This window comes from Stigmatopora nigra, chromosome 3 (genome assembly GCF_051989575.1).
Source record: "Stigmatopora nigra isolate UIUO_SnigA chromosome 3, RoL_Snig_1.1, whole genome shotgun sequence".
In the NCBI taxonomy this organism is placed as follows: Eukaryota; Metazoa; Chordata; class Actinopteri; order Syngnathiformes; family Syngnathidae; genus Stigmatopora; species Stigmatopora nigra.
Window position 1 is genome coordinate 4,872,940 of NC_135510.1, and position 144,179 is coordinate 5,017,118.

The 144,179-nt window shown below is 38.8% G+C and overlaps 4 protein-coding genes and 1 long non-coding RNA gene across 8 annotated transcripts in view; all 5 read left to right on the plus strand.

The window, feature by feature from the left end:
• The first annotated feature begins 5,753 nt into the window (after positions 1–5,753).
• On the plus strand, positions 5,754–72,745 carry LOC144194489 (uncharacterized). The gene is made up of 4 exons (XR_013325901.1): positions 5,754–5,868; positions 69,343–69,414; positions 72,237–72,346; positions 72,457–72,745. It is a non-coding gene; the product is annotated as an uncharacterized LOC144194489 (long non-coding RNA).
• Positions 72,746–91,402: 18,657 nt separating this feature from the next.
• Positions 91,403–98,840, plus strand: onecut1 (one cut homeobox 1). Its single transcript, XM_077713340.1, has 2 exons — positions 91,403–92,853; positions 96,104–98,840. Exons 1-2 carry the CDS (start codon positions 91,752–91,754, stop codon positions 96,394–96,396), a joined length of 1,395 nt encoding a protein of 464 aa, XP_077569466.1. The 5' UTR covers positions 91,403–91,751; the 3' UTR covers positions 96,397–98,840.
• Positions 98,841–104,810: 5,970 nt separating this feature from the next.
• atosa (atos homolog A) lies at positions 104,811–132,271 on the plus strand. The gene is made up of 12 exons (XM_077712836.1): positions 104,811–105,614; positions 121,031–121,215; positions 121,371–121,567; positions 123,110–123,235; positions 123,320–125,066; positions 126,008–126,133; positions 127,050–127,138; positions 128,371–128,467; positions 129,478–129,636; positions 129,721–129,789; positions 130,343–130,542; positions 130,961–132,271. The coding sequence occupies exons 1-12, from the start codon at positions 105,584–105,586 to the stop codon at positions 131,112–131,114; spliced, it is 3,180 nt and encodes a 1,059-aa protein (XP_077568962.1). The 5' UTR covers positions 104,811–105,583; the 3' UTR covers positions 131,115–132,271.
• Positions 132,272–132,898: 627 nt separating this feature from the next.
• Positions 132,899–136,972, plus strand: arpp19a (cAMP-regulated phosphoprotein 19a). Its single transcript, XM_077712837.1, has 3 exons — positions 132,899–133,095; positions 134,198–134,320; positions 135,157–136,972. The coding sequence occupies exons 1-3, from the start codon at positions 133,039–133,041 to the stop codon at positions 135,328–135,330; spliced, it is 354 nt and encodes a 117-aa protein (XP_077568963.1). The 5' UTR covers positions 132,899–133,038; the 3' UTR covers positions 135,331–136,972.
• Positions 136,973–137,698: 726 nt separating this feature from the next.
• myo5aa (myosin VAa) overlaps positions 137,699–144,179 on the plus strand; it is a 38,353-nt gene continuing 31,872 nt past the window's right edge. For all 4 annotated transcript variants that reach the window (XM_077712415.1, XM_077712418.1, XM_077712417.1 and 1 more), the window contains exon 1: positions 137,699–137,930. In XM_077712415.1, coding sequence (XP_077568541.1) covers positions 137,904–137,930 — 27 coding nt within the window. In that variant the 5' untranslated portion in view covers positions 137,699–137,903. The remainder of the gene's footprint in view (positions 137,931–144,179) is intronic.

The window sequence follows — 144,179 nt, forward strand, 5'->3', positions numbered from 1 at the left end:
TAGCAAAATGCTTAAAAGTTTTCTGCATGCTAGTATAAATAAATGCTTCTACATTCGAAGCTAGCCGGGTGGAAATAAAATAGTTTACCTTCAGACATTTTCACTCCACCATAAGCCCGAGTGTAGAAATCTAATTTCAGATTGCAATTGTCAGCAAGGGGTGCAAAATAGATCTTTTTCTGCCTTAATCTGATGGCACGTTCTGCTACATGCATGCCACAGTAATAAGAGGCAGCCATCCGGTCAGTAAGGCGGCAGCTGGTGTGGAAACTGACAAGAGCTGGAACCTACAGAGAGATCAAACGTACATGTGATGTGACTACAGTGACAAATCCACTGCATCTTATTCAGGCAACTCCAATGTGACCACAGACTGAAATGTGAAATTCACAGTGATGGCTGGATACACAGAGGAAGAGAAAGAGCTTTAGTGGTGTGTGTGTGTGATTCATGGCCATGTTTACTGCTTCCGAGTGGTGTCACCTTTCATCACAACACAGAATTTGTTAGATGCACTTGCAGGTGATACAACGTCCTTCTTTTTAATCAAAGCTGCTCCGCATTTACCTCTTTACACTTTTCCCCATTCAGTTTAAAAGAGGATGAATAAAGCCAACACGATGAAGTAAAAAGCCCAGTTTGGACACCTCTGGGTTAAACAGTTATCAGTCAAAACATGTTTACCGCATAAATGTTTCTTTGAATCCCAGTTCGGTAAATAATTTTATCACTTTAGTAGTCGGCATTTTGTCAATGGAGAATTTTCTTTTTGCAATATAAAATACATTGACTCTTAGAAAAGTGAAAATGTATTACATAATATTGAGTTACAGACATCAAAATATATAATCGTCTGAATAACAACATTCATATGGTTTACCAATTTTACATTTTTTTTTGTGACGACTGTTTTCTGCCAACTCTAATCCTTTTCAAAGGCTGGCATTGAGTGATCATGTACACTGTCATTGACGGCAATGGACGTCCAATCCAGGTTAGCGAGAGTCAAAATGGATTGGACGCATATCCCATTAATTTCAGACAGTGAGCCTACGGGGCGAAAAACGACAGTGTCCCCTAAAAAGTCAGGGTAAATGGGCTGTAAGTGCCAAATAAAAAAGCCTACTTTGAAAAACCTCTGTGACAAAATACTTGATGGACCTCATGCTTCTTTCTCACCACCCACAAACACTAGCCAGTATTTTGGGTCACTACACTGAAAGTAGAACATTTTAAAGCCGGGTTTTGCTTTGTGCTTCCTGCATGCATCCATCTGAAACCTAAAAGATCTCATAATTGTTGGTCAAGGTTCACTCTGCACTAACAGTGGAATAACTCATTGACCTTTACTCTATACAGTATGTATACAGACTTTACACTTTGTCTTGGTTGGTGAGTGTATTTCTTCAATGGCTTTACATCAGGGGTGTTCATTCATTTTAATTTTATTTTTTTGGAGACATGCATAACTGACTCCTAAATGAGCACTCTGCTGACAACAATTTGTGTGGAGCCAACAGACTCCAACGGAAAAAAACAAGCTGTGAAAGTTGCTCGTTAAGTGAGACATTGATCTTGGACACTTCAAGCTTGTGCCAGAATTCTATGGCCCAAATCGGTGCCCTTTGATGGTAACATGAGAGAAGCTCTCTCAGTTTATGTTAAAAATCAAACAGTACATGGTTTATTGATGTTTACAGTACTTGTTAATGGAAAAGACAAAACAAACTTAAAGTCCTTTCAAAAGATATGCCAAGTTAGGTCAACTTTTGAAGTTATCTCAAACCAGGTGACCTTGTACAACATTTTACATGAAGCTGAAGAAAGTGCCATCAAGTCAACTCTAGCAGCCTCTTCAAATATAAGGAAATAAAGACAAGAAAGTAGAACATATTCCAAAACTCCCAGCCCTGTAGGAAAGATTCACAGTCATGGCCTTCATGATGCATTATAAAATCCCTCCCCACCTGCTGTGGTTTGCCGGTCGATATTGTACCGGAGTGGGAATCCAATAAAAACCATGGAATACCAGAGTGATTTGCCATCTATCTTGTATATGGCAAAAGTCAGACTAGCTTGCCAGGCTTCTCAACATGAGTCGTCAACCCGACACCTGTTGTCATATAGGAACTTAAAGTAGGTATTAACTACTCACTGGGGCCTGTGGTTAATCTCAAAAGTTAAATTCATGACTTCGACTCAACACTTGGTCTTAATGCACAAATAATGCAAATCTTTCCTGGTAAAAGCATTTTATCTAGTGCCTGGATTACAATTTTGTATGGGTTAAAAATTAGGACCTTTTAGTTGAGTTTTGTCGTTCAGTACAGTGTATTTCTCGTATTTCCCTCCGTTAATTGGATTTTCCATAGTCAGCGAATCCTGTCATAGTCTACCTTTTGCAAGACGTTAACTGGGTTAGCATGGCCTTCAGTGGATGTTATAAAAAAATACAAATACTACTACCATTTTAGTAGTATTTTTGCCAGCTATAATAGCTAATCCAAACACCTTCACCTTGCATTTGCAACCAAGTGCACTTTTTCTATATTCCGTGACCTTCAAGGTGTTTTGTAAGAGAACTGACCTTTGCTTTAATGTATCTTGAGTTTGCATACCATACTTATGTATGAACACTGAATTAATAATGCATACATTCTTATTTTACATGCGGTCATCTTCACTGTCGCAGACTGTATTCGGCTTTGTTCGCCTTTGCGACACTTAAACAGAGCAAAAAGCCGTTCTGAATAGTTTACGTTTTGTCATTTTGTTTTCTTCTTGGTCGTATCTGATGGTTTGGTTTTCATTTCGATTCTCATCACTCATGATGCTTGGTCCAGCCACCTTTTTTCTTGTACACGTGTACTTGGTTCTCTCATTAGAGCACTTGTTGTTTAGCGTTTCAAATGTTTCCTTCGTTGTTGTGGTATATTTAATTCGGTGGTGACTGGTGTGGTTATTTCCTGATGTTTCTTGATCACTTTGACAGGGGAATTTATTATTCAATTGTTTTACTCCAAGAATCCGGCCAGTAAGGTCCCTACTTCTGTACCACATCCACAATTCATGGCAAATTTGCAACCCAAGATTAAAACCATAATTCTGTAATTTAACCCTTGTCTGAATTTGCAACACTATTCTAGATCATAACTTTTCTTTGAAAGCTACACATACACAGCCTTGAAACCAATTTCAGAGGATCATAAAGTTCCCAAACCCAAACACCAGGCTTGACGCTAACTCTAAAACCTCATAATGGTTCCATATACTATATTTTGTTGTTGGGTTGGAGATTTAAAGGCAAAAAAAGCCAGCCCTTCATTCCATTCCCACCATACAAGACCGCAACACAAATGGGAATGAATAATAAAACAAATTTGTGCAGCAACCTCAGAACAACTATATATTTAAAGAAATTATCTTTGAAAAAGGCCATCTGTCAATTCAAATCCTGTCAGTTCTCCCTTCATTTTTGCTCTTACCAAATGTCGTTCTTTTGCATGTTGTTGTTTTAAATGGTACCACAATTTATTTCTATTTTGGCCTCACTCTCAAAACCCAAAGGATGCTTTTTTTTTCGGGTAAACATTTAAGTTGTCTCAATTATAATCGACGCTGTGACTGTTTTCCCCGTTCGGGGAGAGGTAATCACAAAAAGTAATGCAAATTATGTTTACACGTCTTGGCTGAACTCTATTAATGCTTCATCAAAACACATTTTTATTTTTCGTTCTATGGGAAATTAATGACATTGCAAGTGTGGATGTGTCTTATTATGCAGTTATTTGATTAGACAAGATTAGGAAAATCCTTAATTAGTGCCGTGACCTTGCTACCCTTTGGGATGTACAGTAGCTCTGCAATAAAAGTAAAGTCTTGTCAGTTTGCATATGCCTAATTCATATTCTAAATTGAAATTCTGAACATGCAACCATTTTCTTTCTCTATATTCTGACTGAATCTGACCCAGGGGTGCCCTCACTGGCAGATGAGCCTTGTTACATTGTGGCATTGCTGGAAAATAGCAACACAATATCACCTAGATTAAGACTATCTGGAAGCAATTTATTTCCTGTAATGTATTTGCAGCATGGCAGAAAGAAACTTGGATCTGGTGATATTTCTGCTACAACATCTAATGAATTCAAATATAATAATAATCAATGAGGATTCAGGCTATTATCATCAAAACACAATTTTCTATCTACTACTGGAAAAAAATCAATTATTGCTAGATATGACTTTGCACTACAGCTGCATGATATTGTGATATGTATGCAACACGGGTATTCAATATCATAATGTTATTGCAAATTTTAATATGCTTCCAAATGAATTATGTATTTTTCGGGGAATATTTTAAATGGCGAAATGTACTACTGATATCCTGATTTTACTAAGCTTGTTGCATCCCATCACAAAGTGCACACTTTTTGTTACTAGTAAGTCAAACATTCCAACAAAAAAAGTCACTTAATTTGAAAAAAAATCTATAATAAAGCAATATTTTGATTTGCTCCTAGATTTGCCAGTTTTATGCAAAACGTAGAGACATACTGTTAAAAAATGATTGCCTGCCTCTGTTAAAAACATTTTGGACCCGACGTTAACCTCCATCCAAAGCATCTTTTGTGTGTAATATACGGTCAATCTTATGATTTGTTCAACTTCACCTTTGTAGCGGCAGGGCTTGTCTGACATTGTGATCAGTGGTAAAGGGCAGCCTGTGGTCACTAGTGTGTGTGTACTGTAATATTTTACTGTACTTATAAAATCCAAACTCGCGCCCACACAGAAGTAATAAACAGCCTGAGGCTCTTCGTCCATTTCAATTCCAACAGTTCATGACAAAGCTTTAGTTGGCCTTTCCCTGTTGCTTGAAGGCAAAAAAAATAAGTGCCCATTTTGCAGCGCAGTCACCTTTTGCATTCTGAAAAAAAATCATAGCAGAATGTGTATTAATTTCATTTATTCACTTGCGTATTTCACTGTCAGGTGCGTAGACCACGGAGTACAGTAAACAAGTCTATGAAGGGCCCTTAATGAGTTCTTTATGCTAACGTGATGTAAATCCATGTTTCTGTGGTGTCCAATTAAATCACATGCTGCATGTTTTAATTAATAATGTGAATGTGTTTAAAAGCGAGCCACCTTAATATATAATATAATATATGCAGTACAATGACCCCAAAGATAGATGTCAAATATACTAAGTACTGGTGCCATAGTGGGAACTAAAAGCCCCAAATCTATTTGGATCCATGTAACTTTTAGCTTGTCCATAGCGTTTAACTTAAGGGTGCTGTTTACCAATATTGTCATCCCTTTTGGTTCCGAGTCTCCCTTCAATCCATTTCACTTTTCGTCAATACGCCCACCCCAAATTAGCTCCCCCAATTCAATTTGCTCTAGTGCACCCCCGTCTGTTTGACAACACCAAACAGCTGACGGACACTCTTTCCAACTCTCTTCGGCACAAAGTGAGAAGAAATGTTGACTCAGCAGTAGCTATCTTCTCCGATAGATTTTATTTATTTTTCCAGCTACCTCCATATGGCAATCTGAAAACTGACTCCCCTTGAGTGAGAAGATTCAGTAGCATTTATTTTTGGAAGGCGTGGGGAGACGCCCCAATTGATGTTGGACAGATGAGACAACAGCACTCTCTATTGGCTGTAAACAAGATGTGCAACCGTTTAGAGATTAGGAATTCAGTTCTCAAGGTTTTTTTTTTTTTTTTTAGAAAAAGATCAGATCCTTGAATATGCCATACAATGGACCCATGACCACAAGAAGACGTGGACTAAAACTACCACGGACATGTTTTATGGGATTTATATCAAGCGGAGAGGAACTATTTTCACTGTGAGTAGTCTTTACATTTTTATACACATTATATTTCGATATTAATACATCTTTTATATGCTTAGAGATATCGTATTTAATGAATTCACACTTTGATATTTGTACTTGTATTTCTGTATAGGCACGAACATATGTCTTGTAGTAATGATGGGGGCTATCCTACTTCACGGTTTTTTGTCTATCGCGGCCTTGTCTGGTCTACATTAACCGCGGTATTTGAGGGATTACTGTTCAACTCGTTTACAACACAGGTCTGGTAGTGGTTTTAATCTAACTAGGTTTTTTTTTTATCACCCATAACACGTATATGTAGCAGCGATGCAGTTTTTACTCTACGTTTCAACATTTCAGACTATCAACGGGTGGAAATATCTAAAAAAAAAAACATGCCGAAAGTATGACATTTCTGGTTGAACCAGCCATAATTACATTTTAGGCAATTTCCAGAGCTCATCCAAAATTAAATTCATCCTTAAGATTTCAACCAACATCAAATTAAATGTATTTGACAGATGATTAATACTGAATTAAATATTTTTGTCTTTTCTGGCCAAATCAAAAATCAGAATTTTGAGCAAATCTGACTTATCTCACATCACGTTCCCATTTAGATTTTCAAAGCATTAGGTTTTGACAGCCTGTCCCCCCTCCTCCTGCCCACATGTTTAATTATTGCACTTGTACTTAAGTCCTGGGCTTTTAACTGTAAAAGGCCAGAGCGGAAACACTCCAACCTTTACACGCTATTGATTGTTTGCCATCCAATTCACTTCCAAGTGAATGGAAGGTGTTGTAAAGGAAAGGACGTAATGGAACAGGTTTTCCGCAGGTCAAGTGCGGTTGAACAGAAACAATCTTCTTTAGCGACATAATATACTTTGCTCGTTACAGGAATGGGATCAGTTTAGTGGGTCTTACACTATATTGAGGTCAACAAAAGAGGTGCAGTGGCCATGGAGTGATCACCGCTTTGACTGTGCGCTTCGCCATTGTGACTTTTAATAAGATTGCGGCCATATTTGACCACAAATATGCATCACAAATGATGTCCAAGTCCAGATACTTTATATATTTCATTGCTCTTTGGATTGAACAGGTGACTTGAAATGAAGGCTGAAAATATCAATTCTTTTAACACCGTAATGCTGGTTTTCAAGCAAAATGTAGTGAGATTTGACTAAATTTTGGCGATCTTAAAATGAAAAATAAGGTTAATAGGGTTAATTGGTTATAGCTTTTGAGATACTGCATCTGGCCAAAATGTTAGGGCGACACAAGGTAACCTGGTGTTTTCAGTGATTTTAGCGACGCCTGTGGTCCAAAACGGTAATGCTTTTCCTAGCGGAAGACTGCATTTCCCATGAGAACTTGTGCAAGTGTATTTAGATCCTTTTCTATCCTATTTAGAAGCTACGTTGCGATTTTTCAATTATCGCGGCGCTGTCTGGTCTACATTAACCGCAATATTCGAGGGATTACTGCACATTTAGTCTTATATTGGAAAGGTCATAATATAAATGAAATACTATGAATATGGGTTTCAGCACTTGGAAACTGAAAATAGCTGCAAAGTCATTTTCCATCCTTAGATGGCACTGCAGTACTGCTGAGTCAATTTCCTACTTTGGATGATGAATACGACCTACTATATTTTTACAACTTGGTTTCTGCATGCTGTGCATTTTAGAGTGAAAATTAATGTAATCTTTTTACTGCTCAATGCGGCACGTTATATATCTGCATTCATTCATCATTCACTGACATTTGCACAGCCTGTTAATGTATGCATGCATGCAGACAGATATGCATATTCACAAAACCAAACACTCATTTGCTGATCTCCCTTGGTGTCATCATAGGCTTTTTCTAATTGAATTGCGTGTCTGACATACTTAATGTCATGTAAACCTTTCACTAATGTGTGGGTACACTCATCTATTATTCCATAGGGGGGAATGGCAGTCTTTGCGATTGCAGTTTTTGTTTTTTGGCGGTTTGAGAATGTTATGACTATAAAAATGTCGAAAATTAAGATAATTACATTTCTATACTGGTGTTTGAGATGCTACATCTGCAAATATTCTGTAGTTATCTTTCAAAAATATCAGTGAGGGTCTTTTGGTTGCAGTTTCACAGTTCAACCACTTAGAGAAGCTGTACCGCCGCAGAAAGACTCAACCTGAAACAAACCTTTGTGTTGGGGTTCATTCAGTATTTTTGAAATTAATCCATTAATATAAAGGGGGAAATTGATTACAGATTCAAATTACTGTTCAAAAATGGTATCAAATGTAAATAAATCAAAAATAAATAACTAAAACTAACATAACTGAAAATATATATATACATACGCCGATGAGACTTATATTGCAAGTCTATTTCAGTTTTAGGTCATTATTTCTATAAGTTAAATCAAATATAATGAATTAAAACAGGAATAGACCAGAAAGACAAGTTTTGTCTATTGTGTTTAATGAATCGCACATTATTGATGGCGATAAATGTCAAGTTAATTCAAACTGGATTAAGGTTAGGGTTACCTAATATCCCCCCACTCACACACATACAAACACAAAGTAATTGTGTATTCCGTGACATCAGGCAGCCATATACCGTAGTTATTTGGAGGCCTCTTTAATTGCAGATGAATGGCGCAAGTATGCTCGCAATCTGCGTTGGCAAGCAAATACTTTAATGGCGCTTATATCAAACAGAAGCCTGTAAAAACATGACATTTACAACATAGCACTATAAAGCTGCGTAAGCCAATCAATAAGCCGACCCTCGTGCACATGCAAACAAGCGCAATTCACAATTCCATGTCAGGTTCACTGCATGAAGCCGAGCAGTGACTTACACGCTCAGGTGCTTGCTCAATTATTTTCCCCGTCAAAAGAAAAATCTAATAACAAAATGTTTACTCGGTGTGGCAAAATCTAAAAATATTCTGTTAAATTTCTGCTCTATTATAGTGACAAGATGTTGTTTGCCTCAGTACTGCATTACACAACTACTATACTGTACTGTAGTAGTAATATACAAAGGCATTGAGGCACTCTGGGCTATCAATCAATGCTGTGATTGGCAAACAGCAGCTCCTCTCATGCCATTAACTTTCTCTGCTGGTGATTGGATGAGCAAACACACTGCAGTGTGTGCCTAATGTGCTCAAGCACCATCATCAAATCACACACTTTAGCCGTCCCGGCTTTGGCTATCAGGTAGAACAACATTGTAAACTGACGCAGGCAGGCATCATTTTGTGCTCTAGGGTGATAAAACATGGGCCTCATTGCTCTGCACTCTGCTTGTCTGCATGTTTGTTGATGTTGTACGGGGCTGCTCACCAGAGCGCCACCTTTCTTTCTTCACCATCTAGCTCCCAGCTTCAAATCAACGTCTTGCAAAAGGTGATTTATTCTTGAAAATGGTAGACTATTTGTTTTGAAAATTGGAAGAGGACTGTTTTTTTTAAGGATTTCCGCCCCTATATCAGGGGTAGGGAACCTTTTTGATAGAAAGAGCCATAAACAATTCATATTTTTTAAATGTTAATCCTTGAGAGCTATGCTCCGAATTTAAAAGTCAACATACATGAAAATGTATGCCTTTTTTAGTCACTTCACCACTTTTAAAGTACAAAAAGTCTCTGAATTATTTTGAAAACGTTGTTACATTGTTGCTAATCAATGAGTATCAATAAGAAAATCCATGCAAAAGAGTGTAATGAAAAAAAATTGATTATAAGGCAATGGGGGTACCGTCAATGCCACAATACCAACGTAATGCTCCTATTCCTGCGCTTTCTCACTAGCCGTTTCCATAGTTTACCTCACAGGTTAGTGGAGAGCCATATGCACCTATCAAAAGAACCATATGTGTTTCCCGGGCCATAGGTTCCCTACCCCTGCCCTAGATATGAAACTACAAGGAAGTTCATGAAATTATGACTATTTGCTGCTACAAGGGGTTTCTATTATATCAACAAGTACGTTTGTGGTACAGCGCACGACAGGCTGCAGTCTGTAAAACGTGTATTATGCATATTAGTGAAGGTAATATCGTTTAAATTGCATGTTTTTGCTGTTGGCATGAAACGAAAAATTTCCACTTACTGTCCATATGCAAAAAAATAAAATAAAAAAATTAGACCACCTAAAACTGTTAAAGATAATGATAGATATCCAATCGGGTTTAAAGGAAAATCCATTGAATGACTTCAACACTATTATACCTCCAATCAGATTGAAGTGGGAGGCAAGTGCCTGCCCAATGACACCCAATGGGAGTAATACAAAATCAGATTCATAACAAATGTCTGGCAATCAATATAGATCAAATATTGTATCCACGATACAACATCTTAGTATTGATACTTCAATATAATTCAATACTCTTGGCAACCATAGTTTCCTCAAAGACAATAATCCCCTTGACATTTTCTCAATCTGCTATTTTGCCCACTACCCTTTTTATTTCATTGTCTCGATACTGCCTAAGACACAATAAAAATAATGTATATACTAAGACTTGAAACCCCTATAAAGCCTGTCTTCTCTGCAACCAGGTTTCAGATCACTAATAACTAACTAGCAAACTATTACATGATTTTGCAACATGCAATTGTTTTACAGTAATATTGAACGCATTTTACTTTAAATCGATTGGCATACGCTATCTGGAAGTTGAAATATGCCATTAAACATTGATGAGATGTGTCTCATGTATGCATTATTGAAGTAGGATGCATGGAGTGCACATAGAAGCTGTACAAAAAAAAAAATGAAGGACGCCAAGAAAACTTTCTTTTCAAAGCTTCCATTAAAGCCTACGAATAAAGCGGTCAAAATTCCTCAGAAAAACAGTAGAGATACAACTGCCATTGTAAAAAAAAAAAAAAAAAAACGAGGGGGCGGGGTATAAAAAAAATAAATAAATGGATTTTAAAAAGAAGAAAATGCCTCCTGGTGTAAACGCAGCAATTTGCCTCTCAGCTGGTCGAGGTAGCGTCGACAATGGCTAAACAGCTCTGAGGCACAAAAACAATCAATACAGATTCTCTGCTCCATCCCGAGCCCACCTGCTCTCTGCTCACAGCTCCGCACGGGGGGACCACCCCCCATAACTACCAACCTCCTCCCCCCCATCACGTATCTCGCTTCCATCACTAGAAAACTGGCGTACTGTACATCCAGTTTGCCGTCATGTGACTCTCACACAGATTAATCTCTTGACTTGATGAAAACAGACATTAAACATAACTCCTATAGGCTCATTTTTATGTAATATATATACAGTTAAGTACTGTTTATTCGGTTGTGGTCTTCATTAGAGTTTATGGAGTATAATAGTTCATATAATTTTGTCATTGTGATTTTTGTATGCTGTGGTTTACGGCACAAATAGGAGGAGAGAACAAGAAGTTTAAAACTTTTGTCCAACATTTTTTGATCCCATCTGTTTTCTTATTGTCTCCTAAAATATGCTATGTGAGTTACTTAGTTTACTATTTTCCAGCAGCTTTTATTTTTTTGTATTTTTTAAAGGTAAATCTGTCACCACTGTGTTGATCTACATTGTTCATTGGCAAGATATTCCTTTATTTTTTTATGTCGTTGTCATTTTGTGAGTGCAAACATCGGAGAAGAACTCCACAAATTTGCCAAAGCAACATTTTATTTTCGACGCAAGGAAGTCCAAATTGGATCAATCAAATGGATAATTTAGATGACATCTACTGTAAATTTCAGACTATTGAATGGATTTTTTTACCTACTTTAAACTGTGTGGTTTGTATATATGGATTGTTACAGTCTAATGAGCTGCATGTCTTTTGGTGTATAGATCCCATAGTATACTGTGGGACTATTTCAAAAAAATATTTCCTGTTTCTTATTCTTATTAAGAATGTTACATTCTCTTGCACATTTGTCAAAGTGTGGCCCGGGGGCCAAATCTGGCCTGCCGCATCATTTTGTGTGGCCCGGCAAAGTAAATCATGAGTGCTGACTTTCTGTTTTAGGATCAAATTAAAATGAAGAGTATAGATATAAATTAAATTTCCTGATTTTCCCAATTTTAAATCGATAATTACTATTTTTTAGTCCATATTTTCTTTGTTTTTAGTTCAAATATAATTTTGTAAAATCTAAAAATCCATTAAAAAAAGCTAAAATTAACATTGTTTTAGATCTATGAAAAACTGAATATTCAGGGATTTTAATCCAGTTCTTTTAATCCATTCATTAAAAAAAATCTAAATATTATATATAAAATGGTGTGGCCCACATGAATTCGAGTTGACGTTAAAGCGGCCCACGAACCAACCCGAGTCTGACACCCTTGCTTTAATATAGTCATCAAATTAGACGAGATGATATCCTGAAATATTTTCTTATTTTTCTGGACACTTTTTCTGTGTTGTCGATGTGATATTAGTTGGTCCTGTTATAGAATTGCACTAAATCATGAATACTGGTTTTGTTAAGGCAGAATTTCTCATCCCCTCTCCCTAATCAGATTGCCTCAAGCAATTCTTATATTTTTATTTTTTAAATCTGTTTTAAAGATGAACCTCGGACTCTTTGGACATGTACTACGCTTTAGCCCATTCCCTCTGATGCTCCTCTTTGACTCGGGTCTCTTTCATATTTGGCCGCTGTTGATGCATATGTCAGGAGTATGGGTGCAGGTTGAACTGATTACATCAAACTCCAGAGTGGTGAAAGAGCACAAAGGTGTCAGTCCGGGCTCTGTGATGGGAGATCAGTAGAACAGTAATGCAATGGTAGTGAGTTATTAAATGAATAAAGAGGGGGGAGCTGCCGAAGAGTATTGATTTTCCGCGGCTCCCCGAGGCTCCGGGGGCTTTCAAGGCAGGGGGAAGGACACACACATTCAAACACACTCTCATACAGGCATTGGTACACATGTGTGGAGGCATATACAAGCAAGAGAAAGGTTCAGAAGTGAAAGGATAATGGCCTCACCAGTTGCAGTCTCACTTAAAACACATTTTGGGCTCTCAAGGTTTCCCGCCGGGGATGCACCACGCCGGACAAAAAGACTCATTCGGAACTGGTGAGGTTTTGTTCCCTCGATTCACTCGACATTTCGCGAGAGAGACGATGGCCGACCCGGTCGGTGCCAGCTGTCTTCACCACCTGGGTCTCCACGTATAAAATGGAATATATGGACGGAAATCATAAAAAGATGAAGTGTTTTCAATGTGTTTAACAAAAAAAAAAGCCCCCTGGTGACGATGAATGGGATTGGTGTGGTTGAGACCAAATGCTTCCCTTCTTCAGACAAATTCTCAGTGCTGTTTTGTAAACGGGCCTGAGAAATCTGCATTATTGCATTGTTATCTACATTATACAAATCAATTGACGGCTTTCTGTGCTCAAAATTGCTCGGAATTCTGGAAATCCTGTTTATTGCTGAAGAATTGGCAGAGGAAAAACATCTTACATTGGACTATATGATCTTTTCTAGAGTTCTGATTTAACCCTTTGGCTGGCAGTGAGCACTCAGTGCCAATCCTCCCTGGCAAAGTGGATTAGACATCTAGCGCAGTCAATAATACTGAAGCATTAGCATCCAAAGTTTGTCCAATTACAAAACTATCATAGTCGATGGCAATTGGTGAATCTGTCAAAACTCCCAGACAAAATGTATTGTACGTCTGGTGTTGTCAATGGTAATCGAACATTAACATTTACAGCTAACTTTTCCTGGTTTATATCAATGGGAGGTCCACCATTGTCAATGGCTGCCAGTGAGAAAAAAATGAAGGCCAATAGCATGTGTTTTTGTATTTATTCATTTTGATTTAATTAATGCAACATCATGCTTTTTCAACATGAGGTCTCCTCGCTGTTTTTATTGATGTATTGTCAGGACAACAATGTGTTTGTAGATGATGTTGAAATATCTAGACATTGTGAAAAGTATTGACTCGAATCTGTATTCCACCATATTGTTTGACCATTCTTCTTTTTACTTTATATTTCCCCCGTACGGCTTTTTTGATGAATGTGTAGGGCCTTTTTTCGCAGTTGCAAATTTGAGCATACCCACCTCCATCTTGACTTAGGGAGTCAATCAGGGACCATAAGGGGAGTGTCCATGTCCATCTGTTAGCCGGATGTGACATGAGCCTACACTAAAGGAAAAAAAAGACCCCTGAGTCTTATGTTCTGACCATTCTGTGATGAGGGTGGAGTGAATGGCATTTATGATTTCTGTCCCTTGAAAATTCCAGTTGAGAATTAATCATAACTTCGGAATAATTTTACTTTAGTTGGCCATTTCATTTGACATCCAGATGCTCCTTGAGTAGTGGCGCAAGTTAAAATTATTCTACTTTTCGGTTTGTTCCCTAAAAAATGTTCAACTCTACTTCACTTTCCAAAGCGTCCCTTTTTTCATTCGGGGGTTTTTGGGTCTGACAAATGCAAATCAAGACAGAGTGGTGGAAGCTTGCTCAAATAGCGATGACAGAGAGACAAATAGAAGGGACACACGAAAACATCCCAACTGGCCTCGTATGCTCGCACTGTTCAGACAGCAGGGGTTGGGGTGGGGGGACAAAAATCAATAGTGTACTTGCACATACAGATGATTTTTTTTTCCCTGGAGGTGTGTGATTGGCTGAAGGATTCCACATTTAAGCATTCAGAAGGATAAGCTATCAAACCTTGAATGATGGACAACTTTGTGACTTTCTTTATGCATCTTTATGATGTTTGGGCTAGAAAAGATGTCCATTCTTTATATTTTAATCAGAGAATATATCTTTTTATCAAAGAATATATCTTTATTTTGGAAAATCCCTTTTTTTTTCCATGAGTTGTTAGAAATATTTGCCTTAGTTCGCTACCTATGTGTTTATGATAGAAAACCTACATATGGTTGGGGTAAGAAGTGTCGGTACATTTTAATTGTGTGGATGGTTTAGAAAAAATAGGCTTTTCCACTTTAAAAAGACTATTGGGGATACTTTTGACAAAAAAGAAACACCACAGATCAACTTCTATTGGTTTTCTATAGATTAAAGAGAAAATATTGACTGATTTTCTGTATTTTCTTGGCGTATTGAGCTGTTTATGTTCAGAGACTGTTTTAAAAGTAGTAAGTAACCACTATGGGGGGAAAAAACCCAAAAGATAGGCAACCCAAGTTAAAAAAAAATGTAGATTGTTTGTGCAACCAACAAGGTCAAATACTAGTGCTTTATTCCTTTAACATTAGAGTTGTCTACGTCAAAGTTAGCAAGAGTAGTAGAAACTTTTAATGAAGTATCAGTTCAGTTTGCGTTCCGAGTCTTCTGGCCAAAACACCGAGCTATTGTTTTTCCACAAGTACTTTATCCTCAGATAAGCAAAGTTCTACTGGACTTCCTCTCCTCCTTCCATCAGAAGCATGCAAGGGGATCTTCCCCACTGACCACATCGCAAGTGTCTGTTTGCTTTGCTGTTCAGACAGTAATAACCAACAACGGCACAAGTGTGTATCCACAGGTGCCGTATATCGAACAACACGGTGGGGAATTAATGCAGTTAGTGTGGGCTGTCTCCCACCGTGTGTTGCGTGTAGTATAACACAACAGGCCGGCTAATGCGGTGCAGGGCAATCCTGGCCTCTCGCCTGTATTATCACTGGATCCTTTAATGTAGACTTAACAACATTTGTTGAGTATTTTTAAACGGAATGAAATTGCAGAGGCGCCAACTCAGTCTGCCTCAGTGTGGCACGGGATACAGTTCCCGCCACCCGGGCCGTCCCCCTCAGGCTCGGAGAGGCTGCCGGAATTTAAACTCCTCCTAATGACGATGGGGAGCGAGCTGCTCTTTCACTATAGGGTTACATGGCAGTGTTTTGACATCCTGATGGGATAAATCTGACTGCAGATTCCTCTATGGCACACTGATACTTGGAAGTTGGATCTGATCTTTGGTGACCATTTGGTTGCATTTCAAAAGAAAATTGCCCGTTGAGATTCAATGGCAATAATGTGGTTAGCATATCTGCTTCACAGTCTTGACGAATCTCAGTTTTTGCCATCGTGTTGGTGAGGGTGGAGATCGGGATTCATCCAAGATTCCTAAAATCTGCATCTTCTGTTTGGAACAGAAATCAGCAGAATTGTAATATGTTTGCCGGCGTTTCCATTTTTCCTGAGCTGACATCTAATAATAATAATAATCGGACATTGGTTGTCATCACCAACGACAAAAGCCTAATTGTCATCATACCCAGAAACTGTGTATGACGAAATTGCTAGTGTTTCTCCATAAAGTGCGTTTTCTCGGCAAAAGACCCAAATAGGTGATAATTTCGGACTCGTAATTTGGAATTCTGCCGTTATGGATACATCGCATAACCCCCGAGCGGATCACTTACCTCTCTAAGACTCATTGCCTTTCCCTTACTTTCAGTCTGCTAGTAGGAGGCATATCACCGCCTAACGTCTTTTCATATTACCTCACCCTGAAATTATTACACAGAAGGGATTGTGTGTTGTGCTACCGCAAGTTTAGAGTCCTGATGGATGTGGGAAATAATCTGTTCTTAAGCCTTTTTGTCCGTACTTTGTGGGACGTATAGTGTCTGCCAGAGGGCAGCAGCTGGAACAGATTGTGACCAGGGTGGTATGGGTCCCCCATGATGTTGGGCAGAGAGCATTCGACGATCTTCTGGGCAGATATTGTTCACACATCTGTGTGAGCATATCTCATTTCTCAAGATGACCCATTCGACCTAACAAGTGTGATCTATCATGATTCTAATGAAATGGCATAATTAATGTTGGCCACAATCAAAGACCGCTATAAAAAGTGCAGTTTTGCTCTCAGTGGAGTCAAGCGGGTCAGAAAACCAGTCCCTATCTGGTATCACTAATTGTCATACAGTGCTACGTCTTTTGTTTGCTCTCTGGCACGTGGTTTGGCCTTCGTAAATGTCCTGAAGGTGAGCTTGCATGAATGTCATGTGGTGTCGCGCGGACTGTATACCTTTCGATGTTGCGTGACGAGTGGCTGGCTCTTGAGCGTCGAGGTCAAAGGGTGTGCTTTGACATACTGACGAGAGAGAATCCCCCGGAACGAGTGGAACTCCTTGATGTTTGTCCTGTCGATTGCTTTGCTCAGGGGAAGGATCAGTCTCGAATGGCGCTACTTCGTTTCCGATGGGCTCCTCTTTGTCTGCCTGCCACTAAGTGAGCCTGTGTGCTTGCTTGTTTTTGTAAGGTTGCTGCTGTCTAGAATGCGGTAGTAGCTGATAGTTAAATGGCGGGAAAGGTATTCCTCCAAATTAAGAGAAAAAAAACAGAGAAGCTTGGATTGAGTAGATGAGGTTGGCCCGAGTTTAGTATATTTGTTTTCCATGAATATCCATCTTATGGTAGGTGTCCCAGTGAAGTCTTGGTCTGTTTCTTTGTGACATTATAACGTTCTAAGTGGGATAAAGAAAGGATAAATACATGTTTTAGACAGGTGCTGGTTAAACTATTTGTGTTGGATCGGTTGAAACAGAAAACAGGACTTACAAGACCGGTTTGGGGATCTCTCCTCTATAGGGTTTAAATCAGGAGATTGATTTGTTCATGATTGTTCTGGTGTAGTGATAGGTTCATTAATAATTACCCTTTGTAATTATCAATAACTGCAGGCAGACATCTTATTCAATTATTGACATTTAATTAAATAGATTGGATCACAGATAAGTAACCTTAAGGGAGGCGATCTTCCGAAGTATCCCTCCCGAACAGTATTTTGCGTACAGCTTTAAGGCATTAAAACAAAAACAATCACGCCTTCATTTGACCTAACAATCATATAACAATTACATAAAGAAGCCCAAAGTGCGTCACGAGTGTTATGGACGTGGCAGAAACAACATTCTTGTTATTGGCCAAATGACGCTGGCCTCGTTACAAAAGGGACCACCGAATCTCGAAGACTCAGATTGGGTGAATCGTTTGTATAAACATCCTGGAACAGGCAGTCCAGGTTAAAGATGACTTGGCGGTTATTGGTGAATAGAGAATTGGAGAATAATAAGAGAATGATTTCACAAAGAAATGACTTAATACAACTATATTTATAATAGTAATACAGAATAAACCCAACATGTAGTTAAGTTAATATTGCTTCGGATGAGAGAATAGTTTCCCTGAGCTCACGTTTTTCAATGGTCTCCAACTCACACAAATCATTTGCACAAGGATGATTCAATGTCAGTCCTATTCTAAACCAAGAAACCTCTATAGTCAGAATCCTCCCCTGTGGAGCTCCGACTTTGAGTCCATGTTGAAAAAGGAGTTGGAGATCACGGTTGAGGATTATGAAATGTCCACAAAATGAAATGTGCAATGCAAATCTTCAAAAGTCGTCTTGTGTGTTGTTGTGCCGTGGGAGGCATCTCATGCCTGAGTGTGGCCACGCAGATGTAATCCATTAAACAAGCCCTCCATCCCGGGATTTGGTTAGCCCATCAGAAGATGGCTCTTCACTCTAAGAGTGAGCTAAGGTGTAGGTCAAGCACTTAGTAATAAGCTTGAATGTGCTGCAGTGACTTGATACCAGAGTTACCTGGAGAGTGACACAGCTGTGCAACTGCAGGCGGGTGGCAATTGTGTACATATGCAAATTGCAAAATATAAGGCATCAATTTTAGAGCTCTTCCAGGCTTTTTAGTGAGTTTTAGGTCTGCCTTGTCCCCAGAGAAGTAAAATAAACATGTTTAAGACTGCCTCACTTTTGGCCGCAATACCAATGGACTATTTTCATAGGCCACATGAAATGGGCACTAATTGAGGAACAGTGTGGGTGGGTTTGTGTGAAGATGCCTAATTTTCATTGGATACCTTTGCTTTCTAATTAAAAGAGCTGTCAAATGTCAAAAAAATATATTTCATAGTGGGTAAACCGAATTTTCTGTTTTTTACCCTTTTTCCTTTTGGCATTTACAAGTGACGTGATCAAAAATACAGGTCAATATTATCTCATCTTCTAATACTTATTAGGTTGTTTCCTTTGTTCAATAGTTGATCCTTGCAAAAACATGAACATCATGTTGCCTTTCAAAATTGAGCTTCACGGTGTGTTAAAATGGCGAAATAAAGATACGGTTTAATTCAAATTGCTGGGAGTAGTTTTGATACAAAATGTGTATTTAGTGGTTTGGTTAAAAACTGACATGGTAAAATATGGAAGATTTGTTGTTTTTAACAGCTCTGAACCCGTAGAAAACCCACGCAAGCCTGGAGAGAACACAAAAACAGTAGAACTGTAATCACTCCCCCACTGGGCTACCCACATTCATTTTTCGATGTAGATTTAAAAAATGTAAATACAAATAAAATCATATTTGTTGATACATACAGCCATTATCATTGAGGCATCTTGCATAGGACATTTGTACATTACATGCAAACTTTGGAAAGGAGATGAAAACAGTTTCGATCATTACAAGAATAAAGGATAATGAGTGGCATATTTTCTTGTTTTCTTCCATGGACTGCTTTTTACAGACTGAATGATCTCACATGAACATAGCCAATGATATGGTCCTTGATCGATTTTTCTTTTTTTTCACTTACAGCCTGCTTTCCTTTTGATAAGGCACTAAGTAATTCTTGTTTTGACGAGCGGTTATTAAGACTTTCATGTCTGACTAGAACCTCCGAGTATTGTGTTTTTCAAAGATCTTCGTAAGTAACAATCAAAGCAAACATCAAATGGAGTTTCCAGCCAGGGAAATAATTGTGATGAATATCTGTGTTTGCTCACTTAATTTGTAAGTTGGCTCACAAGTAATTGAACAGGCTCCGCTCGTTTTTCTAATTAAATCAAGGAGAAAAATTGGTTAAGTGAAACAAAACGCATAAATGGTACAGTAATAAATACTTTGGGTACTGCATATTGACTTTACAGACATGCGTCTAAATGATACAGTAATAAATACTTTGGGTACTGCATATTGACTTTACAGACATGCGTCTGTAAAACCCATGAAATATTTTTGTTGAGTGTCCAATTTATTCGTCAAATGATTTTACCTATTTTTATTGTTGTCAGAATCCTATTTATTACCTTCTTGGTATAAAATTCACTCATACAATTAAATAAATAAATAAACTTACACTTTTAATAAAAGTAAAGGTCAAACATTACTATTTTATTAGTGTTTTAAAAGGAGAATACAAAAAAATATTCTTAACATGCATCTCATTTGTCATTCTCCCCCAAGCAATAATCTGCCTTGCAAATTATTGAATATTTATTCCACCTCATTTTAAATGTGTGAATGATTTTTACGTAATTATGGTTAATATGTTCATTCCCATGATTAATATATGAGACTAGTTGCTCTGACAGTGATAAAGCTTAAAGCAAGAGTTGTAAAATAATTTGTAGGTGTTTTTTTTACATATATGTTCAAGTTCAAGGAAAGTAATTTCTTTTTCTGGTTCCTTGAAGGTTTGAATGTGCTCTGGTGCAATATTAGAATTGTCAATGTGCCACAATAAACTCTTGAAATGAAAAGTTACATTGGAATTTTGCTAAAGAAACATTTCTTGGAAGTTTTCTTTTATAGTTACTTCATAAAAACACTGTTGGCTCATCTACTGAAAAAAAAAAGAAAGGCTTAGCTGTCCTTTAGAAATAGGGAGTTTCATTGAAATTTAATAGAAAACTTCTTCAAAAGGGATACAATGTCAAAATCAGTAAATATAATTTTCCAGATGAAACTGCGGTTGACTTTTTCACATTCACTTTCTCTAATTGACAAATGTAATTCAGTAGTAATGAAGTGCTGCTTGCACATGTGAAAATGTGTGACCTGGTTTGGGGGTGAATTGAATTATCTATATGTGCTGTGTGATTGATGATCAATCCAGGGTAGATGCTGGGATAGGAACCAATGCTTCTTCAACATTAAGTAACATTATTGTGTCAAAAATGGGGCTATTCAAATAAAACCTGCTCCTTGCATTCAATATATTCGAGTCAAAATGACCAGACGAAATGAGAAAACGGCACGCTAATGACACTGACTGTAATTTCCCCCCTTAGCGTAGCAAAGCTTAGCGTAGGGCCGGGGGCCTGGTTGTCATGGCAATGCAGTATGTCTCCAGAATTGCCTGTATTGATCCGCAAAGGCGTCAGCGCCTGAGCAGGAGTGAGAAGAAAAATGTGTGTATATTTTGGAGGTGGGCGGGGGGGGTGCAGGGAGGTTAAAGGTAGATCACGGACAGGTGAAGACAAACAAATGCATTTCTGCCCAATTTCGGTCATTTTTGCAAAGTGATACTTATTATTATGAAAATAATTGCATGCTGTTTTGTGCCCAATTAGCCTTGAGATTCAAATTGTCACGATAATTCTCTTTAAATCATATAATAACATTTTTCTATGCACAAAGACTAAATTATATACCATGGAAATAAAAAATAAAAAAAACATACATAAGTTGTTTCTTTGACTCTTCGACAATGGACTATTTATTAAGGTTTTCATAACTTCGCACATTTATGAAAATTAATTTAAATTATTGCACATTGTTCTGCCTATTCAATACTTACGGTAGTTTTGATTGGTGTCAGTAAAAATACACACTTTTCTTATATACTGTATAGGGCCAATAACAATTTTCAAAATATACAAGAAAAGAAATAGTTGACGTTGATGTTAGATGGTATTTCATTTATTTATTTATTAATTTTAAAAGCTAATGCCATTCAAGTTGTCGGCTGGAGGGATAAAGAGAGTTTGGAGTAGATGCGCGAGATGAATTCCTCGCACGCCGTTTGAAAACTGTAATCCTGGCCGAAAGGTCAAAAGTCTCAGCAGGTTTTTTCTTTTTTTTTATCGTTCCCTTCTTTGTGCTGCCATTTTAAGCTCCCCGACATGCTTTGTACCATGTTCAAAGAGCAACATGAGGGGTCTGTGAGGGGATTAATCGGAATGGAGACGGCAGAGGAAGGTTGACGGTTGCACGTGCATGAACTGGCGTGCATGTGCATGTCATACTTTTAAAGTAACAGTATGCAGACGATTATTATCTTGGTAGAGGCAACACGTTTTTGTCATAGAATTGTCGGTTGACAGTTTTCCTTGCTATTGTTGTTTTGCTACGATTTTAGTTGTTTTCGATACTGTTTCCGATACTCGACTCTTTTTTAGCGGCTGATACTAATCATCCCTGTGCTGTTCAGTAAGTTTATTGCTAGTAGTCCAATCCACATAAAATGGGCTAGATCAGGGGTGGGCAAACTTTTTGGCCTGGGGGCCACATTGACTTTAAAAATTTGACAGATGGGCCTGGTCAGCACAAGATACGATACATGTAAAAAAGTGCATCCGTTAACAGTACATATGAAACATAAACAGAAAAAACGGACTAAAGTATTAACTCATCACTCATCATTAAAATAAAAAGTATATAGTACAAAGTAAAGTAAAAAGGAATGTACTAAGAAATATTATCATTTTAAAAAAGATAGAGGGACTGTAAAATACAAAAAAACAAATAGGAGTGGACAGAGCTACTGTCACTGGCTTGCGTGTAATGGCGCCATCTTGGGAAAAAAAAACAGTATGTGGCCCGCGGGCCGTAGTTTGCTGGGCTAGACCTCACTTGAAGTGGATTTGCCGTCAACAAGGTTGAAATAGTGTTCTTTCTCTGGCCAACTGCAAGAAAAATGTTAAGCCATTTTGACAATGTTGATCAAAACTAAGAAGAATTGCATTCACATTATTTTATAGTAAATGTCATCAGATAAAGCCACTCGGTCATGACTACCCGCATGTTTTAGCTGTCTGGTTGCTCGCGGCCTGGTTAATGTGTGGTCAATAGGACAGAGGTCCCTGCTGCTGTCATCATAAAGACTATTTAGATGAATCAAGCGCACATTAGGCACAGCTATGGATAAATGTCTTATTGGCGAGATCCCAGTCGGTCGGCGTGGCCATGAAAAACGGTGTAGTTCCACACAAAGCACACACGGTAGGTTGCACAACACCGCTTTTAGCCTTGAGGTCCACTGAACGGGGGGGTTTAAGAGCCTCAATCACTCTTGGAAGTGAAAAAAAAGAAGCAAAAAAACAACACAACTAATCTTCAGTACCTCTACAACACAACAACACCTCTCCCACACTCTCCTGCCCTCATTCCTTCTCCACATTCACTGCAGGAGTCAATTGGTGGGAGTGAGAGCCCACACAGTCCACACAGTATGGCACGTTTGTTTGTCTCTGCGGCGCGCCCGTGATTTGCGCCAAGAGACGCCGTCAGGGCCCGGGCCGAAGCTCTGCGGCCGTGTGTTAGAGCTCAAGGTCTGCACGCCGCGCTCCCGAAAGCTCAACTGTGCCTGAATGAGCTGCTAACCTTGGCATTGAAATCAATAGCAGCCAAACTCTTTGAAGAATCACATGTGGACCTGGCCTCTGCTCTGTGCTCTGTGATCGCTCCGTATGCGTACTTGTGTGTTTGTGTATGTGTTTGTGTCAGGACATCAACAATTGCTGCTAGTTTAGACTCCAGGGAGCTCCATATTGCAATTTTAACAGTTTTCTGATCTATGTTGAGGTTAGGATGAGGACATTTCAACTTGTAGCCAAATATTTTGCTTCCAGATACTTTTTAAGGTAATTGTTAGTTACCATCCATGCACTTTATAGAAGACTAATATTAAAGAGTGGACAAATTGTACCTAGCAACTTAATGGTTGTCAGTCAAATATAGGACACATACAAAGTACACTGTCTAGTATGTGCCTGTAATGTACAGTGCAAGAATAAGGACAATATTGATTTATCATAGCATAATCAGTTCCATTTGGTATAGATCAGATTCAAACCATTTAGTACAGTAGATGGTACCATGGTAAACCAGATAAATCAAACTTTTCCCTCAAGTACCAGACTCCACTCCTAGAGAGTATTTGTTGATAAAGTATAAAATAGATACACATTGAGGGAAAAAAAACTAACATGTATAAATATCAATCATAAAACAATCAAGTTTAAAGAAAGATTTTGAAAAAAACAATTAAAATGCTTGACATTTGAAAATATTTGTCTAAAAATGTGGTTGTATTTTTGTACAAACAAATAGAATACCAGACTCAAACCCAGTAGAACATGCCATTACCTAATACAGAATAAATTATATACAAAAGAACAGGCATACTTGTCAGGAATGTTACGAAACGTGTCCAAATTGTCACAGTAAATAAAACGGCAAAACTTCCACCGTCCAATGTATTGTTCCGATTGTAGCCACCCGTCATTTTTCTTTGTCTCTTTCTTTTTGCTCTCGTCTCTCATTCTTTTCCGCTCCCTGCTGTCCTCATTATTTATCTTTAGTCTATTCCATTACCAAGCCTCCCTGTGTTCCCATGCCTTCCTGCCTTCTCCTATTGATTTTCATTTATAGGTTTTCATCCCTTTCATTCCCATTTCTCCTCGCCTCATCTCCGAGAGAGAAATAGTCACGTGCGTTTTTCGCGCTGTTCTTTTGTCCGAGCGTCGCGAGGCCGCATTGTGACAAAGAGGGCAGTTCGGCAGGTGAAGAGGTCTGTTGGCTAACGTCGTGCTATTCACGAGGCAGAAAGGTCACCTTAGCGCCCCTGTAGGTACAGGTGAAAGAGAGCTGGAGAGCATCCAGAAAGCTTTCAAGGGAACATTCGGTACTAGCAGATGGAGAGATTTATTGGGGCTCCATATTTACTTGGAGATCAAACTAAAGTGTGGTCTTTAAACTTTTGGTTTGGACTTCTGGTCTCTTGAGAGCCAATGGAAGAGATATGTGTATTTGTCTGTGATTCTGAAGCTTTTTAAGTGGTAAAGAAATGCACCAGATAATAGGAAGAATCATTTGCATGGTCTTAATTGCTAAAAAATTCATGTATCGTTAGCTAGTTTGGGTGGTATGACCCAAAAATATGTATATTTTTTGTTGTTGTCTGATCCTGATTGCTTTCTCTAGTTCTTTTTAAACTTGGATCTAATGTTTGGTTTTTGACAGTTTTATGTAATGTTGCCTATTTGTTCTTTATTAATGTTAAGCGTGTCGGTGATCTAACATTAGGTATTGTATGTATTTTGTATTTTAATTAACAATATTTGCATTTTTATGATGAAAGATGCCCAAATGTGTCTTTTTTATCCTCCTGGTGTGAATTTAAGGGCATATTTACAGCAGGGAATGTCTATATAGTTTGTTTTCTTTGGTCTGGACTAAAATACAGTAGACTTTTTTGGGGGGGGTTTAGTGCAATTCCTTGTCACATTGCAATCCTCGATCCACGCATGTGAAAACATTGTTCAATAATTGGACAGAACGGTCTATGTAGGATAAAATAAATCACAGATTTGTGATGCTAACCAAAGAATATCTTTCATAAGGCTTATGGCTATGGAAACCTCTTACATGCTAAATAGTGTTTATTTCAGAAAAAGTTTGTACTACTATGCGGTCAAACCACACCACAGTTTGCTTGGATGTGAAACTAAGACCACTTTGGGGTCTCGGACCAGCTATTTATTCCTCGCTGCAGTTAACAACTTTTTTGGGTTTAGTCTAGACCAAATACTGCAGTTGTGAATTCACCATAGATGAGTTCAACTCTAGTAGACATCTGATCCATCTGAAGTGCTGACTTCAACTTGATCGGACATTTATTGCCGTCAACGGGAGCCAAAGTGCGGTTGAAATGTTTGTCAGTAAACAAAAAGCATCAACTAGGTGGATAAGGCGAGTGAGTGTTTTTAAACCTGTTAAACCCCCTCAACTGCACTATATGTAAGTTCTTTGATAAAAGCTGGTAAACTACCTAAATTGCAAGGTTTTAGCCGCTCAGCTGCCTCGCGCGTCCACTGAGCCGAGCAGCGAAGCGTGAGGCTGTCAACCATGTCAAAGCGCCTTTCTCTCAGCTTTTTCTCCTTCTCGCCGCTATCATCATCATCACAGCAGCCCTTTCAGATGCCAAACTTTGTCCCTTTATCTCCCCCCCGATTGTCTCGCCCTCCTCGCATCGCTGAAATTACCCTTTCATTTTGTTGTGCCATAAAATTACAGACTGGCCAAGATTGGACGCCTGCTTCTGACACGGGAGGGAGTTGCGGGAGGACAATCAATTGTTTTTTTTTTCCAGTTGTGCTTGTGTATGTGGTCAATGTAGCATTTTTCACGTGTGTTGTTACGTTTTAGAGCGATCACTGAGGATAATAATGGGGCTATTGGTAATGCCAGGCTGTGGGGGCAAAGAACACGTTTTTTTTTATTTATTTTTTTACTGAACACGGCAAATTTGTCCAATCAGTAAAGAGGAAAATGGTAAAGTGCTGCTGGAGGTGAGTGTCCCAATAGGGGAAGTTGATCCCATCAAACCAGAATCTCGAAAATCCAAGCTGTACAGTATAGGTAAACAATTACCCCAGTAAAGTCACAAAATACTAAAATTACAGGCCAAAATTGAAAGCAAATATTTGGTGTTGAGCCAGAAGGAATAATATTTTTTCACAGAATTCAACAACATACATATTAAAGTTTGACTGCAAGCAAGGGTTCGGACGTTTGGTCACCGGACGTTTGACCGCCGGATGTTTTGGTCGCCGGTCAAATGGTGACAGTTTATTGTTCAAACCAGATCTCAAAAGGATATTCATGAGAGAGAGTTTAATATCTAAATATCTATGTTTTCAACAGTACTTAGATATTAAACTCTCTCTCTTAGATATTAAACTCTCTCTCATGAATATAATTTTGAGAGTTGGTTTCAACAGTAAACTATCTATCACCATTTGACCGGCAACCAAAAGACCGGCGACCAAACGTCCGGTCACGGCGGCAAGTATCTATATCGTTGAGACACTAAAATGCCAATGCTGTGCAATGATTACTTTTCGCAATCTAGTATCCAAACGCTGTTTGCTGGTAGTTTTATTGCAAAACCAAAAAAAATAATTATTGGTGCTATGTACTATGAACCGACACAAAGTATGCAACGTATATCTAAAATTGTACGTTGAGCTATTTCTTTATTGTATTTGGATGCCACCGAGGTTTTCCCTGGCGTCTTGGTGGCGGTGCTTTAAGCGGAGACGGCGTCTATCATTATCTGAGGTATGACAGACAGCCTTTTCCTCTGATAAGCCTGTTCTGTCAATTAATAACCAGCATCAATATTAGTATGTTTGATGAAGGTGCGGAAGAGTACGAGGAAAATGTCGCCGTTTCGTTATCTGCTTTCATAGTTGACTTTGGGAGATACTGATATATGCATACTTCCTTGTTGGAAAGTCAAAACAAACAGTGGGAATGCCAACCATCTTGTTGGGTTAGCGACATGAAGTCATTCTGGGCGAGTTTGAGCTGTATTTTATTTTTCAATTTGAAAAAGCGCATATTTTCATGCTATAAAACTTTAATACATTAGCATTTTATCATTTGTAATGGGTAAGGATAAGTGAACTACTGTGAATCTTTAAATAAAATGCATTTGAGTAAAACAACAATTAGATTCCTACTCAGAATTTAAATACAATTTGTAAAATTATTTTGAAGAAATAAAGGAAATCATTATGCATAGTGATTTACTTATAACTACAATACATAATCATACATATTTACCTAAATCATGTATGTACACCACCAAAATGTGAGTAAAATTGTGTTTTTGGTCCAAAATATTTGTATTTCCAGAAACAGGATGAAAAAACTGAATGTTCCAGTGATGTAAGCAAAAAAAATTAACAAGTATTTAGTGAAAATGGGATAAGACGACAAAGCAATAGTACAAGAAGAGGGATTGTGGGTAAGACTAGGGTGAGTCCAATCATGTCTCTCATTTCATCCTTCCACTGTGAATTTAAATGAGTTCATCACTCGCAGACGTCCAATCCATTTGAAGTGGGGTGGTAGCAGCGAGTGAACGAACATTCACTGTTAATGTCAAATGATTTATTGGCATGAAGTTGTGTTACTCATATTGGACTGATATTGTATACATCCATGAGAAATGGATAGATGGATGTATGGATGGACAAAAGGATGGATAGGATGGTGGAATTTTGGGAGGAGGGGGTTGGAGGTCATAACCTTGAGTATTGATCAGGTTTTGTCATTTCCATGGCGACTGGAGGCTCTCTCGCTCGATCTCTGACACACACACTTTCTCCATGTCTCCCTCTCTCTCTCTCTCTCTCACTATCTTGGCCCGCTGCAGTCCATTAGACCGGAGATCCATAATGCCTGTTTGAGCATTCTTTTGTCTTTTATTCCCTTTTCCCTCCCATTCCCTTCTTCCTTCTTTCCTTCTTATTTTCTTCCTGGTCTCGCAAGCCAAAAAATGCTCGACTCACACACACGTGCGCATACACAGCTGCTCATCCAAGCACAGGAAGAAACTGAATTAAACCTTAAAAACAATCTGGGCCAGCCAAGAGCACAATTCATCATGATCTATGTATGTCAGACTTGGCTATATGTGTGAGATGACTCCAGCCATTGACCACTTGGCCACACACCAAGGCGGCACCTTTTAAACAGTCTGCATTTCAGCCAAGGTCAGCTCCATTGTAATGAAGTTGGGTTTTGGTGTGTCAAATGCTAAAGAGGCGGGCCTCAACAATGCGCTAATTCAACTTACTTTCCTCACAAATGCGCCTGGCAGCATTAACTTTTGAGTACATTAATCTGTACTGATTTGTTCCCTCTTCAAGGATCATACTTTGTCCATTTTTTATCGCTGTTCTGCATTCTCATTCTTCTGCAATGTATCTGCAGTCAAAGGCAGGCTCTTTAGTTTGTTCAGGGGTCCGTGGAGTCGAAGGGCGGCCCCCTTTTGTGAGGAAATGATTTTCTCTGTGCAGAGGAGGACACTCCAAATCATCTCTAGCAATCTCAGTAATGGCTCTGAGACGCTGCCGCCTTTGTCCCGTAATGGTGACAGATGACTGGCTGGTCAGACGAGGGGATGTCCTGACGCCTTGCCAATGGCCGAAAAGCCCAACCTTACACACAAACGCTTGCATAAAACGCCACTTCACCAGCAGTCAGCATGATTGCAGGTAATTATCATGCGCTACAGTGCTGTTAGCGCTTATCGTGAACGAGCCGAGCCCCTTTAAAGTCTCACTTTAGGAGATTCTTACACGCCAATCAAATGATAGAATCAGAAATCAATGTAGAAAACTCACACAGATCCATAACTATGTAACATTGCCATTGACTTTCTTAAAAAAATACAATATCACAAAAGTACAGGAGCAAGCAGAGGGCGCCAATTGAAAAAGTATATGTAGAGAAGTTGTTGGTCATAAATCTTGAAAACATGATTATATCGTAAGACGGATGAATCTTGTGCTCCATTCACACAGTATCTACCCAATGCTGAATATCTTACTGAAACCTCATTGGTTAAACTCTTTGGGATTAAACAGATTTTTTTAACAGGGAAAAGAATAGTATCGTAGGTCACTGAAGACCAATCTATTGAATCCAATTTCTGTTCAATTTCAAACTGTTTTATTGATTTGTTTGGTATTGCCGAAAATGTAATACGCATGTTAGAGTTAGACAATCCTGTGCATCTGAATGTGTTACCTCAGATTGCCTTCTAACAAAGGGGCTGAAATGGCACGCTTGTTTCAAGAACACATTCTAAAGTTGGTTAGCGTGTTAAAGCTGGACTTTTTACCCAAACAAAGCTAAAAACACATGTCTGTGACTCGATCAATGGGTGTAAATGGAGGAAGCTTATCGCCTTGTCATAGGCATGCGAGACGACAACCCGCCGCTCAAGGGTGTTAACGCCACTCTTGAGTGGATCGGAGGCTGAATGGATGGGTGATCCTTTGTTGTCCCTGCATTTTCTATAAACACACCTTAAGTTGTTCCTCACATTATTACAGCAATATACTGTAATCGCTTTGGATCAGAGACTGAGGTCATTTTAAATCAGGCTAAACATAAGTGATGGTGATTTGTATCACTATGTATTGCAATAAAAGGATTATTATTCTTTATCCAACTGAAAAGAGTTTTTCCTCAAATGACATATTGGTCAGATAAGTAAGTACAATGGTTGGATTATTTGGATAGTTGCAGTATTTCGGATTCTTGGGATGTTTTACGGACATCTTGGAGATGAAGGGTTAAAACTGGATTCAGGACAAAGGCCAGAATTGGCCAGTTTGTTTATATTCAAGTTTAGTTCATGTCTACGAAGGCATTAAAATGAAAGACCACTAGGACGTGGTGCCTTTTTCTTTTGCCTCCTGGGGGACACGCGGGAGGTCCCAGGATCAATCGATACTGCGTTAATTGTAATCACTGAAATCTCGAGAGAAACTTTGTTCTTGAGACCAAGTGAGTGGAGGTCCTTCTTAGAAGGGAAAAGCAAATCAACACATTCTTGTTTGGATGCAGATAAGACAGTTGGTAGATGACATTTGATGATTACAGAGGCCAGGAAAAACAGAATTGAACTATAATTAGAATGTATTTTAAAGTTTACCAGTCATTTTCTATTTCGTCTGTTTAAATCGGTACTCTTTTTGTGTAACGGTAGAATTTGCAGGTTTCATGCTCAATTGTCAAACTATAGCACTTTTTACATGTATTTATTAAATTGGACTCAAGACGGTCATCATTTAAGGGATTTTTCGACATTTTGGGATTATTTCTGTACTGCAAAAGCCACAATGATGCTGCTGTGTTTACAAAAATTAAGTATCTTCTCCTATCGGACTAGTTATTCGCCACTCCTCTAATCAAAGTAATTATAATATTAGCACTTTGGCCGTTTTTTAATTGAAGTCCCATATTTTAGCACTCATTTAAGCAGTGGTGGAGTACACATTCAACTGTTGCAGTCTTTGTCCATTTGTATCTAATTGCCCCTGTCTTATTAGCACATGTCACCAATAAGAATCAAAGGCAAGTGGATGTGGTCAATGGTGGGACTCTCATTAGGAGATGGCCAGAAGCAGGCCTGAGGGCAGATTAAAAGGCCCACTGTAAATATTGGCATGAGGAGGAGAGTGGGAGGCTGGGGGATTTATTTCCAGACCGCCTTGGTCGATGGGTTGAATTTTTAGAAGCCTCTAGATGGCGTTCTATTTGGGTAATGTGGGGTTTAGTTTTCAAAGGCTTTGGACTGTCTAAGCAGAACAATCAAAGAAATAATACGAGAGCTGCAACAATGCATTGATTATAAGGTGTGAGTTGATTTGAATGAAGCTTCGAATGAAATGAAATGCTTCGATTTAATGTGGATGTTGTGGTGGTTTGTTTTGAAAGTGCTGTATTTAGTTGAAATGGTTTGGGAGGGATACACCGTCTTCTGGTGGCATTAGTAAACAGTGTTATGTAGTAGCTGATATTATTAGTTGTGATGGCCAAAACATATTCGGTGACTAGGAGTTCTCAAACAATAGAATTTTTGGAGGAACAGGAATTGAACCATTTTAAATGAGATTTTATTGCAGCATTACCATTATAATAAGCACATTTTTTTTCCTTGCCAGGTCAACAAAGACTCAATGTTCAAAATCGATTAATGAGTATTTTCTTCTTATTTTACTAAAATCTGGAAATTTTGTGACAATGTACAGCTGTCCACTGAGGAATATTATAGAAATATTTGAGATTTTCTCTGTTTTTTTTGTGTTTTATTTCTCAACTGGAGTGCACCAAAAACTACCAAATAATACCATTAAGATCCCAGAAAAGAAAAAAAAATCATGTTCAAATTAAGTTCAGCCAAGAAAGAATATGTCAGTATCAAGGACAAGTTGCTATTGTTCACTCCCCAAAGTAAAAAACTGATTTTTTTAGGAGTGCGCAAAAGTAGATTCAAGCTCTTGAATCTCTCCAAACAATCACACTAACCGGTATATTCACAGTTGACCTTCATTTTGCTTTTTTCCCTTTTTTCTTCTTCTTCATAACTACCAGCTTTTCCATTTCTTATGCACTGTCCACTCTGGCCTAAATATTTGGATGATGGTCCAAATAAAAGCTGTGTTTGTGCTTGAATGTGCGCGTGTACGCAAGGTGGGTCACTTGATAAATGACGGTAAGGTGGAATAGACTAGCGCTGCAATGGCTTCAGCCTTGTAAAGATGTGACAAATGACGGAGCACAAAGTATTGATTTCAATCTCTTTCTGGTGCACTGTTCTACTGTGGGAGCCCTGCACATGTGTGCACACTCACACAAAGATTGGAGCACATATGTGAGATGAATGAATGTGTCCACCCCAAAAAAAAAAAAAAAAATCATGCTTACAGTATGCATGTTTGTGTTGGGGGTCGGTAAAATCTATTGTGCATGAATAGGTCATGCATCATTTTGCTAGGCAGGTAAATACAAACGTGAGAGGTTGAAAATTGTATAAGAATGAGTATAGTACACTGTAATCCAGTTTTAAAATAGCCATGCTAGTTTAGCAGTGTTATTTGGTGTCATGTTGTTCTTGAAAAGGATTAAGTTCAGGTCAGTCCATTTTTGGTTTTGAATGTGAGACTTATGTGCTGACAAATAGGCCTTTATTAATTATTCAGTTAGCAGTGTCCTGTGGTTGATGTAAGCAAGCTCTTATTCTCGAGTCTGGCCACACAAAAAAAGTCCCAGGAGTACCCCTAAATTCAGAGGACAACCACTCGGTGAGTAAAGATCTTATTTTAGTTTTAAAAAAAAAAAAAAGTAAAATGTGTTTGCTGTCTTTTGGTGGATACTTTCTAGTAAGTTTTTCCGAGTGTATGTTTGCTAAACTGCCTTTGTAGATTTCCTATTGCTATTTAAAACTAGTTGTTGGGTTTATTCTGTATTACTATTATAAATATAGTTGTATTAAGTCATTTCTTTGTTAAATCATTCTCTTATTATTCTCAAAGTGTTGCTCTCACATTTTTAACTCTCACATGGACTTCTCCAAGGATTGTTGATCGGGCAAGGACTGGATATCTGCCATTTCCAGCAACGGAGCCCATAACAAAGATATTGTTTCTGCCACGTCCATAACACTCGTGACGCACTTCGGGTTTTTCTTTATGTAATTATTATATGATTCTTAGGTCAAGGAAGGCATAATTGTTCTAATCTAAATGTTGTTTAGGTCTAGTCTCCTGTTTTTGTTATTGGTAAAATACTTTGATTGTTATTGTAGTCCCAGATGTTGTTTTTACTCATATGTGATGGAATGATCAACAACTCTGTAAATTGTTTTGATTCATGGCAATAAGAGTCGTACGAAAACGTCTATTCGGTGAGACGTTCGGAAGTTGTAAGAGGAACTTGCTGAAACTCCCCTCGGAGGTTTTACCTGTTGTTATCCATTTCTATTTAATTAAATGTCAATAATTGAATAAGATGTCTGCCTGCAGTTATTGATAATTACGGACGAAGGTAATTATTAATGAACCTAACACTAGTTTTAATGGGAAAGAATGTTTTAAAATCCACCCAATGGGAGGTAATTCTCGTTTTCTTTTGTAGTAGTAGTAGTTTTTATAGTTTATTTGGAGTAAGAAAAATAAAACTTTCAGTTTTTTATTATGGGTCAACAAAAAATGAGGATTAAGACAGTTTCTTTATTGTTTTTCTAATTATGGGTTACTCTAACAGAACTTGGGGAATAAAGTTTACCCATTATTTGGCCATTGTGCCTATATTATGAGCCTTTTAATAGCTATTGTGGATATTTTGTGGCTCCTCAACATTGTAATGTGACCCCCCAATACTTTGCTGCCCACATTGTCATTAATCGATGACAGGATGGTGTCATACATATTGTTTGTCTTTGGTTTTGTGGTTTTTAACTCTGCCGGTGGATGACATGACAATGGGGAAAGTCTGCAGAGTGTTTCCTCTGTTTTTAACTTCTGATGCTCGTTAAAATTAGCATAAGGAGTCCGCTAGACTGCGACAGCCGCACAATCACAAGCGGCAGAAGGCTTTTCAGGTCACGGCAAAGTAAACACAGGGTATATAAATAAGGGAATAACAAATCATTTCATTTCCCAAATTGTGTTATATCAACTCATAATGGAACAACGGGAAATACATGTTTTCCGTTTTTCAATTAGCAATTATTGAATCAGGAAATGGAAGACATGCAAAATTGCTATTCATGAAGTCCTGTTTTGACCAGATTTATCCATCCATAGATAGCCAGATAGTTTCTATTGTTAAATACAACACGTAGATGCTCACTAGGGACAGACTGGCTGACTTTCTGTCATGTTGGGCTGAGATGCATCCAATCAGGACCCTCCGACCCCCCACACACACACTGTCTTTTGCCCATGGTGCTTCTGAAGCCGTTTGGTGGAGTTACAGCAATGGGGGAGGGAACGCGGACATTACATCTGACCTTTGAACCTTGGAGAATTGACTCTTCACCAAGCCCGAGGGGTCGCTAACCCCCGACCCGTGAGGTTATCCAGTCAGAGGCAACCAATGGTCTTCTTTCCTTCAGGGGTGTTGCGGGGGGGGGGGGGGGGGGTTGTGTCAAGTGGACGTGTAGGTAGAGTTGGGGGCGGGGAATTGGTGGACTGAAGAGCTAGAAACCCTGCTGTGATAGAGCATATGTTTTAGCGTCTGGCTGAAATCAGCTTGTGCTTTGTGGGCTTGATTTGGAAGTTCCTCAGCTATAAAAATCCAGACCAAAGTTTAATAGCCACATTAATGTATGATTATTACTTTTGTTGAGTAACTGATCCTGGATTTCTTTTGAGAACCTTCTCGAAAACTGCAGATTTACTTGATGACGGTGCCCCTTTTCTTTGTATATTTTCTTCTTGACAATTTTCCACTCGTATGTTTAGATCAGACATGGTGGGCAAACTACGGCCCGCGGACCACATATGGCCCGTTAGGCTTTTTAATCCGGCCCGCCGACGTAGTCCGAACTGTTTTTTCCCCCAAGATGGCGCCAGTGGCAGTAGCTCTGTCCACTCTTATTTGTCTTTCGTGTTTTATAGCCCCTCTATCTTTTTTTTAAATGGCATTTTAATATTTCTTAATACATTCCTTTTTACTTTTCTTTGTACTTTATACTTTTTACTTTAATGATGAGTGATACATATGTTAATACTTTAGTCCTTTTTTTCCTGTTTATGTTTCATATGTACTGTTAACGGATGCACTTTTTTATATGTATCGTATCTTGTGCTGACCCGGCTCATCTGTCAAATTTTTAAAGTCAATGTGGCCACCGGGCCGAAAAGTTTGGCCACCCCTGGTTTAGATACTACTATGTGAAAAACCAGCTTCTTTAGCAATTAATTTTTCAAGCTTACCGTTCTTACCATTTTTTTTGTACCTAGATGGTGGAGTATATGTGTAGTATAAGTGTGATCCATAGCCTTATTTCTAAGTGTTTCTTTTGTCATGAGTAAGGCCTCCTTGTCGTCTGAAAAGATTGAATACAGGAGCTAGCAATTCGGGATTGAGGTTTTCCTCGCCGCTGTTTGGCCTCCCGCTCCTCTCGGGGAATGGACTTTACTGGAAAGTGATGGAGCATCCTTACGGTCATGACCGTTGGTGTAATCTAATGACGGCTCACTCAGGGTAGAGGGGAGGAGGAGTGGCTACGTTTGAAGGTGGGGGGCTTTAAGGGGGGGAATGGGTCTTCAGAAGTGTCCGGCTGCTGTTGACCTCTATTCAATCCAATCAGATAATATAAGAGAGCCACAGCTCTCCGTCACGCGGCTTTGTCCTGTCGTGTGCCTTCCGCAGGTTCACATTTATCCCTGATGAGAATCTGCCATCAATTATTTAGCACGGCCACTTTGTAATTGAGATTAACCTTATTCCCTTACATGGGGCTTTTGAGGATATTTGCCGCAGACTTTTTGGAGTCGGCAATTGTCAGTGGGATGAGTAGAGCGCCGGAGGAGGGAAAAAAATGGACAGGGCAAAGCGGCAGTTTTAACATAATGATCAAGAAACGTGATTAATTGATTCAATGAGAAATACACATGCTGCTCAATCTCCAGTTGTTTTAATGTATGTAGCAATCAATGTTTAATTATTTTTTAACATTCATTACATTCATATCTTTACATGAATGCTAATTATATCAAGGGTTTGGATTGGATTGGATAACTTTATTCATCCCGTATTCGGGAAATTTCGTTGTCACAGTAGCAAGAGGGTGAGAATACAGACACAGAAATGGCATTTTAGACATAAACAGATAGGTAATAAGTATGTTAATTAATTAATTAATAAACTAATGAATAAATAAATAAATGATTCAATGAGTGAATAAATAATGAATAAGTAAATAAATAGATAAAATAATAAAATAAATAAATGCATTAATGAATAAATAAATAAATGATTCAATGAATAAATAAATAAAAATAAATACATGAAAAGATAAATAAATAAATAAGTGGATAAATAAATAAACATGTTGCTGAATTTTTTCAAAAATCACAGAATTATGAATTTGATGGAATGTAACAGGCTAAATTAAACTTGTTTTACTTGTTTAATGACAACAAAAGCATTCAATTCAAAATGTCCTTTTAAAGTAACATAATAATAGAAAAATAGGGCTAAAAACTTAACAGAATTTGTTTTATCTCACTTCCAAAGCAGGCCAAACCTATGAAAAAAAACTGCTTATTGTCTGTTCAAATGCTGTACTTTGGGTTCTACACATTCAAACAACATTTGTTTTCCAAATGACGTCTTGGACTTCATTTGCTTGTTTGAGAAATGTCTTTTTGCCTTCAATGCGAGAATACTAACAATCAAATAGCCATACAAAAGGCTCCATATTTGCCTTGGAGAAAATTTCCCTGCCGGTATAGTTATTTTTTTTTAGACCCTGCTGGTTTGACCTCCAAGGATTTATGAGCTGTAAGTTTGAGAGCTTTGTCATAGCGGTAGTATATCAGAGGGAGCCATTGTGTTAATGCAGTGAGCATCTGCCTCTTGTGTGCCACACATGTGCGTGCTTGTGTGTGTGTGTGTGTGTGTGTGTGTGTGTGTGTGTGTGTGTGTGTGTGTGTGTGTGTGTGTGTGTGTGTGTGTGTGTGTGTGTGTGTGTGTGTGTAGTACGTGCGTTTGTGTGCTAGTGTGACAGGGACTAATTCCATTAGTGGTCCTGTGCTACGGGAGATGAGCAAGGATTGACAGAGCTGCAGTTGTAATGAATTGGCTCTGGCAGCATCACTCCACCAATAAGTTCTCACTCTCGGTTCTCCTGCTCATGACCAAGTGCCTCTCGATAAACACAAATGTCTATCGCTGATCAGCGTTGGCAGACTGGCAAACGTGTGTGTACGAAGTTAACTTGTAAAACACAAGCAGTTTTTGTGTTGACATTGACGATATGACGTCAAATTGCATAGTTGGTGACCCTCAGGTGTCAAAGAAGCGGCCCGGGGGCCAAATTTGGCCCGGTGTATCATTTTGTGTGGCCCGGGAAAGTAAATCATGAGTGCCGACTTTCTGTTTTAGGAATCAAATTCAAATGAAGTGTATAGATGTATATTAAACTTCCTGATTTTCCCACTTTTAAATCAATAATTGTAATTTTTTAATCATTTTTTTCAGTTTTAGTTAAAAAATAATTTTGTAAAATCTAAAAATGTATAAATAAAAGCTCAAATTAACAGTTTTAGATCTATATAAACTGAATATTCAAGGCTTTTAATCCAGTTTTTTTAATCCATTCATTAAAAACAATCTAAATATTATATCTAAAATGGTCCGGCCCACGTAAAATCAAGTTGACGTTAACGTAGCCCACAAACCAACCCTAGTCTGACACCCCTGATGTAACAATACAAATTTGTAAATAAACTATTAAATACCAGAACTCTCCACCCACCACTCAGAAGTAATGTCAATTACATCATTTTTTTTATTTGAATCTTTTTAGATTTCTACAAAAAATGTCAACCTAAATTTAGACTTTAACACTGAAATCCAAGTTGCGTCGAAATTCAGGTTTTGTCGGCAGCATAGAAGCAGAACTTTTTGTTAAACAAGGACTCCATGTTATATACAAATAGTTCGGTCTCATGGGAGCCTGCCAAATCATTAAGTGTCAATTAAATCAAGTAAAGCTTTTTTTATTGATCTATTTCTAAATCAACTTTGGGCAAATTATATTGGCACATTTGGGAAAAACATCACAGTAATCCTACTATTGAAAAGATCAATTAAAATCTGGGGTTTGTAATTGTCTCCCAATCTGTGATTTTTTTTCTCAATCCTAAACATCTTTGGTATGGATATCCAATAAAATGTATTGACGACATCCTGCTATGCGATAGTGCAGTGACGCTGAAAGCTTTGAGGATGATTGCTTGAAAATTGTGTTTGTCAATTAACTCTGTATTTAACCGTTGGCATCAGTCAGAACAAACTTCTTTGTTAAATGCTGTTTAAAATCAATTGAGCCTAAAGTTTGAAAGAAGTGCTATTGTGAATTATGCTTTTATTGCTTGCTACAATGCTTGCTTTGACCTCTTTGACTTTAAGCCTTGTCAGTTTATATTGATTAGGTTCTCCCACTGACAGAAAAATATCTTCTAGTTAAACATAATATATTAGTGGTTATCTTATAAAATCCGATTTTGTGCAACATTAATCTCAAGCCTTATTTATCATTCGTCATACGTAAAGCATGCTTCTTGGTTAGACATATGTAGTGTGTGTGTAGTAAAAGTATATAATACAAGCAATTTACTAAATGCAACACAAGAAAAATCTGTTCTAAATAATTTTTGCATAGTTTCCCAATGGACCAAAAGCAGCATTGAAATATCTAAGAAAGAGATCAACATCTTATTGTTTTTCTTAAAAATTCAGCTGTTTTATTGCAATTGATTCAATGAAGAATACACAAGCTTCCCAATTTCCATTTTTTTAAATGTATGCAGCAATCAATGTTTCAATTTTTTAAACATTATATTCATTACATTTACATCTTCACATGCTCTATCAATGCTTTTTATATCAAAGTTTTCAAGACACTTAAATAGAATAATATAAATAGGTAATAATTTAAAAAAATAATTCATTAATAAATAAATAAATAAGTGTGTTGCTGAAATATTTCAAGAAACAAACACAATTATGAATTTTATGGAGTGCAATAGGCTGAATTAATCTCATTTTAGTTATATATAATGACAATAAAAGCATTCAATTCAAAATATCCTTTAAAGTAACATAATAACAGAAAAATAGGGCCTAAAAACACAACATTTTTTTTAATCTCACTTCCAAAGCAAGCCAAACCTATGAAAAAAACAGTTAATCAAAAAATCTAAGAAATAAATCAACATCTCAGTGTTTTTCCTAAAAATTCAACCATTTTCTAGCATTCACTCCTTTTAATGACACAAACCAGGAAGGCAATTGTGTTATTCCTTCAAAATCATTAAGGTTCTGATCTCCCATCACCCCAAAGTTTGTGATGACAAAGCGAGTCAACACATATGGCATAGTCCTCAAAATCATTAGTACCTTTAACTTCTCTTAAAGTCGAACTCTGTTTGTGTCCAGTGAACTCGCAAGCCAATGGGCAACATAAGTGACCTTTAGTGGAAGAAAGCACCTGTTCCTGTCGTGGAAGACCCCCACGGTTTTGCTGCATGGGAAGGGCACGCAATGTCGATACAGGACTGGTCTTTTGGACCCCCAACCAGCTCACCAGTGATGTACACACTGCAGGTCCGGTGCCTTTCACGCATCATCTTTCCACCTGGCGGTGTACCGGTGAGATCAGTTCTTTTGTGCTTCTGTGGTCGGAAAAGGCTTCTAGAAAACTCAAAAGTGATGGCAAGCTGTTAGAGTACCACCCATGGTTTTGTGCTACTAAATGAAACGTGGTGCTTTATAGAATGCAAGGCATCGATTGGTAGACTTCAGTGTAAAGAGGCTTTGAAATACTGATCAAAATGCAATAGCTAATGGGCTCGGTGAAGGATAGTTGGGAAGAAATATCACAAAACGCTTTTGTTTGTATAAAGATATTTTGTCAAAAAAAATATGGGATGTTAAAAAAACAAAAAATATTGAATAACCTAAACTCAATGGAAATATAATGGAAATAGTCTAACATCATTTCATTTTAAAACTAAATTTTTGAAAAATCAATCATTTCCTCTCATTTATTATCTGAATCATAACATCTAATGCAGGGGTAGGGAACCTATGGCTCAGGAGCCGCATGTGGCCCCTTTGATGGGTTTATATGGCTCTCTGCTAACCTGTGAGTTGAACTGTGAAAACTGCTGGTAAGAGAACGCACGAATAGGAGCATTACATCGGTATTGTGGCATTGACATGACCTCTAGTATAATATATATATATATATATATATATATATATATATATATATATATATATATATATATATATATATATATATATATATATATATATATATATATATATATATATATATATATATATATATATATATATATATATATATATATATATATATATATATATATATATATATATATATATATATATATATATACATATATATATATATATATTTTTTTTTTTTCATTACACTCTTCTACATGGATACTCCCATTGATTAGCAACAGCATAACAAAGAATTCAGAGACAATCAAATTGGTCAAGTGACTAAAAAAGGCACACATTTTCGTGTATGTTGACTTTTCATTTACGAATATGGCTCTCAAGGAATAACATTTAAAAAATATGAATTGTTTACGGCTCTCTCCGTTGAAAAGGTTCCTGACCCCTAATCTAATGTGTGGTCACTATTGAGTAGGCCTTGCACACCCCAAAAGAGACACTTTTAACAAATATATGTTGGTTCCTTTAAGGTCCATATATTTTTTTCTGGTCATATTATCAGGACATTACTTGCAGAATGTCGCTCGGGCCTTTTCAACCCAAGAGACTCTTTCATATTCCCATCAGTGAGCTGACACCTGATCTTAATATGATTGGTCATTGCTTTTAGTCCATCCATACATACACATACACACACACACACACACACACACACACACACACACACACACACACAAACACACACTTTATGATTATCTGCACCAGGATAGCGATATTGACATCAACACTCGTAACAATTTGACCACAACAACCTGCTTGAGTTCAACACCGTGGAGGATATTTTTTATGGGATAGACTCTGAACGATGATAATCTGTAACAATGTCATAAAAAACGTTCAGTCCAATGTGAAGAGGCAGACTGAATGTGTTTGTGACATTTTTATTTGGATTTATCCTTGTCCTGTGCTCTGCCATGTTTGGTGAAAAATCACTATTCTAACAGATTTAATGGGAAACCCCATTTTTGAAGTTTTTTTATTACTTTCACCAAAAGTTAAGCATTCATGGAGAATATTAACATTCCAATGCAAAACCTGAACTTTGCCTATGAAATATATTGAAGGGTTGGAACATCATCCATGTGTGATATTGTTCTGAGATTATTTTCTGGTATTTTATTCAAAGTAGATCAGAAGGCGATCTATAAATGATTACATTAGCATGTGACATAGTATCAAAATCAATAGCAAGTGGCCCAAAATGACCACAAAGTGAATTATAAATTCCCAAATATCAAAAAGAAATAGCATGAAATGCCCAACTCAAAAGGAAGTGACCCAGAAATAATTAAAAACTTACAAGAATTTTCCAGGAGTTTGGCAAGTATCCATTTTCCCCAGAAATTCATGTTAATAATAATAATAATAATAATAATAATAATAATAATAATAATAATAATAATAATAATAATAATAATAATAATAATAATAATGATGATGATGATGATGATGATGATGATGATGATGATGATGATGATGATGATGATGATGATGATGATGATGATGATGATGATGATGATGATGATGATGATGATGATGATGATGATGATGATGATGATGATGATGATGATGATGATGATGATGATGATGATGATGATGATGATGATGATGATGATGATGATGATGATGATGATGATGATGATGATGATGATGATGATGATGATGATGATGATGATGATGATGATGATGATGATGATGATGATGATGATGATGATGATGATGATGATGATGATGATGATGATGATGATGATGATGATGATGATGATGATGATGATGATGATGATGATGATGATGATGATGATGATGATGATGATGATGATGATGATGATGATGATGATGATGATGATGATGATGATGATGATGATGATGATGATGATGATGATGATGATGATGATGATGATGATGATGATGATGATGATGATGATGATGATGATGATGATGATGATGATGATGATGATGATGATGATGATGATGATGATGATGATGATGATGATGATGATGATGATGATGATGATGATGATGATGATGATGATGATGATGATGATGATGATGATGATGATGATGATGATGATGATGATGATGATGATGATGATGATGATGATGATGATGATGATGATGATGATGATGATGATGATGATGATGATGATGATGATGATGATGATGATGATGATGATGATGATGATGATGATGATGATGATGATGATGATGATGATGATGATGATGATGATGATGATGATGATGATGATGATGATGATGATGATGATGATGATGATGATGATGATGATGATGATGATGATGATGATGATGATGATGATGATGATGATGATGATGATGATGATGATGATGATGATGATGATGATGATGATAACAATAATAATAATAATATTGCTAATGAACAAAATCAGCATGGCTAATTAGGTTTTAGTTTAAAGTTATAAGAACTCTAGCCATTACATTACACATTACAATGTGTAAATTATACAAATAGCAGCTAACCAACAGCTAGGCAAATGTTAACTAAGCTATGTACACTAGTTTGGAACCACGATAAAATGTCAATAATGTTTTTTAAGTGAATATATCACTCATCAGATGCTTAATTTAAAAGTTAAGGGTAATTTATTTTGACGTTGAATGTTGCTTTGTTGTTGTAGGGAAAATTGTAGGTACTAAATATTATTAATACTAGATATTAATCTAATAACTTACTCTGTTACACTTGGCTAAGTATCTTTCTGGATCAAGAGTACTTCTCAGAGTTGTTTGAAAGCAATTTATCTTGTACCCAAGTTTTTTTCTCTTCATGAGCACAATCCCAATTGATATTTTGTTACTGCTAGCACAACGTACGTGTTTGCATTCATCAAAGAGTCACATTACTCTGTTCGGCCAATCCGACATAACCTTTAGCAAGGTTTGACTCAATTCCACCAATCAAATGGGGACTCTAGCTTCTAGCGGTCAGAGAAGAACAACTGTTCCAAGTGTGTCACAGATCCGTGTAAAAGAATGAAAACTACTCCTGGATGCCCTCTTATTGTGTACTAATGATGTCTTTAAGTTCACTTTTCCGGAGGTGTTTGTATCTTGAGTGGCTCCATATATAAAGTACCTTGTTAAGCGAAGGTGGTCGATAGCGTCCACGACGTTTGAGTGTCCTCATTAGCTGCAGGATGTCCCCTCAGTAGGAGAGGGGATCCGAGGAGGCCCTCATCGATGATCGGTCTTGGCGTTTCTGTGTGTGGGAGCGTCGCACTCATCGATCCCACTCATAATCTCCCCATGACCCCCTAAGCAGCATGAATTACACCAGTGGGCAGTACCTTTAGCGTGTGTGTATTTGGAAGGGAGGGCTATGAGACCAGGGGATGGGGTCTCCATAATTACAGCAGATGGAGATCGTATCGTGGTCTGCACGAGAGGGAAGCGAAGTCAGGCAAAGTGGATTAAATGGACGGCGTGAAGAACGATGGTTTTTCCATGCACGGTCCAGATAGGGTTGAGTTTTAGCTGGAATGCACGATTACTCAACATTGATTTTGCAAAGTGTGTGTCCGTTTGAGATGCTTCAAGATGGTGGAAAATAGCTAGAAGTGGAAATTGATGTCGTAGAAACATGTTGACATGTTCACCAGTATCACACCTGCCTTCAGCAGGTGCATGTCATTGTTCCCTCTAATGTTTCATGTAAAACATGCTGTAAAACACGAAAAACATAAGAGTGGACAGAGCTACTGCCACTGGCTGCCGCGTAAACGGCACCATCATAGGGGAAGGGGTATAAAAAAAGTTTGGATTTTATTTACTGCGCGCCATATGATTGCTGCTGCGCAGAGAAGACGAGAGTAGTGCGCAATTGCGCACAGCTTAGAGGGAACATTGGATGTGACAGCATTTTTTTTCAGTTGGGCAAGGTACCCGATTCCTGCATCATCATCTCGCAAATGTTCATCAATGCATTTGTTCAGAAATGAACCAAAGACAAACTTTGTTTTGTTCGTACAAAGTTTTCAAGATGAGCTTTCGTTGAATTTGTTTGTTTGACCTAGTTTGACTCCGTTATAGTTCGTTTTCATTTTTTTTAAGGTATCACCATCTTTTTATTGTAATTTACATCAGTTGTATAACAATATTTCTCCATAAAATTTGTAGTTAAGTAAAACATACGTAGTAGCATTACGTAATTATAACTCGCTTTTTCAGATACATATCATTTAAGAAACCATTTTCCGCTCACTCCTTGCCTTCTTGTCACTACACTACATGTCCATCCCAGTCTCATCTTACCAAACATCCTAGCCTGAAGTTCAAGGTGCCAATTTCAGCCGGTAATTCTCAACGCCGAACAGCCAGAAATGATTGTCACCCGCACAGAGGCCCGATAAGCTTTATTGCACTTTTATTTTTACGACACAATCTCAAAACCTGCCCCTTCTGTTTGAGTCCTTCGGCGTTCTCCGATCATTTTCCCTGGGACGGGAAAAAAAAAAAGAAAAACAGTCCGGGGTTGTCATACGAGAGGCTCGTAAATCAAACGCGATGACCTTAGTTTCAGTGACAGTCACCGCAGAGACGGGAATGTATGTCCTTGCGCATTACAGAATAGCGTGTAAGGCTGCAGGCTTGGATGAATGTACATCGTTTGTCTCTAGTCCACATTCATACCTAAAACTGTAAAAATTGTGAAATGTGGTGTCGATGTGCTGAGGAAACTCCTCACGTATGGGATTACACAGGTGGAAGATTATCATTGATTCGCTTATGGAGCTGTCAGGCGCTGCTCAGCAACCAGAAGCTGGTTGATTGACAGGCGTAGGGATGGGTGGCCCGCAGCCAACCACCGCCGAGGATTCCGCTTAAATGGGCCTGGAAGGATGGGAGCAGATTGAAGAAGGGATAACGTAGAGGGATGGAGGGTAATTGATGAACGTTTGGCTTGGGGGGGGAGGAAAAGAATGGTTTGGACATAAATGTCCCGAAAAGAGAGATGGGGGGAAATAAGAGTTGAGAGCCGGGAAAATGAAAGTGATGAAACACGCGTTCGTTCCCCAGTGACCAGCAATGCAATAAATATGTTTATTTAGCTGATGTTAATCCAAAAGAAATGCAGCTGTCTTACAGATAGATAGTGAAAGAAAATCAATGGCAACCTTTTGGAAAGGCTTGGATCTAGCAGTAATTTGGTCAAAATTTTTGATGAGATCATGGAAGTCGGAATGGGGCGAGATTTTTGTGGAGGACTAAGTGCATATTTTCAAGTTTGGATGAAAAGCAAATCCCTCGATCATGCTAATGCCAGTTCAAAAAATTACATTAAAATAAGCGAGGTATACAAAAATATCTAAAAATCTTCATTTTTTTGTGTGTTTTGGATTTAACTGGTTTATTTGTTGTTTGATTAGTTTATTATTTACTACCCCTGTTGTTGGCCCGCCTTCTGGTTTTCACCCAATCAGCTTCTTCCAACCACTCATGCCTCATTAAGGTGTTTCTTGTCACTTTTTTTACCGTTTCTTTTAGTCCTTTTAGCTTTTTTTATCAATGTCGGATCTAAATCTTGGCATTGTCACTCTGCCAATTTTTTCCTGATTTTCATTGCAAAATTTATTTAAAATGTGTTTTTACTTAGCAATTGATGGCCATGTTTACTTTGGAATTTTCTTTAAAAAAAAATGTCTGCACCTGCTCCCCTTGACTTGCCACTCGCTTCCCATTAATCCATTGCCCCATTTTGGGGAGAAATAGAGGCACAGCACACGGCTTTCATCTTAACTGTCAAGTTTATTGAAGCGGGCGTTATGGTTTTGGGCCTGACTGAAAGGGAAGGAGTAAATAAACAACAGAAATAGCTTCAACAGAAGAAAATATGCCGATTAGAGTCCTGACCTGTGTCACATTGACGTAAAATGGCATTACTCCTGACCTTTATATTGACTTGCAAGCACATGAAACTTTTACTTGAGTTTATTGCCAAAAGTGGTTAACCCCATTTAGCAAATCTCAAGATTCCAATTCTTCTTTTCACCTTGTGCTGTCACATTTAAATATTACATTCAAAACATCTGATATTGTTTAGAGCAGGTGTCAAAGTGGCGGCCTGGGGGCCAAATCTGGCCCGCCGGATCATTTTGTGTGGCCCGGGAAAGTAAATCATGAGTGCTGACTTTCTGTTTTAGGATCAAATTAAAATGAAAAGTATAGATGTCTATTAAATTTCCTGATTTTTACCCTTTTAAATCAATAATTGTAATTTTTTAACCATTTTTCTTCAGTTTTTAGATCAATAATCATTTTGTAAAATCTAAAAATATATAAAAAAGTTCAAATAAACATTGTTTTAGATCTATAAAAACTGAATATTCGGGGATTTTAATCCAGTTATTTTAATCCATTGATTAAATTTAAAAAATCAAAATATTATATCTAAAATGGTCCGGCACACATGAAATCAAGTTGACGTTAAAGCGGCCCGCGAACCAACCTGAGTTTGACACCCCTATTATAAAGGGTTGACAAAAAATGTCAAAATATGATGACATCATACTGCACACACAATGATAATTCACCCAATGTATTTCCATGAAGGCACTCAGACACTGCGACAAATTTGCCAATAAGTATAAAATTGAGCGAGACATCTTACTCACACTGTAACATTTGAATGTCTAACAGCCGCCTCCATCTCCAAAACAGACAGCCTAATTAGGTTTTAGGTGCACTAAAGTGTCTGCTTTTTCTAAAAAAGATCACATTGGCTACGCCTATTGTGTCATATCAAAACAAATGGAATTTACATTTCAGGCATTCAGCTAAGAGGTAGGAAAATTTAAATGAATGTGTAGGAGTGACACCTCATTTTTATCTTGTGCTGTCTTTGAGTGTGTATAAATCTAGTTTGTCTCTGCATGTATGTCCTGTAGAGCACTTTAATCAACCTGCTGCAACACACAACTATGTTAGATTCTTTCATTGCGCTACACACATACGAGTGAGGGCCTCAAAGAGCTGCCCTCCTATTGTTAAATGTCAATGATTCATGATTTTATGTGAGAGCTATAAACCAATCAAGTGGGATTGCTGTGGCATCCTTTAGTGCAGGACAAGATGGAGACCAATAAATAGTGACTTGTGCCTCAATTCTGGTAACAAGTTCTCCGTTCTCTGTTGCTTTTCAACAATCTTGTCCTTGGGAATTTGAGCAAAGTGTTATATTTTACTACAATAGTTTTAAAACATACCATTCTTAATTTTAAATGACTTTTTTAGAGTTGCGACTTGTAATTTTAACTTGAACTGCTTTATATTTCAATTTAGGTTTAGTTGTGTGTTATCCTCGGGTAAAAAAAAAAGAAAAACTTGTTGCTAACAAGGAGTCCCTCCTCAGCCCTTTAACAGCTGACATGAACACTCATAAATCTGTGGATCTTTATGGCTTAAACTGTTTTAATGTGCCACATGGGAGTTTGATGTACTTCCATGTTGCTTCATATCAATACAACAACTTGTATTCAGAAAAAAACTGGATAGGAAATGTTTTTGGGGCAGATAGAAAACAACAACAGGGAATATTGATGCAAAAACATGACTGAATATAGACCGTATGCTACCTAATGGAAGTAGCTTTGTTATCTCTATGACTACTCTGAATAAGGATGGGGAGGAGGTATCAAATGATAAGAAAATGGGTGAGAGGTCAGTTAAGGGTGGGATCAATGTTCCCTACAAATTTTTCGTTGGTCTGGGCAGAAAGACAACCGCCCTGAGCACACTGAGTACCAGTGTGAGCGACATCATCATTGCTTGCTATGGCCACACCAGTATCACACCTGCCATAAGCAGGTGCATGTCAATGTTCCGTCTAATTTTTCATGTAAAACATGCTGTAAAACACGAAAAACATAAGAATGGACGGAGCCACTGCCATTGGCTGCCGCGTAAACGGCGCCATTATGGAGAAAAGGGTAAAAAAAGAAATGTTTGGATTTTATTTACTGCGCGCCATATGATTGCTGCTGCGCAGAGAAGACGAGAGTAGTGTGGGTAATGTCTAACAGGAAAACCAGTTGTAGAAATTATGAAAAAAAAGTGCGAAGGTTAACAGACCATTTCAAAACAGAAATTCGGATACATAATATCAATATCTTATTTCAACATTAAAAAAATAATACACAGTGGCACTTTTAGAGTTCATCCTGGTCACACTCTACCATCATGAACTTGGCGTGATGGCGCCGTGACCATCAAGTGCAAATGTAACCTCTGTAGGAGTTTCATTGTTTTTCCAAGTGTAGTCGTGTTTTTATTTTTATTTTTACAAGCAGCTGCTTTCTGTCTCTGCAGCACCTCAAGGTGTCTCTGTCACTTTCATACACACACCCACACACACACAACAGAAACATCCCTAACACACACAACTGACAGCTACTCCCAATCTCCCTGTCACACAACCCCTGCCCCCACCTCCCTCTGTCCCTTTCGCCTGACACTTCTTCACCACCATCACCTCCTGCCTCTTTCTGTGTGTGCAAATGTACGTACATGAGTGCGTCCGTGTGTACGTGGGTGACACATGTTAAAATATGGAGGTGTCTATAGTATATCTCTACACTACAAGGCTGAAAACCTTGGTAGCGAATGATGGAGGAAGCCCATCCGGGACAAAGAGACAGAGGTGTCCATACGGGTCACGCTAGGAATGGAAGGGGACAGCCAGTCACGCACTGTTGATCACTTACTCACAGAAGGAAGAGTGCACATTTCGCTACAAAATATAGGGTTTGTCTAAAGATTAGCTAAAAGTTAGCCTTCTATTACAGGTGTCAAAATAAAAGCCTGGGTAACCAAGCTCGCGATATTGTTATGGGTGCCCTGTAAAATGAGTTCTAAGAATAAAATAAATCATATATATATATATATATATATATATATATATATATATATATATATATATATATATATATATATATATATATATATATATATATATATATATATATATATATATATATATATATATATATATATATATATATATATATATATATATATATATATATATATATATATATATATATATATATATATATATACATACACCTACACATACACATATACATATACATATATATATAAATATATATATATATATATATATATATATATATATATATATATATATATATATATATATATATATATATATATATATATATACAGTTTTTCATTGAGGAATGGACCAAAAATAATCGGAAAATAATGACAAATTCCATTTTATTATTAAATGAAGTAAATAAATTCACTTTGTATCCTCTGTGTCCTGCTTACTGGCCATAGTTAACTGGGATAGGCTCCAGTATCCTCCTAATATTAAGCGGCTCAGAAAAAGAATGCAAGGATGAATGGAAAAATAAGAGATTAGATAGCCATTCCCTTGTAATGATGATGTTCAGAAATTAACAAGTACTGTAGTTCTTAGTTGTCATGTCTTGGGCAGTGATTTTATACTCTTTAACCATCTGGAATCCAGTTGTGCATCCCAATGAACCGAATGTAACTATTGATCTGTTTCAAGCACAAAACCACAAATGTTCTTCTCCAGCTTTTCAGCCAACAAAGGTCTTGTAAAATGGAGAAAAAAAAAAGATCCCTCGTGTGGGTTTTTATTTGATCTACTTTCTTGTGGAGTTATGCCATTTCTCTTGCCCTCCATGCTGATGTGCTCTTTGCCTAAATAGAATTATGGAAAATGGATTCCAGATTGCAATATATTGAGTGCCTTTTGTTTTACTGGTGAGGAATATTTACAGATGAGTAAAGTGCTGTTTAAAGTCCTACTTCCAACAGATCAGTATAATGTAATTCTGGTTAGTTCATTAAAGAATGCATTTGAATTTGTAACATGCTTTGGTTGAGGTACAAAAGGGAGACCAGGAAGTTTTTTGTTGTTGTTGTTGTCATAGGGGTATTTCTGTAGAGACAAAGAAAGAATGTTCATTCTGGTGGTCTGGAACAGCTTTGAGCAATTTTGATTGATAGGTTATACACCAAGAAGATGCAGTATTGGGATAGTTATTCTTTGGTTGTTGTCAAAATGGATGAGCAAATGAGTTTAAAGTGGTAATTGTTAAAAATGGTTGGAGATTTGTGTGTGCACTTTATTGTCAATGGAAGTCAATGGGGAGCATTTGGTGGGTCCAAAAATGTTGACGGAGGATCAATTTAACAAAATATATATATATATTTATAAGCCTGGCGGGCCATCACAATTTTGGGTGCTCGGACGTTTGGTCGCCGGTCTTTTGGTTGCCGGTCTTTTGGTCCCTTTTGGTTGCCGGGCAAATGGTGAACTGTTATTGTTGAAACCAGCTCTCAAAATTATATTCATGAGGGAGAGTTTAATATCGAAGTACTGTTTAATATCTAAAAAGATCGGCGACCAAAAGGCCAGCGACCAAATGTCCGCTCACGCAATTTTGTGGGTGTAAAAGGTTATTTCAAAAGCTTTTCTGCAGACTAAGTTACAAGCTTGGAGATGTACTTCTGTATTTTGAATGGTTGGTTTACTTATTCCCCTGGGTAAAAGTTGCGTTGGAAAACGAAGAATTATTTTCCATCTGTGTTCAAGAGCACTTGACAAGGCGGTTGAGTGTTAAGAAGCAACCAGAGTCTTACTCTCTAATCTGCCTGGTCTCTCCAGTGTTGGCTGGGAGATGATTGAGGTGGATTATGTAGAGAATGGAGCCACTCAGGTAAAATCACCCCTCCAATCTTTCACTCCCGGCCTTCCACCGAACTGTGGGAAGAAATCAATTATCACTTCCTTCCATCGCGAATGGCCGCCGCTCGTACGCGAGCCGGTGAAAATTCCATAGCAACATAAATGAAGGAAGAATAAATTATTCCATTTCGGAGTGGGAAGGGAGGGGTGTGAGTGACAGATGTAGGATGTGTTTAATGAAATGCAACTGGGCTGTCAAGTTATCCATGCAGAAAGGATGTGGATACCTCCCACGGATGCTCCACAAACAAGATGCTGGAAGTCAGCCTCGGGCCATTCTCTTGTTTGGGCTTCAGCCTGTCGATAGAATTGTTTATATTGTCTAACACACGTTTTTATTAAAGGATATTTGCTTTTTGCCCTTTTTGTGGCACTCCTTTAACGTCAATGCCTGCCTTTGGCCAATGTAGAAGCTCAATTTAATTTGAGCGACCCAGTCAATATGGTTTGGGTGGAAAACCAGAATTTTTTTAGATGTGTGATCAAGTAATAGTACTGGTGTACTTTGCTAAATTGCTATCAGCTATCACATGTGTTCATTGGCAGCAAATGAGTTAAAAGGGGACCTTAAAATGCCCAAAACCAACTGGAAATGCCCAAAAATCAGCAGGAGTTGACAAAAAAACAAGAAGCATCCTGGAAAGTCCCTTAAGATCCATACGAAATGATCCAAAATTTGCTGGATTTTACCCTAAAATGGAAGTAAAACTAAATTAATGGAAAAGGAACACATTAGCTACTATTGACAATGATTGACATTGGCAGCACTCAATGTCCGATTTTGACTGGGAGGAGCCAATGAAAGTTCAAGTCGAATGGATATCTAGCACCAGCGATGGCGTAAGTTAAGTTAAGTAAGTAAGTTAACTTTTTGAGCCAAAAACGAACTGGCCCACATGAGATCTAGTTAGCATTATTGTGGACTAAAAAACAAGCTGAGTTTGATACCCCTGACTTAAATACTATAAAAAGAAAAAAATCTTATTTGGAAAGTCCATTTAATTGGCTAAAATATGACTGATATGTCTGACAATGGCTATTTTCACAAAATTCATGAAATAATGCTATCTTTTTCTTCACTCTTACACAAATTCAGTTTTGTCACTCTATTAAACACAATCCTTTCCATTGGAGATGCACATGACAGGCGTATATTCCCCACTTCAAATGTAGTTGCCCCCATCAAGTGCTAGAGGGAGCTCACTCTTCTCTCCTAAGCCTCCAGGGCAGCTTAGGGGCCCACCAGGCCAAGGCCAGTACAACCCTCAGGGTGGGTCACGAATGGTACCTTAGCTGCCGTGCTTTGAAAGGCTGGATATACTTCATACACACACACACACACACATCAGAAAAATCCGGCTGAAAAATATAATAAAGAAAATATCGAAAGAGTTGCTGGCAGGGGGCTCTAAAGACTCTTTTTTTAAAAAAAATCTGAGCTTTTTATACTTCTTGGTTTGTGGCAAAAAGGAAAAAAATCCAAGGTCTAAAGCTAGTCTAAAATCTAAGCGCTAAACATCCATTCTGTTAATTCTGTTCTTTAAATGGGGAGGAAATATTGATCTGGCTCAGCTGGCCCTGTAGCGCCTTCTCTCGCTATCTGTGTGTGTACATGTGTGTGTGTACATTTGTGTGTGTGCACGTGCGTAAGTGCGTGCAGGCTTTGTCTTCTCGGGCCCACTGGGGATGGCGGCAATGGGGTGTTACCATGGATACGGCCTCAAACTCCCCCCCACACTCCGTACCTCGTACCCTCAACCCAACCCTCCTGTACCGTCACCATCCCACGCAAACATATACGATGACTATTCCAACTAGGTGTAAAAGTACACACATTGTGCACACAAACACTTCGACGTGGTCAAAAGACGTTAAACATTTCTGAAGGCGTTTCCAGACATGTCATTCTGCTGGACCGCAAGATAAGGAAAAAATATAGAAGTGTTGCCTCGGGGCCACTGGAAAATACACACACACACACACACACACCAACTATGAGGAAATAGACAATGATGGTATGGGGGGGGGGGGGTAGAACACTAATGGGTGACATAGACTCATCGCTCATCATTTCCTTTCAATTTAGCTTCTCTGTCTTCACACACAGACACACAACAGTGTTTATTGTGAGGTATGCGTAATATGTATCGATTTTTTTTTTGTCGTACTTTTGTGCGCATCCAAAATAGCCCAAAACACCATAATTTGGGAATGAGACGTAAGGTTGACCGCTCGCAGAAGTAGTATAAATGTTCCTCGTTAGAATGGTGACAGAAGTAGAGTCGCATGGTAAAATAGCATCATTAGATGCGTCCGCATCATGGACTCATATGAACCAAATTAAATAGCAGGAATGAATGAACTCGTGCACCTTTTTTCTTGAGGAATTTATCATTTTTGCACGTTGGATGGCACACACAATAAAAATGGCATTCTTTATTGGGCCTTGTCAGGAAAAAGTCATAAAATTAAAATATCCCCCCCCCCCAAAAAAAAAAAGTGGATTCAAAGTAGGGTTGATTGATTTTAAGATGGGGACTGCTTAAGATTGGTCTCGACTTGGCTTAAGATTTGTCATTTTTAACTCTAACTCAGAAGTTTTGGCAGTTTTTGAACCCCCAAAGGGTAAAAACTTGGTATTTTTCAAGCAGTTTTTAGTCAACTGGAAAGCTAAACCCACAAAGAAAATTGATATGCAATAACATTTAAACAAACATCTATTCCGATTTTTTTTTTTTTTGTGATAAGAAATAGAAATTTTAAAAAGTATGGAAAAAATTCGACATCAGGTGATCTTTGGTGGCCAAAATATGAGTTATTTTGGGATGTTTTTTAATTTGCAGCTATTAGATATTGTGCTGATTGAAAATACTCATTTTACAAATGATTCTATTTCAATTTTTGTTTGTTATTTTTTGTAACTTTGCATAGGAGACTTTAGGTTTTTTTGTACATCAGCATAAAAAAATATATCCCAAACTTTGGTGCATATCGATATGTTTTTGACCCTCCAGAAAACATTTATTTTCAAAAAAAAAAACCTCCACAAATCCCTTTTCCTTAATCCCTTTTTTTTTAATCCATCCAACGTAAATACTGAAATGGCCATAGATCGCAACAATAATACAAGGAAAAAAACGTAACTAAAACACTAAAATAATAAAGCACTCCTTTTTTCTATACGATGATGTCGATGACGAAGGTTTACAGAAGATTTCATGGCGAGGCAGGATGTGGCCGCGGCCGGGGAGGGGCACGGCGGATCGATACGCCCAGGGTCAGTTACAATATTTAGGGTCACATGATTCCATGGCCAAAATAAATCAGGATGTGGAACAAAAGAAGCGAAAAAAGGTGTGGCGTGAATGCCAGGATGAGCCAAAACGGGAAGACTGATGGCTCATCTTGAAAGGCGAAGAAATGTTTCCATGGAGAAAAGCTCCGACTCTGCCAGTGCTCGCAAAAGGCTAAATTCAATCTGCAGGAATGGCGTGAGCACGCAGCTGCGGTATGTTCATTATTGATTAAAAAGCCAGTGGTGATTTTCTGACACCGTGTTAAACTGTGACCTAACCGAGAAGACGGAATATCGTATTCCGCATGGAAACTCTCCAAATTGCAAAGTGAATGCAAATCCATTTAGAACTGGTGTCAAAGTGGCGGCCCGCGGGCCGAATCTGGCCCCCCGCGTCATTTTGTGTGGCCCGGGAAAGTAAATCATGAGTGCCAACTTTCTGTTTTATGACCAAATTAAAATGAATAGTATAGATGTATATTAAATTTCCTGATTTTCCCACATTTGAATCAATAATTGTCATTTTTTAATCCATTTTTTACGTGTTTCTAGTTCAAAAATCATTTTGTTAGTAAGTCTGAATAGAATTTGTGACTTTTCATGGTTCAAATGCATACAAACATACTTAATGAATAAGTTGTGATCGTGCAAAAGAAAAAGACAAAAAGTTAAAATGGGAGTAATTGCCCAATGCCCAGTCCGATGTTTTTTTTTTTGTGCAAGAGACTTTTGAAATTTTATCATAAAGCACTATGTATTTCTTCTAAAATTCTATATAGAAAGGATACATTACTTCTATTTACAAGACAATATGTGTTCCTGGGCAGGGTTATATCGCAAAATGCAGTTAAGTATGAATACGATATACAATATAAAATTTATTGAAATGACGTTAGTTTTATTTGTAATTTTCATTTTATTTGAACCCAAAAACAATATCTAGTGTTCAAATCTAAATTGAAGATGTTATCTGGCGGAATGCTGTTCAAAGTTTTTGTCTTTGTCTGCGTTTTGGTCATTTTTTAAAAAAAGGGAGCAGTTTGTTGGACTTCAATGCCTTTTGACTTTTGTGTGGCCTTTCTAAAGTTCAAAAAATCACCTGTGGTCTTATGTGTTATCTGATTGTCTGACCTTCACTCAATCTGTAGGTCCAAATAAATGTGTTTAGCGTTGACTTCAGAATCCATGAAAAAAACACATCATACATCCACATCTCGGTTTTCTTTTCTTGAGTCATTTTAGTTTGTTTGCTTTTTGCCACTTTCCACACACAGAATGATTCACTTTAGACATTTTGGTTTATTCTCTTGGGTAACATAATGATCGGAAAACAACAAAAAGTCACAAGTACCCGCTTCAGTCAGCCATTTTGATTTGGAGCCTTACACATTCCAGTTTCCAAACTAAGCGTCACTCGGAAGCACAAGCCGGGATACAAATTTTGATGGATATGTCCGGCAGCTTAGTGTTTAGCGTGTCGGCCTGATAGTGGGGTACCTGGGTTCAAATCCAGATCGTTCCATCTATGTGGAGTTTCCATGTTCTCCCCGGGCCTGTGTGGGTTTTCTCCGGGTACTCTGGGTTCCTCCCACATTGCAAAAACATCTACAGTAGGCTGATTGGACACTCTACATTGCGCCTAGGTATGAGTTTAAGTGTGAATCGTTGTTTGTCTCCTTCTGCCCTGCGATTGGCTGGCCACCAACTCTGGGTGTTTCCTGCCTCTGGCCCAAAGTCAGCTGGGATAGGCTGCAGCACCCTCGCAATCCTAGTGAGGATAAAGCAGTTCAGAAAATGAGATGCGATATGGTCATCACCACCCTATGTTTGCTTATGCAGTTGACATGCGTTGTTAAGCAAAACAAACTCCATCAAATTAAGTGTAATTTTCTTTTAAGTTAAGCATGGTGAACCAATGAAGAAATATCTGGATCTTTGAATAGTATCTTTTTTTTTGAACATAGTAATACAATTTGTACGCATCATAATCGCTGCAAACAGAACAGGTGATTTTAGAATAGATGTTTCTGTTGGTCTGTTTGCATTATTAATTGGGAGCTTTGTTGGCCCATTGAAAAGTGTCTGACCTCTGAACTCTTTAACAAGCCCCGCTTTCACCCTTCTCCAGCTTTAAGTCTCTCAATCTCACAGTGCCTTAAAAGAAATTAGTCACACCCTTAACCACGCGCACGCCGCCTTTTGTTGAATGAGTCTGAAAGTGTGTCAAAGAGGTTTCATGGTTGCCGGCGCACGCACCAACCCCCGACCTTGGAACGTGACCCTTAAAAAAAACAAAGACGGCTCCCAGTAAATGCCACACAATCGTACGGGTGATGGCTGCGATGTTTAAGCTTCTGTTTGCTCTGTTTTAGAACGATAATAATAGCTCAAGCCTGAAAACTGAATGCTAGCTTGTACCTTTTGTACAGCATCAATTTTGTGTTTTTTGCTCTTTTTGGCTTAAGTGGATGATGTGAATTGTTTGTGGTCTAGAAATTGTTAATTAAATATCTATGATTGTGTCAATCAAGTGTTTCAATTAGGAGAAGGACAGTGACCTTTAAGGGGAATTCGTAGGGGATATTGAGGTTATTTCAGGATATTTCATGGTGGAAATTCTTCAACTATGGCAATTCATTTCAAATTTGCCTTGTTTTTTTTAATATATATTCTACCTGGCTACAAAACATTGATGTTGCACTAAGTTGTCTATAGTAACATTGATCATTCACTTTGCATTGTCATAGTTTAAGACGCCAAAATTCTTCATGGCTCTTATTGTAGTTCAAATCAGACCCACAAAAACACTAAACTCATGGTCATTAGATTTGGCAAATTTATTATCGGGCAGTGACCATAATACAAGGAAATCAACAAAACATCATCCAGAAATACCTGGAAATCAAGAAAGTGACCTAAAATAACCGTAAATCAAGAAAGTGACCTAAAATAACCGTAAATCAAAAAATTGACCTAAAATAACCGTAAATTGTCCCACATCAGAAGGGTGTTATCCAGAATTGCCCCAAAAACCACATAAAATGACCCAAAATCAACTGCAAGTCACCTGGAAATACCCCAAGATAAACTGCCAGTCACCTGAAAATACCCCAAAATCAACTGCAAGTCACCTGGAAATACCCCAAGATAAACTGCCAGTCACCTGAAAATACCCCCAAATCGACTGCAAGTCACCTGGAAATACCCCAAAATCAACTGCAAGTCACCTGGAAATACCCCAAAATCAACTGCAAGTCACCTGGAAATACCCAAAATCAACTGCAAGTCACCTGGAAATACCCAAAATCAACTGCAAGTCACCTGGAAATACCTCAAAATCAACTCCAAGTCACCTGAAAAAATCAACAGGCAGAGCTCTGAATTATCCACAAATAATTAGCAAGTGCCCCAAGTTAAGTGAATTTCCCACATAAGCAATAACTCAAGATCAAAATTGAGCTGGGAAGAGAACGCTCAATTGAAAAGACGACATTGAGCCTCGGTAATTGGAGATGAAATTTCTATTGAAACAGATAGGAAGACACTTAATTCATAGGAACAAAATGAATTGATTAGCCAACAAGACTCCTGCCAGCACACGTGCACCATCGTTGCTTCGACCCAGGGTGGTGATTGAGCGTGTCTACCGATTATTGATTTCCCGCGGAGAAGTTGCTAAAAGTCTGGCAGCTAATCCAGACAGGCAGTAGATAATGACGCGTAATGAGCTAATGACTCGTTGAAATATTTAGTAGTGCCTCAATAAGGTTGCACTATTAGAGATTGGCTGGGTCGTTAAGAGGGAGCGTCTGACGAATGGCACCTTCGATTAGTAACGCCCGAAGCTGTCAGGCAGGTACACACACACACACACACTGCACACCTCCAAAGGCAAGCATGTGGATAGAGCTTCACAGTCAAACGGTGCACGGAAGAAGAAAAAAAAACATGGCTGCCCCTAGTATCAGGAGTTGGACCATTGATCGGTCAGCTTTTAAGAGAGTGACCTTTTGCAGAGGGCTCCTCTGGCCTTGATAAATCTGATCCGGGGGGCCATCTGTGTCTGGGTGGGAGCCGCCTATCCCGGATGGGACCCAAGAGAGGAGAGTAAGGGAGGAAAGTGGTGGACGAAGGAGGGGAAAAAAACATGGGGGAAGAGTAAAACAAGGAAAGGTCAAGGGAAGAAGATGAAGAGAGAAAAAGATTGCTTTGGATGGCGGACATGTGAATTTAGTTGAACTAAACACTGTCACAACAAGCACGTTTTGGATCCTTAAGGTATGCTCGTGATACCCTATGGAGCTTATTATTGGGTTCCAATGTAGAAAAAGTACATACAGGATGTTCCCGAACTGTAAAAGTCAAGTGTTGAGAAATACGAAACCCATAGGAGAAGTCATTGTGCCTCCTAAAAGTTCAATGATTTAATAACTTTGGCGACTTTCTTACGGTGCCTATAACTTGACTATCAATGTCATCAATTGAATTCCACATTGGACCAGTGACAAGTTCAAGTATCCCAGCGTTGGCTTTAAGAGATGGTAAAGGTCACATCACCTCATAAAATGGGCTTCACTTAGGATTTTGTTTTCCCGATGCGTGTTGGGAAATCAAAACAGTAAAACCAAGCGGGTGATGCTTCAATTAATTGTTAAATTACCTATATATGAACAGCACATGATTACCTTGAACATACTACGACTTCTTTTGATCCTATCCTTCATTTTGTGATCAGTTTTGCAGTTGTGAATGTTTTTCTCATTGGTTGGTCTTGATTTTTGAGTGTTACAAAAACATAGAGTACATAAATTTACAGATATTTGTGTCAAAACTATTATAGCCCAACATAAAAACAAAGAATGACAATATTAGGATGTCTGTGTGCCCTATTCTGCCAGTTGACCACGTTTTCTTATGCCTCTCCAAAAATTGGGTTCACTTTCCTGTCCCCAAATTCTCATGTCAACATCTTGGAAAAATTCAAGGGGCCTCAATATTCTGGAATGCAATGTTTTTCCCAAGATTTACGCATCCGAGGTGCTATTAGTCATGTTTCAAGGAAAGCCTGTGACCCAGTGATGTTATACATCTGAAATCCCCAGACTTAAACTCTTTAGAGTTCCCATTTTTCAATATATTTGTGCTTATAAGCTCTATCTTTTACCTTCACTGCCTATGTTTTCATTCCATTTAAATGCAATCATTTGATAATTTACAATGCCTGTCATTCAATGCCTACTATTACTATCATTAAGTAGAAGTACTGTAGCTCAGTCAACAATATTTCATGGTGAACATCACCGAAGCATTCTGAGGGCATAAGTTGCCTTGCTCTTCTCATTTCAGCCATTTGTGCCTCAGCTGGCCAGGGAAATCAAACTTTGATTACAGCCTGCAATCTAAACTGCTCAGCCATGATTTCCCCTCAGCATGCCTTATTTATACAAATCATGGCTGTAAACAGGATCAGGTTTTTATCGGAATCTTTTCAACATCCCAAATTCTCTATCGAATATCTTTAATAATCTAGCTGTCATCTGACTAGCAAAAGAATGAAATGTCAGAAGGTACTTTTAACTTCTATATCGGCTTATCGTCATTCATACCATAGCTTTGTATATGGGTCTCTTTTCATAGTAGGTCAGTTGTGATCCAAAATAATGGAGTACATCTATATTTTGCGGTTGTTTTGTAATGTAAAATCTGGCTGAATCGAGGTTGGGGACATTAGTATGTAGTGATGTGGGATTTTCTTTGCATCGCGCATTCATACCAGTCAAAAGCAGCTCTTGTATAAGGATGTATAGATTCGAGGCCAGACATGGGCAAACTACGGCCTGCGGGCCACATACGGACCGTTAGGCTTTTTAATCCGGCCCGCCGATGTTGTCCAAATTATTTTTCCCCCAAGATGGTGCCATCACGCGGAAGCCAGTGGCGGTAGCTCTGTCCACTCTTATTTGTTTTTCCGTGTTTTACAGCCCCTCTATCTTTTTTAAATGACATTTTAATATTTCATTCCTTTTTACTCTACTTTATACTTTTTACTTTAATGATGAGTGATGAGTATGTTAATACATACTTTAGTCCTTTTTTTCTGTTTATGTTTCATATGTACTGTTAACGGATGCACTTTTTTATATGTATCGTATCTTGTGCTGACCCGGCCCATCTGTCAAATTTTTAAAGTCAATGTGGCCCCCGGGCCGAAAAGTTTGCCCACCCCTGATCTAGGTCAAAGACTAGTTGACTTATATTTGGTCCAGGACTGGACCCAGCAGATGATGTTTACGAAATAAGTCATTTGATGATCTTCCAGACCTTAAATTCAAGATGATTTTCCCAAACTGAACTCAACCTTTTAAAATTTTGCTTGAACTAGTACCCGAACGACAGCCGGATGTCGTCTCCCGTTCCCAAACATTGAACTGCGCACATAGCATCTAAAGCACACCTTAACTCCCACAGTCCAGCAGACACGCACGGACATGCTCCCACACACCATTACTCTTTCTTTTTCTCAATCTCGTCCATTTAATTCCCATTGGAAAAGACAGGTGCAAGCGTTGATTGAGCCCGAGCGAGATTTAGCCCCGGCTCTCGGTGCGCGTCCAGCTGCACTCTTCAGCCCTCTGAGATCGATGTCCGAGCAGCCAGCAGGCAGGCAGCCAGTCAAGCGGGCTGCACCCAGCGGGCAAAGGGGCCCTACGGCTCTCCCCCATCCCCACGCACGGCCGCGCTTCACTGGGCTCATTGGTCAGACCGCAGCGGGGCACCAAAAGCACCGAGCCCAATCACTGCAACCCCTACACGGGCAAGCGGGATACGCTATAGGCCGGTTGGAAACAAGCAGGAGTAGGGCACCAACCCCTTAAAAAATCTGGGACCTTGAAATTCACCTTTTGGAGTGCTTGAAACTCATCCTGCGCAATTCTGCATTTGAGCCACCCCTCCCCTCCTCTTCTCTTCTCCAGGCTGCAACCATGTCGGAGCCGCTTTGATTCCGGCCTCTCTCTTCCAGCCTCAGCTCTTCTCCAGCCAACCACAGTTTCCTATTGATTTATTGATTGCTGTCTGCCTGTGGGAGAGCGGCCGCAGTCTCCCTCCGCTTCCCCCCCGCCGCCGACCCCTCCCCGGCATGAATTTGTCTTCCGCCTTCCCCTCCTTTCTTCTCCCCCTCTCCATCTCCCCGTCCACACAGGAGCTCTGAAACATGAATTAGAGAAAGCAGGAGAGTCCAATTTACTGGGAGAAATCAGATTCACCTTCTCCTGCACTCATTTCTCCTACCGCGTCCCACCTGTCTTCCCCTCGTCTATTTTTTTTTACAGCCCCTTAACTGGGATATGCTTAAAGTTACGTTGCTTGTTGAAATTCTACATTTCAACCGTGAAAGAGAACCTGGAGGTAGCATGTTTCGATTTGCTAGCACAATTGCAATTTGAGCAGCAAATCCTTGAACAAAGTTATGCGGTGGGCCCCACGGAGGACTTTGTGGAGGGAGTTTTTGCATCCATAGTTGCTGCCCTGACAGAATGCAAAATATGGATTGCAAAAAAACACTGCCATTGTTAAAAAAATACACGAGCACATCGAGTTTGAACGAGTTCAGTTCCCGACCGATTCGGCTCAGGCAGTTCTACCAATCAGGTGTCTGCTAAAATGAGCAACAAACACATGACTGGAATCAATAGATGACGCTTATAAGACACCAGAATGGTGCAAATGTGTCATCTTGTTTGATCGGAATGAAATCTGTGGAATAATTGGCCAATCCTAGCTCTAAATTGTCCTCGGTTATGAGTCTAAGTGGAAATGGCTGTTTGTCTCACTTTCCCCGTGACCGGACGTTTGGTCGCCGGTCTTTTGGTCACTGGTCTGTTGGTTGCCGGTCAAATGGTGACAGAGAGTTTACTGTTGAAACCAGCTCTCAAAATCATATTCATGAGAGAGAGTTTAATATCTAAATATCTACAGTTTTCAACATTACTTAGATATTAAACAGTACATAGATATTAAACTCTCTCTCTCTTAGATATTAAACTCTCTCTTTCTCTCATGAATATAATTTTGAGAGCTGCTTTCAACAGTAAACTCTGTCACCATAATACCGGCGACCAAACATCCGGCGACCAAACGTCCGACAAACCAAATTTTCGGCGACCAAAATGTCCGGCGACCAAAATGTCCGCCGACCAAAATGTCCGGCGACCAAACGTCCGAGCACCCACTGTGCCTTGTGATTGGCTGGGAACCAATTCCGTCCCAACATTAACGAACAGATGCTCCAGCACCCTCGCGACCTTTCTATCAATAAGCAAAATGGAAAATGAATGTATAAATCAATCAGTTTCCCTCTTTTCATAACTCCCACACTCCATACTCTGTGATTCAGGCTAATTAAAAGGAGCTAATGATGCCTTTTGAAAAGATCTCAATTACACTGAGCTAAAATCAAATAAGTACCTTGAAAATGCTTCATCTACTATCGTGATTGAATTTGATGCGATGTAGTTTTACGATCTCTACGCAGACGTCACCGGCGTGTGCTGCGTTGTTTCACGGAATGCTGCTTGTAAGTCGATTAAGTTTTCTGCATCGCAGCATCGCCCCGTGAAACATCCGGCTTGTCCCTCTCAAGGCAGAAGAGATGTGCACTGTTACAGGTCATAGAGAAGAGCATCTGAAGAAGATGTGACCTAGCAGGTCAACTTGCAGCCCCGTGTAGGCTTGGAACAATAGAGTCAGCTCTAATGGACGGACAGCCTGAAAGGACATGGATGAAGGAGGGACTTGACCCTCAATCAATCAAATTAGCTTTGTAATCGCATCATATATTTGCGAGCACCGAAATATTATACCGGAAAATGCTGAAGGGGGGGATTTGAATCGTGCAGGTTTTTAACCAACATGCTTGACGCAGAGTTTTGTAGGTCGCAAGACGAAATTCCTTTTTTTTAATCTTCTCAATATATTCGGTGCTGGAAAGGTGGAATTTGCCGTGTTGTCCTTTCATGGAGATCAATAGATGCATCGGCCTTATTGTGATTGATGTTTTTTTTTTTTTGCTAGCTTCTTTGAAAATGGCTTCAGGAACCTAAAGAGGTGGAACTTTTATCACAGTTGAATCTATTGACCCGTATATTTTTTAAGAGATGTTTCGCATTTGGCTTTTATCTTTAAAAAAAAAATATTGGGACTTGTGGATGTTAGTAGCATTTTTATGCAGTTGATTTTCACATTCTGGGATTACTAGTGTACATTTCAGCACGTTAGCCATGGTTAATGAATGCGATGTGCTTCATTTATTTTATTTTACATATTTTTGAGTACTTAGCAAACTCACCACAAGGTTATTTTTCCTTTACTACAATAACATTGTTCTAACTATTCAAACCAAATAGCTTTATCATTGTAACATTTGGAATCCATCCTCAATTCTCAGAAAGAAGACGCTGGATTAAAAGCCCTGGATATTCATTTTTTTTATAGATCTAAAATAATGTATATTTTACCTTTTTTTAATATATTTTTAGATTTTACTAAATGGTTTTTGAATTAAATACAAAAAATGATTAAAAATGACTAAAAAATGACAATTACTGATTTTAAAGATGGGAAATCAGGAAATTTAATATACATCTATACTCCTCATTTTAATTTGATCCTAAAACAAAGTCGTCACTCATGATTTATTTTCCCGGACCAAAGAAAATGATGTGATGGGCCTGATTTGGCCCCTGGGCCGCCACTTTGACACCTGTGCTACACATTTCAAAAGATGAAGCATTCTCGACAAGGGAGAAAAATACCCGAAGTTCTCTAGTTTTCCCAAAATGCAAGCTTACAGCACCCAATCTTGTTTTTCAATTGCGTAGTGGTTCACATTTACATCAACTAAAAAAGTGGCGCAAGGTTCCCTTTACATTGCGTAGGTTACAACACAGACAAAGAATAGAATTGCAACTGAAAACGACAAGCAAAAACAATTTGTCATCCAGGAAAGAAATTCAAGAAGAGGGAGCAAATCTCATATGGCAGGCATTCAACTTGAGTCTTCAGGAAACGATATCAGCAGCCCAGGTTGTGTCTCTGAGCAATGAGGCTTGCTCTATCGATAAAAAACAATCCTCACTCCTGAGACGTGTCTGTGTCCACCAGATTAGTTTCTCGACTGGAGCCGAGTTGATTCCACCGAGGAAAGGAGGCTCCACACCTGAGGCCCCGTGAAGACTCGGTGTAGCTATAGGTCAGGTTCGAGGCTAACACACACACACACACACACACACACACACAGACTAACACAGTCCACTGGTCTGACGCCATCCCATTCGGAGCACCGGGGCGGGGGTTAGGTGTCTGCGAGCCAGAGAGTGGCAGCACCACGACAGACGTCTGCCTGGCTGCCGACAGGTCTGATCGATCAATAAGGGGCCGACTTCCCTCCTCCGCCCCGCGTCTTGTTGTCCCCCCACTGGCCAAAACGCACATAACTGCTTTTGTGTCTCGCCGCTGGTTTTTCCGGGCTGTCTCGTTCCATCCACCAAACTCTGGACTCGCCTTCTGACCTGCCTTAAAGTTGTCCCCTCTCAGCTTCTACTTCACTTTGTCAATTCATCATTTCTATCCTCTTTCAAATGGGTAGAGGCTCTCATTTAACAAACGGAAGGCCTAGTGGTGGCAAAGGGCTAAAAGCTGCTTTCCCAATGCAAACGGGCTAGCGGTGATATTATCGACTGTCAACACAGACGCCCGAGCTTTCAAAACAAAACAACTAAATTAAACGGTCCACGTAGAGACCAAGGGTGTCGGACTTGGGTTGGTTTGCGGGCCGAATTAACGTCAACTTAATTTCACTTGGGCCGGATCATTTTACATATAATATTTAGATGTTTTATTTCTAAATGGATTAAAAGAAGTGGATTAAAAGCCCTGAATATTCAATTTTTTATAAATGTAACACAATTTTTATTTTAGCTTTTTTTTTTTTTTAAAAATACATTTTACAAAATGATTTTTGAACTGAAAACACGGAAAAAAATTATTTAAAAGTTACAATTATTGATTTTAAAGGGGGACAATCAGGAAATTTAATTCCCATTTATAGTCTTCATTTTAATTTGATCCTAAAACAGAAAGTCGGCACTCATGATTCACTTTTCCGGGCCACACAAAATGATGCGGCGGGCCAGATTTGGCCCCGAGCCGCCACTTTGACACACATCTGACGTAGACCATGGCAAACTTTAGCAACCCGCCTTATTGGGTTGTACTGAATTTATCCCAGTCACGGTTATGAGGATCAGACTTTGGCGCCGGTCTCTGACACCCCTGTGAAGGTGTTTGTATGGTTGTTCTCTAGGTCAGTGTTTCCCAACCACTGTGCCGCGGCACACGAGTGTGCCGTGAGCAATGGTCAGGTGTGCCGTGGGAAATTGCAAGAAGTCATACAATGTGATATTGAGAGAGAAAAATTAATATGAATATAAGGAGATTAAAATGGAACTATTACAAGGTTCAAATCAAAATATGATGGACGTTAAATTGTAGATTGTACTACTATTTGATTCAAGTTGTGAAACAGTAATTTTTTTGCTTATTTTTCTCTAAGTCGAAACGGAAGTTGTCTGGTTTCCAGGGCATCAACTTTTGCCGGCGTGAAGTCTGTGTGAGCACAACATTTTTTGCGTAATATTAGGAGATTTAAGTAATATTTGGAGAAAAATCATAAAATGATGCGATCAATAACTTTACTTGGTTATTTGCATCACTCAAACCGGAAGTTGTTCAGGGTCCACAGGCCAAATTTTCGTGACATTAGGTCATTGTGAAAAATTAGATTTTGGAATAATTTTGGAAGCGATTTCTGCTGATAAAACTTCGATGAGAATAACTATTATAAATATAGGCGACAAAGATTTTCAGATGGTGGTGTCCCTTGAGATTTTTTTCAATGCAAAAAGTGTGCCTCGGCTCAAAAAAGGTTGGGATACACTGCTCTAGGTATATTGCCCCCTTTTACATTCAAACTGAGAAAATGACACTTTCATGTCTCTGAGCAGGGGTGTGTGTTCTTTGGTAGTGTGTAGTTTTGCATCTGTGTATGTTGTGTTGGGTTTTGGGCATGACCTCACCCACCGAGGAGTGCTAATACGTCTCTCATCATTTTTCGCGGGATGCTTCACCTTCCCATCAAGTGCTTCTTCTCCTAGAGGCCCTTGGGTAATAAAGATATAATGGTGTGAACTTCGACTACATCTCACAGCAATTTCTCTTCTAAAAAAATGCTTTATTCACTTGAACCTGGTTATGGTGGGTGAGAAAGGGTTGATTTTGGGTAGAAAATGTACACATGGACTTTGATTTTTCTCTACTTTGGGGCATGGGTTCGGTTTGAGTGGAATAAAAATTGATCTTTGAGCTCTTTGCACATTGACAATCAGATTTGAAATTGGATTTGCTCAACTTGCATGTGATCAGTTTATAATTGTGTTTGCTATCTGAATATACTATTGCTATCATTTTCTGTTCAAACTAGCCATGTTGCCTATTGATTGGAACCTTTTCCCTCTATTTAGTAGGTTCAAAATCTTCGACTTTTGCCTTTAAGAGTTAAATAGATCAAAGAAGAGAATCCATTTCTTCACTATTCTTCCTCTTTTGGCTTTTCTGCCTCTTTATTTCAGTGAGAGCTTCTTATAAACGATGAATATGCCCAAATTGTTTCAATCCAAGTTCACATAGGCTTCCTCAAAAACCAAAAAGTGGTCTTGGGCAAGCAAACACACACAAAAATACACTCAAGGAGTTTCCATTGTGTTTATGGGCAGCCTTGAATTAGTCAAGAAGCTTCTTGATAGCAAGTATGGACTTCTAAAATACACACACATAGAACAAACACACACTAATGGCCTTCTATTATCCATCAGCATCAGTGGAGTAACACACACACACACAAAAAACACAACTAAACACTTAAGAGGAAGGGAAAAATAACTAGGAAATACTTTGACTTTTCAAGGTAACATTTAAGACAAAAACATGGACTTTTTGAGGTAAACACGGATATTCATTTCTGGCTAGGCAAAGATTAGTCTAAAACCAAAGTTAGTGTATCATAATATATGTGGATGAGGTTTGTATCCTTATGGTAAATGTTCCTTCTAATTTTTTGTTTTGGTCTGGGCAGAAAGACAAGCTCCCTAAGCGCACTGAGTACCAGTGTGAGCGACATCATCATTGCTCGCTATGGGCACACCAGTATCACACCTGCCATGAGCAGGTGCATGTCATTGTTCCCTCTAAATTTTCATGTAAAACATGCTGTAAAAAAGCTAAAAACATAAGAGTGGACAGAGCTACTGCCATTGGCTACCGCATAAACGGCGCCATTATGGGGAAAAGGGTAAAAAAAGAAATGTTTGGATTTTATTTACTGCGCGCCATATGATTGCTGCTGCGCAGAGAAGACGAGAGTAGTGTGGGTAATGTCTAACAGGAAAACCAGTTGTAGAAATTATGAAAAAAAAGTGCGAAGGTGAGTGACATCCAGTGTGAGCGACATCATCATTGCTCACTATGGGCACACCATAAGCAGGTGTATGTCAATGTACCCTCTAATTTTTCATGTAAAACGTGCTGTAAAACATGAAAAACATAAGAGTGGACTGAGCTACTGCCACTGGCTGCCGCGTAAACAGCGCCATCATAGGGAAAGGGGTATAAAAAAAAGTTTGGATTTTATTTACTGCGTGCCATATGATTGCTGCTGCGCAGAGAAGACGAAAGTAGTGCGCAATTGCGCACAGCTTAGAGGGAATATTGCTAATGGTAAATGTATACAGATGAAATATACTATGAATCTGAGGCTCCAGGATGATGGCTGATCACGCTATTGCCAATGGGGGGTAGGGGGCATTGATTTTTTTTTTTTTTTTTTACACTTCCCCCCTCTGTTTTCTCTGGGATTTTGACAGAAGCATAGCACCATGGAAACAAAGAAACTGCTTTGTGACAGAGGAAAACCTTTCATTTCGGTGACGGACTGAATGGCGGCTTGCCACTGATAACAGCATGGGCAATCACGTACATACACGCACGCGCACAAATATATAGACTTCAACTATAAGGCAACGTATAAGGTTAAAGTATTATGGTGGAAACAAACAACCCAAAAGTCTTTTCAAAGTAAGCCTCGGCTCAGACGTTCAATCACAGTCCCAATCAAGTTAAGCTCAGAGGTTTTTATTTATTTTTTATTGCTGTACCTACAAACTTGCTCGTCCTCAATCATCCCTGCTGTTTGCTCTTAAAGCACTCACCCTTTACCGTTACTGCATGATGAATACTACAGGGAGAGACATACACATATCATACCGGATGGTTTTGTACCCTCCTCTCTGCTATATAATGCAACTGTTACATTAGAGGAAGGGGTGTCCGACTCGGGTTGGTTCGCAGGCCGCTTTAACGTCCACTTGATTTTTTACGTGGGCCGGACCATTTAAGATATAATATTTAGATTAATTTTTTTATAAACGGATAAAAAGAACGGGATTAAAAGCCCTGAATATTCCGTTTTTATAGAAAACTGTTTATTTAAGCTTTTTTTAATATATTTTTAGATTTAACAAAAAAAAAATTGAACTAAAAACACAGAAACATTGATTAAAAATTTACAATTATGGATTTAAAAGGGGGGGAATCAGCAAATGTAATATACATCTATACTTTTCATTTGAATTTGATCCTAAAACAGAAAGTCGGCACTCATCATTTACTTTCCCGGGCCACACAAAATGATGCGGTGGGCTCGATTTAGCCCCCAGGCCGCTACTTTGACACATGTGCATTAGAGGAACATGAAGTCTGTATTCCAGCTATGTGCAAATTTGAATGAGAATGAAGAAAACTGCCCAGAAAATCAATTTATTTTGCACTCCAATGAGAACTAAATGCTGATAAAAGTAACTTTTACTTGTGGAAAACATCTAAGAAAAGTCTTTTGTGATTGCAGAGTTGCGTTTGGCAGAGGAGAATATTGTCTTTGTTAAAAAGGAGCGACAAAGTGTTGTGCAACTTTCTCAAGGTAACTTGTCTGCAGTTAAGTATTCGTTCCAGAACCCTAAGTGAGTTTTACATCAACTGTTCGACTAAAGTGATGCTGTGAGATGCCCTTCAAACCCTTCAAATTCTAAATCAACATATACCAGCTCTAAAAAAAAAGTCTGATTTATAATATGAATGTTTTGGTATTTAATCCACGCATTTTAATCACAATGCAGTCCACTGTGTTCCGTGTGCACAAGGTAAACAACATTAAACTCCCTATAAGAGCTCAAACAGCTGCCTCAATGCCCTAAAGAGCATGTTTGTAACGTTATTGAGACAATTTCCAAAGGTCTGTCAGTCCTGCAGTGAGTTTCTGTGGTGGAAAAAAAAATAACATCAACAAGAAGCTGCCAGATAGCATCGTGGCGAAAAACATTGAACATGCACAGCCAGATTCCTCTTCATTAAGCGATTTGACCCTCAGATATTAGATTTCCCCTGATTCTATTGCATTTAGCATCTTTTTTATCATTATTGAGATGAGGAGGGATCAAATCGATTCCGTGTCAAATTAACATGAGGAACACCAGACTGCCTGTTTTTTTTTCTCTTTGTGTGTTTGTCGATTCCGTGTGTAGAACTGTGCGCATGTGCATGTGTTGTTGTTGTTGCAGTATGTCGAGTTGGGCTCCATTGAACTGTTGGTGTAATGTGAACTAATACTACATTTAAAGGGACAATCTGCTCTAAATGCGATCCAGTCCAGATAACAGAAGCAGGATTTTTAACTTCGATTCAATACGATCGTCATAAAAAGTCCATTTTGGCGAAGTGAGCTTGTGTTTTTGATAACGTAATGTAAAAAAAATCTTTTTCAAATCAGTTGAATTGCCATTTATTGATAATACCGTATAAGTCATTATATATATATATATATATATATATATATATATATATATATATATATATATATATATATATATATATATATATGTATATGTATATGTATATGTATATGTATATGTATATGTATATGTATATGTATATGTATATGTATATGTATATGTATATGTATATGTATATGTATATGTATATGTATATGTATATGTATATGTATATGTATATGTATATGTATATGTATATGTATATGTATATGTATATGTATATGTTTATGTTTATGTATATGTATATGTATATGTATATGTATATGTATATGTTTATGTTTATGTATATGTATATGTATATGTATATGTATATGTATATGTATATGTATATGTATATGTATATGTATATGTATATGTATATGTATATGTATATGTATATGTATATGTATATGTATATGTATATGTATATGTATATGTATATGTATATGTATATGTATATGTATATGTATATGTATATGTATATGTATATGTATATGTATATGTATATGTATATGTATATGTATATATATATAGGTAAGAATTCAGGCACAGGTTTTTGGCTCGATGAAAAACAGTAGTCGAGACTCATTGACATTATCTTGTGACGTATAGAAATATAAAATTAAAACATGATTTTAGGGAATTTAAACAGGAAACGTAGGCTGGTTGAACACTAAATTGTCCTTAGGTATGAGTGTGAATGTTTTTTTTTTGGAATCAGCTCTAGCACCCTAAGACGAAATGAAGTCCAAGGCAAAGTATGGCGTAATTTGTTTCTTTTTCAAAGCATACTTGGGTAAAAAGAAAAATTGCTCAAAACACCAGGATAGGCTACTTGATGGCTCTTCCATTTCTTTACGCTCAAACAACTTAACCCACCACTTGGTCAGACGGGAAAGCCATTAATACAGAATTTTCCGAATCATGAGCCTTGCACCATTTCCTTGACCCCAAAGCAATAAAAGCCGAATTTTAAAAGGCGATCCATCCTGCCGAATGCTTTCCAGACGCCATTTCAGATCTTAAATTTGGAGCATCTTTGTGTCGTGGCCTTTCCAAGATGACTCGTCTCATCTGCAGCCACTCACCTCACCGCCAAATGTCCCATCTGCCAACATTTCCACATTTCCCCGCCCTCAATCAATAGCAATAATTTTGCCTTGGACTCGCATGCACACACTCACTCACGCACACCAAAACACAGGTCTTCCTCTCTTTGTTAAATGTGATTGCCATCGCCATCCTTCCGAACCAAACACAATGACACGCGCCATCTATATCGCCATCCCTCTACATTGATTGTTTCCTCACATTCCGACATTCTTTTGACAATTCTCCAACTCGTACCTACACTAGTCTCGCTTTTTTAGCTAGAAAAGCTACAAATCAAACATCACGTCAACACGGATTAAGCACACATTGATCGGGTGTTGAACGTATTGTTATTAATGTGCCCGGATGAGATAATGACTGGACGCTTCTTCTTAGTTAGTTAAACACGCGTCAGGGATTATGATGTCAACCAGATTAAATGATCAATTAGACACACATTCAAGGCAGAGTGAGTAACCCCTCCCCTTCTGCAAAGACTCTGTGGATAAGGCGTATGTGTAGATGTTGGTCAGTTGGTCCAGGTTGGGGAGGAGGGTGGACGGCCATGGCTTTTTGACCTTGAGCTCAGGGGTCAGGCAACAGACGGACAGCCAGCTGGACATTTCCATCTTAAAGACCCCCAAGGACCTCGAACACACGCACGACCATACCTCACACACCTCTAGTCATTTTTTTGTGTGCTAGATTTCTTTATGAGTGCGGAAGAGCCTCTGCCTTTCATTTCTCCCCAACTGAGGGTCTAATGGAGAGGCCTAAACTGGAAACCTGAGCTCTTAATTAGTAATGAGCCACCCCTTTACTGTCCGGTGTATGTGTTTTCCAGTGAGGCCAGCATCTGACCCTGTAAATGATGACTCTTCTCCCTTCAACCACGGTGGCTCTTTACCGCTAATAACCTCTGATCAGATCTCAGATGGCCAAACCCTCAGTCAGGTCTGGACTAACTCTAGCCTAATGCGCTGCGATCAAGCGTGGGCATCTCTCACAAGATCCGTCCTGAATGCAGCCGCCGATGCTGACTTCTTCTTCTAATATCTCTGCAGGAACAGAGAGGGAGGTGCTTCTCTGCGTTCTAATGCGGTTAAGCTGATCAGTCATCCCCGACCAATACTAACCATGTCGCCCGGGCTCCTCTCCTCCACGGCAAAGAGCGACTGTGATGTACATTTACCTGCAATTAGATTTGCAGCAGCCAATGATGGACGCTCCTCAGGGATGCTCATGGCAATAACTCTTTGTGTACTTTCATGATTTTACGTATTCACGGAGCTGACTTTTGGTGAGATACAGGTTTATCTTTACTGTACTACTGAATTTTTACGCACTAATCACATCAGACATAGGCATTGTCGTCATCATTGACTTGACAAAAAGCCTAGTAGTCATCATACCCTCAGCTGCGTATGACGAAATTGTATAGTGCTTCTCCACTGGTCCGCCATCCCAGGCAAGACCCCTTAACTGACATATTCAGACTTGTTAGCACTCCGCCACGATGGAAACATCGCATCACCTCTTGTTGCCTCACCGATGCTAACAAGAATAAAATGTATCACTTACCTCTCACTGTCTTCTTACTTACCCTCCCTCAGTTCGCCTGTAGAAGGCAGATCCACGCCAAAAATTGTGGGCAATGGATCGGGCGTTTGTCAAAAAGATACTAGGAAGCGGGGCTCGGAGTGGTTGTTGTCGTAGCCCAACCGCAATGGCCGCCCGACATCCGCTCCCCTGCCTCCTTTCTCTTCGCCGTCTACGGCGTACTTTGGGGGGGTTGGATATCCTCGGAGATCCTGGAGGTCTCCGGATGTTCTTAGGGATATCGACAGTCAGTCCGTAGTAAGTTGTGAAATTGGGTGTCTTGCCTTTCAACCAACAAACTGGAGAGCAATGAGCCGCTGCGACCGAGCGCGCCGCCATCTTGAACTCTATTTAGAGACAAGATTTTGGAGAAAAAAACGCAGCCAGAAAAAATCTTTTTTGTAACGGTTTGCTTCTGCAGAGTTGAAACCAATGATGTAGTCGAATTGAAGGATTCTGGCAGACAGCCAATGGCTCAATGAGAAACAGTAGTCGAGAGTCGTTGACTTTATCATGCGATGAGTCGCAATATTAAATTTAAGTCCCAAAGAACCTGATTTTAAGGAGATTTTACCATTTTTTTACAAAAAAAAACAATTATTTGTATTGTAATTTCTAGCCGATTTGATGACATTTCTTGATTAAATGCTAAAAACTTAAAGTCAGTCTTCCCCTTGCCAACATGCGCCCTCTCAGCAAAACCCTCAAGTGTTTGGTTCAATCTCAGAATCAAGACAGACTGACTGATTAGAATTAAATATGGTGCGATTCACTGCCATTAATGGTGGTTTGAACTGAATGCTGAAAGCCACTCCCTGTGCAATTAGATTGGGCCTCTGTTGCTGTCAATGTCAACCAATGTGCTAAATACGAGGGTTCCTCTTAGTTCCACCGCGCCTAACCCTCAACACAAAGCCAAACCTTTCCCCATGTAGCACATGAGCATCAGACAAAAAAATCCAATCTCTTGAGTTCAATTTCATTGGACAGTGCAGGTGTATCTCACGTTGTCGCCTTTGTAAACTTTCAATGTGAGTGCCATTTTACGTTTCTGGGTCACATGTCCAGGCACGGTGCTCCTGGGTGACAACCCGGCACTGTTTACGTGGCCCTTGGCTGAGGCCGGCTCTTGGATAATGATTCAACCATTGGAGATTAGTAATGGCTGGAATACAATGGAGGTTCTGATAGTTGCCTCTGTCTATTTGCACTGCCACTACTGGGAACAGGACAGATAACACACACACAAATCCACGTACAAGCGCACCCTTACACAGTAATGTTGCGGTGTCACTGAGTGTATGAGTGTAACACATCACCGGTTTCGGGTAGAGACCGTGTACTCGCAGAGTTTAGATTCCTGCGTCCCTGAACCTTTGGTTTTAATCACAGCTTTCTTTACCTACGCAGTTGTCAACAAACTCCCAACCAACCATCGTACCTCCCCTTCTTATCCTGCTGTGATTTAGGAGCCCATCACCACATTAAGATCATTTAAACTGTAATGGTTCTTAAGCAGGGCTTTTTATGGAAGCTGGTTCAAACCTCTCAAGTCCATTATGTTCGCATCAAAGTGGAATAACAGGGACTAATGAGCGATGGATATCAGGAGATGATGTTTAAACTCTCATATGGTGTTACCCGTTAGCTAAGCTTTTTTGAGATGTAGCCAACTTTTTGCATTGAAAAAATGTCATGGCAGACAGACTTTATGTTGCCAGAAATTAAAGCCAAACAACTGTGAATTGGCAGTTTTTGTATTGCATAGGCTTTTATTTTAGTTCAAGTCACACACTTTGTGTTTACAAATACCGTATTGTGGCTGTAGATAGGCTGCTTTCGTTCATTTTTTTCAACAAATAACTTCATAAATGTTTATCGAAGAAAATTGAGTACACAAGGGAAATAATGGAAAAGGAAGTCATCTGTTCCAGAATAGGTCTGCTGCGGTCTTTAAAAAACTTATTAAATGTAAACAATGTTATAAACTAGAGTTTCCTGAACTTTTGCAAAGGTCATTTTTTGCATTAGAAATATCGTGACATGGGGTTATGGAATGTAGGCTTGCCTAGCTTTCAAAAGCACAATTAAACACACCATAAATCTTTACTAGCCTATTTTTTTTTTTTTTGAAATAGGGGCCAATTTCACTGTGAGAAGCTGCATAGGATTTGTGATTGACAGAGCGATGGAGTGTTACAGTTCACCATGTATAAAATGCCGCCTGACAGTTTATTGCCAGTATGTGTGAATCTTGGCTCTTTTGAAAGGACAAGATGGAGGTGCGGGCCATAATCCCATAATGGTAGCTATTTGGTGACAAGGGGAAGTGGTGTAATCCTCTTTTAAATGCAGCCTCCGTTGTCCTCAAGCTGGACACTTTTCTATTAATCTCATCTGTGCCCACCCAAACGCAACACACTGAATACAATTCACTATGTCTTGAATTCATAGAACACCATTTTTATCAAATTGGTTAATCAGCGATTTCATCAAATTGACAATGACGAGCTCTTTTCAAAGAAAATCTGACATTCCCAAACAAAGAAATAATTTAACACCATGCCCACTCTAAGGTGAATGATGTAACATGTCTGGATATTGTGGTACCTTATTCATAGAAATGTCCAACTAATCACCTCAGGGTGTACTTTACTCAGTTTGATAGATTGGACTTCATTGAACCACAACCGACAGTCATTTTGTTTTTTTGAGTAAACCAAGAAAGCGTAAAACACAGTTTTAATCCTATTTTGCTGTTGGTCAAGAAGCCAGAGTCAGTCATGTAAGCGATGGCAGACTTTTTCATGTACTGCACCCTCATCCGTTTAGTAACATTCCAGCTGAATCCAGTAGTCTTTTTGTTTTTACCGACCAAATCAATCATTTCTCAAAATCACTCCAGAATTATTTTTTTTCGAGATTTATGTCCTCCTCCAACGAACGCTCTTCTTTTTCGTATTCCGACTCATCGCGCGATTTTTCCATTGAGTCGAAAATTGTTGAAAAAATTATTTTTATTGCACATCCAGAATGATGTTCTTCGGGATTTACTTCCTCCTCCAACTTCCTTCCTTTTCATATTCCGACTCATCACACGATAATGTTAACGAGTCTCTACTACATTTTCCCATTGAGTCGAAAACTGTTGCAAAAGTTATTTTTATTGCACATCTTAATAATCTTGGATTTGTGAGTCCTAATGACTTTTGAATGGATGATGTTATTCTTTAATTAATGCACAAAAACTTGTGATAGTGTCCAACAAATGAAAGTTGCACATACAGGGACAAATGGTAAAATGGAAGGGCATTCTTCTGTTGATATAAAAGATATAATCCATCCATTTTCTCATATATGGATTTTCACGGACAAGTAAAGGACGCCTAAGATATAACCAGTGAGCGCCTTGTCAAAAGTGCACATGCTGCGTTCCTTTCTGCTGGTCAAGCCTCCCTAATAAACAGGCCACTTTCCCACTAGATGTGGCTGGGAAGCCCTTGAATGCAAGAAAGGGACAAAGCCGTTCGCCAACCTTACTAAAGGGATCGCTGCCAACGAGCTTGTTAGTTTGTCGGGAGACGCTGCTGTCCACTCGACAAACTGCATTGACTTTTGGCTCGGGTTCTGTTCATCGTGTTCTCAGTAAGGCAGCGGGAATTGGCCACAAGGGGCTGGCCAAAATGAGTGTACAGAGTCCTGACACATTTTTTTTTCTGTCGTTGTAACATTTGTGGGTACAAATGTTGCTAAAATGTTCAAATAAACCTGCATTCTGGTATTAGTTATTACTGTTGCTTTCTGTGGCTTTACTCGTTCTTTATGGTTCTGGGGTTTTTTTTCTTTGTCTCTAGCCGTTCAATTGAATTTTTCCAACACTTGTCTTCATTAAAATTGTTCAAGTTGTCCTTATCCCAGATGTATCGTTTGTAAATTCTCTGTGGACAATATGGCCAAACATGTTCGCATGTGGAAGAAATCAAGAGGACTTGAAAGATGACACAACCTTGAGTAAAATGAGATTTCCTATTTTTATTTATTTTCATATAATTATTTGTATTAGCGGTCAGCCTCACAGTGGGAGACCTGGGTTCAAATCTTGATCGATCCACCTATGTGGAGTATGCATGTTTTCCCCAGGCCTATGTGGGTTTTCTCCGGGTACTCCGGTCCCCTCCCACATTCCAAAGACATGGATGGTAGGCTGATTGGACACTCTAAATCAGTGGTCTCAAACCGGTCCTCGAAGGGCCGCAGTGGGTGCAGGTTTTCATTCCAACTCAACAAGGATACCTTTTGCAAGTGCAATCAGTTAATTGGAGTCAGGTGCTACTTATTTTGAAGACAACTGATTGGTTAAAATGTCGGCATTGGATCGGTTGGAACAAAAACCACCACCCACTGCGGCCCTATGTGGAACCGGTTTGAGACCACTGCTCTAAATTGACCCTAGGTATGAGTGTGAGTGTGAATGGTTGGTCTCCTTGTGCCCTGTGATTGGCTGGCCACCAATTCAGGGTGTCTCCCACCTCTGGCCCAAAGTCAACTGGCATAGGCTCCAGCACCCCAGCGACCATTGTTAAGATAAGCAACATGGAAGATGAATAATGTATAAATTTACATTTAAAAACATAATTATAAGACATGAACTAATGTTTTTCATCTGAAGAAATATAAATAGTTAAAGGTGATAAGTGTCAACTGTTGAATAGCATTGTGACTCTCGGCAAAACTTTAGGTCACAGCGGTCTTATCTTTAAAAAAAAAAAAAGCTGAGGCAACATTGTAAAGTTGCGTGCAAACAAGTGAAAGAACAGCAGCGTGATGAACTCTATTTTTTTTTTTTACGGCAGTCTTACGTAAACGTGTTTTAAAAGAGGCTACTGTTATTCATCAAACTGCGGCAGAACAGAGATTGGATTGAATCTGTTCCAGGGTCACCCTGAGTCCAGAGTGAAACTTTTGTGTCTACACGGGCAAGGTTAGGCAAATAGACAGTATTTTTATTCAGTTTAAATACCATTACAATCAAAAGAGAAATTCTCCAAACTAAAACCAAAGGCTCCATCCACTGCAGTCAGTGTTTGCAATCAAGAGAAGCACTTAAAAATGATATCGATCCAAGGAAATCTTGTCTTCTCCATCCCAATAATACATGATCTCTTTATAACACCATTTGATTTATTACATGAGATGTATGGCCCTGTCACCCAGAGTGACAAAAACAGATGAGAAGTCCTGTAATTGGCGAGAAAGCAAATGACATGTAACTCAAATAGGCAAACTGAACAGAGCCTCTTGATGATGAACCAGAGCGTCCATTCAGTCATGACGCTGAAAGAACTGACTAGAGAATGATCCTCCATGTGATTTTATTCCTCCAGTACAGTTACAGAAATAATCTTCATTAAAAAAATCTTCATAGCAACCTGGTCCTTTTACCCTTTCTTAGAATAGAGAACTTTTTTTGTATAAACATGGCTTAAACATCCCATAGTTATGATTTCCCAGAAAGAATATTATTGCATTGCAATGCTACTTATAGCTAGGTAGCATATTTTGCTTCCGCAGTGGTGCAGGTTTTTATTTTAAGCCACCAAGAGGATAGATTTGCACCAATCTGGTGTCTTTAAAGACTAATCGGTTGATTGCAGTCAGGTGCTGCTTGTTTCAGCAGAAAAATCTTTGGTTCAAATGTCTGTGTTGGGTGTTGTAGAATGAAAATCTGCACCCAATGCGGCCCTTTGTGGAATAGTTTGCACACCCCTAGTATACAAGGAGTCCTTGGGTTAAAATGTTCTCGACCAACCACATTTTGACTTCATAATACCGTTACCGGACGTTTGGTCGCCGGTCTTTTGGTCCCTTTTAGTCGCCGGTCAAATGTACTTAGATATTTAACAGTACTTAGATATGAAACTCTCTCTTAGATATTAAAATATCTCTTAGATATTAAAATCTCTCTCTTAGATATTAAACTCTCTCTCTCTTGGATATTAAACTCTCATGAATATAATTTTGAGAGCTGGTTTCAACAGTAAACTCTCTGTTACCATTTGACCGGAGACCAAGAGACCGGCGACCAAACGTCCGAGCACCCTTAATACCCGTGCTTTGCTGCCATTCAGTTCCATTTGCCCCGGTTTCTGCTTAGCTAGTCATAGTGCTTGTCTATGTTTGTGCACTGGCAGCTTACGTTGTCAGTGTAGGACTATTCAGTCTTGTTTTTTTTATTTTTTTTATTTGTATCGCTATTCCAAGCAGCTGAACAGCCCAAGTAAATTTTGGTTTGAACCGGTGCTGTTTTGGTTAGCCACGGCATTTAAAGTGTCTCCTCTAGGTCAGTTTCTCTCTTTCCTAGGAACAATAGCCTCAAAGAACTGTGCTAACATTACCAGAGGCATTTATTGGAGGGAGGCGTTTATTTGTAGTCACTTGGCGACTATTTGGGGCGCGGGGACAATTTGAGGCATCCACTCTTTGAGGAAATACTGTGTTCTAATCATCTCTGAGATGCACTTGGACAACCTTCACCTCAATTAATCAAGCACCTCCCAATCCTTAGTGTGTGTGTTCATCTGAGTGTGTGTTAGTTAGCACACTGACCAGGCCGGGCGCCCTCAGGACAGCACAAAAGGGTGACGTGACCCCCGTTCACCCCTGACCCCCGTCCACCCTCAGCTGGTCAAACTCTGACCCTGGGACAGATGGATAACGCAGCGGGCGCTTTATCTCCTCGTGACCACACGTTCTGATGTAGCGTTTGCTTTCACCTCTCCTTGCCCCCTTGATTGCGTCGAGCCCCGTCCTCAATGTAGACCACTTTATTGGGTACACCTGCCAGAGCAAGCACCTATCACTAACCAGTATGCTGAGAGGGGCCGGTTTATCATCGTGGCAGCTGAATTCACCTTATTTAGCCACATTCAAGATATTCATTTGAGATTATTCAAGATGAATTGCAGATTATTTCCAAAAATATTGCAATTGGAGGGCCAGCTTTGTTCTGGACTGTCCTCTGGACTCTGTAGAGCAAGGGTGTCGGACTCGGGTTGGTTCACGGCCGCATTAACGTCAACTTGATTTCACGTGGGCCGGACCATTTTAGATATGTTTATTGAATTATATAAATGGATTAAAAGAACTAGATTAAAAGCCCTGAATATTCAGTTTTTATAGATTTGTAACAATGTTTATGTTGTATGTTTTTTTATATATTTTTAGATTTTACTAAATAATTTTTGAACTAAAATCTGAAAAAATGAATTGAAAAATTACAATTTATTGATTTACAAGGGGGAGAATCCGGAAATTTAATATACATCTAAACTTTTAATTTTAATTTTATCCTAAAACAAAGTCGGCACTCATCATTTACTTTCCCGGGCCACACGGAATGATGCAGCGAGCCAGATTTGGCCCCCGGGCCACCACTTTGACATCCTTGCTTGAGTTTGGAGAGCAAAGGTGGGCAAACCGGTCCTCGAGGGCCGCTGTGGGTACATGCTTTCTTATACACATTTTCCATGATGTTTGTCGCACCATTTTTGTCGTTTTCGGTACATTAATACTCAATTAAAAATAGGTGGGTGTATTTTTACATGTAATTAATTTTTGCCTAATTTATTTTGCACATTTAAATCAATAACTATTTTGCAATGGGCACAGTGGACAAATAAAATCTGATTTCTCCATTTTTCTCTCGAACATTGGGCCTAAATCACGATGACTTGTGCTCTAAATTGTGTCTTCTAATCATTGAATACATATAGACATGTGTAGATATATATAATATATGTAGATATTGTATCAGATATATACGACTCACTAGGAATAGTACGATGTCAGCTGCTATACCAGCACCCCTGCAAACCTTGTGATTGGCAAATTAGTGTTATCATGAAGAAAATATATTCTTATAAGGCATGATGCTGCAATTATAATTATAAGGAAAAAAACACTAAATGCCATGATGTCCTTTTTGTTGTTGTGGAAATGTCCATCTTAGTAACAGGGCCAATATAATTGAAAGTACAATACTATAAGCACGATAAAAAGGGGGCAGGATTTTGACTCTTAATTTTTGTGTTTACAGTATATTATTTTATATTTTTTATTTGCAAAAAGCAGCATGGCTTGTTGTTAAACGTGGGTTTAGTCATGCTGCAGCAGCATGTCCATATTTCCAAAAGGGGGGCTGACTTTGCAAGGCCGATCGAACCTTTCGATTGATACTGAAACAATTTGCATATAGTGATTCTCTTTGAGCGCGGCGCGGATCCATAACGAGAGCGGCCGGCTATTCAAATGCGAGCACGCCCGGAGAGAGCACCGTACGCCGGGGCAGCAAAATCTCCACATTTTTCCTTCTTTTTGGATGTTTTTTATTTTTTTATTTTATTTAATTAATGATCGGATCAACGTGGACGCCGATTGTTTTTCTTCCGCAGGAGAATGACATCAACATGGACGAAAAATGGCTGGAGGGGAAAACACACAGGACGTTGAATGACCAAAAGGGTGGTGGGAAAAATGAGGATTTTCGTCTTTTCTTCTTAGATGACATGCTGCATGAAGGGCTGCGTGAAGCACTATGCGGTAGAATCTGGTTTGTGCACGCGGATGTGTGTGTGGGGGGCTCGTGTGGTGCGTTTACGTGTCATGCAGAGACCACTTGATAGGGGGGGACGAGTATACTCGTTGCTTCGTGGCTATTCGCGAGTGTACGTGAACGCAACGCTGAAAGGGTGATCGTGCCGCATTGCTACACTCACATTTTGTTTTAAACTTTTTTTTAAACTTTCACATGTGATGTGTTTGCTTAATGCAATGTTAGTTTTATTTTATTAGGTATGTAGAAATGCGGTGTGGTTATCTTTTTTTATACATTAATTTCTCGTGCATGTATGCAGCACGACTAAAAGAAGACAGAAGATTAGGGACACTCGAAATTGAATACAAAAAGCGATAATAACAATAAGCATGAGTCACTCTTAATAAAAATCTATTACGATAGTTGTCATATGCAATATTACTGCTCAATTTTAATATGAAGTGAATATTGATTATCTGCAAAACATACCACGATCATCAGTGATGCATATTATATGTATATTTTTTAAATGTGTATTTCCTTTCAACGAATAAATGCATTGTAATAGTAATTTCGTTTTGTTTAAAGTTTTCTTCACTGAAAAATTGATTAAGCTTTTGTTTTTACATATAATCTAGAAAGCAATTAGAAAACTACTAGATGTTAAAATATCAACGTATTTGAAATGGGTTTATTTTTGTCCTTGGAGTGTATTTTATGTTAATAAGTAATAATGTCAAAATACTGGCAACAACTGTCTATTTACTAAAATTCAGATATGCAAACCAGAATAATAAACTTATACTCTACTATTTTAAATTTCAAACATTTATAGCATTTGTTCACAAACGCTTTTGTCATTCTGCAGGTGTACCTAATCAAATGTCCATTGAGTGCACATTACTACTGTCATTTTTTAGCTGGCTTATATTTATATATTGACTCTAAATCACTATTTCAGATCACTAAAAACGATTTAATACCATTAAAGACATCACATTTTGAGTCATAGGCCACCATTTTAACATTAAATGCATATATCCATATCACTTATGTATTATTTAGCATTATTTTTATACAATTTGAAAGAATAAACACAATTCTAATTGGCTAAATTATGATTAAAACGAAATTTATATGCCTAAAATGCTTAAGAACAGAATAAATGCAAATAAAGTCACTAAAGTTAATCACCCTCTGGTTGCCATTGACGGCTATTAACGTCAAATCCATGTTGACTGGCTATCTGATAGATTAGTAGTTTTTTGGGGGGTGTATTTTGTTTTGTTAAGCTTGGCTATGGTTCACAAGACGAGGTTTTTTTAGGGGTAAAGTTGGATAAAGTCGGATCAATTCGGGCAGCCAGCCAGCATGAAGCGGCATATGGAGCCGTTTCATGTAAAGTGAGGCCTCGTTAATTGCACATGAGAGTGCACGAATGACAGCAAGTGACGCGGAATAACGTCGTGCACGCACGCATGCATGCATGCAGAAGGCAGGCAGTTATAGTTCGATTGCCCGTGAGCAAGGCAGTAACGTGGGCATCTGTTTCATATCATGCAAGTCATTTTTCGTTCGGGGAAAAGATACTAAAAAAATGGCAAATGCATTATTTCTATATTGATGTGGTGGTTTATATAATATTTGAGGAAATGACTTGGTGTTTATTGAGTTGGTTAACATGTAAGAGATTCATCAAGGGAGTTTAGAATCAATATTGTCTGGATATGTAGTTTTAAATTGTCTTAAGGTGGAGGAGATGTATTTTTATAGGCGTGTTGATTGTTTTATTGAACATTTTCTAATAGTAAATATTGGTTTTAGCATGTGGATGTATTTTGATGAAAGATTTAATAGTTTGAATTGAGTATTTTTTCAGTTTTTTTTTATTTTCCCGTGCTAAAATGTTATTCTTATTTTGATTTCATCTCGATTCTGATGAATAGAACTTTTAAATGAGTACTTTATGTTTGATTTTACTTGCATATCAATCCCCTTTTTACATTTTTAAATCATATTCGTCTATTTTAGCTGCAAATACATTTTTAAACAATTTTATTCAATGGGTATTATTTATGTTGTGTTCATTTCTGCAACGTTTTGATAACAACCCAAGTTTCTATATGTGTGTGTGTGTGTCAATGCAACATGTGGTGCAATGAATAAGAGGAATATTTATTTTTCCTTTTGTTTATTTATTCTAACAATTCAAAGGCCTCCATTTGAGCCCCCTGCAGGAATTCTAAATGTATTCCGTATCGATTACGTTACGTTAGCAAGGCCTGTGCACTTCAAAATACGCCATGAAGGCCACACACACACACACACACACACACACACACACACACACACACACACACACACACACACACACACATGCACTTTCTTTTCCTTCAAACCCGAGCAAAATCCGGGGTTGACATTTTCTAACCCATTTGTTTAAGGCTTAGAACTTAATCCTAAATCGGATTTAAAAGGCGGCTTTAATTTAATGGACATTTAAAATTAAAGTGGTATTCTGTTTATGGGTTGTGGATGAACGATTATAAGGAAAAAAACGACATTCCTATCTGAAAAGGCTAATTTGGTTTCCCTACAAACGATCACATATGGGTTCATTTGTTAAAATTTACTCTGCCAAATGTCATTTATTGCCCCCACTGAAGCCCCTCCGTTATTGTCATTTTCAGTGTGTGTGTGTGTGTGTGTCGATATTGATCCAAGCACCCCCCCTCATATTACTCCACCTGCACGGGAATGACGAATCATCAGCCGACATTGCATGTTCGCTGGCTTGGTTTTTGGTTTATTTTAATACACAGATGTGTGCATGGCTGCTCTTCTAATTGCTCTTGCTAATTCAAGTGGTTGCTTTCATGCTGTGTGGTTCGTGTTTCCTGCAAGGGAAAAAACACCTTGTTTTTTATCATGTCTGTAAAGGAAATGTCACGTGCACACGCACACTCCCCAAGTCGTGCAAGGATGCATGTATCGATCCATATGAGAATGCTATGTAGACGCCGAGTAAGGCCAGCCATTGCACAGTCTCATCTAGCTATCCATCTATCAGATTATCTATATATCTATGTATCTATCTATTTGTTTATCTATATATCTATGTATCTATCTGTTCATCTATGTATCTATCTGTCTGTTTATCTATGTATCTATCTAAATATCTGTTTATTTATCTATCTATCTGTCTGTCTCTTTTCATCTATCTATATGTCTCTCTCTTTTCATCTATCTATCTGTTTATTTATCTATCTGTTTATCTGTGTATCTATCCCTTTTTTTCTGCCTATGTTTGTCTATCACAGTCTCACCTAACTATCAATCTGTTTATCTATGTATCTATCTATCTATCCATCTGTATATATGTATCTATCTACCTATCTGTGTCTATCTGTCTGTCTGTCTATCTATCGATCTGTTTATCTGTGTATCTATCTTTTTCTGCTTATTTCTGTCTATCACAGTCTCGTCTAACTATCTATCTGTTTATCTATCTATCTATCTATCTATCTATCTATCTATCTATCTATCTATCTATCTATCTATCTATCTATCTATCTATCTATCTATCTATCTATCTATCTATCTATCTATCTATCTATCTATCTATCTATCTATCTATCTATCTATCTATCTATCTATCTATCTATCTATCTATCTATCTATCTATCTATCTATCTATCTATCTATCTATCTATCTATCTATCTATCTATCTATCTATCTATCTATCTATCTATCTATCTATCTATCTATCTATCTATCTATCTATCTATCTATCTATCTATCTATCTATCTATCTATCTATCTATCTATCTATCTATCTATCTATCTATCTATCTATCTATCTATCTATCTATCTATCTATCTATCTATCTATCTATCTATCTATCTATCTATCTATCTATCTATCTATCTATCTATCTATCTATCTATCTATCTATCTATCTATCTATCTATCTATCTATCTATCTATCTATCTATCTATCTATCTATCTATCTATCTATCTATCTATCTATCTATCTATCTATCTATCTATCTATCTATCTATCTATCTATCTATCTATCTATCTATCTATCTATCTATCTATCTATCTATCTATCTATCTATCTATCTATCTATCTATCTATCTATCTATCTATCTATCTATCTATCTATCTATCTATCTATCTATCTATCTATCTATCTATCTATCTATCTATCTATCTATCTATCTATCTATCTATCTATCTATCTATCTATCTATCTATCTATCTATCTATCTATCTATCTATCTATCTATCTATCTATCTATCTATCTATCTATATGTTTATCTGTGTATCTATCTCTCTTTTTCTATCAATTTCTGTCAATCACAGTCTCATCTAACTATCTATCTGTTTATCTGTGTATATATCTATCTGTTTATCTATGTATATATCTATCTGTTTATCTATGTATATATCTATCTGTTTTTCTGTCTATCACAGTCTCATCTAACTATCTATCTGTTTATCTATCTCTGTTTATCTGTGTATCTATCTATTTTTCTTGCATCTATCTATGTGTCTATCTGTTTGTCTATGTATCTATCTGTTTATCGATGAATCTAGGTGCATATCAATGAATATATCTATCTGTTTGTCTGTATCTATGTATCTGTTTATCTGTGTATCTTACTCTGCCTATTTTTGTCTAGGTATCTCTGTTTTTCGATGTTGCCAATCACTATCTACCCAGGCCCATGGAGAACATGCAAACTTCCCAAATTAAAAAATAAAATTAACATTGTTATAGCCCCCTTCAACACTCCAAAAGTTTATTGTTATCATAGTGCTTAAGTCATTACCTGCAATTGACAAGAACAGATGTCCAAATGTCAAATTATAACATAAATACTTTAGTCCCTCAATGACACTCTAAAATGTATTAGGTAATCATAGTATTTTAACGGTTATTGATGGTACTCCATGCCCAATCCTTCCTGCCAACTCTTCCAGTCACCTCTAGTTAAAATGAAGTGTCTATTGTTGACAATGGCAGATAATTGACTCTAAGAAGCTTTTCATCAAACATGCTTGCCAAACTCTCAATAACTACAGAATGTAATTTATGGAGATATTTCATCGTCTTAAATAGGGCTTTTTCGATCGTACATTTTTGTCCAAGACACCTGATTTTCCGGACCTGCAGATAAGATATCGATTCAATACATTGTTGATATATTTAATTATTTACTAATAGACTTACTTTAGATTTGGGCAATAAACCTGGCCATAATTGAACTTTTTCTTCACCACTTTTTCTCAAATACTACACTCCATTTTGTATTCAAAATATGCATTTTTTCATCTTGTAAGGGAAATTTGTATGCAATGTTATTTTAAAGTTACTCTATGCAATTTTTCAAGTCAAAGCACATAGAGAAACTAACATAAATTTGCTACTGCTGTAAATTTAGACCTGGAAACATGCATGTTTATCAACAAATTATTAACTGAATTGTATATAAGTGACATTATTTTCAACAATTTCCAAACTGTGTGCCACAACAGTTAACGGTCTGTGCAATAACTTCACATATTGTTATCATTTGTGACATCCTGTCGGCATTTCCAATTAATTTCCAATTCTGTGTGTGTGTGTTTGTGTGTGTTTTTGCGCCAGTTGGTCAGGCACACTTTTTGGGGGAAGGAATTGAGTCTCCTTCTGTCCGGCCACACGTCACACACACGCCGTTGACATTGACTTTACATCAGAGACAGTTTAACTTCTTTAACTCCTTTTTTTTCTTTCCCTTCTTCTTTTCTTTTGTTCAACTCATTTCAAGCGAGCGTTGTGGCTATTGTCGGACCCCCTGACAGATGCGGGCGCCCCCTTAGCAGGTCCGGGACAGGGAAAAGTCTGAAAGGTTAATCTGTTGCCCACCCAGTGGCCCCCGTTCTTCCTACATGCCCGCAGATGTTGGCTTTAGGAGTCTTGAAGCGTCACCTTTGACATGTCCCCCCCATTCAGGGGCGAAGGGGGGTCCAGCACGACACTGACCGCTGCAAGCTGTCACCTCGCCTGCCGCCATATTAGTCTAAACCGCCTCTTACACTACGTGAATGAGGGCCTGCGTTTAACCCTTTCCTGGGCGTTCATTTAACTCAATGGCTGCCATTGGAGGAATAAGTTCAACACTGATTTTTTTAATCAACTTTAGAGTGGCCCTAAAGGTCAAGAATGTTCCAGTTTTTAGTCATTTCATTTTTATTACCATATTTACTCGCATATAAGCCTCATTTGTCGGAGAAAAAAATATTACTGAATCGAGGATAAAGCTTATATGCGCATAAAAAGATGACATGCCCGAAACTGCAATTTTAAATTGAATAATTTGATATTTTGCATTTACAAAGACATCATATTAACTCCCTTATGATATTGACCCTAATCATTGTGCTTTTGATTCATACAATATCTCAGAAATACCAAGTGCAGTGTTTTTTTAAGATTTTCCCTTCAAGTAACACATTTGTACTCCCTAATAAAACCATCAATTTGGAGGTGAAAATTGTGAATCAGAGGGCGGCTTATACGTGAGAAATTGTAAAATGTATCAATTCTAGGCCAATTTAAAGGGTGCGGCTTATATGTGAGTAAATACGATAAGTTACTGATAGTGTCTTGGCCCGCTCACCCTGATGTTGGTATGATTGATTTCCATTTGGTGGTGATTGGGAGTGTGGTTGGTTGTTTGTCTCTGTGCGTGTGCCCTACAACTGACTGGCGACCATTTTCAGCTGGGATAGGCTCCAGCACCCCGCGACCCTAACAAAGATGAGCATTGTTGAGAATGAATAGATGCATAGTTTTTGTTCACATTTTATTCATTTGAAGTTTTTTAATCTTTAAAAATACTATATTTATGTGTAATACCATTTCAGACCTGGTATGTACATACATGGACATTCATCTTTTATAAAAGTATTACTTTTCAAATCCACCTGTACTCAATTGTTGCTAGATTCAGAATTAATAAAGGGGCTCATTGACATAAAATTACAGATTACAACAAGATGGTAGGCAAATTGTATTCATCTTCCTCATTCTTTGTATGATACGCATGCAGGAAACTGTCTAAAAATACATAGAAAAAGTCAATAAGTCCCCATACTTGGAATGGTCTTCCTATAGTGACCCTTGTCTCACTTGTGTCGTCTATATTTAATAGTAGGCATTTCCAATTCAGCTCAACTCGAGCATAAATCTTATCTACAATCAATATTGAGTCATTTTTCCCTCCAGAAATCTCATTTTAATGCAGCTCTATATGTAAGTCGGTTTTATTATACAGAAGCCTGTTTAAGGGGTATGTATTTATTCGTATAGTATTTTTAAACCAGTGGAGCCCTGATTTTGAAAACTGGATGTAAACGCCTCATTTTCAAAACCCTGAAATAACAATTGAAAACATTGTTGATAGACTTTGTTTTTTTCAATGGATGCTTCTTGAAATACCGTTCAATTTAATTCAATCTGATGCTATAGCAAAGGTAAGAAAAGTTTGCTCACATATCGACCATTTCATGTCCCCCTTGTGGTTTCAGTTAATATACTTTTTATACTGTTTCAGTCTGGCCGGAGTGCGAGACAAGGCTGGCGGCCCGTCAGGCTTATAATGAACCGAAGCCCTGGTTAAGTACCAAATGTAAGCTAACCATTTTTTCCCTAGTTTTGACTCCCAAGAGTATTTTTTTTCTTGAAAAACAGTGACATTGAAAAACAGGCTAAGACAAAATTGGTAATAAAATCTTGAAAAAGTTGTCTAACGAGAAGTTTCATCCTCAAGGTTCATACCAACATTGTGGCTTTTCTTAAAATGTGTTATGTTTTTTACAACAATGGAAGCATTTAGAAACATTGGCCTTTCACATCGCCTAACGTTTATTAAAACAGATAAATTGAAGGCTGCATGAGAGGAAGGAGGACAGAAAATTGGACATGTTTCACTTTGTTTACAAGTCATGTCACTGGTTTTGTGAAATGACAGATTTCATGCTATTCTGAATAATTTGACCTTCACTTAATTGAAGCTTTTCTCCAATCCGGTCCATTTTAAATTAAGTTTTTCTTTGTCTATATCCTTTGGTTATAGTATAGTTTATGGTTGTTTCACTTTTACTTGAACACATCCTTACTGTATCACTTGATGAATTATAGTCCCTAGAATTGTTGGGTTTTCTTATGTTATTTTATATCTTTTACCAGCACAACGTCTGGTTGTTCTATGAATTTGAACACTGTTAAACACTGTTCCACTCAATATTTTTACATTTCTATCAATAAAATATGCTTGCCAAAATAGAAATGAGAAGGCTTCAGCCATACTTTAAATGCCACTAATGATATGTTTTTGCGCTCAAATGGTTATTATTATTGAACTTGTCTTCAATTCTTGGGGTTGAGTGTGATTCTTCCGAACACACACATAGACAAGCTTGGTTCGTTAAGCCTGGAACTTGAACAATAGACACATCTGCTCATCGTTTTCTATCAAAGGCCAATGTACCGCCGCTTCTCTTCGTTTAGTTTAAACCGCCACATAATTAGCAAACAGGCGTTGGGGCTGCTGGAAGGGGGTCTTTTGTACAAGTGCTTGTGAACTTCAGATGTGACCTGCAAATGGAATCCATGTTTTTTTTGTTTTTTTTACTCTGGTTTACATGTTAAGAAGGTAAAAAGCTGACTCTGTGGGTGTTGGTGGGAAGTCATAATCAACCCGCAAGTTGTGTACGGCATATTCACGCATTTTTACTTATGGAAATAAGGTAGAAAAATGAATTTGTATATAGTTATTTCTATTTTTGCCTTTAATGTATCAAAGTCCTTAACACTTTATTAGGCTAGGAACTATTTTTGGTTCAAACTACAATACAGCCTCAAAAACTTTGCATTCATACAGTATGAGGGCATTACATTTTGGGTCATTATGTCACAATATTAACATTTGATACGGTAAAATAAATGTAAACCCTTAATTTGTTCTTGAGTTATCTTGAACAGAAACAGACAACCATACAGAATTAAGTGCATAACCTGTCCATTCTGTATTGTGTTCACCTACTGTTAGAAGTAGTGAACGAATTGAGAATTAGACTGGCCTCCAATACTGTACTTAACTTAATTAAATAGAATTAATTCTAAAAATTACAATTTTAAAATTATCTTTTTTCAGAAAGATTTTATGGAAATGTCTGCAGTTTTTCTTCATAATCCGAAGTAAAACATGTAAAAACAAATCTAAATAAAAAAATAAAAAAATAAAAATATATATATATATATATATATATATATATATATATATATATATATATATATATATATATATATATATATATATATATATATATATATATATATATATATATATATATATATATATATATATATATATATATATATATATATATATATATATATATATATATATATATATTTATTTATTTATTTATTTATTTATTTATTTATTTATTTATTACCAACCATTGACAATGATAAACGTCCAATTGATTAAAATAGACAAGACTGACTTTAAAGGCTCATTTCAGTTCCATTCATTAACTGCTTATACACTGCCAAAATCTCCCAGTTCAAACAGATTGGACGTCAAGCACAGTCAGTGGCAGCCAACGAGTTTATATTGACCTGTAAAGGGTTAAAGAAGGGATGTGACGTCACTATCAAGGGGCGTGACTCCAAGTGAGAGAGTGTGTGTAGTGCGCATGTGCAGCCGCTGCGGTGGTCGTCTCTCTCACACACACACACGCACACACGCACAAACACACACACGCGCATACACGCTTACATACACGTACACGAGCCGAGAGAGAGATGGCGCGGCACCCGAACGGAGTGCAAGGAGGACAGCTGGCCGGCGATGGGGGGGCTTGATCGACAAAGGAAGGAAATAATACCAAGACTTTTGCCAAGATATTTATCAATGACGAAAACTTGGATTTCGAATATACACTGATCCAGGTAGCGTGTCAATTTTCTCATCATTGTCGGACCTACTAAAAAAGAAGAGAAAAGAACAAAAGAAATATAAGTTTGAGGACTTTCGGAGGTGGGGGGGCTGCCAGCGAAACAGGTTACATAGATGGTTGGTCCACAGAACCACCCGGACCATGAATGCCCAGCTGTCGATGGAAAATATAGGCGACCTGCACGGCCATGAGTCCGTCAGCGCTCACGGGGAGCTCCTAAGCGGCCACAGCCCGCACTCCCGTCCGAGCCCCCGTGGGCTAAGCCACCGCGCCATGGGCATGGCGACCCTCCTGGACGGCAGCGACTATCACCACCATCACCACCACCATCACCACCACCCGGGACACCTCCACCCGGCCATCAGCATGTGCGAAGCCCCAGGCATGAGCGCGAGCAGCACTTACACTACCTTGACGCCCCTACAGCCGCTGCCCCCCATCTCCACCGTGTCCGACAAGTTTCCCTCGCCGCACCACCACCACCACCATCATCCCCACGCGCATCCTCATCCACATCCCCATCACCCTCATCCGCATCCACAGCAAAGAATCCCGGGCAATGTTAGCGGCAGCTTTACGTTGATGCGGGAGGACCGTAGCCTGGCCCCCATGAACTCCCTCTACCCGGCTTACCATCACAAGGACCCCTGCATGGGTCAAAGTCTCTCCCCGCTGTCTGGCTCGGGGCTGGCCAGCATCCACAGCAGCCAGGCTGGCCTGCCGCCCTACGCGCACCCCGGTGCGGCTATGCCCGGGGAAAAGATGCTGACTCCCAGTGGTTTCGAAGCGCATCACCCCGCTATGCTGGGCCGGCACCCGGAGCAGCACGTCAGCTCCTCGGCTGCCGGGATGGTGCAGCTGAACGGTCTACACGGGCACCCTCACGCCCACCTCGGCGCGCAGGCGCACGGTCAAGGGCTGGCCAACGGCCGGGAGCAGGCCTCCTCTCTCGGCCAGCAGGGGAGCCTCAACGGCGCTGGAGGCCAGATGGAGGAGGTGAATACCAAAGAAGTGGCGCAGAGGATCACCACGGAGCTCAAGCGCTACAGCATCCCCCAAGCCATCTTCGCCCAGAGGGTCCTGTGCCGGTCTCAAGGGACCCTGTCGGACCTGCTGAGGAACCCCAAACCCTGGTCCAAGCTTAAGTCCGGAAGGGAGACCTTCCGTCGGATGTGGAAGTGGCTGCAGGAGCCTGAGTTCCAGCGTATGAGTGCGCTCAGGCTCGCAGGTGAGCGAAGCCTCGGTAATGACAACTCTTTTATTATTATTATTATCATTATGATTGAAAATATGCTCGAGTTGATTCTTACACTTGCTTTATCCGAATAACTGGGCTGGGAATTTGAAAAAAAAAAAATATATATATATTGTTCTTGAGGGAATTTAATATGCGATTTTTTAATTTTTGGCATCATAATTAGTACGCACACTCACTTATTTTTCGCACGTATAATCGCAATTATTTTTATTTTCGAATGCTGTAAGTGGTATATTTAGCCAAATCCACATTTATCATGCACTGACATAAGAATAGCATTTAAAGTCAATTATATTTAATATTTGCAAGTACTTTTTATTGGCATTTTTGTTGACTAAATTCACTATTTAGCTACAATTTGACTTCATAATTTGTAAAATTTACATGCATCCTTTTTAAATGCATTTTAATCCACATGTGGCCTAGTGATTTGCATTTTTTATCGTGTTGTGGGTGTGTTTGTTTGTAACATGGCCTTTTTGGGGTGTCATTTTCCCCTCGAAATATCGACCACTTGCTCTGTAAACTAAGTCGATTCTTGGAAGAAGAATCGTTAATGTTTATTTTGGTGTATGAGAGTGAGAATACTCTTCTTTTTTTTCTCCTGGCCTCGCTTCTGGTGTAAACACACATTTCCAGGCCTCGTATGTGTGTGTGTGTGTGTGTTGTAGTGATTTGTATACCCTGCTAAAAGCAGCTTTATTACCCGATGCACTGCAGTTCAGTGGTGGTTAAGTTTATTTATTCGAGAGAGGGTGGGTGTTGTTTTCCCCCCGTCTAATTAACTGATAGATCTCTGTATTAATTCGTCCCTGCGGTAGTCAGGAGTCAATTAAGGCATGCATGCACGCGCACACACACGTGCACGTTCACTGACATCCATTGGGAGGTTTTTTTTCGTATCAGGCTAATCGATAGGTTGAATGGGTTTTTTTGGTTGATTGTTTGTTTGTGTTTTGTTATTGTAACGTAATGATATATATGCATAATATATATCAGTACGTGTAAAATATATATGCACATGTTTTTGAGTGATTTTAAATCAATGGAGAAAATTGGTCTTTGTTTTTTTGTGTTTTTAAAATGTTGAGGGAATTAGAAATGACTTATTTTATATATTACGTTATAATTAGTGAAGATTATCATCAAATATAGTTCGTTTGTATGACTAAAAACAAATGTAATTTTTGACTTACCCATATTATTGTTTTTTTTGCCAAATTTAGTGTACGTCTTCATTAAGTCAGTACTTTTACATTTCGAAAAAGTTATTAGAACACTTGAAATTTTTAAAGTGACATATAAAAATGAGATAATTATGGATTGACTAGTCATCTTTATGCTAACGGTGTGTGTGTATGCGTTAAACCAAGTCCCGAAGTGGCTGTAATATTCCTATTGATTTTAGCCTGGTGAAATTAATCTGAAGCCTTTTTTCATTTTCCCTATACGATTTCACTACCATGCATTCAAAAATGAATGGAATCAATTGAAATAAACAACACCGACAAATTATAATATGCTATACACGTCTAAAATTCTATTAACATGTAGCTTTCCAACAACTACTTGTGCGAAATAAGTCATTTTGACTCGTTCTAAATTATTGGAAGGATATCATGCAACAATCAAGTGAGAAAATACCATTACATTATAAAAAAAAATGTTTGTTAAATATTCACCATTTCATCTGCGATCGGGGTCCGTATATGGCCCGCAGACCATAGGTTGTCTACCATTTCTATGACTATACTTTTTATCTAAATGTATATAAACATGCAGGATTCATTCCCTTAGTAGTCATTTCAGTGGAGAGTGTGTAGAGTTATCTCTGGAGCTTGTAATGATTAGCAACCACGGTGTTTATGCTTGCGCGTGCATGTGTGTGAGTGTTTGTAGGGTGGCGTGCACGCGCATGTGTGTGTGTGAGAGAGGGGGGCAGGTCTCTCGCTCTGTCTGCGTAGTTTTCGCTTCTGCTGATTTATTATAGCAGCACCTGAACCTGCAGTTAATGTCATGGGATGTAATCATAATTATTTTTATTAATACTGTTGTTTTTGTCAGACTCCAGATTCATATTTAAGATATGATCTTGGAGGAGTGAAATTTGATGTGGTTAATAGACAGCTGTTCATTTATTAGTTTATTATTTGGGTTTTAATGTGTTCTTTTGGTTTTTGATACGTTGTGTTAAGTGTTTAAGGGAGATAAACTAAGGAATCTAACGTTATTTTTTCGGTTAAAGTGGCATTTATCATTGCAATGATGCGGTTAAAACAAATATGCTTATGGACGACTCAACTCTGCCCCCTTCTGGTGAAGATTGGTGAAATAAAAAATGAAGACAACGCCTCGATAATGGAATTCTTCCTTTAATTGGGCTCTATGTAACTTAAGTAGCATAGTCGTTTGTGGTTAGTTTCTGCCTCGCAGTCGATAGGGTCTAGGTTCGAATCTCAGCCTTCCCTTTGTTCATTCGCCCCTCCCAGTCAGAATGAATGGAAAAATAAACTCATCCAGCCCACCTGAGATCGAGATAATATTAATCTGGGCCGAGAACCAAACAGAGTTTGACACCCTTGAGTTAAAGGATAGCGCTTTCAGAACCTTGGACAGCAACCACAGTTGCCTTGCACTGTTGTGAACAAGCACTGCATGGCTCAAATAAGATATCATGCATAATATATTGTTATTTGACTTCATGTTTACAAAGGTATGACTATCTCCTTTTTGGTGTGTATAGTCTATTTATGAGTCACTGAAAGGCAGGACATTTCCCACAAAGATCAATGTTTGTGTTCCTCATTTTGAGGCTCCATTAAGGGGCAAATGTGTTGAAGTTTAAACAGCCTTTGGCCAAAAGAGTCACATTTGTTGTGGTTGTTCTTGAGAGTGGTGTTGAAGTTTGAATATAGTCATTATTTACTTTAAAAAAACGTATGTGGTCTTATTTTTTTAGGTTTGGAGGCATAAAATAACTCCCAAGACACTTAAAGCTTCAGTAAAAAAGTCGAAAACATATTATTATTAGCAATTACCTCATGGTGCCACTGCAGTTTCAGTGTTTTATAAACCTGACGGGTTGTTAGACTCCACCACCACCAATATCCTTGTTTTATAATTTTGATATTGATTTTCTACTCTGCTAACAAGCTCAAATTGTTACTTCCATGTTTACCAATCACATCGCCAACTAACATGACATTCCCTCTCGTCCTTACCGGCCTCTCCTCAGCGTGCAAGCGTAAGGAACAAGACCACGGTCGCAGCGAGCGAGGCAATCCAGTATCCAAGAAACCCCGGCTGGTGTTCACAGACGTCCAACGGCGCACGCTCCACGCTATCTTCAAGGAAAACAAGCGTCCATCCAAAGAGCTGCAGCTAACCATCGCTCAGCAACTGGGCCTGGAACTGGCCACCGTCAGCAACTTCTTCATGAACGCTCGTCGTCGTAGCCTGGACAAGTGGGTGGACGACGGCTCCGGTCACCCACCCGGCATCGGGCTCAGCGCCTGCACCAAAGCCTGAAGTAGGACCCCGAGGGTCATCTGACCCTTTCTCATGGACTTGACTCGGTGGAAAAGCTTTAAAACTGAATAGAACCTTACAAAAGACCTCACATTTTTGCCCTTAAATCTGTACTATGTTCATATTTATAGTATCCAAAGATGAGAAAAAAACAAACCAAAGACGTTGTTCTTGTTTGACCTGCTTTGACATTTTTGTGTTCCACACTGCAAAAAGACTACTGTGCCCCCCCAAGCCCCTTCCCCTTTCCCCCTCCAACCCTGCCCATACTCACATAATCTCTCAGTGGTCTCTAGCTTTACAAACCCCACCCCCTTTATCCCACTTTCTAACCCCCCAAACGGAGGTCTAATCAGTCTTATCCGTGGAGCTCCGATGGGATTTGGCCAATCAACCCTAAAGAAATTTTTAATCCCGCAGGAGCAACTGGATTGTTGTTTTGTTGATACTTTTCACGGATCGGTGGACAGTTACTGGAAGCAAAACAAAGAAGCTCATCGCCTAGACCGCCAGCCCCAAACTCCCACGCAAAATGGCCATGTAGTGCTTTCCATCCTTAGTGCTGAAACGACATTTTTAAACCAAGAGAAACCAAAGCCTTGCTCATGCAGCCTACAATTAAAACTGTAGCAGCGCTTTTAACCAAAGATGATCTTTTACAGTTGTTAAGCCAAAAACTGCTATGACATTCCAGAGCAAGTATTTTATTTTAATCCTGTTTACGATAATTTATGTATTTGGGGCAGTTGCACAAAAGGTTAAATCACACATCCATTAAGTTCTTTTACATTTTATTATGTTAATGTTTATAGTAGGAATGTATATACTAGATGATTCAGAAATCCCACAAATGTGAGCTATGTGACTTCATTGTTTGTTCATTTTTTGGGTGGTGGTTGACTTACATAATGATTGCATCAAAGTTAGTGAATCACTACATTGTTTTAGGTATGACAGCAGTGTAAAGTCATTTCTGGGTGTGGAATCCAAAGGTAATTTCACTTTTTTTTCCCTAACGTGCTAAATTTTGGAATCATACGATATACGTTTTCTCAAGCAAGTTCAAATTGAACTACGACCACTCGGCTCACAAACTGCCTTGTATTCCAGAGACATTATAAGTACAGCTAAATAGCGCATAAGCCTTTCATTAGCCTACTCAGACCCTACAGGCAACAATAAGTCTGCATTTAGTTAATTAGCCCTATTACTGAAAATATGTATATATCAACCGGTATTCAACGTCCATGAATAACGGATGAGTAGCCATTTCAGTTTCTTTAGTTTTTAGTTCAAATGATAAAATATAAATGACTGCACACTGTATTGAAAAAATATCATAACTTGACATTTCAAGTTGATATATTTCACTTGAATATTTAAGTTTTGTAAAATGTATCAGCCAATGAACACTTGAAAATTTTCAGGTAATTTTAGTTAACCGTGAAAAAAAATATGTAAATGAACCTATATTAAGTAGATTAATGTATATTTTTAAGTAAAGTCGACTTAAAAACTGGCAGCGTAACAAGTAGACAATTCCGCAATGTTTTTTTTTATTATCTATGTTGCAATGTCACCCATATTTTCTTATTTTTTCCACATCATGGTTATTTTTGAAACTAATTCCATAAAGGTCAACCACTATCCCACCAATATCATCACATTTCCAATGTATTTTCCGCATCTATTCTGTTCAGGGTCAAGATAAAGCTCACTCCTAGCCAAAGAAAAAAATCAACACTAGCAGTGACTTAACGCTCGTAATCATAACAGATGATTTTTTTTTGCATGACACAAGCCTCCAACTTTTTGCCTTACAGATGCCTTGCTAATCAGTTGCTCCCTTCTCAACAAGCGGTGTGAATGTTCCTGTTAACGCTCGTTGCGAAGGCCAATCAGAAGGCGTCATCACTGTGAGCCAAATATAGTGTTTTGCTTTCATTTCTCACATTGATTTGTGTGCCTGTCAAACACGTCAAGTGGAGAAGATCAACGGCCAACTCGCCATCCTTTCTCTTTAAGCCCCTCCCCCCCTCCAAATCCAATGCCTGGAAAGCTATGCATTTCAGCACAAGGAGGAAAGCACTACACAGGGGGCAAGCGTCATTTTTTAAATTTTTTATGATAAATTAACCTGGCCCCTTGTCACCCTTCCTCCATTTTTTCCCCTCAAGGCCACGGTTAGCAGCTCGACATTCATCAGAAGGAGCAACAAAAGAAAAAAAAAGGAAAAAAAAGACGCTCTCCTCGAACACCTAACAAAACAACGTGTCACCCCGGCTGATGTTTTCTAGTGTGAAACCAAAGATGCTACCTCACTCAAGTTCCATACGTGATTTCTATCACTTTGATGATACCAAAGATAACCAAAGATGTGTTGTTGTTGTTGTTGTTGCTTTTTTTTGTTTGTTTTCTTTTTTTCATTGCACGGCCTTTGTGAGTGATGGAAAAAATGACTCAAATGACGTTGTCAAGTTGTCTCCCCCGACTATACCGACCCCATACCCCCCCCCCCTTCTACACTCCTTAAGTCAATCTGTAGACGCCATGAAATATAGGATCTACATTCCCGAAAAAAAAACAACAGTTTTGACAATTTGAAAATGACAAAATTTTGAAAATTATATGTTTTTGATTATGATGATGGGGCTGTGGAGATGTTCTAAATACGATATGCAAAGGTTTTTAATCTAAATGACATTACAAGGCACTTCTTTTTTATTGGCTGTCATTGATGAGCATTCACAGCCAGTTTGAATAAATTGGATTTATTCTATTTATGATGAGTTAAATACAGTGAAATTTAAACATTTATAATAATACATCGATTTTTTCATGGACATTGCATCATTTTAATTCATAAATAAATGATAAATTAACATATTGTTAATAAAACAAAATGATTAGACTTTAAAATAGATGAAAAAATCTAAATATGTTGATTATAGCCACAATAACTCTCTAAAGTTGATCAAAATTAACTCTTTACTTACCGATGCCAGCAAAAAATGTCAAATTGCTGTCCAACAATTTGCAAAATGTCCAAATCCAATTTTTTTCCTGTCAAAAAATGGCCGTCTATCACCATCAATGGCATCCAATAAGTTCTCTATAAAGCATTAAACTGTATTCCCCATTTTATCATGTACTTTCTATTTATTTCCTAATTTATCTGAATGCACCAAGCCCAAAAATCTCATTATTTTTGTAAAAAAAAAATCCTCTCTCTCAATTTTCAGTGGTACCTTGGCAGAATCCCATCTTTATCATCGTTCTTGACTCCTCCCCCTTTTTCCCCTTCTTTCTACACTCCCAGGATGAGTGCCTTGCTTGAACCAAAGTGTTGAACCGCTCTTGACCTCTTGACCTTTCTCTCCTTTGACTTACCTCAAGCCTGTCAAAGGCCCACCACCATTACCCAAGAAAGCTCCACCCCCTTTTTCGTTCCTCTCAAATCACACTGGTGCTTTTATCGCAAGCGCATGCAATGAAAATACACCAAAGCGACCCCCCCCTCACTCTGGCCGTGCATATTTTCCAAAATGTTTGGGAATACCTCATTGTGACCATTCCTTTGCGTATTTTCTTGAACAAGTGTGCTTATTATTCCATTTTTTTCCCCGTTTGTTTTGTACGAGAAAGAGTTTCAGGGTTGGTGTGTACGGAATGGAGGGAAAAGTGGATTTTCTTCGGATATGAGGCACCGAGGACCATAGTGGGCTAACTCCATTTTTTTGTTATTCGTACTAGATTGATTGATTTTAATGTTTGATAAATGCTGAGTTTTGGTGCAATAGTTTTTTTTAAGTACTATTAGTGGGCAAATTATTTCATATTCTTTTCTCTGGAGAACAAAATGTGCAAAGTCGTTGGTTCGGCCTGCCATTTTTTGGGGTTAAAATCAATAAATGACAATTAAAGTGTTTAGGAGTTGAATGAAATGAAGTTTTTTTCAAAAAAAATTTGAGATGTTGATTAAAAATACATGAAGAAATGCAGAAATGCAATTCAATGCATAGGTGAAATAGGTTTATTCACCTATTGTCCATAGAGTGTCGCCATTGAGCTCTCCACTCTTACACTGGGTAAACACTTTCTTTTTCTTCTAAATTTCCTAGTTCATTATCTGAATACAATATTTAATCTGCAAATGTATGATATAAAAATGTAGACTATTATTTACATTAAGTACTGTTTTTTATTTATTTTGTTTATTTAAACACAAGGAGTTAGCCCACTCTTCTTCTCAATTGCTAATTTATAATAGTCGACGACTCCATTGCTTTTTAACAGGGTAAAACCAACTGCTGTGATTGGCTTATTTTTTCTTCTTCTTGCCCTAACCCCCCCCCCCCCCCCCCTTTTCTTGTGTGGTTATTAATTTAATTATTTTCTTGATGGCTGGTTTAATTTAATGTATGCAATAGTAGAAATTCTAGATTTGTACATAGTAGGGGTAAAAAGCAAAGACAAAAAAAGTTTTATGTTACAGCATTATGTTTGTGAGGCATTTCCATGTGTTTTAAACACTGCCACAGCCCTTCGACCCCCCCAACCCACCAAAGCAGAACTTTGTTGAACCGTGTTTGTATGTATATGTGTCTTTTTCTATTGTTTTTAAATGGGTATTACAGTACTGCACATCCAAAGATTTTTAAAAGAAATCAAAAAAAAGGTGAAAAATATGTATAATGTTGAAAAGCACTGGCATTTGTGAAGTAGAATTTTTTTGGTTTATTTTTTTTTTCAATTAGTCATTCTCACGGGTATAGAATTTAGAAGGCGTAGTTATGTGGGGGGGGGGGGGGGGGGGGGGTCGGTTTTTCCTGTCTAAAAAAATGTACAATCTGCTGAAAAAATGAGGGCTGCAAATCCCGCCCACTTTGCTGTACACAAACCATGAGTGGCGAGTGGGTGGAATGGTGGCTGGGCAGCCGGTCTGCCACGAGAGGGCGCTGTGTCACGGATGTTTGGGTTTGTTTTGTTTTTCCTGCTCATTTTTAATGCTTTTTTCTTGATTATTTTTGGTCAACCGTGGACCTGCTGCCTCACTCCATTGAGTATCTGTTCTTTAGGTACGTATTTGTGTCATGAATATGAGCAAAGTCTAATAAAAGTGCAAAAAAATGGATGCAAGGATTCACTGGGCAAGTATGTGTGTGGGTATGATGTTATATTCCTAAAAAAAAAGTTTTTTGTGTTTACACTTTTGGGGTTTTGTGTCCTTTTTTGTCATGCCAAAGAGTTAAAAAAAAGTCAACCCTAGGGTTGCGAGTTGTAAACTTTCTATATGAATAAACTGGAATTTTGCTACATTTTGCAGGGAGCTTTGACATTTTTGCAAATTTAATGGAATTTGCTTTGCATGCATGACAAAGGACATTCATTTAATTCATACGTACTATAAAAATAATATTTATTGATCTTAAAATGGCATGACTAAAAGTCGATGTAGTTCCAAAAATCCATTTCAACTCAGAGCTAATAAATGATCCCTCAGAACTAAAAGACTACAAAAAATATAAATATAAAATACCATCACATATCCTGACATGGATAGTTTCAACAGATATGAGACAAATCATACTCCGAAAGCACAAAAAATAGGGCTAGGGTTAAGGTTAGGGTTGGCTCAGTCAGTAGAACGTAAGGCTCTTAACATCAGGGTTGTGAGTTCGAGCCCCACATTGGGCGTGTCCGTCGCTTCAGCCTACATTTGCACGGTCAAATCACCCACGGTTAACTTTTTTTTTTAGAAGAAAAGGGTTGCAGTACTCGTGTTAGCCTGCTAGGTGGAAGTAACGCCATATGTTTTGCTTAGACTTCTTCGTTTTGACCACAACATAAATATCGTGCATACAAGTATCCAACGTTGGAACATGGTCTCGAGCTCAACGCATTAACTAACCTATTGTCTCCCATTGGCGACGATAGACGTCCGACCCTTAAGATTCATGCAAAGTGGAAGTGGAAATTACAAACTATTGCAAGCTTCATCTAGTTCAGAATGTCTAGATTTTGGGCGTGTGGGATTATGTGATACCGTTCATGCTTGACAGGGAGAAAATGGTTTGTGTGTTTACTGGCAACTAGCATTATGATAGTATTAACATAACATAACGCAGCCGGTCCGCCTACACGTCACCGCTTTCTGTTGTAGTACCAAAAGTGGCCTGTGGATGTTCCCATGGCGCCAGGTGCACAGAATGCCCAAAATTAGAACACAAAGAAGAAAGAATTAGAAAACCTGTGCTAATGTTAGTGAGTAATCATGTCGCTTGTTAAAGTAAACTGTTTTTTATTTTGTTAACCAAACACAAAAATAAATTGTAACCCCTTTTAATCGTTTAGTCTTCACTCACATTGTTCATACGATTTATTAACTGACAGGTGAACATTGACGGTAACTTTAATTGGACAATCTGCCACCTAAGGTTGACCGCTTGTAAATATTGGAAAATTAGGCAAATAAACTGATTTTGGTGAAGTAAATTATTAAACGAGCGCATGAGGGCAAAAACAAAACACGGTCTTTCTCAAGGTCCCCTATAAGTAGACCCCCATTTTGTCAAAACACATTTTGGAGTAAAACACAGGCGTCGTTTGTATAAACTTTGGTCCTTTGTTGGCTCATTATCTGCTGCCTGTTGTTTGCAGTAATGCTGTGAACTTTGACCTTATTTTCCTCTTTGTGTTATCAAATCAGTGGCCAGGAACCTTTTTCCAAACAGGTCTTTTTACTTTGAATTTCCCTTGCTTTTATCACAATTGTCTGAAATTGTAGTACTTCTAAGAGTCAGGAAAACAACACAAACAACTTACTGTTTAAAAAAGAAACAACGTTAACGGACAAATTCCACATTCATTTGGTCACCTCTTTTAGTTACTATATCTCATTGCATTGTGGAAGACAGTAAACCATTGTGACAGAATAAAAATACAAAACCAACTGAAGTTTGACCATTAGTATAAACTATAAGAAAAACATGTGCGACTAATATGTAGATTTGAACGCAAAACGTACATTAGTAAGGTTCATGAGTACAACTAAAAAGAGTAGTGTTATAGTAAGCAGTGTTCCATGCCATATATAGGCAATGTATTTTAAAATGTTTTTGTCAGAATAGTGTCAATTATTCCTCCAAGTCGTACAGTAACAAAAGCAAAACAAAACAAAGGATCGTTTTTTACATATACGATCTTTGTCGCCATACTGTCCAACCACAGAGCAGAACAAAATGTTCACCACACGTGCGCACGTGAATCCACTCCCAAATCCCTGATCGACCAATGAGCTGCCGGATAAGAATGTTGACACACCCCTTTACTCTTTGTTGAGACGTCGCTAACGTATTGCTAAATAAGTCGTTTGATGAAGCGCATGCATTTGTTGTCGTTGACAATATTCGTTTTTCGACAATTGTTGACGGTTGCCATGGTTGCAAACTCACGTGGAGGAAAAAGGGGAAGTGACTACGAGCGCGTCTGTTGTTGGGACACGTGACAAAACTGTGCTTGTGTGTTTTGACTCACGTTGGGCATTTCGGTTCGCTTTCAGGGATGTGGATCATTTAACGACACTCGGATCCTTTAATGTTGGCTGATTTAAACAGTTTTGTTGTTTTGTTTTTGTTACAGATGTACATTAATCTTTAAAGAATTTACCAGTGATTAGCAAAATTTTACAACTATGCACTGAATAGTACATGTAATATGTTCTAGTTTCTTTTTTTAAATATAATTTCAGATTTAAATAAAGATTTTTTATTAAATCATGTATTATGTGTGGTGTAAAACACTAGCCAGCACCTTCACCTGGGGTTTAACAATAGTACATTTACATTGCTTGGTTAAGCGAAACTCCCGTCAAATCGATCTCATCTCTCATTTTCTGAATCGCTTTATCCTCACTAGGGTCGCGGAGGTGCTGTAACATATCCCAGCTGACTTTGGGCCAGAGGCAGGGGACCCCCTGAATTGGTGGCCAGCCAATTGCAGGGCCCGAGGATACAAACAACCATTCATACTCACACACTTTGGAGATGTGGGAGGAAACCAGAGTACCCGGAGAAAACCCACACAGGCTGGGGTAGAACATGCAAACTCCACACAGGTGGACCGAACTGGATTTAAACCCCAGATCTCCCACAGTGAGGCCGATACGCTAACCACCAAGCCACCATTGGCCAACATCCTCGAGAGAGTAAAGCAAAATCACATTTTAAGTAATTATAAATATTGCAAAATACCGAGTGAAAACACATTGTTCATTTTAACACCATATTTTTGTCTGACATTGTGGAATAATAAAGTGAGACGTTTAAAGGTTAATGTTCGTCACGTCGTGAGGTTCGGTTCTTTTGTGACAGCTCGTCCTGGAACGACACATCACTCGTTTTGACAAGCAAAGCGGGGAGGGAACAACCTATGGAGGCTTGAGTGTGTCCTCCGCGTCGGTAAAGAGGAGGCGGAGGCGCAGGCGGAGGAGGAGGAGGAAGACGAAGAGGGGATCAGGCTCTAATAAGCATCACGACGAGGCAGCCTCTGTGTTCCTTTCATCCTTATACTTGCTTCCCCTAAATTGTCCATCGTATAGCAGTCGAGTACTCGTTAGCTTTTCGTGACGAACGACACGTTAGCCTTTAGCTTTAGCGTAAACGTCCCGATTTTTTTTGTCTTGTTGACGTTGTTATTCTCGAGGAGAAAAGTTTTGAAATGAGGAGTCAACAGCACCCAAGTCGATGGCGACCAACCGAGAAGACGACTTGAGTCCATTCGAGTTATAGTCGGCGTCAGTTAGCTGTATTACGACGTAAATATGGCTCAGGTGGTGGTATTTAAAACGGGGCTGTCACTGAAAGATCGCCAGATCGCTTAAACAAAAGAGGCTGTCTGTCGTTTAAACAAAGGTTTTCGGACGACAGTCGCTTCCGTTGCTACCCACGAGCAAGGCACGACTTTTTTGGGGGGACTGAGAATCGCAGGTGTCTTTCGAACAAAATGGAAGAGTACAGTAGCATGCTACCGAAGGGACGCTTTGTTGCGGGATAGGGCCAAGCCAACCCCAGCCAGGCTGCACTGTGAAGGGGGGGGGTTGTCAAAGCCAAGCCTTGACCAGGTTCGAAGGACTTTTTGCTGTCAAAAATAAAGGAAAACAAGAGGGTGGAAAGACCCTACAAGCCTGATGACACTGGACAACATGAAGCCCGAGAGAGGTAGGTTGATCACCTCCATCATGGACATGATGTCACTGTTACTTCACTGTGTGCATGTGTTTAAGTGTTTAGGTTCAGGATGGTATCCAAGCGACATAATGATGTCACTCATCCTCAAGGTATCCTCACGTTGTCCCAAGCAAATGAGGACACACATTTTCCCGGTTTGTTCCGTGTCAGCTTGTTTGTTTTCCTTCTCTTGGTGCGGCCTCATTTGTGGAAATGAAGCAGTCGCCTTATGGTCGGCAACCTGTTTCCACGTCTGCAACGACGATGAGGGTGAAACAGGGACTAGGGGTGGGGGGGGGGGGGGGGGACACCCTTGTTTGTAATTATGTTAATTCCATTTCGAGACGCCGTCTGCATTCCTAATCATAAAAAAAAAACTGCGATTGGTGATTGATTGTACTCAGCCGAAGGCACCGTGATGAGATTAGCTGCAGTCAATCGTGGGCTGGCCTTGTTTGTTTTGATGAGGTTATGAAAGGTAATAGGTACATATATCAATTGGTCACCCACTCCCACTGTCACCCTTTAATTTAATCGGTCTTTGTCTATTCCCTGATGTGACGCTTGGGTATTGACAACCTCTTGAAATGCAGCACGCCACGTTGGGTCAGCTGCGAGAAACCCTAAGGGAATGACGGCAACTGTCTCGTGCCGTCTTGGTGGTCACGGGTGATGTTTCGCTGAGAGAGAAATCAACTGTGTTTGTTTTTTTTTTATAACCGGTGGTAGGATTCACGCAGCTGCCATCATTGTATGTTTACACCATAATTATCCTGTGGAAACTGGTTTCTGTGTGGGTGTGTTATCACGTACAGTGGTGCTTTGAATGTATCAAATTGAGGGGTTTACAAGTTATGATTTTAGTCAATATGATTTAAATGTACAGTGGTAAAAGCCAAAATGAAAAAAAACGTGTCACTTTTAGTGACTTTAGTGATGGTATTGTGTATTTCATAAACTTTAGCTGGATATCAGATTCAGTGATCTTACTTTTTAAAGGGGTTATGGTTACCATGTCATCCTGGCACCCCACCGGCTGCCACACTCAGTTTTGACAGCTCTTACTAATAGAGAAGTCAACAACACAAATGTCACCAATGACACGCTATTGTCAATGTAGAACATGTTCAATTGCGTGAACTTGGTCCGAATGTTTACTGCTCACATGCTGTCTGTAATCTGCATTCACAGATCTGTTTTGTTGCTGAGGAAAACGATGTTGATTTAACTGTCAACTTTACTGGAGAATAGGGAAGGTACTTTTACTGTGAGGCGTTGGTTTAAAGCAGTTTAGAGGGTGGCTTGTCTGGACTTGTCCAGAAGTGTGCCCTCTGTTTTTAACTGTTGTAACCTTGAATTTGTAAAAAAAAAAAAAAATATGGCTAGAAACTTGGGATGCGTGACTCTAAGATGATGAAAAAATACCTCGGTAATGATTATTGACAAAGTATTGTATGTAAAAGGTTGAAAATATAGCCAGTGGTACTGTTTATGGTTTAATTGAGGATTCTTTAAAACTAAAAACTGGTATTTGACCAATGAAGTTTCTGCTATAACATGGAGAACCTTACCACAATCAACTGTTCAAACTTATAAAACACCAGATTGGTGTTTTTGACTGTTATTTGGATGATTTATTAACTCAGTATAGAAAGGACATTGAACTGTACGTTATGACTAAGAACCAAGGAAATGCTTGACTGCTGATCAGCCAACCATGAAGTCACATCATCAGATTTGTGAAAATATCACTTTCAGAACTACGTCAAATAGTGCTCACTCTTCATCTTTTAGGAATTAAAGTTACTTTATTAAACCACAATAGAGTTTAGCTGATCTAGCAGGATATTTCTTGTGCTTGACCTACCTGACAGCAAAAGCTACCGTCCACATAAAGAAAGTGTAATGTATTTAACCAACCGTGCTTGTCCAAAGTAATTGGTCAGGAGAGTACTGCAAAGTAACAGAAGTCTTTCAATAAGTGGACGATAGGGACATTTTCAAGAACTGGATGTCCTTCCAAAAGTTAGTGGGCTAGCTTGTGCTGGGGTCTGTTCAACTTTTTGAGCAGTAGATCTAGTCGAATGAAATCGGTAAGAAACACACAGCCAATTTCTGATTGAGTGATCAGAGTCAGTATTTTGTAAACAAAATGAAAGACAAAACAATCTCCATTTGTTCCAAGGTTATGCAAAAAGCCTCTGTTGCATGTTGTGGGCCACGCTTATGTTATTCAGGGCACAACATGAGCACTTATGGCGTGCTAACCAGAGTCATCTGACCCTCTTGTTTTGCTGCGGGTTGGGCGATGAGTCAGGTCAATGTGGGAGTGCTTGTTCAACCGCTTACTCCTAATAACCATTGCACCTTTAATACATTTTCTTCAACCCGCTGCTTTTTAAAGTTTCCATGAAAACTGCTTCCATTATTTTTACCTTCATGTAATTGTATTGTCAAAACAATGTAACCACTAATTCCATCATTTTACTACATGAAACACTATCATATTTAAGTAACGTTTGTTTTCCTTCCAGCAAGCCTTAACTTTCAAGGCCAACCTACCCCCCCCCCCCCCCCCCCCGTACTATCAGACATCAGTCATTAATTTACCTAATCCTAATGGGGTAGCAGTGATGCAGTTTTGGCAGCTCAAGTTGTCCTGGGACCAAATTGTCAGCAGGTTCAAATTGTCCAATGTCAAAGTGCCCTTGGGCAAAGCACTCTGGGTTGGCAGGGGCACCAACAGTGTGTGAATGCCAATGTAAAAATGTGGTTTGTTTTTTCATGGTAAAAACTATAGGCTTCTGCCATTAGGCTATGCTAGTTTTCTGGGGGAAACCCCACAATTGCATGGTAGTTTTACTATGTAATCGACTAATTTAGTGATAAAAAATGGTTTGTTCTCCTTGATGATGGTATGTTAATCATTCATTAGGGGATTCCAGAAAAGTTATGGTTTTGGCTTGACACCAGCGAAAGGTCTTGCTCACATGAAAATTAGTTCAAAGTGAGCGTTTGTCCGTTAGGCACCCCCTGCTTGACCCTACTCCTCTGCCTACCTTCTGTCATGGCCTTGGCCAGATTACAGCAACCCTGAGATGTCCCAGACTCGTGCAAGCGGATCACGACTCTGCACTCTCACTGACAAAGAGCCCCAGATAAAGCAGAATGATATACAGAGCACCTGTCTCCTGTATTGTGTTTGCTGGCTCCTCCTGCAGTGATTTATCCCACAGCAGGAGGTAGCGACAACAGGTGTGTGCTCGGCTTTGGCAGTGCGACCGTTGCCTGCCTGGAAATCGGCAGTCTTCATACACTTCTGCTGCTCTAGTTTTGCAATTTTGCTTAAGGCAATCCAGACGTTTGACTGCATCCTTTCTCTCATCTGATCACATAAACGTCATTAGATCTTGAAGCACTTTATGTCAAAGGCAAAGAAATGCTTTCACGGGTTGTTAGCAAAAAGCTAACAAAGGTCAGTTCTGGGCCAGTGTTTATCTCCAATGCTGTTGGGGAGAATTAAGACAGATCTTAAGTAGCCTAGCCACGAATTGGCACGGCAAGGCACTTGGCCTCCCAGTCCTCCCAGTGTACTAATGCACTTATGTAATAATAATGTCGCACATGCTTAGTGATGATGTGGTCAAGCTCAGCGTTCAACACCATCAATACTCAATGTTAACAAGCTATGGAGTGTCCGTAGCAGACTGGTTAAACCTGCATGGGTTATCGTTTTTCTGCCAGCTTGTCACCTGTAGTGTTGTGATGTCATTGCTGTTCAACGGGAGGGGCCATCTGGACCTGTTGAGTATTTTTTTTTTAGTCAAATGTATTTTGGTATGTTAATTTCAATGCCAAGTTTCATAATGTGGAAAATAGAAAAAGGTAAATTCATCATTTATGGTCAAAAGCAGCATAGGTGGTCTTTCTGTGGGAATCTCTTTGGGGAAAAATGGCATAGTAAAAGAATAAACTGAATTTTCTACAGCTGTCTGTTATATTTATGATGGGGAAACTCATGACACAGTTGAGTGATAAACAATATATAGCAGAACTATGAAACTCTGCCCTTAAATGAGAGGTAGTTGTTTGTTTTTCTGGGGAAAAAGTGCCTTAAACTGCTTCACCTCCTCCTCATGATTGAGGTCTTCCTTTACATGTGGTAGTTTCAGGCAGGGGTTCTTAACCTTTATGACCTTGGGGCCCAACTTTTCCTGCACAAAGGATTCCTGTGCCACAATAAAATATGATTTGTGTTGGCTTTAGTTACATTTATAATAAATAATTTACCACAATCCAAAATCATTTGAAGTTTAAAAAGCTAAAAGAAATGTGTTAAAAGGCCTCTTAAAATGAATATAATTTAACATTCAGAAAACAACATGCACTAAAAACTTTGATTTTTGACCCACATGAAAAGTATTCATACAGTATTAATTACATCTAGTTATATGGTTGAAAGCACATTGGCAAATTCATTTGAACTGGTGTATGTTTTGATTAGCCTGCTGTATTGTTGTCTAAATTAATAGGCCAAAATGGCAGTTAATGATCTTTTTTCTTTAAATGTTCTTTCAGTGTGACCATGTAACTCTTCTTGTAGCAGATACATGGTTACACTGTTAACAGAGAACACCTCAGGGACCTATTGTGGAGGTATTGAGCACATTGTTTATTAACAACTGTTCAAGAGTTCACTCAATTTGAGACCACTATCCCCTTTCGTATTTATGTTTCGAGAGTATCCCATCAACCAAACAGTTGACGAAGTAAACAAAGACGAAAACCTACAGAACTACCAGAAATAATTGAGTTAATACTCAAGTATTTCTGGTAGTTCTGTAGGTTTTCGTCTTTGCGCCAGTTCAACTGGCAGTAAGTCTATCATGCTCCGTGAATCCTATGTTCTTTTTTTTCTCCTGTACTCAGCCCATTTTTTATTGGTCAGTTCCCCCCTGCCCCCCCCCCTTCAGCCTTTGATGCAGTTGTACAATGATTCTAAATTAATCAGTAAATTGTGTAGTCTTGACAGTGAAAGGTGAGTACAGTTAAACTTTAAATTGATTTCATTTTGTGATTGAATTTGTTACTCGATTTAGCCATATTTGAAGCTGTGATGTTGGCAAATGGCGATGTTGGGCGAATGTTAAGGCTTTAAGTCTATTAAATTCAGTCAAGTACCCCAAAAATACAGTAAATCTAAAGAGCCTTGTGTGTGTCTATGACAGCCATCTACAGTCATCAACTTCCACCTTAAGGTGTCAATGTCCATTTGACATACTTTCCTCGCGGCCTGGTGAGCCATGTTGCTCAGATTGCTTCAACACGACTCGCCTTTCTAGAAGTTGGCATGAGAAACGCAGGCGAGGGCAAAAGCCTATGCATTCAAGTCCTGAATTGGATCTGGTTACAGATACAGTCTAGTCTGTCCTAGTGCCCTAGTGTCGTGGGTACATCACCCTTTGGATCTGCTACATAATGACTATTAAGCACAAACACCAAAGACAAGGTGATCAGTTTGAACAGTAAGACATCTCTTCCGTTTGTTTTTCATCTTTACAAAGAAATTGGATGTATGCTTAATTTATACTAGCGGTTAGTATGTGATGATTATACTTAGAATAGTCAATTTGTACACATTTGGTGCGGAATGGTGTATTAAGTGCTTTGAGTGCTACACTTCCCAAATGAAGACACTTTTAGGAGTTTACTTTTGAAATGATTAGGTTTAAAAATGTATTTTTTTAAAGGGGCTTTACATTTTGCAGGGATTAGTGGTTGTTGGTTATTTATTTTTTTATTTTTTGCCCTGTCCTGAAATTACAGCATGCACTTATATTGGCGCCATCCTGTCTCTATTTCAACTCTAACTGAACTTCTAAAGACGGATAATTGCAGTGTCGACATTGTCTTTATTGGGTGTCAGTGCCATCTTTATAGAACTGTGACACAGAGAAAAGGGTGGTGGAAACATGCTATATATAATTTACAGACATTGTCAGTCTGTAATTGATTCTATCAACCTGGGTAGTGAGCAGCTTATTTGAATAAATAGTTTCCTTGGCTATGATTATCAAAAAGGGTTTTTTGGTTACTAAATAGTGTGGAATTCCTTGTAATCCCTCTGAGATGACATTTATTAACTAAAAATATGTCTTTTAAAAGTCACTTTGGGAGAGTTCAGCGTTAATTCACCAACTGCTTGGTCCTGTTTGGCTAAATTTGTCATTTTAACCTCTTATTGTCTGCATTGTTGATATACTCAACATTTATGTAGGTTTTTCCTGACTGCACCTTTAAAACATAGCCTTAACTATTAACTAACACTTTTGTCACAAGTAACATTTTCTGTGTTTTCCTAAACCAGATTAGAACTTTCTGAGAGGGTTTAAAAGGTTGATTATTTAAAAGACGATGGCCTGCTTTTCCTCATGATGTGGGTTCTGTCTTTGTTCTCATGAAAACATGCATTTAACTCTGAAGTGGCTTATGGTTCATTTGTCTGTGAGCTCAGTAACATGTATTTCTCCGCTGGCAAACAACTGCTGATTGTCCTAACAGTCACAGGCTGGTGTCAGAGAGAGGCCCATGTGTGGTGTGCGTGTTGTGTGTTTTGTTAGAACAATGGCAGCTGAGTTGACAAAACAGAGGATTCTATAGCTGGAACTGTACTCGGGCTCCTCAACCAATCGAAACGTATTGCTGTGTGCTCAAGATCTTGTCCTTTGTATTACAGTGTTGAGAGAGGTAGAAAAAAAACTCAGGTTGTGAGGTAATGGTTTTAAAGTGGCATTGATGCAAATGAAACATTGGCCCCTGCCAAAATTTAGACTTTAAACATTCAGCTACCAACTCATAATTCAAAAAGTAGAAGGGTGATTATTTTTTTAACCACCTTGAATCGGATTTTTTTTCTTCGATCTGATAGTTCTGCTTGATAATAAGGATGCTTTAAAAAGCCTAGAGCTTGACTGGTTACAATAAAACTTTGTTTTGTAGTTAGTTTCTACTGAAAGCAGTGCTATGCCCCTTCATGTTTTTTTCTACGCAATTGCATGACTCACTTTACATGGAAACAACACTTCCACGTCTTCCCTTGTTTTAATTGCTTTGGCACACAGCAGTCAAAAACAGGAAAGGTGAGCTCAATGCTAATTTCTTATGATTGTAATGTGGAACTGGGTTGGAGGGCAGCTCCTTGTAATCAAACAACACAAAAGAGAAGGCATACTCAAAAAGATCAAGACATTTCAGATGACCTATGATTGGCAGCACACAATCAGGTTTTAATGAATTCAGCAGCACACTTATAGGAGAGAACTCAGTCTTAAGTCAAAACACAACCTGACCCTCGGGTGTCTTTTAAACATTCAATCTGCTCTTCACTGCCAATTACAAAAGATGCAGGCGTACACTCCTCATTTCCACTTCTTCAGTCACTGTGATGAGAATGTTTAACAATGTCCCTGTTGCCATGGTAACATGTCCATTTTTTTTTTTTTGCCCTGCGGTTATTAATCTGGTGTGACCGCTGATGACTGCTTTGCGCTTGTCACCAAGTCAGTCAGTATTCTGGAGCTACTCTTTTGTGGCAGGGCGGGAAATGGAAAAGTCTTGTTCCCTCCTGTATCACCACTGGGAAACTCTGATTATTGTTTTTTTCCTTACCTATCTTGTCACTTTGAGCGTTTTGCAGTCACAAAATAAGTTGAACGTTATTAATGTCTTGTATCCGCTCATAAAAATGCAATTTTACGAGCAGATATGGAAGCCATTTAGAAGTGCAAATCGCTATAATTGTATTTTTTTGTGTGTAATTTTTAATAGGCACATGTATGCCAGGAAATGGAAAATAATTGAAACTGTACTCAAATTCTATTTGCTGGCAACTACTTAAAACATGTGGAGTCTGCATGCACCCCTGGCAGAATGATTAAAGTGCTTTAAAATCAGAGTTAGATGGGTAAAAAAAAAATATGATCCCTACCAAGTTGTCTATATTTATCTCACCAGGGGCCGCAGTAAGGCGATTTGACACAGCACTGTCATTGTAATCTCCCATTTTGCTTCCCTCTTTTCATTTCAGTAAAGACGGCTGTATAAGTGTATGCATTTCTGGCCTCATGAATCATAACTGTCATGCTCTCATTATAGGGCAAGTGAAAAAGTTTGGACATTTTCTTTTGCTTTGATTAATCGTTGCATTAGCGTGTTGGTGTGATGATTTGTTTTGAAAGTGCTGTATTTATTTTTATTTGTAGGATACACTGCCTTCTGCTTCCAACCTTGAATATAAAATCACTCTATCAAGGTATGAAATACATTGACGCCAATGGATGTACAGTTTATTGAGGATATTACAAGAATAAACACTTATTTCTGAGTCCTAAAGGTGTTCTACCTCCCATTAAATGTTTTATATCCAATGACTAATCAAACTAATTAATCAATAGATTATTTGATTTAAAAATAAATGCAACCCTAATTAGTTTTTGTGCTTATTTGGGAATCTTGTGGCTGACTTAATGCAATCTATATGTACCAAAGAACATTCTATTTGCTCCTCCTTTATATGCAAAGGTAGAGTTCCTGATGCAGCAGCTGGAGGAATTACAATTGCAAAAAGATTTGATTCACTGCCTGAGTAAAGTAAATATTGGAACCTCTTTTGACCCTCTTACCCTGCTTGCAAAAAAAGCCAGGATTTCATGCATTTTCTGGTTTGCTGCTCTGATCAAAGGCTGAAATCACAAGGTTTTCAGTTTGGCTGTTTTTTAGCAAATGGCAGTTGAATGTTTTTCTCTGTTTTGAGGAAGTTGAAACTGTTCCAAAGAGGACAGTTGCCTGCCAGCTCCCAAACAAATTAGCTCATGTTTATTGGTGTTGTTATCACATCCTTTTCTGTTAAAAATCAGCTCCTAAGCCATCTGAAAATATGGCCTTCATCTTTGATGTGCCGATTTGGTAGCTAGAGATGCTAAACACTGCATAGCAACTCTTCTTTAACATCACTAGTCATTATCACAAAATGAGGACGAGTAGTAATAGTAGTAAGTAGATCACGGATGGCTAAGCCTGCGCTAAGCTATGGGTAAATGTTTTAGGGCTGTCGTCACAGTAGATTATTTTTAGAGTCGATTCATTCGAAAAACGGAGTAATTTCAGATACCCAACATAAGTCAACCAAAGGGGAATTTGTATTACAATTTGCATTGTATTAGCTTTCCTAAATATATCTATATTTTTTGGTAGAAGTACTTGAAACTATGTGAATACTGATATTCCCATGACCTCACCACTCTGGTCATCTAACATGAAAACGATGTTCATGCCTGTGAAGTTTAAAAGTTCTGAAAATGAACTATTACCGTGAAATTTACTGAGGTTGAATGGACCAGCAGTAAATGTCCACATGAGTTTTGGTGGTGATTTATCACTTTTTTGGCCCAGTTTTACACCCAGAACATTTTCACTATGGTGACAGCCCATGGTAAAATCGTAAAGTCCATAAGATGATGAATGGATGATTGTTATGAAATTTGATGCTGCCTGTTACTACAGTATGATTTTTGACAACCCACATTTGTTTTTATTGCAGATGGTAGTTTTCTTTGGGTGTTTTTTTTTATAAATGCCCTTGTGTAGATAGCCATCGATTTCATCTTTAACATCAGCTGAGTCCTTGATTATGCTGTCTTTTTCTCGATAGGCACCTCATCTCCCTTCCTGACTGCATGTCATTATCAATACTGTGCACGCCACATGCCTCTTTGATTCGCGCAGATGCAGTGCTTTGCAGCCCATCAGTGTTTTTGACTTTGATCGTCTGCTGACACGACTCTGAGCCCCTTTCATTGAAACCTACTCACAACCAAATGAGAAAGGTCCCCACCAAGCACGAAGATTCTTCTATTAACAGTATTCAAATTAGCTGGTGGTGTGAAGCGAGCATTATTGTGTTCACATAGAGCAGAGCAGACTGCCCAATGGAAAACAGGAAAGACCTTGCACAATTCTGTCCACCCTTCATGGATAGATGGGCCAGTTTATGAGTGCACGTTTGCGTGTTCTACCGTCCCATCTGTCTCTGTTAAATTAAGAACACTGATGTGTACAAAATGCTTCAATTGGATTATTTGCTTGTTTTTATTGTTCCTCACATCCAAGCACAATAACACGCTAGCAACTGCCATCCAAATGAACATCAAATTTGCCTTATTTAGTGGTGACAAATCGTCTTAGTGCAGGGTTGGGCAAACTTTTTGGCCCGGGGGCCGGCCACATTGACTTTAAAAAAATTTGATAGACGGGCCGGGTCAGCACAAGATACGATACATATAAAAAAGTGCATCCGTTAACAGTACATATGAAACATAAACAGAAGAAAAGGACTAAAGTATTAACATACGTATCACTCATCATTAAAGTAAAAAGTATAAAGTACAAAGTAAAGTAAAAAGGAATGTATAAAGAAATAATAAAATGGAATTTTAAAAAAGATAGAGGGGCTGTAAAACATGAAAAATAAATAAGAGTGGACAGAGCTACTGCCACTAGCTTCCGCATAACGGTGCCATCTTATGGTAAAAAAAAAATGGACAACGTCGGCGGGCCGGATTAAAAAGCCTAACGGGCCGCATGTGGCCCGCAGGCCGTAGTTTGCCCATACCTGCCCTAGAGCTCGCAATGATGTCCTGTTGGCTCCAACTATTATGTGTTAGCTACTAAATCTGACCCCCCACTCTCTGTCCTGGAGGACATTTTCCAATCCCACACAACCGCACTGTTCAACTACTGGCACTGGGTACATTAAGACAGCTGAGAGGTGAATGTTTGTGTGTCCTGGCCAAAAAAAAAAACATGTACAGGCAGGGCTCCAACTGCACTTGGTGGTGGCAGGCGGTCACAGCCTCTAATAATAAGAAGCCCTAGTCTAAATCTGACCTGTTACGCAATTCACATTTGCCTCGTGGAAACAAATAGCGGAGAGAGGTCGCGGGCACGTGGGAGAGGGAAGGCTCAAGTGTTGCTTTGTACCACTGTATAATCCGCATCCGTAGCAGGATGCGTTATCCAAGCCTCTTATTTCTTCTACCAAGCAGTTCGCTTGGCGATGGTACGATTGGGAACAATAAACCCTCATCTGGATTGTAGCGATAGCAAGAATCAGATTCGTACGAAGCTTGATGTGATAATAGCATGACACATTCGCCTAATTCAAATTAAAGCTGTAGTGGAAAGTCCCATGGTGAACTATTTTGATTTTTTGAACGTCATCCAGCAAGCAGGTCTTTGCTGCACGGAATCTTAACAATCTTAAAATGACATCTCTGAAGTTGTTGGCGGTAGTGTCGTTGTTTTGGGTGATGTGTAAAATGATTTTAACCCAACTGGGCAATAGAAGTGAATGTCTGGTGTGAAATGTATATACTGATTGTGTCAGTATACTTAAAGACAGAATACAAGTGACCCTACTTGGCAATCATTTTCAGATGTCTATGGACTGCTTTTCAAACTGCTGAAACTGTTATTTAATTCAGCCCCCCCCCCTACACCAGAGGCTCCAAGGAAGAAAAAAAATAAAGACTTAAAGATACACACAGTAGTTCCAAAGGTACACTTTGATTGGAGGCTCGTTATACATTATAAAGAAGCAACTAGACAGCCTTTTGCTCACACGCCAGTGGCTATGAACATTGAACCCTGTTAAGGATTAATGATTAATAATTAATGTGCGTTATTCCTCAAAAGCCCCCCCCCCCCCCAATTACCCAAGGATCCTGACAAAAAGAGATGCTTTCAATTGTACATTTTTCACCACTAAAAGACAATTTGTATTTTCCTTGTTGTATTGACTAAATGTGATTCTGAGTGTGGAACACAGCTTCTTAACTGGTGCTTTCCCGCCAACCTGTCTCTTTGTGCTGTCCTGGATCCCGAACAACCCCCCCAAATGCGGGTCTTTGCATGCGTATTTGCATGTAGGCTTCAGAGGAATGCTCTATTCAAGCACGACTGCTCTCATCTGTGCTTACGCTGGCTGGGCCCCTTACCCAAACCCACCATCAGTAGTCCTTTGTCCATCTCTCTGTGTACATGCGCCCATGCCGCCGGTCTGTATTCAAAGGGTTTGTGTTTGTGTGTCACTGTGCCCGCAGTTGTCGGTTAGTATTCATGGCTGTTTTTTTTGTTTTTTTTTGTTATGCACATGCACGCCTCCGGGGCGGTAATGTGCATGCTCTAAGAATTTGTCCTCTTGAAAAAACACAATCTGACACCAGCTGGCACCTGTGCATTATATTTGCGTGAGCGCTGTAGGCATTGTTGTTGTTTTTCGGTTAAATGTATATTGATCATTTCAGTTGGAGTCATTAACATTTTAAAGGGTTCCATAGTAAATATATTCTTATTTATTTTGACAATAACACAGGGTTGCTTTATAAACGCGGCCCCCAAAAAACAACATAGTAGGTTTGTGGGTAATTTCACTTTATTTATGAAATATTTTTTTAAAAGAAAAAAGGGAATTTTAAAAATGTTGTGAATTTTGTGGTTAATTTCACTTTATTTATTCAATTTTTAAAAAACAAAACAAAAATAATTTGAAAAAAATGTTGTCATTCATGCTTTTATACATGTATTTTTGATAATAGTTTTTTTTCTGGGGGGGTTTAACCAGAGTCTTATTGTTTTTATCAATGTATTCTTGATTTACTAAAAATGTTTAACATTTAAAAACATTCATTCATTCATTTTCTAAACCACCTATTGGCACCAGGCAGTATAATAATCTATTTATCAGTATTAAAATATCCACATAGGATTACATTACATATTGTATCTTGCCTTTTATACTAAATGTGAATATTGTGACTTCCATGACTCAAAATGTGATTAAGGGAATGGATGCTAAGCCTCCACGAGATTTAATGACATTTATTAAATTACAAAGAATAATGGCCATTTGCCTTATAAAGGGTTCAACGCTTTCCGATTGGAGCCAATAACGAAAGCAATATAAGCCCCCGCACCCACCAGCTGCTGAGCAAAAAGACTCAAATGCCACCCCCCTTTTCGCTTGGAGAGTCCCGTCTTTTCCCCCTCCCTCCCTCCCTCCCTCCGTCCGTATATGTTTTGTATTGGACTGCGCAGCACTCCACGTGCAAAAGCGTGGAGGAGGAGTTCCCCCCGCAGGAATGTATGACTGCCTGGAAGACTGCATTACCCACACACTTACACACACACACACACACAGACACACACACACACACACAGATACACACACAAAAACGCTTTTCTTATTGTGAGAGTCAGCTGGCCCATCTTGTGGGTGTGGTAATAATTTCATACACGAACCGTATCCACTGTATTTTTCTTCTTGATTGTTATTCCAGTACCAGGACTAAATAGCCTCTAATCTTAAAGCAGCCTCAGTCGTGTTTTTGTGTGTGACTTCCTGTTGACGGTGTTATTATAGAAATGTGGTCATTTTATGATGAATGCGTATGTGTATTTTATTTTGGTATCCTTTTCATGTTGGTAATTAATTTTTCATAAGCGCTTGTTGATGATGTTGGGCCTTTCGGTCCTTTCTTAGCAGGTTTGGGACAACCTTATACCGGGGGGGCAAATACTGTAATTTTATATATATATTTATTCATTTATTTATTTTCATTTAAACACAAAGGGCAAAAAAAATGTAATTAAATATCTGGATTTTTTCCTTTTATCCTTTTTGTTTATTTTAAAAGAACCCATTCCTACAAAAATAGGGAAAAAGAGAATATTTTATTTGTGTTCATTAAAAAAAAATCTAATTCAAAAAGGTCCCTTAATGTGGTCGGCTCTTCACTAGCCATAAAAAATTAATTAAAAAAAAATAGGATGATCTGAACAGTTTTATAGGAGATGTGTCGTTTCTGTATCATTTCATCATCTTGTATTTCAAGGGAGCATAATGCAAAAACCAAATCCGGTTCCAACATTGTTTGACAGCTGACAAATGTATAAATCTTGGCAGAGATCTGTATTTCCTGAGTGCTCTTGTTTAAATGAGGCTGCAGTCCAGCCAGATTTTGAATCCTGTCGTATAGGCCTGCCCATAAATTAATGAGATCTAGATAGTAGTCTTGTTGGCCTCCTTTTTTTTTTTTTACAAAGCCGCAAATGTTACATTGATAAGCAGCAATGAAGATGGCAACAGTGGTGCATTGACTTTGGTGTAAATGGGGCAGCTGGAAGGATCATTCAAAATGCAGATGCTCCTGACACGCCTCCCTCACTAGATGCCAGATTGCTTCGTAAACCTTTGAGGCCGTGCTTGTTTGTTGATAGCCATCTCACTTTTATGGAGACAATCTTTAAGTGAAGGAGGCTTTTTCTGCAAAAAGAAGCTACCATTTTTTTTTTGTGTGGCTGCTTATCGCATGACTTGGGCTTCCTTTCGAGCACTTTTTTCTTCTTCTAAAAATACATCTGATTCATGTTAACCATTTATTTGGCACACATTTAACTCTGTTGCTGCCATTGATGCCAATGGTCATGAAACAATTTCCCTTAAACCAAGGGTGTCTGACTTGGGTTGGTTCGCTGGTCACATTAACGTCAACTCGATTTTATGTAGGCCGGACCATTTTAGATATAATATTTAGATATATATATTTTTTATAAATGGATTCAAAGAACTGGATTAAAATCCCTGAATATTCAGTTTTTATAAATCTAAAACAATGTTTATTTTAGCTTTTTTTATATATTTTTAGCTTTTACCAAATGATTTTTGAACTAAAAAGATGTAAAAAAAAAAGATTATAAAATTACAATTATTGATTTAAAAGGGGAAAAATCAGGAAATGTAATATACATCTATAATCTTCATTTTAATTTGATCCTAAAACAGAAAGTCGGCACTCATGATTTACTTTCCCGGGCCGCACAAAATGATGCGGCGGGCCACATTTGGCCCCCGGGCCGCCACTTTGACACATGTAGCTTAAAATATCAATGTCAATGGCAGGTAATAGGTTAACTGTATTATGAAATGGTATGAATAAAAACCTGAGAACACGGGTGTACCCGATTCAAACAAACCTTACTCGTAAGTGCTGGTGAAAGAATACCTATTTAGTGGTTGCGTGCATGTCTGCGAGGGAATGACGTTGCCTCTGACACTCAGCTGGTACGGGCAGTCTAAATATACAATATTCCCTCGTGAGGTAAATAAAGTGGAAAAAATGTGCCGCACTCCTTGTAAGAAGAAGTTCTTGAGTAGAATAAACGTTCCTGCTGCACTTGTCGATGTATAGAGTAAGAATTAAGGATGGTTAGGGAATTTGAGAATCAATAGCTCAAGCCAATTTGCGCTAGCAGTTTGATTAAAATCCGGTGCTTACTTTTACTTCATCTAGATGCGACGGAGGAGTTTTTCGAGTACGATGCGGAGGAGTTCCTGGTGTTCCTGACCCTGCTCATCACAGAGGGACGGACGCCGGAATATTCAGTGAAGGGCAGGACCGAGGGGCTGCACTGTCCGCCCGCCCAGTCGGCCATGCCACCTCTTCACAAGCATGAATGCAGTGATAAAGTACCACAGGTAAAATGTTGCATGTTATTTTTTTCCCTCCTCAAACAATGGCTTCCCATACAAATTTATTGTAAAACAATTACAATTCATTCAAAGCCATTGAGCAAGCTTCTTTGGAGTCTATTGGACCCTCACTTTTTGAAACACAACTCTTTTTTCTACAGTGTCGGCAGGCGCGGCGGACTCGCTCAGAGTTGATCCTGCTTTGGAGGAACAATATCCCCATCATGATCGAGGTCATGCTCCTACCCGACTGTTGCTACGGAGACGAATGCTCTCCGAGTGACCCTATCAGTGACCCGGTCATCAAGCAAGACGCACTGCTGCTGGAGAGATGGACTTTGCAGCCGGTTCCGAGACAGTAAGCACAAACTGAAGCTTTTATTTATCTTTTAATTTATTCAATTTTGATAGGATGACCAGGGATCGAGGGTTACTGAGATCAATGTGGGTGTGTTTCCAATAAATAGCTGAGATGTTGAAATTTGGATCAGGGAAATCCTCAGCTAGCAGGTGTTTCTACTGCGGGTTGTTAACAGCTTTAAAACAATAAGTGATGTCATAGCAAACTGGTAACGCCACTGGAAATTTGCCTGGTATCTATGAAGAAAATACTGGAAAACAAGACGCACTACTTAAATCATGGGTGTCCAAACTTTTTGCAAAGAGGGCCAGATTTGGTAAGGTGAAAATGTGTTCGGGCCGACTATTTAGCCTGACATTCTTTGAACCATTAACATTAAATACAAATTAACCTTTTGGTATTTTTTTTAATTAGAAATGGCATACTTTTACTTTTACGTTTTTTTTTTACATTTAGGTTTTTACCGAAATCACAAACCACAAAAAAATAAGAAAACTATCAAGGATATCTAAGTTCATGTGAAACATCACATATTATTCACTATTATATGCTCACTGTAGGAACAGTGCTGAAAACAAAACAATGATCACTGCATATTCAAACTGTGATTTTGACCATCACAAAAAAAATAATGAACTCATGTATTTGATACTGTGGTCAACAGTGCTGTGGGGCCGTGTATTATTGATTTCATGATAGAGGCCACGGGCCGGTAAAAATTTGTCCACGGGCCTTAATTGGCCCGCGGGCCGGACTTTGGACATGCCTGACTTAGATAAAATAAGACACAATACGTACACCAGGGGTTGGTAACCTTTTTGAAAGAGAGAGCCATAAACTATTCTTATTTTCTAATGTTATTTCTAAAGAGCCATTCTCAGAATTTAAAAGTAAAAATATATGAAAATGTGCGAATTTTATTTTTTTTGTGGTCATTTCACCACTTTTTAATCACAATAAGTCTCTAATTTATTTGGACAACATGGTTATGCTGTTTCAAATCAATCGGTATAAATGAGATGAGTAATGAAAAACTGAATTATGATTAAAGTGATGCCAGAGCTAGTCCCAACGCCACAGTGTCCTATAGGTGCATTCTTGTCTCTTGAGTGATGACCATATTTTACCTCACAGGTTAGTGGAGAGCCATATTGATCCATGGAAAGAGCCACATATGGCTTTGAAGCCGTACGCTCCTTACCCTTGCAATACACTATATTTTTGCTGTTTTTGGACAATGGGCTTTGCCAAAAAGGTTTAAAATGCATTAAGAAGTGCCCAAATGAAACCACCCAAAGTCCTAGACTTATTCGTTAAAGATGATGACAGGAATTTAAATGAGTTGGAAAAACACATTAAATCCAAAATAAATAGCTTTGCACCCACTGGGTAATTAGCCTGGAAAACTGTCCCACTTTTTTTTTAGTGGCATTTGTTGAAAGAATTTGTGAACATGCACCCTTGAATGCTTTTTCATTAACCCGACACACTGACACATTTCCACCATTGAAATTTGTTTTATATTTTGTCTTTAAATAGAAGCGGCGACCGTTTCATTGAGGAAAAGACATTGCTGTTGGCCGTACGCTCGTATGTTTTCTTCTCGCAACTCAGCGCCTGGCTGAGTGCTTCTCACGGAATCGTTCCCCGAAACATCCTTTACAGGTTAGACTGAACAAGATTTATTTCTCATCATTTTAACACGAAACCACAAATATAAAAATCACCTCAATCCCTTCTTTCCAACAGAATCAGTGCTGCCGATGAAGACTTGGTATGGCAGTTCCCACAGCCTCCATCCGAGCATATTTTCCCCATCCCCAACGTATCCCAGAGTGTCGCCCTCCAAGTCCGTGTCCAGTCCCTACCCCGCCAGCCCACTTATCCCACTCTGGCTTGCAGCATTCACACTGGCCTGCCGCCCCTCTACAGTAAAACCCCCAACCTCAGCCCAAACCTCAACAGCCACGGTGGAGCGCCCACCCTTCGAAAAAGCCAGGAGCCTAGCAAAGACAACCAACACAACCCCAACATTTATACCAAGAGCCCCGGTTCTATGTCTGGCCTCCTTCTCAACGGACTCCCCATCCCAAATCTTCCCATCAACAATATTCCCATCAACAGTTTCCCACAAACGGCCACGCCCCCTTCCTACATCCCCTTTGGCCCTTACGGCAAGAAAAATCAGGAACCAAGCGATAAGCACGCATATCAGAACGGAGAACTCCCGCAGGTGAACATCCCCCCAAATCAGGAATCCCCAGTGTTCCGCCAGTCAACCAGGTTGCCCACACCCCCTCGTTCCCCTTCCCCACACCCTGGCAAATGGCTCTACTCATCCCTCAATGGTTCATCGGACCCCCCGCCGTTGGAGGATTACATGTGCAGCACCAACAGCGGCGAGCGGTCCAAAGCCCCTCTACCCGAGCCGCTACGAGCCCTGAAAAACTTCTCGTTAGCCGAGCCCGCACGCTGTCCTTCGCCACGGCCCACGGCGAACGAAACCAACCCCTTAATCGGCTCGCTGTTACAGGAAAGACAAGAAGTCATAGCCCGCATCGCACAGAGGCTCAACTTCTGCGACCCCACAGCGCCGCCGCTCCCCCCTGCCCTTTTCGCCACGGACAACCCTCCCAAAGCCACTTGGGGAAGCAGCCATGACGACATTGCCGCCAGCAAGACCAAAGACCCAGAGATACCACCCTACGAGTGCGTGGGTCACGCTTGGCCCACGCCCACTACCGGGACGTCTTTCCACAAGCGGGAGACCTCGTCCCCGAAACCCGCGGCCTGCAGGAAGCTGAGATTGACCGAGACGAGAGACGAAAGCCCGGATAGGTCGCGAGACGTGGCGAGGGAGAGAAGCAACGAGCGAGATGGTTCCCTGATAGCTCAGGCAGTGCAGGACATTACTCGATTGATCCAGGAAAGGCTGTTCGTCCCCTCGCTGTCCCCAAGCCACAGCAGATGTGGCAGCCCCCTGCACCACACACACACAACAACAGTCACGCACACAATACGCACGTATTCGCACCCATCACACGTTCCACACACCCCACAGGACCGCTACACCAACGGTCACCACCAACACGAACTTGATCGGGGAAAACCCGCCGCCGCCCCCTCGTACACGCCTCTTTGCACAAACAAAAGTCGCCTCGATCCGGGGACCGATTGCCGCCATTCTCATGGAGCCCAAAATGGCATCCAGTCTACACTTGAAGAACCTTCATTCAGAGGCCAGTTGCATGCTGGTCCACGTTTACAAACCCCAGCCCGGGAAAAGCCACCAGTCCATACGACCAGCAGTCATATTTTCTCCCCCTCCTTTGAGAACGGACCTAGAAACGACACGCTTTGCAAGAAATGCACCTCCAGCTGTAAGGCAATCCAAAATCACTGCAAACCTCAGTTATCAGCACAGGCAGATGCTTTACCCCGGAATGAGAACCAAACACAGAGACGAACTCCGGACGTGTCTCCCCCTCCTCACCTGGTAAGGGACCTTTAAATTGAGCTTTTGCTGACTTTTCTTGTCATAAAAACTCATTTTCACTTTGACAAGTCCTATTATACACAAAACGGTGCTAGAATGCCAAACCGCTAAGCCTTTTACTTTTTCATTCTAATCAGAAGTTGACAAAAGTAACCTAACTTCTGAAAAAATAATACAAAAATGAATAACTGATATCTCAAGAAAAAATAAAATTGTTGAAAAAAATTGCAAATCCACTCTAAAAAAATAAATATAACTAACTGGATATACGGAAAAGCATTCAAACTGGATTAAAATCCCTTAATATTCAGTTTTTTATAGATTTAAAACAATGTATATTTTAGCTTTTTTTAAACATATTTTTAGATGTCCCAAAATGACTTTGGAACTAAAAACACAGGAAAAATGGATGAAAAAAATCCAATTATTGATTTAAAAGGGGATAATCAGGGAATTTAATATACATCTATACTCTTCATTTTAATTTGATCCTAAAACAGAAAGTCGGCACTCATGATTTACTTTCTCGGGCCACACAAAATGATGTGGCGGGCCAGATTTGGCCCCCCGGGCCGCCACTTTGACACCTTTTCCCTAAAGCATTATCGAGCAAATGACGCCATATTCAAGCCAAGTCAAAAGCAAAAATAGTATAGTGCAGTTTTAAATTTAAAAAAAATCATAAAAACGTAGCGTGTATGTGCATTAAACCTCAAAGCCACATAGAACAGCACTAGCCAATGGTACATAAAATTTTGATTTGTGAGGAAAAAGAGTGGAAAGCCATAAAGAAATATATGTTTTTAAAATAAAATCTATTTGAGGACGTTTACGACAGAACAAACGTGGTCATAAAAGATGATGCATGTTGCTTACTACGAACATGCTTTCAAAGACCTTACGGGTTTACAACCTAACGTTTTAACCTCTTCTCTCCCCAGCGAACTCACGGACCCGCTCCCTTGGGGCCCTGCAACGGCTGGAGGAAGCAAAATCGCCACTCATTAGACGCCACGGCCACCAAGGCCTTCCACCCCTGCACGGGCCTACCCCTACTCTCCAGTCCTGTAAGAAAACACACACATACACTCACCCAAATGTTCCAATGACTCAACATGCGAAGGCTTTTAGCCCCGATGAAGAATCGGTAATTCCCGTGTGCTCTTCTGTGTCATAACGTGGTGCTCACTAGCCATGTGACGTTACTTACAATGCAATCATCACGCCGCAGTAACGACTAAGTAGGTAGCGGATGATCGATCATGAATGCACATGGCCAGGCTGTGTGATTCACCCATAGCTCTCTAAAGCAGGGGTGTCAAACATACGGCCCGCGGGCCGGATCCGGCCCGTCTGGTGGTTTGGTACGGCCCGGGGAAGACAGCTGCATTGTATAAAAAATAGGAATTTTCTTTAATATTTGTAGTTGTATTATCCGCTAGTGTGCGCATTTGTTCAAATTGCTTTCCAGATGTCGAAAAACAGTGTCTTTAAGTTCCACAAGGCTGGTACTAAATGTTTTTGGAACATTGTTACTATTTCTGTGATCAGTTTTATGTACAACACACTTAAATATATGTTTAACTGTGTAAAAGTGTTGTTAAAATTGCACATACTTTATTTATGTTCTTATGTTATTCTCTTGTTCATAATATATTGTTCATAATGTAAAAGGAAAATTCTGTTAATAAACATTTTGATAATTTACTCATTCTTTGCACTAATTATTAGTATTAGTGACTAATACAAAGGAAAAAAGTGGGCTTATTGTTAGTTCTATGCTAATTTTGCAATGAGTTTACTGGTCCCGCCCGCTTAATCTCAAATTAAGATGTATTCGGCACGCAGAACAAAGGGAGTTTGACACCCCTGCTCTACACAGAGGGAGCTGTGATCTTGCAATGCAATATATTATATTAATATGGTGTTAAATCAGACTTATGGCAGCGGACTTAGGTGTTGTGTCTCGTGTGATTGTTGCAGGTACCCCAGAGGAAACACCAATCGGGCTATTTTGATTTGGACACCTCTCTGGTTGGCTGTAAGGGTTTGCCTTGGGCTTCTGGGAAAAGGTAAGCCCCGGCTTGTTGTGTGTTGTTATTTGCGAGTATGCATTGAGATGATGAAATTGTGCATATTTACCAGTGTTGTGGGTGGAAGTTCTCTTATTTTTATAGTTGTAATTGTATGGACAGAAATCTTTAGTCTTATTTTAGTTTGTTTTAATAATTTTGTATTGGATACTTTGATTTTTGGATGAATTTGCTACAGTTTTCCCACGTTATAGTGCGGTTTTAATATTGATTTTTACAAGTTAATGAGAAAAATTGCCTTTTGCGATTCTGGGTTTATATTTGGGTGTGGAGTTGGATTGTTTTTTGACGAGATAGAAATTGATGAAAATATGTCATTTCTGTTTTGAATTAGCAGTATTTTTATTGCTCAAAATTCTTAAATCTAGAGTAATGCTACCACAGCTTGAAATAGAAAAAAATGGCTAAGTCAAAAGTTTAATTTCAGAAGTATAACAGTTTTTACATTTTAGCATCTAACAGCAAGGAACACCAAATAATAATAACTCTTTCAGCTTTATACATGCGTATGCTCAAATGGTTTCACATTCTGTTTGTTTATAAAATCAGACATAACACCGTTTGATACTAATTATAAATAACTGGTGCTTTTCAGTCCATTAAAAGACGAGAGTAAGTACATGACATGTTCTATTTACACGATGAAGTTAAAAGTGCAAACAAGCTAAAATATTAACTTGAACTCAGTCTTCCGTTTAGAATTTTCTCATCTTTAACAAAATCATCTCCTAAATAGACATGTAGACCTGTCAGATTTGGATGTGATAAATGGTTCAGTAGTTCTAAAGAATTGCTGTCTGTACATGTGAGTTGTTATTACACATTTTGCTCAAAATGGCAGCCAGGGCGATCTTAGCAGCAACTGCCTACTCAGTGCACATGTGGGCGTTTCATCTGGGCCACTTTTTATGCCGCAGAGTTTAGTCTTTAAGGTTAAAATGACTCAAAACGGTGCTCTTCTATTTCTAAGAAAGACATTTTTATAGTGTTTCTATTGACTTTGGCTGGATTGTTTAGGATTATTGCTCTTGGCTCCCAACTTTCCATCACCTGGAGACTATTTCAATACTCTACTATACCCGTCGATGAATGACGTTCTTTCACCTTAGCAGTTTTGGCTGGGAATGTTTGTCATTTCCCTCACTTTAAAATTCCTTGACGTGGTGAACAGGTCAATCAAGCGAATGTGCGTGTGTGTTTAAAACCCACAGGGTGTGCCCTAAGGGAGAAGAGTACACGGATGACTCTCAGCAGCTTTTTAGTGCAAGTGCTCCACCTGCCAGTCTCAGTCTTCTGGGAAATTTTGAGGTAAAGCACCAAATATGTGTCATAACTCAACTCATTTTCTTCAAAGGCGTATTATACAGTTTTTTATAAAAGCTTTCTGCTATTCTTAGTGAAATGTCTATGGTATACGTTTTTTTTTTTACCACGACAACGGTGTTTAAAGTCAAGATGAATACAGTCATCCCTCGCTACTTCACGGTTCAGCCACCGCGTATTCAGAGCTTCGCAGGTTTTTTGGGGAAAAAAATACAAATATGACTGTATTTTCACGACTATAAGCCGCACCGCATTATAAGGCGCACCCTCAATGAATTACATTTTTCCATATATAAGGTGCACTGTATTATAAGGCGCACTGTCTATTTTGGAGAAAATGTAAGACTTAAGTGCGCCTTATAGTCATGAAAATACGGTAATTGCTATTGACTTCTAGGTATGAAGCACTCACTACACAGTCACCTCTAGTGCCAGCCATTGTTGATGTTTTGGGGGTTTTTGTATAAAATCTTGCAGTGGGGGAGGAGCTATATGATGGAAGATTTTGTAAACTAAGATGGCATCTGCATATTTAACAGTATTGTTTCAGGCGTTTGTGTTTTTTTAATATCCGACAGTGGTGGTTTTTCGTTTTTGGTTTTCTGTTTTTTCCATATATAAGGCGCACTGTATTATAAGGCGCACTGTCTATTTTGGAGAAAATGTAAGACTTTTAAGTGCACCTTATAGTCGTGAAAATACAGTACATTGAGACAACATATTTTACAGTTTTGTTTTTGTTACAACATGAATTTCACTCTTTACCCGTATTATATATGGTGTACAGGGAGGGTAAAAAAAATAAAAAATAAAAAAATAAAAATAAATAAATAAAAATTTAAATTCAATTCAAATTAACCATTTTTGAAGGGGCATCCCTACTTCGCGGAAATTCACTTATCGCGGGTGGTCCCGGTCCCCATTAACCGCGATAACCGTGGGATCACTGTACTGTTTTTAAGCATAATGGTGTTTTCAAAATATACTCATGACAGGAGTGCGTATTGAATTACCGTCTGGAGCCTTTGGGGACTGTAGACGGTTTTGCGGCTGAAGTTGGTGCTAGTGGCTCCTTCTGTCCAAGTCACCTGACCTTACCCGTGGATGTGACATTTTACAGCGTGTCGGATGATAACGCCCCTTCACCTTATATGGTAAAAATTATACAATTGATTTTTATTTGTATGATACACTGCTCTACTACGAATCTAAAAGTATATTGTTTGTATCATTGTCAGGGTGTGATCAACTTGGAGTCCTTGGGGAAAAGGGGCTACCGAGTACCTCCATCAGGAACCATTCAAGTGGTAAGGGCGGATTTACATCAAAAATTAGAATCATTTCTCATAGATGAGTACAAACAAGAGCTTTATAGAGCAAGTTAGGTTGTGGGAGTCCCCTAGTGTTCACGCTATACTTTCCTATTTCATTTTATTAGTCGTACATTTACAGCAATGGCACTTAATAACCATTAAGTCATGGTTGACTCTTTCCTTTCATCTTAATTCATTATCCTAATCATTCTTTTGAACAGTTTTGTGCTTTTCAGCTCAGTGGAAATGTTTTTTTTATTCCTAGTACACCACCCAAAAAAGCTTGGATATATCATTTGGAAAAGCCCACTCAAACTCCTTTGGGATGAAGTAGAACGGATAGTTAACCAAGAGGGCCTTTTTAGTTCCAAAAATCCCACCGACATTACAAAGTCGTGCTTGAGGGACTAAAATAACTTCAAAAGCCGAAGAACTGACTTTGTTTTTTCAACTGTCGGTATAGTCAGAACTGGAAAATGCCTGTTCTACGTGGCTAGATAGATGTCATGTGATTAATCTCTTGGGAAATGTTCTCCACTCACCACAGACCTTATTCAACCCCAACAAGACAGTGGTAAAGATGTTTGTGGTGATGTACGACCTACGAGCCATGCCAGCGGGACACCAGACCTTCTTGCGCCAGAGGACATTCTCTGTCCCGGTCAGGCGGGATTCAAACCATCAGATCAACAGAAAAACCCTCGCTTTGGGTCAGGCACGAACTCTGCGATATCTAGTTCATCTGAGGTGAGGAGCCTTTAAGTATTGAAACGTTTCCATAGGGCTAATTTTACTGTATTGCACCCTACTCTCGTCTTCTCTGCGCAGTAGCAATCATATGGCGCACAGTAAATAAAATCCAACCTTTTTTTTTTTTTTACCCCTTTCCCCATGATGGCGCCGTTTACGCGGCAGCCAGTGGCAGTAGCTCTGTCCACTCTTATGTTTTTAGCTTTTTTACAGCATGTTTTATATGAAAACTTAGAGGGAACATTGACATGCACCTGCTTATGGCAGGTGTGATACTGGTGTGCCCATAATGAGCAATGATGATGTCACTCACACTGGTACTCAATGCGCTCAGGGAGCTTGTCTTTCTGCCCAGACCAATGAAAAATTAGAGGGAACATTGCCTACAACCAATCCTCTCTGTTTTCTTTACTAGGTTCCAGAGCTCAAAATCTGGGAAGATCTACCTCCACAGGGACATCCGTCTACTCTTTTCTAGAAAATCTATGGAGGTGGACAGCGGTGCCGCCTACGAGTTACAGTCATCCACCGAGTCACCCATCGACCCGCCATTCTCGCCCCGCTGCTGACACCCCCCCCCCCCCCCCCCCTCCCCGACTAAAATCCCAGGCCCCGCCCTCTCCCTTGCCCACCTCTCGGCCCATTCTCCACCTGGCAGGCCGTACCCAAACTGCGATTACAGCCATGAGTCATTGTAATAGTCTGTGACTTGTGTTGGAAGAGAGATTGAAGGACAGCAGATGATGGAGTGCACCCCTACACGGGACGCTTATTGGAATGGAATTGTTTGTTGGTGTGCATGATCTTTGTCGTGACTCACAGCTGGGTCGTACCGGCTTTTGAGATCCAGCTAGAAAATGCCTTACAAGATTTAAAAGGTAATTCTCCAGTGTATTTCCCTCCTCTTGCGTCTGGCAGGAGAGTCGAGACCAATGATTGTCCACAGGACCAGTTGGACTCTTGAAATAATTCTGTTTCCACACCAAGAATGTTAATTTGGATCTCATTGTGTCATTTTCAAGTTGACCCTCAGTTACGTGACAAATGCAAAATGTGGCCTCTTAAATTGCAGATCATTTAACAGCAAAATAAGCCCGTTTTGGAGTCGATAGCTCGCGGAAGTCGATGTTTTTCTCCCCTTTTTGTTTAATTTCCTACTTCAACGGATTTGGGGTAAAAGGAAGCTTAATGCCGGATACGCCGTAACAATCTGATCCAGCAATTTGGGGGTAATTCTGCGTGAAAGAGGCGTGTGATTAAGCCTCAAATTTGAAGCGCACTGAGTGCGGAGCACCTTCCTGTCAACCTCTCACCTCAAAAAAGAAAAGGACCATCGGAGAAGTTGAACCTGCAATCAATCGCACTGAATTTGAAGTTATCCTAACAAAAGAAATCAAAAATGCACTGTGGATTTTTTCTTTTTTTCACCCTTCCTTTCCCCATCAAAACTGGAAAAGAAAGCGAAAATTTATTGTCAATCTTTTTTTTTTGTACTGTTACAATAACCACTTTATCGGAAGTGTTGCAATAGCGAAAGATTAATCTTAGTTCTAAGTGTTTACTTTCAGTTTACCTAACCATCCTTTTTATTTAATATTTAAATTAATAATTCAGTTAATTTTTGTGATGTTTGCTCATGCCAAGATGAGTTAGTGTAAAGTGTATATCATATTATTTTTTGACATTATTCAAATCTGAAAAGAAATATATATATCTTCGAAATCGATCTCCAGATCTGCTCTCGTCTCATTTACCTCCGACAGAATTCATAAATCTATGGAGCCCTGAAAATGATATGATTGGGGAAAAATGATGACATGGTTTAGGCTCTGGATAAATCTGATGTACATTTTCCAACTTTTACACAAATTAGCACACGTATTTGACCTATAATAATTTTACAAGATAATCTTTACTCAGATAAAATCTTTGGATATGGAAAAATTATAAGACTTGTGATTGGATTGATATTTTTTTAATTACCAGGAGTGAGAAGAGAACATTCCCTATCAGGCAAATGGAAATCAATTAATTAAAAAATAAATTATATTTCTTCATGGCGTTTGAACTGGTAATATTTTTTAAACTAATTCATTTACTTGCTATGTGCTGTGGTAGTTAGTGAAATAAAGACCACATATTAGGATTATTTTTTGCTTCCATAGCTAATAGTATAAGAAAAAAAGTAAAATATATTTTAATAATTCCCACTAGTGTAAACATGCACCAAAATAGGAAAAAGGTGTTTGGTGTAAGTTCCTTTGGGGTATATCTTGATTTAAAAAATAAAAAAAAATACTTTTCTTTAACTGACTGGTGATCAAGACGTGAGCGCGCACGGTGTCCCCACTAGTGACGTAGGAACGATGCGTGAGCGCGCGCGTCGACGTCACTCAAGAGAGCGCAGCGGAGCCCTCACTCAAGCAGCCAAGAGGACCTCTTGGAAACAATTTTAACAGCTTCTTTCTTGAACGCAAAACCAAAAACTCGCTCATGTCGGACGGTAACGAAGACGCCCCCACGTCCGAGGAGACGTTGGTGGAAGATCAGGTACGTACGTAAAGCGCTTGTCTGGAGGGAAGCCCCCGGGTGACTTTGTTGCGGCTACGAGGGCTAAGGGTTGCCTCTTCCCGCTCGTTCATCATGCTGCTGTTATAATCCCTTTTTGTCTGAACTTATTACGTTGTGTCCTATATTAACATCAACCGACATCATTTTTCTGTTTAAAATATGTGGAAAACTAAACGGATGTTCACAATTACCCAGCTAACATGACATTTTGGGAAAATGGTTAGCTAAGAAGCTAACACAGTCCCGCCCGTGCAGCCTAGAATTATGGCCTTGGTGTATATTTACCTATCTTTAATTTGTCGTTCTTTATGGATACTTTTATTTGTACTTATAAATAAGTGGTTCTTGTGATGTATTGACATTTAGAGAGGTTTGGACATCCAATTTTGCGTTTTTGTGGCCTTTTGCATGCTAGCTTGAATGGCTAGTTGGAATGCTAATGCATTGTCAAGCAAACATCTCTCAACCTCATGTTGATTTTTCCCCCTCGTGTTCAAGTATGACATATTTGACCTTCTTTCGTCTTGGGGGATCAACATTTCCGCCCAGGAAATGTTTATGATGGTCTTTTCCGCTTGTGTGTGTTTAATATCTAGTGTTATAACCCCCTAGTGTTTCCCAACCAAACACAAACACTTTTTGCATTAAAAAAATCTCATCTGAACGTATTTTAATTTAAAACCATGTCGCCTATATTAACAATAGTCATTCTAATCAATTTTTTTTTCAGCAGAAATCCCATAAACCTCCAAAATTATTCCAAAATCTAATTTTTCCACACTGACCTATTGTCAAGTTGATGTCTGTGGACCCCGAACAACTTCCGGGTCTATTAATGCAAAAATGAGTGACGTCATATTTTAATAGCATAATTTTATGACTTTTCTCCAAATATTACTTAAATCTCCTATTATGCAAAAAAATTGTGCTCACAAAGACTTAACAAAAATAAGCAACAAAATAATTGTTTCACAATTTGAATCTTGTAATAGTATAATCTATGATTTAAACATGTTTTGATTTTAACCTTAGCATGTGATTGTATAATATTTAGTGCTACATAACTGTTTGTGTGTTTCAGGAGGTTCAAGATAAAATGACCAATCCAGAGAAAGCGGAGGAAGCCAAACTGAAAGCCAGATACCCAAACTTGGGAAATAAACCAGGGGGTTCCGATCTTCTTCGTAAACGTCTTCAGAAAGGGGTAAACGCCATTTTCTTCTTTCAAGTTGTTACTTAAACCCGTCAATTTCAGTTGTAATGCTACTTACTTAACACAGGCTTATCTAAAAGTGGATCAGGGTTTACGTCTTATAGAATAGATTGAAAACTGAAGGTGAAGAAGGAGGATTTAGTGATATTTACATTAGACTAAGAGAAATGTCACCACGCAACACTGTCGTGTATCACATGTTTTTCTTTGTATAATTTACTGTCATGCTGCTATTATTGCAATTTTTCAGGGTATTAACACTGAAAATTTGGGATTTTAGATTCTAGTTAGGTTTTCAGTGCACATTTACAGTAAGAGAACCTAATGCTTTCCATCAAGAGCAACCCGTTTGCACCTGATGATAAAATATGACTTCTTGTTTTCCTCTTATTTCTTCCTGGTGGTTGTCATCTAGCTGCTCCTTGCATATAGCGCCCTCTAGCCTTCAGACAGAGATATGACAGTCAACTCAACCACTAGCTGGCTAACTTAGGTCCTAAAGTGGTAAAGCCAAATACTACAACTCTTTCATATTTTACGCTACCAGGCTTTAGCGGACTAATAAACACACTTTTTATATCAAAGCTACAAAAATAAAATAAAAAAATCAAGCAATGTTTTTTTTTTTTTTTCCAATTAGCGCGGCCACGTCTTGTCCACATTAACTGCTATATTCAAGGGATTGCTGCTGTACATAGTAAATCGATATATAAATATACATTTTTATGTGTTTCTAATATAATTTAGCATTTTACAATAGGAAAGAAAAGTCTATACATGGAGGTTTACATTACTGCAGATACTCATTTTTCCCTCTTACCCTCCAGCAAAAATACTTTGATTCGGGCGACTACAACATGGCCAAAGCCAAGATAAAGAACAAGCAGCTGCCAACGGCGGCGGCACCTGAGAAGACGGAGATCACGGGGGACCACATTCCCACCCCGCAGGACCTACCCCAGAGGAAACCCTCCCTGGTGGCTAGTAAACTAGCCGGCTGATGGCAACTCAAGATCTTGTAATGCGACCCCACTCTCCCTCCCGCTCGTGACGAGTCCACCTGTTTTCCCAACCGACAGAAAATGGTGCTTTGCCAGCTCTTGTGCTCCTCCCCCTTTCCTCACCATGTATATTTTCATTTCTCTAAGATAAGATACACTGAAAGACAGCACGCCATTGGGGGTAATTATGCCTCAAGGCGGGAAAGTGTGTTTGTGTATATAATACATTTCATTTTAGCATTTTACGTCCAATTTGCATATCGTTCACTATATTTATCTGTTAATGAATGCAGGGTTTCGCTCAAATTTAAAGAAATCAAGCTGCTTTCCAGATATTGGGCTTAAACAAAGAAAAAAGTGGAAAAAGAATACTACAAGAATAAAGTTACAATATTACAAAAATGAGGTAAAAGTCACAATGTTACGAGATGCAAGTTTTGCGTTAGAGTTCATAATTATATGACTTTAAATATTATACATACTTTTATGTGACATTAGCACTTTTTTTCCTCATTGTGACTTGTCTTGTAGTATTAGAATATGATTTTATTCTCCTCATTTTAGGATGCCGTGAAATGCAACACTGTTAAATGAACGTAGGCTCGAATGCTTTAATTTCTTGATTTCATATGGAAATTGGCAACCAAGTTTCCTCCGAATATTTCATTGCAACACACACACACACACACACACACACACACTGTACATAAACTAATGCAGACAAGCTAAAATTGTAATTTCACTTTTTCTACGTTATGTGTGACAGCTTCATTCCAAAATTTTGAAAAATTGTTCATTTATTGCGGACTTGAAGGCTATCATATGCATATAAACCAAATTGGCGTAAGGCTGGTACATATCAGTGGAATTAGTGAAGTCCTGTGAATACTTTAAGGATGTACTGTATATTGAAAGCATTATTTATGATCATAAAAAGTCGCTTACCGAACAAAAGTTAGCCAGACATCATCTGTTTTGGTCAGAAAAATATCATGTCACCTGAATTAAAGCCCTGAAAGCGTGGGAATTTATCGGCTTGTTGTCTGGGTTCCACGACAACCTTAATCGAGAGAACTATTGAAACATGTTTTATCGCTTGATATGAGTTTGAATCAAATTGTATTTGTTAAATTTAAGTGCAGCCAGTTTGTTTTTGTCAAAAGTCCCTTTTAACTATCAGAAAAAAAAGACATTTTCAAAATTGATACTCCTGAAAGGGTTTTTTTGGTGGAAAAAAAAAGTAACCAAGTGATTCCAAAGTGAGCATATTTAATCCAGGAGCTAAACTCAGGGTTGAGATTGCAAGATATCCTCTTCAAAGTCACGGCCACAAGCAGCATAGTTGCCTTCAGCATGATGATTAAGACAAGCCATTTGATTGGTAACCCGTTGTCTCTCAGCTCAGAGATTCTCCTTCCCACTTGCTTGAATGTAGGACGAAAAGCAGCTTTGCGTTAAAATGCCGCCTTCTTCCTCACTCATGGCTTCAGCGGCCGCGGGGTCCTCCGACATGAAGTTTACTTGCAGTTTGTACTCAATCCCTGCTCGAAAACTGATGTATGATGTGCATGTATATGGCTGCCCTTCTGTTCATTTGTGCCATTTTCTTATGTAAATAAAATAGTTTTGCACAATTGTCAAATGCCTGGGGTTTTTGACCAATTATGATCATTTATGCTTCGTATAGTAACACTGTTTTTGTTTTTAAAAGTGGACAATCCTGTTGTCATTGATTACGATGTATAGAGTCCCACAGGGGTCAGTTCTTGGGTCCCTCCATTGGGCTCCAATACATGGTCTCTTTTTCCATTTATATATATATATATACATATATTTATATATATATATATATATATACACATATATATATATATATATATATATATATATATATATATATATATATATATATATATATATATATATATATTTTTTTTTTTTCATCTATGTATATATATTTTTTCAGTTATATACATATTTTAAATATATGTATATTTTGTATACATTTATTTATATATACTATGTATGTTGTTTTTTATTCAAACCTTTTTTCATCATTTAAATTATATACTTTTTTGAAATTAATCTTTCCAAATATACATTAAGTATCAATATTGGAGCTACATGAACAAAAATCAGACCTCCACGTATTACATTGGCCTATAAATAGTTATTTCTTTACATTCTGTTACCGTCACTGGATGTAGTGTTAATTTCTACTTGTTTATTTTAATTGATTTATATATAAAGGCGTTTTGGGTGTGATACATCAAGCCGCCACCAAGTGTCGCTGTTTTCCCATGAGACATCCCTGACTTGTCTTTTTTGGGGGCTGATTCATTTTATCCATCATACCCAGAATGCAAAGTGAGATAGCCTGAATCTCAGTAGCCTCGCTGGCGCAGGTTTTCTTGCCACCTTGATTATGGCCGGGAGGGACACATCCCCCGTTTGACGTGCTCCAGTATACACACCGAGCGGGTACGTGAACGCCTCACGAAGAGGAGACCCATGCAACCCGGACAGCCGCTCGACTTTTAGCCCGGTTTGGCGTAAAGCTCGTAGCGGATGTCATGGCAGCGTCGGAGCTGTACACAAAGGTAAGTCAAGACAAGTGAAATCGAACCGGAGATTCTTTGGCGTTTTCCCTTTTGAATAATTCCATATTTTATCCGCTAAAATGAATGAATCGGCGTTTTATCATGGCGTTAATATCGACCATTGCCTGAGAAAAGGTGCATCAAAGTCATTGTAATGTAAAGCAAACTGAGATTTTAATTGTTTTTCCCTTCACACAAAACCACATATGCAGCTTTTTTTGGCTATAAGACTATAATGTCATGTAAATTCGCCGTTTTTGGCCAAAATGTCATTGATAGGGAAGCTTTTTATGAGGCTGCTGATGCAAAGGCGGTGCCTGCCGTGACGGAGACGCAGGTTGTTGTTTTTTTTTCACCCCACGGTGGAATTTTCTACTCAATTAATCATGTTTACTCGGTTATTTTTGGAGTTTATCTCGGTTAAAGCGAATATGAGGAGATTTTAAGTGTCTTTTGGGATGCTGCGATAAAAGCAGACGCCAGCATCCTTCCTTGTTGTTGTCGTGGATTGTGCAGAGGAGAGTGAGTCAGGCCTAGATAACATTTGCAAGGTTACAAATGGGGCAATTGTTTGCCCTTTGTTTATTTTATTATTATTTTCCCCTTCATTGTTTTGCTTTACATTGCTTTACCCGTTTACGTATTTATTTCCTATTTATTGATTTTTTGTTTGTCTGTTTGTTTGTTGTTGTTATTTGTGCACAAGGTGGTGAAAGCTTTAAATCTCATTATACTCGTACAATGACAATAAAATCATTCAATTCAATTTATGCACACCCAGTTATTTCCCGTTTTTTTCCATTCCATGTTTGTTTTCCATATAATGTTTTTTTTATGTTTGTCTGTCTTTTGTCATGTTTTTGTGAGTTTTTTATTTGCACCTGACTTAGTGAATTTTGTTTGTCAAAGCTTTATTTTGTAACATATTCATATGGGTCTTTTGTGAATTTAATTTACTATAGACCTTTTAACCAAGGTATATATATGTTTGAAAATATATTGGATTATTTTCCATTTTTTCTGCTTTGTGTTTTTAATTGCATTTTTAGTATTTCATTTCTTACTACTATGAAAATACATTTTTAAATATAGCTTTTTTTCCTCATTAATATATTTTTGTCCCATAATTCAATAGTTTTTATTTTTTGAATATATTTTTAATGTAATTTTCTCATGAAACATTTTCTTTATCCTAATAATATTTTATTATATATTATTATTATAGTAATTATTTTATTTTTTACCTTTAAATACAGTTTTTATTTACATATCACTAAGGTTTATTTTTCTCTCAATCGTATTTTTTTCTGATTATTAGGATTATTTCTACACATTAATTCCATTTATAACATATTATATATTTTTTCTCATTATATTTTTTATTTTTTTTATTTTTTTGTATTCTGGACAATATTACTTCCCAAAAAAAATACATTTAAAAAATGCCGGCATGTGACGTATGCGCTTGCGTGTGGCGCTGAGTCACCCATCCCCCTTGCTTTGACAGCTGTCGTCATTGTTTTGTTGAGGAAGAGGGAAAGCTTCGCTTGTCTTTTCGCAATCTGTTCTCCAAAGCAGCATTGCGCCGTACCACCAAACATTCACGCCTCAAGTTATTTTGTCCGAAATGAGCATCATAGCATTCTTCTATGCTTACACACTCTTGTGTGTGTGTGTGTGTGGGGGGGGGGGGGGGGGTTGTGCAGTAGTTTGGGTGCTGATGAGAGGCTGCAATCAAGCGCTACATTACATTATCCCAGCATCCTTGTTGTGTTTGCGCCCTTGTTGGTGTGGCCCAGAGTAAGAGGGATTTAACTCTTATATAGATGGAGGAGGAGGATTGTTATAGTCAAACTAAGCAAGGTCATAAGTGTTTTTAGTCCAAGGGTGGGAAAAACTATTCCACAAAGGCCCGCATTGGGTGTGGGTTTTCATTCAAACCCATAAAGTGGACACCTTTTCACCAATCTGCAGTCATTTGCTTCTTGTTTTCTGCAGAAATCTCATCAGTTGGAACAAAAACCTGCACCCACAGCTGCTTTTAGGGACCAGTTTGCCCACCCCTGGTCTAGACTGTAGGGGTGTGTAATGCCTAATATCTGGTGCAATGATCCATATCACCATTGGATCCGATTAATCCCGATAATGTATTTTTAGGTGATTAATGCGATTTTTGCATATCTTATTTCACCTGTCATTTTCTGAAGTGCTTTATCCTCACTAGGGTTTGCGGGAGTGCTGGAGCCTATCCTAGTTGACTTTGGGCTAGAGGTGGGGGGTCACCCTGAATTGGTGGCCAGCCAATCACAGGGCACGCGGAGACAAACAACTATTTAAGATCACTCTCATACCTAGGGGCAATTTGGAGTGTCCAATCAGTGTCTTTGGAATGTGGGAGGAAACCGGAGTACCCAGAGAAAACCCACCTAGGCCCGGGTAGAACATGCAAACTCCATACAGATGGACCAACCTGGATTTGAACCCAAGACTCTCGCTGTGAGGCCGACACGCTAACCATTCAGCCCAGAATTCTTTATATTTAACAAAAAAAAAAAAAACAGTTAAAAGATGGATACCACTCAATATGGGATTTGATATGGGACTTTTTCATTCTAATCTTCTCATACCAGTTTACAGCTTTTTGTCAGGTGTGAATTTTTCTCCCTACTTTTTAATTTTTTGCCGTGTAGAAGAATACATCTTTTATTGCATATTGAAATAATGCCGGATGTTTTAAAGAGCAGCTCAATGGCTGCTATTGCATAGTTGTAAACACAGCATTCAGTGTTTGTAAGGCTTTTCAATGCTTCAGTGTGTGTGTCTAATGTCAAACACCTCTCTGTCGTTTTTTTTTTACCAACACGACTCAGAAGAGAGAGGCTTATTGAGTGTTTCTGTTAGCTTTGGTTAGCATGCAAACACTACCTCAGTCTACCCCGATTTATGTCCTGGGTGTGTTTGATGTGATACCGTGTCCAAAATCACCTAGCAGACATTTAATTAGGCACATTAAATGTAAAATGAAATTGCCTGCTTTGATTCTTAATCTTTATCAGTGCAATTACACGTACAATAATAAAAACTTGGATGGTTAATGTTTTTTTTTGCCCCTTAAATGTGTAAAAATGTGTGCATTTAAATATTTATACTTGCGCAATGTATATAGTAATCATATACATGTTTTTTTTGTCCTGCAATAGGTGGTGGCATTGCATCACATTGGATTAGAAACCAGCACACGTTTGGGTGGAGTCAAAATTAGAGATTAGGATTAATCTGTTACCTGTTAAACTCTATTTGTCGTGTGGATTATGACGGCGGTAAATACTGACGGACAAGGTAGTAAAACTGTATCAACGTCAGAATAAAGGATGGCCACCACCTGCTGCCCATGGTCGGGGTTTGCTGGGATAAGCTCCAGCACCCCCCGCGACCCTTTTGAGGATAAGCGGTTCAGAAAATGAATGAATGAAGCACGTTTTTACAACGTTGTGTTAGTTAAAAGGGTCACAAAAGCAACAAATAGCATAAAAAGCACTCTTGCAACTAATATTTTTCTGCACTAAGAGTTATTTTATCTTTTTTTGGCTTAAAAAACAGCGCTTTTATGAATGTTATGGTGTTCCATGGTTGGTTATTAGTGGCTAAATTCAAATTGAAACAATATATCTGCCATTGAAAAGCAGTCCACTTGACATTTGGTTGGAAATACACTGAAAGGAACTCTGGGTCGGACTGAGTTAATTATGTCGTCTAGAAGAAGGTAAAACATATTCCCATTTTCCCATTTTTGTTTGGGTCAGTCCCTATATGTGAGCATGTGTGTCGTATTAGTCGGAAAAGTGAATTAAGCCGTCCTATCTGGCATGTTGACATCACCGTTCCTGACATGGCAAGTCCAATTTTCCCCAAGTCAGCTGCTTGTTCACTTTCCACTTCCAAGAATTAGCATCTACTGCCATTTCATGCTATTTTATGCTATTTTACAGAATGAAATAAATGTCAATCCAACGCCACCGATGCCGCCGCGAGCGGCGTTCTGACTGTAGGCGGCGGCTGTGGTACTTTTGTGGGAAAGCCTTGTTTTCTCCTTGTGTAGTCTCATGTGATTCAGTAGGGAAGGACGGGAATTGTCATATACAGCCGCTAGGACCAATTAACGCGTCATAGGACTAGAAAATCTTACGTCTGTGTACTTTGCTCATTGCTGATATTATGGGAAGCTTTCATTTAGTAGTGCGGCCTTGAGTTGGAAAGACAAGTTGGAATCTAGAAGAGAAGTATGAGCTAAGCTCTTGGGTGACAACATGAACCGGGAATTGGAGTATATGTTCGTTGACGTGAGTTTTTCCATTCATTTTTTCAACTAATAGGATTGTAGAGTTGACATGGTAGTTGAGATGAAGTTAGTTTTTTAATCGGAATTGTTGTTTTTTTTTTTTACTGATAATGGCTTTGTGATTCCTATCGGGGAAGAACGTGAGGGTGCTCATGGGGACACACCCTTCAACTTGTTCCAGAATAGTCTTTGGTTTTGGTAACTTGTAGCTGTTCTGTTTATATTCATTGTTTAAACTGTTTATACTTTGAAAGGAATTTTGGTTGAGTTACATTATATAGTTGAGAATGGTCAGGCAGAGTGAAAGTGGTCATCCAGTGCTTGTAAATATGGACTTTATATCCGTTTATAGGTTTCAATTCATGTCATTTTCTGAAATTTGGGGATTTTTGTCCTGTTATCAGAGAAGTCAGAAGCTTACTCTACGGTCATCACTGATCCACTCAATGCGATTAGACCGTTCAGAGCGTCTTAAGGCCAGAATGTCTCGTTTTTTTTTTTTAGTTCTCTTGCACTTATGGGTGGTACTTGGTTTCCTGGTACTACTCTCTTTCTGTTAATACTGAGGGTTTGTGAGCTCCATAGCGTCATGTTGAGCAGAAAAACAGCAGCTGCTCACATGAGGGGCATCATGTGATGGCGCCTCAGCAGTCATGATTGGACTTTTCTTTGCTGAAAATACATCAACTGAAAAACCTTTTTCGCTACTTTCTTAGTATCTTTCATAAGAAAGTCATTGTCATTTCTATTTAAAACAGATTTTATTATTGTGATAACACTTTTTTTACCTGCTGTGTCTTTTTACACACAAGTTAATAATGACAGAATAACATATAGTCATCAGATAATTATATTTAATTTACCATGTTTTTCTGCTTTTTTAATTACATATTTATTTTAAGACACCAAATACACATCTTGACTTAAAGTATCGTTAACGTTACCACCATTTTTTAAACATTTTGTATGCACATACCTCAAATTGAGTATTTATTTATTATTATTATTTTTCAAGGACCCATTCATTGTCCTAATATTAATTATACATTAATGTGGGTTTCAATCCGAATCATGTCTCTTTTACTGAATAATAAACTATAATGTATTGAGTCATGACTATGTCGCTACAGTCATGAAAATGGCAGTAAATTTAAAGTTAGGGAATGGCGGAAAAATGCAAAGCAACCAATGCCTTGTGGAAAAGCCTGTGCCTGATAAGGTAATGATCTCTGTGCATGTGCAGAGATGTCAGAGGAAGTCAGCCTGATCAAAAGTGAAAGCTCCGCATTAGTAAAGTGAAGTCCCTTAATCTGCCAATGACGGTGCACAGATTGGTAATCACTTGGATTTAATGCCACGCCCCCAGGATGCAATCCTTTATGCACAGTCACTACTCTTTTTGATGGCCAAAATCTCAGGTTGGAATGACGTCTCGCCTTGACTTTTGCATTGACGCAACAATATTTACTTGAGCATGCTCCAACTCCAGAGAGTTTCACAGGTGCATTCTGGGAAGATGTCAAGGGCGGAAATAGACTCAACTCAGCAAGCGTCCGACAGCACGCCTGAATTTGGGATCCCACGGGTGATTTGGATGAGTTCTCAGATTGTTTGGTCATTTACTTTGACAAATGTTCATCCTTGTGTGGCAATTTTCTGGTTTACCTCTGCGTTATACATCAGCATTTTAAGTTAATTGGTTTTTCCCATCTGTCTAAATTTGAGTTTTTGCTTTGTTTTTATTCTATGTGATGCATGCGATTGACCAGTTAGTAGATTAGGGTGTATCCCATAGCCCACCGAAATTTTAGCTATTTTTTTGTTTCCATTCTAAACCATGACCATAATTAGGAAAAAAAAACTATTGAAAATTGACTGACAGGTAATGACAAATTACTTATTTGGAAGGG

Excerpts from the sequence above, each read along its gene's own strand:
- atosa (XM_077712836.1), top strand. The coding sequence starts at position 105,584 with ATGACACTGGACAACATGAAGCCCGAGAGAG. Across the intron at positions 121,216-121,370 it reads GCAGTGATAAAGTACCACAG|TGTCGGCAGGCGCGGCGGAC; the intron begins GTAAAATGTTGC and ends TTTTTTCTACAG. Across the intron at positions 127,139-128,370 it reads CCTTGGGCTTCTGGGAAAAG|GGTGTGCCCTAAGGGAGAAG; the intron begins GTAAGCCCCGGC and ends TAAAACCCACAG.
- onecut1 (XM_077713340.1), top strand. The coding sequence starts at position 91,752 with ATGAATGCCCAGCTGTCGATGGAAAATATAGGCGACCTGCACGGCCAT. Across the intron at positions 92,854-96,103 it reads CGCAGGTGAGCGAAGCCTCG|CGTGCAAGCGTAAGGAACAA; the intron begins GTAATGACAACT and ends GCCTCTCCTCAG.
- arpp19a (XM_077712837.1), top strand. The coding sequence starts at position 133,039 with ATGTCGGACGGTAACGAAGACGCCCCCACGTCCGAGGAGACGTTGGTG. Across the intron at positions 133,096-134,197 it reads AGACGTTGGTGGAAGATCAG|GAGGTTCAAGATAAAATGAC; the intron begins GTACGTACGTAA and ends TGTGTGTTTCAG. Across the intron at positions 134,321-135,156 it reads GTAAACGTCTTCAGAAAGGG|CAAAAATACTTTGATTCGGG; the intron begins GTAAACGCCATT and ends CTTACCCTCCAG.